Below are 144,179 nucleotides of genomic sequence, written 5' to 3' on the forward strand. Positions count from 1 at the left end.
TCCGCGCAGGTGGCTGAGATAGTTGCATTGACGCGTGCCTGTTTGGCAGCCAATGGGATTCGGATCACCATCTTCACTGACAGCCAATATGGATTTGGGGTGGTTCATGACTTCGGTCAGTTGTGGTCCCAGAGGGGTTACATGACATCATCGGGCTCCCCAATCAGAAATGGCGAGTTCATCAGGTTATTGCTGGAGGCTTTGCAGGGTCCTGCAGCAATAGCAGTGGTACAATGTGCAGCTCATACCAGAGGAACTGACTTTGTGACAATGGGGAATGAATATGCTGATGAAGTTGCACGCTATTGTGCGGAGCAAGGATATTCTTTTACTGAACAAAGCATTGAAGGACCAAGGGAAAGGACTGAACTAAGAATGATGCTTGAGATGGCAGACACATGGGAAGAGTTGAGAGACATGCAAGGACAAGCGTCAGAATATGAGAAAAGGGTGTGGACATTGGCTGGCTGTGTCAAGGGAGACTTGGACATGTGGGTTTCTGCTGATGGAAGAGCTGTGCTGCCCAATGAATTGGTGAGCGCAATGGCACGACAGATGCATGGTCCTGTGCATCTGGGGAGGGATGCGATGTGTCGTGTGTTCAGGCAGACGTGGTACAATCCCAAGTTTAGACAGGCTGCAGAAGCAGTGTGCCAGAGGTGTGTAACATGTCAACAGATAAATGTGGGAAAAAGAACACCAGTTACACTGAGTCACATTGGAAGGTCCGGCGGACCTTTCTACAGGATGCAAATAGACTTCATTGAAATGCCGAGGTGCAATAGCCTTAGGTATGTCCTGGTGATTGTATGTGTGTTTTCTAGATGGGTTGAGGCATATCCCACTCGTAGGTGCGATACACTAACGGTAGCCAAACTATTGCTGAGGGAATTGGTGCCACGATTCGGGGTCCCGACCTCTCTGGAATCGGACCGAGGAAAACATTTTAATAGTGAAGTTGTGAAGATGCTTTGCACTGCCCTGAACATTGATCAAAGGCTGCATTGTAGCTACCGTCCAGAGGCGTCTGGCATTGTAGAACAGATAAATGGGACTTTGAAAGCCCGAATGGCAAAGGTGTGTTCATCTACATCCCTGAAGTGGCCCGAGGCACTGCCGTTGGTACTAATGAGTATGCGTAGTACCCCGGATAGGAGGACAGGGCTCTCACCTCACGAAATATTGATGGGGAGGGCTATGAGATTGCCATCGATTCCTACGACTGCTTTGCTGAGTATCACAGATGATGTCATTCTTGACTATTGCAGAGGACTTTCTGATGTCATGCGTTCTGTGTCCCTTCAGGTGCAGGCTGCTGAAATTCCGGCTTCTAGCGACCTTTGTCACGACCTGTGTCCAGGAGACTGGGTCTTTGTGAGAAAACACTTCAGGAAAAACTGCCTGGATGTGCGTTGGAGCAGTCCGTTCCAGGTTATCCTAATAACCACGACATCTGTGAAAGTTGGTGGACTGCCAAATTGGGTCCATGCTTCTCACACCCGACGAGCTCCAGCACCCGCGGAAGGAACAGCTCCCCTCATAGACGAAAACAATAACGAAGAAGAAGATCCAGGAGAGGGAACAAGTCAAGCTGTGGAGGTGCCAGTTGAAGTTGGGGTTTCCCCGAGTCAGGCTGTATATGATCACGACGACAGTGACACCGAATCTGCCCAAGAAGAGGGAAGTGGCGGAGAAGGTGATCTGAGTGCAGAAGAGCCTGAGAGTGGGAACGAACAGGGTGTGCAAACGAGAAGCAGACGAGCAAAAGGTGCAGAAGCTCATTGGCCTGAGAGACAGAGGCGAAGAAATGTGAGACTGGCTTCTGAAAGAGAATTTTCCCCTGTGTCCGAAGAATCTGATCTGGAAGGGGAAGAACGAGGAGCTGAGCAAGGGGGTCCGAGAAGGTCAAGGAGAGTGCGAGTACCTTGCGGAAGATACGCTACTCCAGAGTGGACCTACCCTTTCGCAAATGCTAGGGCTACCAATGCCAGGGGTACTGAGGTCCGGGAGGGTGAGGACAGTGACGGTGACCAGCACAATTCCCAATGTTAAGCTGGAAGTGATGTTGTTGGTACCTGGACTTGAAATTGAAGGCATACTGACACTCACTATCCCTAATCCCCCCTCTCCTGAGCAAGATACGTGATTTACTCCTGGATAACTTTGTTCCGGATATGCCAGTCTATGATGAAGTTGTGCTCCGCATGGAACTTTTAGATTATGTGTTGCAGGCAATCGGATCAAGTATAATCATCGACTATTGAGAACTTTGAACTTTGAATTTTGAATTTGAACTTTGCATGAACTTCGGATTGCTTGAAAGACTTTGAAAAGACTTTGTCAATAGCTGTTAACTTAACCTAGAGCCAAGTGGAAGAAGAACAAATTTAGGGACTTTCCACAGAGGACGGAGAAGGGTTAGGGCTGTCTGTTGATTGAAGCAAAAGAAGAACTGAAACAGAATTTTCAAGCTGCCAGATGTGGTTCAGGAGACTCGAATAGCAGAGAAAGAGACTTTGGGTGCTTTCAGAGAACGAACTGCTTTGTGCTGAGACCATGGCGCCTGGGAACCCGAATCGTAGAGCCAAGTGCATAGTAGGCACTCTTTTAGCTGGAGTGATTCTCCTTATAGTTATAGTAGTTTCCGTTTCCTATTTTGCACCACACAAACAAGTAGAGAAGGCTGGGGGGACACCGGCACCTATTACCCCTAGCCAGAAGGAAGAAAGAGAAAGAAGAGAGAAGGCCTTGCTGGCTGCAGAGAGTCGTAGGTTACATACAGACCTGTCTAAAGGAAATTTTGTACAGAATGCATATGCAAAGCTGCTGTATGAATACATTGATGCGATGGATGCAAAGGACTGTTATGTGTGTATGCAATTGCCAGCTTCAGTAGATGAGGGTATCAGATACCATCACCTTCCATTGACATATGGGATATCCTGTAGTTTGCTGATTATCCTATATGGGCGAAATCACTTTGAATACTTCTTTTCGAATTATGATGCTGTGTTACCAGAAGTCCCGAATTACAAGCATTTGAACAAGTGGGACTATTATAAGTCAGAGGACAGACTGGGATATTTTTTCATTCCTACTCAAGAGCTAGACACCCCATATGCACACCGACACAACTTGACCTGTTCACTATCCGAGATAGAGAAAAAGTTCATTGAGCAAGTGGAAGATAGGTACACGAAGCAAAAGAAGTTGCGAGATTCAGGACAAGGCAAGGTAGATTGGACCGAAGAAGAGAAACAGCATAAGTCAAGGGGGAGTTATGGTCCAATAGCTCTAGATGCAGTACAGAAAGGAAAGTTATGTCTTCATCGACCACAGACGTATTACGAAAATGTATATGTGGGTCAGACTACGTGTGACCACACCTTCACATTAGAATACTATACCAAGGACTTCTTGAAGAGCGTGGTGCAGGTGATTCCTACTGTGTATTTTGTCTGAGGAAAGAATGCGTATGTGAGATTGCCAGAGAAGTGGTATGGAACTTGCTATCTAGCAATCATTTTCCCCAAGATTTATCATACTGAGGATTTCGAACTCTTAGAGGGAGGGTCTCAAAGGAGGGGAAAGCGAGGGGAAAGTGCTGGAGCAATTGTGGGAGATGTGTTTGGGGCAGCGATACCCATGCTAGGAGTCATTTTAAATGACATCAAGATAAGGCGGTTAGCAACTGTAGTAGATGAACTGTCAATGAGTACAGCCAAGTCATTGGTGTTGGTTGAGGGTGAGATGTTGTCGATAAGGACAATGGTTTTACAGAACCGTCTTGCTCTAGACGTCATCCTAGCAAAAGAGGGCGGAGTCTGTAAACGTTTGAAGGTTCAGGAATGTTGCACTTATATACCAGACAACTCCAAGGATCTGGAGACATACATATCCAACATTACTGCAATCCATTATGAGATTGAGGATTTGACCCAAGAGAACACATGGGAGACGGTTGGCAAGGGATTTGGAAAGGTTGGAAACTGGTTTGCTAACCTAGGGAAGGGTTTCCTGGGATTTGTACTGAAACCCCTCATTATAGCAGTGGCATGTGTGATTGCTTTGTGGGGTTTAGTGAGGTTGTACAAATGGTACAAGTCGAACAGGTTGGCGAGATCAATGAGAGCGCAAGAGATGCGAATTGAAAGGATGCAAGACAGTCAATACCGCAGTTTGAGAGCATTGGAGACGCTCAACGAGGGAAAATAGCCACAAGCTCCGTTTAGTTCAGTTCTTACCCTGAGTATGATGTGAGGGTGGTGATGACACAGGTCATCAAAGGGGGGAACTGAGAGAACGCCATATAAAGTGAATTTTGTAGAGGTGCACCATATGTACAAGTAGTCAGCACCCGGATATATAGAGGACCTTAATCATGTTTAGATGCGATATATGACAAGGCATTTGAATGAATTGGCATCTGAAAATGTGCAGACCCAGCGTTACAAGGTGCAATTCCATGCTTACTGCAACGTAGAGGTGTTTTGAAATGAAATCTTTCAATAATGATAGAAGTGTTAAATTGATTAATAACGTGCCTTTGGATGAACTATAGCGAAATATATAATCATGCTTTATGTACTAGATAATTAGTTTAAGTTAGAGCAAATGCTTTTGTTGTTAAGGTTGGAGGCCTAAGTGAACCAAGAAAGTGCTAATGTAAAGCGTTGGGCCTATAACCAGCAGAGGCCTAGTACATGGAAATGGTGCAGGCTTGGATGAAAATGTTTTGCTTAAACATATAAACGATAGAAATACTTATGAAAGACCTTTTAGAAAATGTTGCAACATTTGTAGACTGTGAGATATGTGCGTATTTCTTTGCAGGCGCCTCATCAAGCAGATAGTAGGGTAGAAGGGCCCATTGTGTATGAGCGTTAGGATACTAGACTCAGACATGGAGGAGTAGACCAGGAATTTACCGAAGCAACTTGAAAGGATGAAGAGCCTGAGACCCAAGGACGTTTGAATGGACAAGGATGGACTCATGCCATGTGGAAGTTTACAGAACCCAACACCTTCTTGAGGGGCGTACCAGAAGGCGTGACTTTAACATTGTGGGGTTTGGTATTAGGGACAGTGCCCCGAGGGTGGAGGCAGAGCAGACGAGCTGAGGAGCTAGAGAGAGCGGTCTGATGGGCAAAGGGCATAGATGCAAGTCAAAATGATAGTCTAAGAGAATGTGGGTGAACTTCACTTGGAAGTCACCACGGCTGACACCTTTTGGATAGGACGGGCGGTTGTTGAGTAGGGATGTCATCTAGTATAGAGTAGGGACAGACTAACCTGAATTTATGTCTATTATCCTGATGAGTACCAGAACTCAAGTGATAGCAATTTTGTTTAGCCTGATGGTTTTGGAATTGATTCTCGTTCTGTTCATTAGCCGACTGAGACTTTTCCGTAGGATTATGTTTGTATTAGTACCTGTTTATCTTTTGAACCTCTTGTTGAGGTGCCTGTATCTCCAGTTATTTTTGGTTATGTAATAAACCTTCTAACTTCAGTCTTTAGTCAGTGGTTCTTTGGGGAAAGCAATTGGGTATTTCGAATTTGATCTGTTTAGTGTCAACTAGGTTGCCTTATTCACTCTATGACAGGTAAAAAGGTCCAGTCGACCTGTGACGGGATTCTACAGTCAGGGAAGCAGACTCTAGAGGAGAAATCCCGCCGTATCAATATAATTTTGTTTAATTTAAATAATTGCATTTGCAACTTCTAAAAGCGTTCTGTCTTTTAACTTTCTGATTCCTCTCATCATCTCCACGAGGTGTCAGTAAACCAAAATATTCGTGCTGGGACATTTGCATGAGAGTGATCAATTGTATCCAACCAGTGTCAAGAAGTAAGATTGCCTACAAATCATATTAATTGAAGTCTGACAGCTGTGAGCAATTATAGCCTGCTTTGGAATATATATTTGACGATGTATATCAAACTCTATAATTTAGCATTACAATTGTTCCCTGCTGTACAATGCTTCTTCAGACCTGTACATTTAATGTTCCAAACCGAAATAGCTGCGCTTCTTGCTGCTCGGGGCTACTTGACGGATCCTTTAGTCCTGTCAGCAGTGTACTATCTGTGCCTAATACCGGTTATCAACCGCACACTTCTGTTTGCCTCTAACTTTGTTTGAAAATCTCGTTTAGAAAATGAACTAAAATGAAACTGGGCAGCCAATGCTTTTGACTCTCAATATGCAAAAGCTGTGCTAATGAAGAACAGACTTTTACAATTTTTGAATACTAAATTAACTCATGTAAAAAGAACAGGTAAAAATTACATGGCATATTTCAGCGCATTCTGTGACGGCATTGCTACAAGTTTTTATCATAATAACTCACTTTAATGTGTCTGGGCAGATGTATCACCTCATTAGCACAAGTCTAGCATCTCAAAATAACAATCACCAAGTACAAATTGACTCCTTTATCCTTGAAAAAGGCCTGTCGCTCTATGGCCGCATATGTGGCTTTTCTTTCAGTATATTTGATCAATTATTTGTGTTGAGTTGGAAAATAATACATTGTATGGTCTACTATATGGCAAGTGCACAAATCTACACATTCTGCTTTTGCTAAAAATGTAAGCAGCCCTACCTGCACGTTCTCCACTTTTTCACCTAGACCCTATGTAAAATTGTACCTACTTTTTTAGCCTCAAAGCATTGAAAATAAAATACAGCATCAAATTGATTGCAAAATCGGATCAGGTATAATGTGTTCCCTTCTGCCTCATGCTTCAAAAACGTATCTTAACCCCAGAAATCTTCAAATATCGTTAATACAAAATAAAACCACAGCCTATTTTTTTTTTATCAGAGATTGCAGTGGAATTCACAAATTTACTTTGAGACCTTAACTACACATAAATCACTAAGGCCCTAATTACTGGAATGGAAACCGACCAACAAGCAGTCTGCGGTTCCATCTGACATATTTAGATGCAACCGCCCATAAGGTGATCGTAAACATCCATTTACCTAATGCAGCTTGTGCAGAAGTGGAAAAGGGCTGCTGCACAACCTGCATTCGGAAAATGGATGTTTCCAAACATGGTGCCTGCCAAATGGTGCATGGATGTTTGGGGGGCACCACAGGTGCCCCTCAGTATCTAACCGGAGGCCGTGGAGGTTTGGGTCCTGCTAGGGGCCCCCAAAGTCCGTTTCCACCTGCTCTTCTATGGTGGTGTGACAGCCATCGAAAGGCAGACCGAAAGGCACATCGCAATCTCTATGGTAGTGCCTGAGAAGGCACTACCCTTTTTGTAGGTATTACATTCTGACTACTGTTCCGATGGGCTCCTCAAGCCCAACGGAACAGTAGCGGTTGGTCCCACCCCATGCTGCCTCTGATCTCCGCATCATAATGCGGTGGGGGTAAGGCAGGGATGGATGTTGGTCCGATCGCAACCGATGGCCTGTCATCCAGGCCCTATATAATTTATTCTTGAAAATATGCAGTCATGTATTGTCCTACTCATTTTACTTATCAGGAACCCTTGAGAGTCAGACATATCTGCAGACACAGACTGGTGGACAGTACCAAGTTTAGGATAGTGGTGGAGACGCAGCACTGCTCGGCAGAAAGACGCTGCCCATGTGTGCAGGAGAAGGATAAGATGCTAGTGCAGCAGTGTGGCGAGGGCATGCAAATGCTGAGGCTGCTGCGGCTGCTATTGCCTAGTAGTGATTTCAAAAGCCCTGGCAAGATCAGCCCTGTTTAGCCCATTGGCCACAGCCCCATTTATCTTAAATCACCATCTACTACCTACCACCATTATCCATTGCCCGCCGCTGCATCCATTGTTCACTACCTCCATAACAACCTCAATTAAGCAAGAAAGGCTGTGAGTGTGGGGAGCAGGGGCTGGGTGGAACGAGGTGCAACGAGGACAGCATGAATGGGCTGCGGCTGGGCACTCTTGGTGGATCATCACAGGTTCAGGTTGTGATAGGGTTGCAGTCCACTCAGATCCCCTACCTCAGTGGAATAATCCAGTTGCGAAGCTACTAAAGCTACTCAAATGGCTAATAGCCACCAAGATTATCTGGTGAGCCAGCTATTAGTGACTAGTGCCTGTGGTCGAGGTCGGCGGAAGCAGATGGCTTAGGTCCTTTTGCGACTTGGGTTCGCCACACTACTCTAGTCATCAACCCTTATGCCATCACCTCATTAATTTAATCTCTACCCATGAGGTCCCAGAGTATGATACTAATTCTGAGAGAAACTGCTGAGTGGATCGTAATACAGGACACCCATAGTATGGGAAAGGGGACCCAGGAAACTCCAGGAAAACCCTACCTCACAACTCCCTGCAGTCTACTAGACATAAGGAGATCAGGGAGAACAAGAGTCACATCCTAAATGAATCAGAATAGATGGAAAAAGCAACAGATGACCATAAACATAACTGAGAAGGACACATTGGTAACCCAATTGACAAAAGCAGAGCAAAGACCATCACTGCTGGGTATCCTCTTGAAACAATGAGAGACTGCACAGACATCTAATTCAATCATGGACAATGATCTACTTTTCTTAGTCCTCGCTGTAAATGCAGATGAGGGAGTGGATCTTCTGCCGCTGATGACTCCTAGTTTAAGGATTGATACAAGGAGTCAATATGTGATACCACACCACACTTTGGGGGGCAGCAAGGAGACTTCCTACATCACATTTCAATGAGGGCGGACTAGCAAAACACCATAGTGGCGTTATTTCCTGCGAGGAATTCTCACTAGATACAGCAGCAGAACGAGATGAGGCCCTGCAGGATGTTGACTTGGGAAACTGGGCAGCAAGTATCAACTGGCAGAGTACTTTAGGAGAGCAAAAGAAACAGCAGAAATAAAGGACAAACAAAATCAAAAGGAAGAACCATCCTCACTGGTCATGTTAGACTCACAAAAACAAATCGAAGACTCAAATAGGTGGTTAGTAAATGAGTATGCCTTTATCGCCTCGCCTCCGGATTATCCTACTGGAGTGGAGCCATAGAGGTGGGACAGAGCTCGTGCTGATGACTGGAGCCATGGTTAAGGCATTGCAGGTGGCGAGGAAGCCTCCTAACAAGGGGAGAACTGCCCCCCACATATGCCCTCGTGGGAGCAGGAGAGGCCACAGTTTATGGTCTGTAGCTGCCAACAAGGAAGTATGAGTGGGCAGCCTGAAGTCAGAGTGAGGAGCATGCCAGTCACCTTCTGTGTTCTGATGTGTTGTTGAGAGCTGGTGGTGCGGAAGTGGCCTGCTTAGAGGCCGGAGCAGCTTGCAGTCCAGCTGCTCCCCCGCTCCAACACTACCCCTGCAGGTTGTCTGTAGCTCCCCCTGAAGAGGTTGAAGAGTAAATTGAAGAGTAATTATAAGATAAGAAAGACCCATGTTTACTGCTGCAGTGTGTTTGCCCTGCTTTTGCCTGCAACCAGGACTTTGGCTGCATCACTGGCATGAATGACTGGTTCCTTGGCGGCTTGTAGGGTAGTCATTGTCTTTTCTTGCTACCTGAAAGTGTTCTTATATGCTACTATGGTTATAGGGGCTTGTTTCATTTGACTCTTCCTGAGGATATTAAACTGTCGATATTACCAGTCATGAGAAAGTGCAAAAATACCGTCATTGACTTGCTATTGGTACTACCTTGGATGGGTTTTTGCAATAGTAGGTGGGCGAAAATAGCAAAGTAATTTAATTGGCAGAAAGAAGATTATCCTTAGCCTCAACTTCACCCTTTCACTTGGGAATGACTATGGAGAAGGCTATTAATGAGGAGGAAAGCCGTAAGGATCTTCCACCTTAGTTCCACCTTCACCCACAGTTATTATTAATAACCCTGCTAACAATCCTGCTAACTGTTCTCAAGTCCTAGACCTGAATGAAGGGGAGTACGTAAGATCAAATAGTAAGGGGGGATAAAAGAAAAAGGGTAGAGGGCTTCACAAAATCAAAAAGACAGTGTCTTGCATCCCAAAAAAATCGCAAAACACTAATCAGGAGGTACCCATTTTGATTAATGGGGCGGGAGAGGATGTGGTATCACCTGTGTGTTAGGAATTGTATGCCAGCGCCACTCGGATTGTGTCAGATGCTCTGAAGCCAATCCTTGCCTGCCTGTGGACTATTGAAGAGCAACTTTTATTGATGGCGAGTGTGGTTATGGAGACGCCTAGTTTTAGTATAACTAGAGAGGCTCCTTTAAATCTAGTAAATCAGGAATTGGCTCAGCAGTAAGTGAACAAAGCTTCCTCTCCTCTCACAAGTCTAAAGACCACTTACATGAGACTATTGCACGTCCTAGGTTTGGTACTGGGGTACTAGCTGTTATTCAGAGAGACTGAAGAGCAGGGGCTATAGACTGTACTGACTTGGCACATTTGCCCTGGTGCGATCAAATGTCTGGGGCCATAACCATATCTAATCACTCCAAGCCTAAATCTGCTCCCTTCTGGGAAAAGGTGTGAATGATTGCTTGAATTTTCCTCCAGACAGTACCCCATACACTTTGATACTTATGGGTGTTTCGCGTCTGCCTGAAGGAACACATGAGGACTGTCAAAGTCTTATTAACAATGAATGAATGAATATTGAACTTATAGAGGGCTAAACTTTGCCCAAGGGCATCAAGGCGCTATTGCAGAACTAATGTGCAGACAAGATGGCATGCTCAAACTAAAATCTGTGTAAAAAGCCAGGTCTTCAAGGTTTTACGGAGGAGAGAATGTGTGACCTGACCAAAGCAGCACCTAGTTGCATTAGGAACGCAGGTTGCCACCCAGCAATTATAGAAAACAATATTATGGCACTCAGGGTGTGATAGATTAGAACACTATGAAAATTGTGGATGGAGACAGCGTAGTTTAAAATTTTAAATACCCTTTATGTGCCCGCTTTCTGTTAACCCATTTGAGTAATGTAAGATCTGATTTTATTAGCATAAGGGCTTGTCCACTACTATTCTTTTATCCTTCACCATCAGGCCTTATCCATAACACCCAGCCTGGCTGTATGCAGCATTTGCAGAATAGTTGCCCATTTTTCGAGCAATTTGCTAATGTAACAGGATATGAAGTTCTATCAAGCTTAACAGATATTGACTGACATTTGAACCCAACATTTATAGAAGGAAAACGGGGAGTAGTTGCGAGGACACGTTTTTTAACTAACCCACGGACTCAACCGACCTCGACGCCGCAGCCCGCAACCTCAAACAATGGATCAATGACTGCGCCAACACCCTCGCCCTGCTAAAAGAAAAACAACACCCAAACCAGCAAGGGAGCCAGCTGGTTCACCGAAGACCTCCAGACCTCCAAGCGAACCTGCAGAAAATTAGAAAAAAACTGGACCCGCGAAACAACACTGGAAAGCTACACAGCCCACAGGAACGCCACCCGCCGACACCACCAACTCATCAGATCCACCAAAAGGACCGCCTTCAGAGACCGCCTAGACAACAACATACACAACAGCAAAGAGCTCTTTAGCATTGTGAAGGAACTCTCCAACCCCAGCTCCAACACCAAAGCCATGCCACCGTCACAAGACCTGTGTGACTCACTGGCCACCTTCTTACATTGCAAGATCGCAGACATCCACAACAGCTTCGATGCCGTCACCACCCCGGCAACAGCCGACACCCCCGCTCCCACGACCAGCACCCGCACCAACTGCCTGCTCTCCAGGACCAACATCAATGACGACAACACCATCAAGATCATGAACACCGTCCACTTCGGATCCCGGGAAGCCCCCTGCCCACACCACATTTTCAACAAAGCCAGCAGCACCATTGCACTCCACCTCCGGAAAACCATCAACATCTCCTTGGAGACAGCGACCTTCCCGGAGAGCTGGAAGCACGCAAAGATCAATGCCTTACTAAAGAAACCCAAGGCGGACCCCAAGAACCTCAAGAACTTCCAACCCTGCTCCCGTTCCCGACGAAGGTCATCAAAAAGGCTGTCAACAAACAACTGACCAGCTTCCTGGAAGAGAATAACATCCTGGACCCATCCCAGTCAGGGTTCCGCAGCAATCACAGCACCAAAACTGCCCTCATCGTCGCCACCGATGATATCAGTATCATGCTCGACAACTGATAAACTCCGGCCCTCATCCTCCTGGACCTGTCAGCCGCTTTCGACACAGTCTGCCAGCACACAATAAGAGCACGCCTTCATGACGCTGGAATCCAAGAGAAGGCCCTGGACTTGACCACCTCCTTCCTCTCCGGAAGAACCCAGAGCGTCTGCCTCCCCCCCCTTCCACTCCGCAGCCACCGATATCATCTGCGGCATTCCCCAAGGCTCATCACTTAGCCCAACATTGTTCAATGTCTACATGGCACCACTCGCCCACGTCACCCGACAGCACGACCTAAACATCATCTCCTATGCCGACAACACCCAGCTGATCCTCTCGCTCACCAAGGACCCCCACACCACCAAAACCAACCTCCATGAAAGACTGAAGGCCATCGCCGACTGGATGAGGAACAGCCGACTGAAGCTGAACTCGGACAAGAAGGAGGTCCTCATCCTCGGCTCCACCCCTCGGCCTGGGATGACTCCTGGTGGTGACGGCACTAGGAGCACCCACTACACCCACCAACCACGCACGAAACCTAGGGGTCATCCTCGACTAAGTATGGGCGAATTTTGCGGTCCACAAATTCTCGCGAAATCGCATAAAAATCCACGAATTCGCGGATTTTCCCAAAAACTTGCAGATTTTTTTGCGATTTGCAGAAATATTACTGGAGTGCTTTCTACTGGCTAATCCTGTAAGTGCTACCTCGTTGGGTAAATGTATAGTGCTTTTCCTGCACTACAGCTGCGTAAAGTGCCAGAAGAGTTGTCTCCAGTGACCATGTGTGTGTTACTATGCCATGGTGCCGAAGGGCGCAGGGGTCCCTTGAGTGAGCTGTCCATCATAGTGGGTAAATGGCGGGAAGACGGTGCACACTGGTAGCGTGTGGGGTGGGGCCAAACGGGCGGGCTTCTATGCGAGTTCACATGCCTCTTGTGTGTATAAAAGGCCAAAAGGCCAGAGACCGATCAGAGCAGCAGACAAGGAGAAATAAGCTCCTGGTCACAAGAACTGCACAGGGATTGCGCTTGTGAAAGTGAAGGATGCACTTTGCATCCTTCACTTTCACGAGCGCAATCCCTGTACAGTTTCTGTGACCAGGAGCTTCTTTCTCCTCATCTGCTGCTCTGATCGGTCTCTGACCTTTTATACACACAGGAGGGAATGTGCTTTTCCTACACTACAGTTGTGTAAAGTGGCAGAAGAGTTGAATCCAGTGACCATGTGTGTGTTACTGCCATCGCGCCGAAGGGTGCAGGGGTCCCTTGAGTGAGCTAGCCATAAACATTTTTTTTAAAATCCGCCCGTGAGCGAATTTGCGAATTTTTAGCAATTTCACGAGATTCGCGGATCGCGAAATTGACGAAAATCCGCAAATTTCGCGAGCAGAACGGATTTATGGCCCATGCTTATCCTCGACTCCACACTCTCCATGACAAAGCAGGTCAACGCCATCTCCTCCTCTTGCTTCAACACCCTCCGCATGCTTCGCAGGATCTTCAAGTGGATCCCCACCGAAACTAAAAGGACAGTCACCCAGGCCCTCGTCAGCAGACTGGACTACGGCAACACACTCTACGCAAGAGCTCTTGCCAAACTCCTGAAACGACTCCAACGCATCCAGAACGCCTCCGCTTGCCTGATCCTAGACATCCCCCACCGCAGCCACATCACACCCCACCTGAAAGACCTGCACTGGCACCCCATCAACAGGAGGATAACCTTCAAGCTCCTCACCCACGCACACAAGCCACTCCACGACACCGGACCAGCGTACCACAACAGACGAGTCAGCCTCTACACCCCTGCCCTCCAGCTCCGCTCTGGAGACCATGCCATTGCCACCCTCCCCCGCATGCGAAGAGTGACTGCCAGTGGCAGATCATTCTCCCACCTCGCCGCCAAGACTCCCCATCCGCCTACGGCAGACCGAAGACCTTCTAACCTTCAGAAGACTCCTCAAGACCTGTCTCTTTGAACAGTAGCAGCATCCCCCCCAGTGCCTTGAGACCCTCACAGGTATGTAGTGTGCTTTACAAATGCTATGATAGATTGATTGATTGATTGACTGATTGAGCTGTTAATGATTTTTTTCTGAATGTGTACCGCTCTTTCTGTGTTCCAGCAATTCCCGCTATATCAGGAAGGGCTAAGGGAGGTTTAGCTGTGCTTATAGGAGTTAAGCATGTGAAAGAATTAAACAAAGCTATATGTTCTTCTCCATGGTATCAACTGCTTTTAATTTACAGCTCAGTTACTGTGGATTTATTACCTATATATTTCTATTATAACATCTTTGATCCAGGTAATTCTCAAGTGGTTGAGGAGTTATGAGAAGAAATTAGTAAAGTTACAGCAATGAGACAGAAGCTGTTTATCCTATGGGCTGGGGATATTATTTGTACTTTGTGTAAATGTAGTGGCCTACGATTCTGCAGTGTGGAAGATATGGATGGCCTGCCAACAACTCATTTCATTCATTCTGGTATGGGGGAATCTCTAAATGCTGTTGTGGTTGTTCATGACATAGGGCCAGATGTAGGTAAAGTACATTTACCGATTCTAAAATACCAAATTTGACCGATTTGGTATTTTAGAATCAGTAACTGCTATGTAGCAAAAAAATTGTTAAAAATTACCGAATCGGTAAGATTCGGTATTTACCGAATCGGTATTTACCAATTCGGTAATTGCCATTCATTCCTATGGGCCTGGAGGTCCATAGGAATGAATGGCAATTACCGAATCGGTAAATACCGATTCGGTACAATGGGGGAGACATTAAAGGGTGCCAGAGTGTCACTTTGACACCCTGTTGCACCCCTGAATTGTGCTTGTGTGCAGATCAGGCACACATACATGCCCAAAGCACCCAACAGTTTGTATTATTTTGGGCACTTTATAAAACAGTAAGAGCAAGATTTCTATTACCTTTATTGAGAGAGCAGCGTCCCTGTTCTTATTGAGATGGTTTTATATATTTGTATTCATTGTACTCTATTGATATCTACACAGCTGTTGTAAATTTTAAAAGGTGGCCCTTGTAATTAGAAAGTGGTACGGGTAAATGTTGTTATAGAGGGACTCTCTTGGCACAATCGGAACGTATGTTCAGAAAACTGATCAAAACATGGATCTCTGCTGCCTCGGATAACATGGTGCTCTCTCTCATCTGATCCTCTTCCTTAAGACCTCTTGAAGCCTTTCCGCTAGCGCCAAGATGTTCCTTGGAGTGAACGTAGCGCTTTATAAATGTATTCATTCATTCATTCATTCTCACTTATTGAAAGCGTACGGGTAAATGTTGTGATAGAGTGACACTTACTGAAGTTTTTATATCAATTGAGATAAACATTTTTAAAAGGGATGAGTTGTTATTTCAGGTTGGCAATGTTTTTATTTATGGTATATAGTTGTCTTAGCTCTCTGTCATAATATTTTCTGAATATTGTGTTTAAATTATGTTCTATAATATAACATTTTTAATCAGTGTGCGTTCTTTTTAAATTGCTGTGTATTTGATTATGTGCTTTCATGTTTGCTTGATTAATCGAATAAAGCTTTGATGATTTGATTTAATTTGAGTATGAACGCCAATAAAGAAGGAAAACAGCCTGGTTAGGGTAAACCCAGACAATTGGCACAATCAGTAACGGAGAGAACATGCTCAGCAGGCAGGAAAAAACATCACTGCAATTTATGAGAATGGAAGAAATCAATCAGATGACGTGGGCATAAATAACAGAGCACAGTCTAATAATAGTACAGACACCTGGGCGATTCTGTTAAAACGTTTCCAGTCCACAGTAGACTCATTGAATTACCAATCAGAAAAATGTGTTTTACTCCCCTGGGTGATGGAGCGCTCTACAAATCTACATGACATAACATAACAAGCGGATTTCTTAAACATTCTGGCATTATTTGTATTCGGGATTATCAGAAGCATGATGACATAAGTAATATCATAACGTGTGTGCAGAAAGACACAGAATCAATTGAAGCGAAATGTCTGTGTTCACCCATACTAGATAAACTGGGTCCATGGGTCAAAGACACACTAATTACAGAACTTAAATCAGACCTATCCAAGCCCTGTCAGGCCTGAGGAAACAAGCACCTGTTTTATAAAAGTCCTGACACAGGCAATGATTTCAAATCAACTTTGATCACTGTTGAGGACGATTGGTTATGCGCCCTTCTCGAACAAGGGCCGCTTAAGGACAACAAGGAAGTAGCAAACGTTTTGCAACCAACAAATGGCACAAACAATGTACAGTACATATAAGAATATATTCACCATTACAAGTATATCATAAATTGCTCCAATCTGAAAATCTCAAACAGCACGCAGGATAAAAATGTATCAATTTCTGCGCAGAAGATTCCTTCAAAGGGTATGACAAAAAGACAGCAAACGAGGCAAAGAAAAGCAAGGCGTAAGAAATTATACCAGACAGAAAAAATCAGCACATACAAATTATAAAAAAAAAAAAAATGTTTATAACACAGTAAGGAACCTGAAAAAAGTAAAAATACAAACCAACGAAGCACTCTGGCGGGAGCTGTCGCCTAGAAATGATCTCTCCTCCAAAGGATTGGAATGAGGACAGACCCTCAACAGGACCAAATAAAACAACAAGGTCCAATCCTTATTTCACTTAGAGAATGCACAACTATCATGGAAGACAACTCGAAGGAACCTCAAGAAGATGCATGTAGAGCACAAGAACAAATCAAAAGTGAACCTCTCGGGCCAGAGATTGGACCTACAAGTGGCAATCCCCCTTTAAGATAGTGTGTAAAAGAGAGTTGACAAATCGGCCTAAGCAAACAGCCTCCTAGGGTAGAGCAAAGCAAAACCAAAGGGGATGATGGACGGAATGTTGAACATTTCAAGCACTCACCCCCAGTCAACGGATCTGGGTTTAATCCATCATCATTCTTTAGCTCACTCCGCCACCCCAGTTCAGACATGACCATATGCAAATCGGTCTGACCCTGTACCTCATGGAAACAATCTAGCCCGAACTGTCAAGCTAAGTCTTCCCTGGACCGGAAACAAGCATCCTGAGACTGGTTTCTGGCTAATCAGCTGTCATCAGCCAAGCTAGCTTGAATCCAGTGGCAAAGTGAGCAGGAGACCCACGTCTGGGCATACCCTGCCAACTAAGTGCGAACAAAGCAAAACCAAAGGGGATGATGGACGGAGTGTTGAACATTGCAAGCACTCACCCCAGTCAACTGATCTGGGTGCCAACTAAAGGCGAACAAAGCAAAACCAAAGGGGATGATGGAAGGAGTGTTGAACATTGCAAGCACTCACCCCAGTCAACTGATCTGGGTTTAATCCATCAGAATTCTTTAGCTTACTCCGCCACCCCAGTTTAGACATGGCCATATGCAAATCAGTCTGACCTTCTGCCGCATGGGAACAGTCCAGCCTGAACTGCCAAGCCATGTCTTTCCTGGACCGGAGACAAACATCCTGAGAGCGGTTTCTGGCTAATCAGCCATCATCAGCCAGGCTAGCTTGAATCCAGTGGCAAAGTGTGCCAGGGCCCCATGTCTGGGCATACCCTGCCAACTTAGGGCAAACAAAGCAAAACCAAAGGGTGATGATGGACGGAGTGTTGAACATTGCAAGCACTCACCCCCAGTCAACTGATCTGGGTTTAATCCATCATCATTCTTTAGCTCACTCCGCCCCCCAGTTGAGACATGGCCATATTCAAATCAGTCTGACCCTGTGCCTCATGGGAACAGCGCAGTCCAAACTGCCAAGCCATGTCTTCCCTGGACCGCAAACAAGCATTCTGAGACTGTTTTTTGGCTAATCAGCCATCATCAGCCAGGCTAGCTTGAATCCAGTGGCAAAGTGAGCAAGGGACCCACATCTGGGCATACCCTACCAACTTAGGGGGATAAACCAAACCAAAGGGGATGATGGACGAAGTGTTGAACATTGCGAGCACTCACCCCCAGTCAACTGATCTGGGTTTAATCCATCATCATTCTTTAGCTCACTCCGCCACCCCAGTTCAGACATGGCCATATGCAAATCAGTCTGACCCTGTACCTCATGGAAACAATCTAGCCCGAACTGTCAAGCCAAGTCTTCCCTGGACCGGAAACAAGCATCCTGAGACTGGTTTCTGGCTAATCAGCTGTCATCAGCCAGGCTAGCTTGAATCCAGTGGCAAAGTGAGCAGGGGACCCACGTCTGGGCATACCCTGCCAATTTAGGGCGAACAAAGCAAAACCAAAGGGGATGATTGACGGAGTGTTAAACATTGCAAGCACTCACCCCCAGTCAAGTGATCTGGGTTTAATCCAACATCATCTTTAGCTCACTCCACCACCTCAGTTCAGACATGGCCATATGCAAAACAGTCTGACCCTGTGCCTCACGGGAACAGTCCACCCCGAACTGCCAAGCTTGTCTTCCCTGGACCGGAAACAAGCATCCTGGGATTTCTGGCTAATCAGCCATGATCAACCAGGCTAGCTAGGGTACAGCAACAGAGTATCACTAAAATGAAGTAACTGGAGAAATGGTGGAAGTAGATATAGAAAGGAAAATACTTAATCCCAGAATATCTCTCCAGAGGTTGCCATGATAAGTTAAACAGAGAGAATATATTTAAGTTGTTGCAAATATATGAACTACTAAAAATCAACTCGAGCAACATTGAATTTCAGCCTCAGAAAGGTGATAAACAATTTGAAACAATCGTGCTAACATAGGCCACAGAAAGGATGTCCGTAAAATAATGGTGGAAAAAAGCTAATTTAAATTGTTGGGTATTATACTGTCCTCATATGAGAAACCTGGGTCGCCACAACTCCTGAAAGATGGGCAATGGCTCAATTGAAAAGAAAGGACAAAGGAAGGAGGCCAGTTTACTCCGCGCTGCATAATGCACTTGGAAAAAACAATCACAGTAACTAAATATGAGCAGAAGTGGGAATTGAGTATAGATAAAAACTTCAACTTAGAAAATAACACATTTGTGATAGCTTCCTTCCACACTGCAAGTAAAGGCGAGCAATTGAAATAACAGGACCCTACCAAGACCACCCCAACTCGGTTTTTGATATGCTCGTGAAATATTGGTTGGTTATCAAAAATAAACACACAACCGCTGGATGGATACAATATCATCATGCTTCAAAAAACATGGGTAACAGAATCAATCTCACACCCAAGTGACTTTGGATTCACAAATCCAACAATAAAATCGTTATCAAAAGGCTGCCCGAGTGGAGGCCTGGCAACATACATCAGCGCTTCAATTTAGGCCAAATGTTATATCTGGCCTTAGAAGGCTGTAGAATTCCAGCAGTACAAATGAAATACGAGAAGGACCGAGGAAAATGAAGCAACACTTGTGCTGATAAACATGTATACATATCCAAACCAGAAGACAAAATGTGTCCTTATAAAGACATTTGCATTATTAATATCTGATCTAAAAAAAAAGTAACAGGGAGCAGTTGACCTCTTAATATCAGGAGATTTGAATATGAATCTAATTCGCACTCTGCAGGGAGAGCATATGTTGATCCAAGATCAACTGTGGAATGTTCAACCGCAGGAAAAGAACCATCTGAATCATAGTGACAAAAAATGGAAACCCTCAGCCACTGAGACAGCCCTGCTGGGGCCACGAATGCTGAATGACAGGTTTTCAGCTGACAGTCCCTGGCACTGACACACAGCACATGTACAACTCTATAACTGAGTACACAATCATATATTTACCTCTCTTTAGGTTTATAACATAGTTCTCTATAGAACAAGTTCGAAAATGATAATTTTTCCCAAAGAATCGAACTGCATGCAGATTGGTTCAACCTTTTAAGGCTCTGCAGCACCTGCATTAGGAGTCTTTTATACATCAGACTATAAAAGGTTAAAATGGACTGAAAACACACTAAAATGCATTAAAGGAAGGAGCAGCAAAACTGATAAAAGACTGTCAGAATGTAGACAACACCCTCCTAGAAAACTGACAGCATTTTTTAGGTAAGTTATTAACCATGCTGACACATTCTAGGTGACCAAAGAAAATGGCAAAAAAATTATGGACCCTGTAAGGTATAGTAAAGAACAATCCAAAGAATGAGCATGTCAAAAAAGAAGTAAACAGGACCCAGAGGTCCATACGGAAGGACTGAAACATATAGATCTGTTAAATACGTCCGGGAGCAAAGGTTGAAATATAGGAAACTGATTTGGTAAGACAGGAAACACAGGAAAGACAACTTCTGGGCAAAGCTTCTACATTAGAGCAAAGCTGCAAACCCAAAGATGTTCTGGCTGATAGTTAATAGGATAGGCTGATGCCCGTATAGTATAAACAACTTCAAATTTTCAGAAGCTGACTGTGTAACTTTTTTTAACAAGCATTTGCAATACAATAGGTCTCGCATTACTGAAAGTTTGAGCTATTGTCATTGCATCATTATTTGCAACGTCAGTAGGTCAAACTTTCAGTAAGGCGAGACCATTTGCATTGCAAATGCTCGTTTAACCTTGATCCTACCTCCAGGATCCCATAACGTTCTTCAGCAGGCCAGTGGCCTGTAGAAAAGCGCTTACATGCTCCCCCTCCAGATAACAACATGGATTGACGCTGGATATGCGTTTGACTGGTGAGGGGGGGGGGGGGGGGCAGAGAGGAAACTAGAGATGGCCAGAGCTGGCCAACCAAAGATTCAATTGATGATACCTGCTGGGAGGGCACCAAGCACAGAATAGCGTGACAGATGCACAATATTAACCGACCAGAGAAAAGGAATTTTAAAAAGCAGCCCAACTAACCATCCAAAAGTGGTGGGCGTGTCCAAAGTCCCTGGGAGCCCATATACCGAATACATCATGACTTACAGAGCAGCGCATACGCTGCCCAGGCTCGACCTAAAAACTCTTCAGTTTAAAGGAGAACACCCAAGGTCAAGGAAACCAAAACCCCACAGGGAAACTAGTGGATGAGGACCCTGCCGGGATATTGAAGGACAGGATGCCAATAGAACAACAAAGTGAAGAGAAGGCATACTATTAAGATGAAAAAAATTACCCCTGCCTGGAAAGTAGAGTTATAAAGATTATCAAAGTTGCTGTGTTGGCGCACCAGGACCAAATGGGGTACATCAGGTAATTTTTAGGACCAACCCAGAGTTCTGGGGAGCTAAATTGACTGATGTTTATAACTTCGTTCTCCTGAAAGAACTGATACCGTATTAATGGAGGGGTTTTATCATTATCCCTCTACATAAAGGCAGAGATAAGACAACACCGGAAAATTATATTTTGAGTTTCTTATTGTATAATGAGATCAAGTATTTTGCCTGTTTTTGTAACAAAATGTAACAACTTGGGCCAACGACCAGAAGATTATACGATTGAACAAAACAGTTTTTTGACAAAGTGTAAGGTACATCTACAAATATCTCAGCATTCTCACTCACCATTGACCAACAATTGAGGAAACAGTCCGCTTTACATCTATGCTTTGCCTATTTCTAAGCAGCATTCAACTTTGTGCTGCAGGTGAAACGGAGGGGAAAACTAGCCAACAGGGACATACCTTTGCCATTAACAAAGCAGATTCACCTGCTGCATACCAACACATGGGTTAGAATCAGAATAGGAGACAGGGCATGTCTATCCAGGGAAATCGATTCTTACTCAGGTTTGAAGCTGGTTTGCGTACTGGCCCATAAATTTGTCATCACAGTTGTATCAAGTTAATTCCCTTTCTCCCAAATTAGGATCTTTTCAGCTATCTAACCTGCTCTATGCTGATAATGTCACTCTAATAGCCAAACTAAGGGGCCGATTAGGATGGCAGATGGATCGCCACTGCCATGCAGGCGGTGGCGATCCATCCGCCATCCGTGCCCGTCCGCTTTCAATTTCCCCCCCACCATATTACAATGGCGGGGGGACCGTGGCGGTCAGAAATACCGTCCGCCGCTTTTCTGCCGCGGTTGGCTTGCGACCATGGCGGAAAAGCTCTAATATGGTGGCGGTATCTATCAGACACCGCCAGCCATATTAGGATGGGCTGTGGGGTATGCCTTTCCGTGGCGGAAAGGCATATGGTCTTTGCTTTGGGGGCCCGTTGCGGGCCCCCAGGGTGAAGAAGGGGTGGGGGGTGCACATGGGGGTACCTATGGTACCCCCCTGCGTTTCCAAGTACAACATGGCAGGCACCACGCGGTGCCTGTCATGTTGTGCTTTGAAACGCACAGCATGCCATTTTAGCATTGTGGCGGGCGGTGCTTTAAGCACCGTCCGCCGCAATGTTAAAAATGCGGGATGCACCCGCCACAGTGGCGGGGGCATCCTAATTGGGGGCATGGTTCCTCCGCCCGTGTGGCGGACGGTACCTGCCCCAGACAGGATGGCGGACGGACTTTGTCAGTTCTCCTTCCTAATGGACCCCTTAGTTGGGTTTTCAAAGTCTGATAGGTTCGCTAGAAACCTGCACATACAACAATGGCATGGAAGTAAACCTCATATAGACAAAGGTGATAGTAGTTGGCAAGAAATAGAAAAATTCCCAAAAGCGTTTTTTGGGAGGCTCTGAAATTGATACAGTGAATTATTACAAGTACCTGGAGGTTTTGTTTGGCACGAGAGATTCAGTCAAACCTCAAATGTGTCAACAAAGAGTAAAAGTCCTTGCAACGATGTCAGCCTTCCAAACACTGTGCTTCGGTAGTGAAGTCCTATGTGGGATGGCTGTAAAGTCATTAGCCCTGATAGTAATCGAAATATATAGATACATCTTCTCTCTCCAGAAAAATATGTTTGGAATTTGGCCTTGTAAAGTAAACAATAGCCAGGTAATGAGCATTTGTGAAGGTCTGCTACAGACTCAAAACGGTAGGCAGACAGACAAAAGATCGATTTTTAAATATCGACATACAATAATGTTGATGTTTATATATCGAAAGGACATAATATAGAAGGTAAGTTATATTGATATTTTTAATATCGATGGGACAGAATTTTGTAGGTAATATCGATTTTGTTAATATCGATGTTACTAATATCGATGTTACTAATATCGATGTTAGTAATATCGATGTTAGTAATATCGATGTTAGTAAAATCGATTTTTATATGATTTTTATGTATATTATTATGTATTTAATATGTATTTTATTTTTATTTATGGAATATAAGTAGATTTTTTATTTCAGTACCGTAGCGGTTATGGGTTTATAGGGGAATGGGGTGGGAAGTAATTTAATTATACTAAATTAATTATTAATTTTTAGGAATTGTAAATTAATTTTAATTATTTGGTAATTAATTTTTATTAATTGGTAATTTATTTTAATTAATTGATTAATTAATAATTATATTCTGTAGCGGGTTTTTGGTTTATAGGGGAATAGGGAGGGAAGTAATTTAAATGTAATTTAGTAATAATTTATTTTAATTAATTGTTTTGTTAATTATATTATTGTTAATTAATTATTAATTGGCAATTAATTATTATTAATTGGTATTTATTATTAATTTATTTTTCCTTAATTATTTATTGCTAATCATGTTTTTAATAATTATGTATTGGTATTTGTAAATAGTTTATATTTATTTAATAATTAATTTTTTTAATATTTTGAAATATTAATTTATTTAAAAGTATGTTATTTTTAACTTCTACACTATCCAACACTTTCCCTACTGTTGCACTCTCTGGAGTTGGAATAGTAATTTTTACCCCTACGCTATCCAACACTTTCCCTACTGTTTCACTCTCTGGAGTTGGAATAGTAATTTTTACCCCTACGCTATCCAACACTTTCCCTACTGTTGCACTCTCTGGAGTTGGAATGGAAATTTTTACCCCTACGCTATCCAACACTTTCCCTAGTGTTGCACTGTCTTGAGTGGGAATAGTAATTTTTTCAGCTACGCTATCCAACACTTTCCTTACTGTTGCACTCTCTGGAGTGGGAACAGTAATTTTTACCCCTTCGCTATCCAACACTTTTCCTACTGTTGCACTCTCTGGAGTTGGAATAGTAATTTTTACCCCTACACTATCCAACACTTTCCCTACTGTTGCACTCTCTGGAGTGTGAATAGTAATGTTTACCCCTACGCTATCCAACACTTTCCCTCCTGTTTCACTCTCTGGAGTGGGAATAGTAATTTTGACCCCTAAGCTATCCAACATTTACTTATTTTTTTACTTTGTTTTACATTTTTATTAATTTTTATTTATATTATTATTTTATGTGTATACATTTTTTTGTAATTTATAATATTTTTCTTTATTTATAAGTTATTACATTTTTTTAAAGTTATTATTAAGGAAGTATATATTATGTATTATATGTATATTATTAATTAATTGTTTAATTAAATTATGTATATTATTTATTAATTTTAAATATTATTACATGTATAAGTATTATTGTATTTATATTACATATGTGTTTAATTCAAAAATGATATTTTTTAATTATGATATTTTTGACATCGTTATTTCAATATTTTTGTACTTACCTTGTTAGAGATAGCATGGCGGTATTTTTGTAATCAACATTTTTGTTGCAATATGTTTTTAGGTAGATATCTTTGTAATCAATATTTTGTCAGACATTCACTCAAAACATCAATTGGTAAATCCTTAAACAAATACCTGTGACAAGTAAAAGGTAACAGCTCTCAATGCACGAGATAGAAGCTATCTGGAAAACTCATTGGACAAACTTAAATTACGTAATCTCTGAGAGCTTTCTTGCACAAATTTAATGTTTTAGCGAACATTAAGATTTACAAGAAAACTGGATTACATTTCCCAAACGCTGTCATGCTATTGGAGAATTATAAATTACTATCACTGCAATCTTTTCTTGAAACCACATGTTCCATTCATTTAAAGCAAAAATGAATGAGGCAAGTGTTTGAAAATATGCCCTTACTTGACCTCACACCTGCATGGTTGAAGACGATGAAAGACATTACTTGTAGGCTGTGTGGGTTTATGAGAAAGCATTTAATCCACCAGGGGTCACTTGTACAAAAAAGTCAGTTTGCGTTTTCCTAATTGCGAATTTTTGCAAATCGCAATTAGGAAATCGCAAACAGCTATGTACAACAGTGTCTCAAACACTGTTTGCGATTCCCAATGGGTCCCAAAATGACCTCCCTCATCAATATTCATGAGGCAGGTGGCAATTTGCGACCCTTTGGGAATGGCTACAATCACAGGGATGGTTGCCTGTTGGGGTCAGCAGACCACAATGTCTGTGATTACTTTTTAACTAAAGCAATGTATATATTTTTTTAATGCAGCCCATATTTCTGAAAAGGGAATTGGGATACATTTTAGAAAATAAAATTGAAAGAAATTCTTTTCGTTTTTTTAAAGTAGGCAGTGGTCCATGCGACCACTGCATGCTCTTAAAAAAATGTTTACACCCACATTCACAAATGGAAAGAGATCCCTAATTGACCTCTTCCTGTTTACGGGTGGGTTAACTCCTCCTCTATGGAGTTGGTAAATTATTAATGTTTAGCAACTGCATTCTGGTTACAAACATTCATACATGCCGGTGCTATTCGGTATTAGAAAGGGACACCCTAAATTCGTTCCTTCCTAGTACCGAATCACAGAAGCAAAATGCAATTCAGTAACAAGTAACAGAGTCACATTTTGGGCCATATGTATCAAAAAGCATTTTACGATTATCAAATAGCCATTTTTACTGAATTGCTATTTGATAATCCGAAAGTGCTATGTATGTAAGGAATCGCCAAAGATTTAGCGATTCCTCAATATTACCAAATACCAATTCGGTAAATAGGTAATCGGTATTCGGTAATACCACTCCATTCGTTCCTATGGGCCTAAAGGCCTATGGGCCAAATGTAAGAAGCCGTTTGAGATTCGCAAATGGTGTTTTGGTATGTATGAGCCAAAATCGCAAAATAAGGAATCGCAAAAATTCCGATTCTTTATTTTGCTCAAGCATTTAAGGAATCGCAATTTTGCGATTCCTTAAATGTTATGCATCAAAGATTTTATTTTTTGCGAATCCTCATTATGAAATCGCAAATTACCACCAACTAGTAGTTGGTGGTAATTTGCGATTTCTTTTACAAATGCACTTTTTGGCATTTGTAAAGGTGCCATGTGGCGCTCATACATGCCCTTGGGGCATGTATATGCGCCATATACGCACACATGTAAATTTCAGGGGTGCAGCAGGGTGTCCTTAAGACACCCTTGCACCTTTGAAATTATTCTCAATTTGCGATTAGCAAATTGCGAATCGCAAATTGAGAATAACTTCCCATTCCTTCCTATGGGCCTCCTGGCCCATAGAAATGAATGGGAAATTATTCCTTAATTACGATTAGCAATTTGCTAATCGCAATTAAGGAATTTTAAGAAATCGCAAAAAAATAGCGATTTTCTACATACATCCCAAATTGCAATTCTCAAATAGCGATTTCTAAAAAATCGCTATTTGGGAATCGCAAATGATGGTGATGATACATCTGCCCCTATGTGAGTGAATGGCTTTGCATTAGCTAATTTGCGATTACCTAATTGGTAATCGCAAATTAGGTAATGCAAAGCCAAGGGCGCCCGGGGGCTAAGGCCCACTGAAGTACTCCCAAAAATAAAATGTGCACATGTAAAGCGCACACATGCCCTAGGGGCATGTGTGCGCTATCTGGCACTCTGAAAAAAGCATTTTCGTGTTGCTTTTTTAAATTTGCACATGGTTACCATCGACTTGGAGTCTATGGTAATAGCATTTTCCGTAATGCACAGTTTTCATTTTTTTATTTTTTTTTCCACCGGCAGTTAAAAGTTGGGGTAGACAAATATAATCTAATCTCACTAATTTAGAGTGGTGGGAGGAAAAGAAAGTATACCCCGGATCGCTAGATGGCAACGTTGCCCACCCATCATCCAATCCATGTTGTAATATCAGCTGGCTTAAAGCCCTGTATACCTTTGGCTTGTGGCCTTTATAGTTCTTAAACAGAGGGTTCCAGGTTTGGGTGTCACCATGTATATTGAAGTCCCCCAGTAGAATCATAGGGGTTGCCCACTGTGCCAATTCAACATTTAAAAACTCCAAAATGTCTGCCTCATCTAGATTAGATCCGTATACTGTGCATATTGTAACCTTTTCAGCCCCTATTATACACTCAGTGATGGCCCATCGCCCAAAGTTGTCCACCCGCATCTTACCCGTTCCAACAACATCCTGACTTTCCATAATAGCCACATCTCTATTCATAGTAGTTTGTCTATTTATTTATTTATTATTTATTTATTTTAGGAATTTGTAAAGCGCGACTGTCACCATAGCAGGCATCCTGGTGCTGACAGAGTCTGAGGAGGCATGGGGAAGGAAAGGGAACAGCGGGAGAATGGTCTAAGAGGGGAAAAACATGGGCTAGCCCGGGAAGAGCCAAGTCTTAGCCTTTTTTCTGAAAGGTAAGAGTTCATCGATATGTCTGATCTCGGTGGGGAGGGTGTTCCAGAGTCTAGCGGCGGTCACCTCAAAAGATCTACCTCCGGATCTGACCTTCTTGAATCTGGGGGTGACTATCAGCCTTGCATCAGAAGAGCGAAGTTGTCTGGTAGGAGCATACCACAGAAACTTAGATTGTAGAGGGGCTGGGCCTAAGCCGTGGAGGGCCCTAAAAACAATACACAGGGCCTTAAATTGCACTCTCTGTCTAAGAGGGAGCCAATGCAATTGTGCCAGGGCGGAAGGGCCATGGGATCGCCTCGGGAGCCCTAAGGGCAGTTTTGCAGCCGCAGATTGAACTCTTTGGAGCCTATCTAATAGATACTCCGGGGCCCCGAGCAGGAGGGCATTGCAGTAGTCCAGCCTGCTCAGGATGGTGCATCTGACTACTTGGGCGCGGGCCTGGGTGGGTAGGAGGGGCAGAACCTTCTTTAGGGAGCGCAGAATGCCAAAGCAGCAGGCAGTGGTTTTCTGAACATGGGTCTCCATGCTGAGCTTGTGGTCCAGCGAGACCCCTAAGTTGCGGACAGAGACTGCAGGCTGTACAATAGATGCAGTTTCCGGGGGCCAGAAGTTGCTGGGGAATGGGCGGGGGATCCTCGAGCCACTGTTAAAAAGCACCTCGGTTTTTCCTGCATTGAACTGGAGTGAATTATTCTTCAGCCACCTTGATGTCTCCCGCAGGCAATTATGTAGGACCTCAATGGAGATAGAGTCCTCTCCATCCAGGGAGAGGATCATCTGCGTGTCATCAGCGTAATTAATGGTTTTGATGCCGAAGCTTTTGATAAGGAGAATAAGTGGTCTAAGGTAAATATTAAAAAGTATTGGGCTGATGGCAGAGCCCTGTGGGACTCCGTGCGTAACCGGGGAGAAAATAGATTGGAAAGGGGGTAGAGATACTGCTTGTTGCCTGTCCAACAAAAAAGAGCGGAACCAGTGCAATGCCTTATACCTCACTCCTGCCTCCCAAAGGCGTTTTAGTAAGATCTTGTGATTCACCGTGTCAAAGGCGGCAGACATATCGAGCTGAATCAAATATGATGCCTGACTTCTGTCTGCTCGCCTTTGAAGTTCGTTCATGGCTATAATAAGGGCAGTTTCGGTTCCGTGTGCAGGCCGGAAACCGAATTGGTCCCCATCCAGTAGTAGGTGATGTTCCAGGTGGTTGGAAAGGGTATTGCTGATCACCCGTTCCACTATCTTGGCAGGGAATGGCAACAATGAGATGGGCCTGTAACCTTTTGAGCAGTCCGGGTCCAGGGAAGGTTTCTTCAGCAAAGGGGAGACTAGCGCTCGTTTCCAGTGGGCCGGGACAGTGCCGGTCAGCAAGGATTGCTGACAGATTAGATGGAGCGGGGGGAAGAGTTCTGCTTCGACTTCTTTCCAGATTTTCGGGGGTACTGGGTCCAGTGGAGACCCAGACACGATCCCTCTAGCTACCTTAGTAAAGAGGTCGAAGGTTAGTGGTGGCCACCTGCAGAGGAGTTCTTCTGGAGGCACAACTAGGGTAGATTCTAGATTCTCCAAAGTGACAGTGTTCAAGGAGGGGGAATTTCCAGCAGTCATAGGAGTATCCAGATCTTTAAGGATAAGTTCAATTTTCTCCTTGAAGAAAATGGCCAGGTTGTCACAGAGTTCTTGGGACGGGACGAACGTATTTTTACAGGACTCGGGGTTAGTGACGCTGTTTAGAATACTGAAAATGCTCCTGGACTTGTTGGTGTTATTGCAGATCAGAGAGGAATAGTAATCGGCTTTGGATTTTTTGATGAGAGATTTATACGCGTGGACCTTGGTTTTCCACGAGTCTTTACAAGTTTTGTTATAATCCCGTCTCCACCTTCTCTCTGCTTGTTTACAATCCAGTTTTAGCAGTTTAAGGTCGGCGTTAAACCAAGGGGCAGAGTCTTTACCCCTGTAGGTTCGGTTTTTGAGGGGGGCAAGGGTGTCGACTGTAAAGACTGGAGATACACGGTATAAAGTTGATAAGTAGGTTTAATAGTATAATCAACCCCTTCAGGCATCAAGGTCCTACTCCTCCATCAACTCAGTCCGAGCTCTGCCACCTGGATTCTACATTCCAGAATCCAGTAAGCAAAGTGAACCAAATGTATTTAAAGTGACACACACATTATTTAAGATATGATAAGATACAACATATCTCCCTTCCTAATTTACAAAAAATAATTTGAACAAATATAAAAACTAAAACACTTCTGATTGAATAGTGTAAGCTCTTGAATAACTATATACAGCTTATGTATGTGTAAGCTCTTGAATAACTATATACAGTTTATGTACACATATAGTCCTTCATCCAAACAGGTTTAGATTTAGGACGGACACATCTCCCCTCCACACACAATTCTGCATCAAAAAGTTTTGTTGATTTAGATGCTGATTCATTACTTCCTTGGCTACTAAGGAGTTTACATTCTAAATCGTTACATTTTGTTACACTCCTCATATTCCATTTCTTCCCATCATTAAGTTTGACTACGTTTCCTACTATATAAACGATTTGTTTAGGATCAGACCATTTGGAAAAACCAGGTTTCCTATTCTCCATGCGCTGTGTACGTACCCAATCACCACATTTTAAAGGTTTTATTGCTGTCTTCACTCTTATATTGTGTTTCTGTACATATTTATCTTGATAATCTTGTACTTTTTCAGATATTTTTGTTTCTTTCCTGACTAATTTGTCATCATTCTTACACATCCAATTGGGTTTAACCTTGGAACCCGCCTCTCGTCCTTTTAAAAGACTGAAAGGAGATGTTCCTGTGGCTGAATGCGGAGTGTTCCTATAAGACCATAACATGTTTTTTACAGCTTCTTTGCAATTTTCACCATTGTTGTTAGCTAGTTGAATACATCCTTTCAAAACACGGTTAAACCTCTCTACTAAACCATTTTCCCTTGGATTGTAGACTGATGTAGTGTTGTGTTTGATGCCAACTTTTTTGAGATACCCTGCAAATTCACCCGCCACGAATTGTGGACCATTATCAGATAGAATTATACTAGGATACCCTTCTCTCCGAAAGATTCCCTCACAAAAATCAATTATATTAGAAGCTTTGATGTCTTTTACAAAGGCTACTTCAGGCCATTTGGAATGAAAGTCTACCAAAACAATGGCATATTTGTCTTCAATACCTTTTACATGAAATGGACCACATATGTCCATAGCAACCTTGTCCCACGGCTTGTCAGGAAAGGATGTCGCTGAAATTGTGGTTTCTTGTGACTTGTGAGACTTATCACTACACATACATGCTACACAATTTCTAACACATCTTTCGATGTCTTTATCCATGCCTATCCACCAAAAATCATTTCTAGCTCTCCTCTTCATGCTAGTCATTCCACTGTGCCCCTCATGAAGTAAGTTTAACATTTTCTCTTTAAGGGAAAAAGGTACCACCAACCTGTGACCTCTTCTAAGAATGCCACTATCAATGGATAATTCTCCCCATATCATTTTGTAATCAGCCAACTCTGTTTTTATTAAAGTGGATGGATCTACACCTTCTTGTAATTTTTTGATTATGTGTTGCAAAACGCCATCCCCAGCGACAGCTTCTATCCACTCCTGTTCTTTTACAGCATTGTTACATGAATCCTCAATGTTTGCTATTAACCATTCGTCTTTGTCATTGTCAATTTTTTCTACTTCACTATTCAATGGCAGACGTGAAAGGCAGTCAGCATTGATGTTCTTGTGGCCTGGCACATACTTTATTTTGAAATTGTATTCTTGCAGTCTGTAAGACCATTTTGCTATCCTTGGTGTAGCCTTTGAAGCTCCTTTGGTAGTAAATATATCAATTAAAGGTCTATGATCAGTCCATAACTCGAATGCAGTGCCCCATATAAACGTTTTAAAGTGGTCTACACCCCACCAACATGCCAAAGCTTCTTTTTCAATTACTGAGTAAGATGGTTCAGCTCCTTTAAGGGTGCGAGAAGCAAAAGCAATGATCCTTTCTACATTGTCATTATCTCTTTGCATGAGAACAGCACCTAAACCATATGCACTAGAATCAACCACTATGATTGAAGTATGACATGGATCATATGGTTTCAAAGCTACCGCCTTGGTGATATCTTTTTTAACATTATCAAAAGCTAGTTGGCACAATGTAGACCAATTGAATGATACGCCTTTTTTCATCAACAATCTTAATTCATGCACCTTGTCAGCAAAATTAGGAACAAATTTGGAATAATATTCCGCAAGTCCCAAAAAGGACCGCAGCTGATCTTTATTTATTGGATGCGGAGCATTTTCTATGGCATCCAATAACTTTAATTTCGGTTTGACTCCTTCACTTGATATTGTGTGACCCAGATAGTCAATTTGTCTTACTCCAAATTTACATTTTTCACCACATACTGTTAGTCCAGCATCTTGTAATTTGCTAAGAACATTTCGCAAATTTTGATCATGAGAATGTGAATCATTACCCCAAATTAAAACATCATCTTGAAAAATTCTTACATGCTTCTCATCTTTTAAAATGTTGCTCATAACTCTTTGGAATACTGAAGATGCAGAGGCTAAACCAAATGGCATCCTCAAGTATTGAAAAGCACCTTCGGGAGTTATAAAAGATGTCAGGTGTTTGGAACTTTCATGTATTTTAATTTGATGGTATGCATTGGACAAATCGATAGAGGAAAAATACATGGCGTCTTTTATGCTAGATATCATTTCATTTATGTGTGGTAAGGGATATCGGTCGACCCATATGTTGTTGTTTAAATCTCTCAGGTCCACACACATCCTAATTTTTCCATTGGGTTTCCGAGCCAAAACTATAGGACTAAGCCAATCAGATGCCTCGATTGGTTCAATTACCTTGGCATCACACAATCTTTTTAATTCCTCCTTTAATGGACCTCGTAAAGCAAACGGTACATTCCTTACTTTATGCACAACAGGGTTGTTGTCTGATTTAAGTATGATTTTGTGCTCAAACTTGATTAAACACCCTAGATTTTTACTAAACAGTTTTGGAAATATAGATTCCCATTTTGTAGGGTGCTCATCTTCAGTTAGTAACACTTGACCTGCAAAATTTTGGGATAATAACACTTGATCCGGATGATTAGGATCTAATAATAAACCCATTTTCTTTGCATCTTTCCATCCTAATAATGCGCGTCCTTGCTCAACTACGTATACAGGACTAAAACAAGATCTCCCTTTGAATGTTAATTGTGCATCATAATACCCCATCATAGGTAACTTTACTCCACAATACCCTTTTGGAGATGCTACAGAGTAAATCAAAGTCGGCTTACTTCCACTTTCCCACATGTATTTATCTATGATGGTATATGGTGAACATGAATCCGCCCATAGTGCCATGTCATCATCATTTATTCTTACTATACATTTGGGAGGTTGATAATCATCTGAAATATCACACACAGTATCATCTTGTACAACCATTACTTCTATTTCACTATTTGTGTTATCATCATCTTCACTCTCATCCTGTGGTTCAATAAAATTAATGGAATGTTTCCAATTACTATTATCGCCCGTGCGACACCACTTGGCAAAGTGACCTATTTTCTTACACTTGCTGCAGGTGACTTTTATGGCAGGACATTTGTTGAAATCAGCTGTGTGTTTTTGACTACCACATCTGAAACACACACGTCTGCTAAAAGTACCCTTATTTTTTGATAAATTGCTTTTCGCATCTGACCTAAAATCATTTCTCATTTTGCTATTGGTTATTACACTAACACTGTTAGATCCATCAGTATCTCTTTGTTGTGCGACACTTAACTCCTTGACGTAATGAGATGTGTTCTCCATCTTCCTAGCTATATCTAAGGTTTTCTGCAACGATGGGTTTTTAAGTTCAAGTAAACGCTCTTGAATTTTTATATTTCTTATTCTATTTATAAATTGGTCTCGAATTAATTCCTCATGTAAATCCTTGAATTTGCAGGTTACAGCTAAAGACCTTAAGCAAGCTACATATTGCTGTACATTTTCTCCTTGTGATTGTGCCCTAGAGAAAAACTTATGTCTTTCTACTACTATGCTGGTCTTTTTCCCATAGTTTTCTTCCAAAGCTTTTAAAGCTTCAGAATAAACATCTATGGATACATCGTTAGAACTAGATTCACTGGTTTCACTACTTTCATCCACAGTATCAACTACAGAAGATACAACGCGATTATTTATAGGTAAAGTTTTTAAGACTTTTCTTCCTTCTACTCCCAAACTGTGTTTGAGCAAAGCTAATTTCCTAGAGGGTAAAAACACATCCCCCCCTATAGCTTCTAAATAAGTTTCAAATGATTCAGACCAATCTTCCCAATTCATAGAAGGTGAACCGGGATTTTGAAGAAATTTGGGAGGAGGATTGACAGAAGAATTAACATCCATTGTAAATAACCTGGTTAAATTGCTGAGTGTTAAATAACAGTTCAAATAATATTCAATTGTTATGTATGCTTCCTGTAATATTTAAATGTCTGATAGTTAAATAAAATTATTTGTATTACTTATTGTCTTTGTATATTTTCCGTTTTCTTTTTTTTTTTTTTTTTTTGTCAAAAATTGTCAATACCGCTTTATTGTAGACGCGATGCGATGAAATGATGTCCTGAAACGATGTCTCCGTGCTCCGTGAAGTTGTGCTCCGTGAATTGTTTATATGTCGTTATGGTAACTTGAAATGGCCGCCATGCGTCAGATTACGCTGTAACGCATTCAAGGAATGACGATCATTGCACGTGATGACGTTGATGCGCAGGCTCACGGCTAGAGAACACGGTAGAGAACACTCTGAGGCGGGCGCGCCGCTCCTTTGAAAAGCAACACTCTTGAAAGTCAATACGATCAACTGTAAGTGGACATCGCGTTCAAAGCTTTTGTGTATTTACGATTTTGACAAAAATGCGAGCAGACCGCTCCGAGTCGAGTGGATCGCTTACACACTTCGAGGCTTCAAAAGTTGCCTACGACTTTTCAGTTAGAGGAATTTCAGTTAGAAGGTTAGAGCGCACTCGCTATATTCATTATGTAGATTGTAGAAAACATTATAGACGCATTCAAAGAGGAAGCAATTTGTTGGTATGAAAACGAAATTAGGTACCTTGTTATTGAAGATTAGCCTGGGGGTTGAAAATTTTCAGGTGAAGTTCAGATAAGTTCATTTGTCTCCAGTAAAGTTCATTGATGATCTTTGATACTGCATCCCATCCTCGTGGCCACTGTAAAGACTGGAGATACACGGTATAAAGTTGATAAGTAGGTTTAATAGTATAATCAACCCCTTCAGGCATCAAGGTCCTACTCCTCCATCAACTCAGTCCGAGCTCTGCCACCTGGATTCTACATTCCAGAATCCAGTAAGCAAAGTGAACCAAATGTATTTAAAGTGACACACACATTATTTAAGATATGATAAGATACAACATCGACCACCTTAGAGATACTGGAGACAAGGGAGCTATAGTTGTTGTCTGTGCTTTTGTTCGCATCAAAGAGTTGTTGCAGATGGAACAATTCGCCCGAGGGATGTGCGCGTGAGAGAGCCCTCCAGTCTCTGCATATAATTTCCTTGGTCGGTGCTGGGGTCTTGCAAGGGTCAGTCATCTTGTGAAGAAAGAATTTAACCAATGAGTGGTCAGTCCACTCCATTGGAAGAATGTCTCCCATTACCACCAAGTTAGGTGTCGCAAAGATCAGGTCAAGCAAATGACCCGCTTTATGAGTGGCCGTGGAGGTCAACTGAGAGAGGCCAAAACTGTCGCAGGTGGAGAGTAGGTTCTTGAGAGCTGAGTCAAGGATGCCGTTTGGCCAAAGATTAAAATCACCAAGTAAAAACAGCTTCTGATGAGATAAGGCGATATTGGTTAGGGTAGTGATTAGTGCATGTTGCTGCTGAAGGCAAAACGCCCCAGGAGGGCGATAGCACAGAATCCCTGTGACTGTGTTTCCGGCGTGGGTCTGAATTGAGAGTCCTAGTGATTCGATACCCACAGTAGGGTCAAGAGTAAGGATTTTGATGTTGCAGGAGGCTCGAAAAATGACTCCCACACCTCCACCTCTACCAGTAGGTCTAGGAAGGTGGAGAAATTTAAACCCGGAGGGGCAGGCAAATCCCGGATCGACCAAACAATCTGGACGCGTCCAAGTCTCTGTCATGAAGAGGATGTCCAGTTCATGAAAGTCAATCAGTAGTTGGATCTCTGTGCAGTGTTTGGGCAGGGGCCTGACGTTTAATAGCCCACAATACAATACATCATCGCAAAGTACCTCAGCTCGGGGGGTGGAGGAGGGTGATAGAGACAATATTCCTTTGTCGGCAAATTGCTTACCTATTAGAATGAGCTCCTCTCTAGAGTAGGGGGGCCCCGACGGGAGCTGATCCTGATATAAAGGGTCGAAACCGGCAGCATAAGAGGCCCAAGGCCCTACCTTGGCGCGGACGGGCGCAGACGGGCTTGCCTTAGGCGCGCAGTCGGCGCGCAAACGTCGCGCCCGCTGCGCTCGTCCGCTGCGCTTCCTAGGAAAGCACATTTTTATAGTCTGTGACTAGCGTCAAGGGAGTGGGCGTGGCCTCAAGGGGGCGTGGCCTCCGTGATCGAGCAGGCAATGGCGGCAAGATTACCTTAGGAGTTTAGGTCGCGGCAGCAATAATATCGGCTGCGCAGCGTCTCCACAGGCAAGGTGAGTGCCCTGAAGTCGTAAGGGAGGGGGAGAGGGGGCGTGGGTTTTTAAAACAGCAAGAAAACACAATGTTTAAAAAGCGGCAATTCACACTCCCGGCTATGCCTCAGGAGGTCTGACAAGTATGTCTTTAAGGCGCTTGTCGTCAGCGCTAGAAACAACAAGAAATATACAATTTAAAAAGCGGCAATTCACACTCCTGGCTGTGCCTCAGGAGGTCTGTCAAGTATGTATTTAAGGCGCTTGCAATCAGCGCTTTAAATACTGGTGCGGAGTGGGCGTGGCCTCAAGGGGCGTGGCCTCCGTGATCGAGCAGGCAATGGCGGCAAGATTACCTTAGGAGTTTAGACCGCGGCAGCAATAATATTGGCTGCGCAGCGTCTCCACAGGCAAGGTGAGTGCCCTGAAGTCGTAAGGGAGGGGGAGAGGGGGCGTGATTTTTAAAACAGCAAGAAAACACAATTTTTAAAAAGCGGCAATTCACACTCACGGCTATGCCTCAGGAGGTCTGACAAGTATGTCTTTAAGGCGCTTGTCGTCAGCACTAGAAACAACAAGAAATATACAATTTAAAAAGCGGCAATTCACACTCCCGGCTGTGCCTCAGGAGGTCTGTCAAGTATGTATTTAAGGCGCTTGCAATCAGCGCTTTAAATACTGGTGCGGAGTGGGCGTGGCCTCAAGGGGGCGTGGCCTCCGTGATCGAGCAGGCAATGGCGGCAAGATTACCTTAGGAGTTTAGACCGCGGCAGCAATAATATCGGCTGCGCAGCGTCTCCACAGGCAAGGTGAGTGCCCTGAAGTCGTAAGGGAGGGGGAGAGGGGGCGTGGGTTTTTAAAACAGCAAGAAAACGCAATTTTTAAAAAGCGGCAATTCACACTCCCGGCTATGCCTCAGTAGGTCTGACAAGTATGTCTTTAAGGCGCTTGTCGTCAGCGCTAGAAACAACAAGAAATATACAATTTAAAAAGCGGCAATTCACACTCCCGGCTGTGCCTCAGGAGGTCTGTCAAGTATGTCTAGACACAGCAAGTAACGTAAATCCCATTGAGGATAACATTTTATGATTAGACCATGGAATATGGGTTTCCTGCAGACAGAGTACATCAGGATTAATTAAAGGCAACTCATTAATCACACGTTTACTTTTCATGACATTATTAAGACCGCAAACATTAAAGGAGCTGATTTGTAAACTCCTAGCCATCATCAAAGCTTGTAAATTGCAGGTCGTTAACTATTAACCAAGAACTACATCTACTTCACCATACTCAAAGCAAATGTTATGAACTGACATTTTATCATTTTCCCCCTAACCCTTACCCCCACCTTCCCCCCTTCCCCCCAGTGCCCCCTAACCCACCTACACACCAGCACGCCAACCCCCCCAATCCCCCAAAGTGACCCCTCTTAACTAAGGCAATAGGGTTATCCACCCTTGTGATGTTCGGTGAGTAGCTCCCTGGATACTCAGCTCACCAAAACCACAGACATATGATTAGAAGCAAACGAAACATCCAGAGATAAGGGAAAACAAATCAGCATTAGATCATAAAATACCCAGATTAATGTACCAGTCCATCAGGCCAAAGAATGTAAGTAGTCTTTAGCATCCACCTCTGATGTAAAAAAACAGGTCTGGCCCTTATAAACAGTTTTTAATGTTGCTGGCTGAAGTAGAAATACTTGTAGACCCTTAGCTTGAAAAGGAGCAATTGATTGCTGAAGCTTCCAATGTTTCTCGACAGTAGGTGGCAAAAATCAGGCCGAACAAAAAACTCTATTCCTTTGCCAGTTCTCTTCCTGTCAGGTCTGGCCTTATCATAGAGTACTTATCTTGCCCAGAAATTATTTAAAGATATCAAAATTGCACGTGGCTGCAGGGATCCTACTTGAGTACTTCTTGCCGGTCGCAGCCGAAAAGTAAATCTATGGGCCCGCTGAATCTCACGCGTCCAATTCCATTATGTCACTTCAGGAAATGCTTCCTCAAAAAGTTCTGCCACGAATTTGCGTACAACCTGTCCCTCAAGACCTTCCGGGACCCCTAGTAGCCGTAGATTGTTGCGGCGAAGGTGATTTTCCAATTCATCGATCTTATCATGGACGTCATCCTTATGTGCCTTCATTTCTGCTACATCCGCCTTTTGGGACACCATCTGGTCTTCTATAGATGATATCCTTGCCTCTGCTTCCACCATATGACCTGTAAAGTCATTGCATGTCTTAGCGAGGCGTCGGACAGTGTTTTGTAACTTCTTATATGCAGTATGAGTTTTCAAATGTTCAGCTCGGGCCTCCAGCCTATGGTCGTTGATGGATCTATAAATTTCCTCCAGTGATACTGGGCCAGGCACTTGACTAGATACCTCAACTACGGTGCCCCCATCCACTTGAGCTGACAGATCTAATCGTTCCAATAGCTGTGCACCTACAGATAGATCCCAAACTGTCACTTCAGTGTTAGCTGATTCTGCGCTGCCTCTTCTAGCCTTCCTCTTCTGAATTGTAGAAGCCCGAGCAGAAGTATCTACGAAAATAGTATTTTTATCTTGGCTTCCATCCATATTGGGGGTATTAAGAATGTTATCACCACCATCATCTTCCCGGAGAGAGAGTTCGTCTTCCATATCAGAGCCTTCAGACGGTTCTGAAAGTGAATAAAATTCACCATCCTTGCTGCTTAATGGCTCGTGGGCTTCTTCTTCGCTAGCAGCACCTTCTCCCTCCTCCTCCTGAATAGCTACTTCATTACCCTCTACACCAATCTCTGCCGAGGTATTATATGTCGCAGAAGATATCACAGGAGATACAGTTACTTGAGATGGAGGACATTGCACTATATTGTCGTCATTGCCATCGCCAATAGGCCCTTCCCCTGGGTTAGGGTTAGAAGCAGCAACACCTGTTTTTTTTTGCCCCAGCAGCGGACTGAAACATTTGGGGTATCTTAGGATTGCCCAAGATAGTATCTTTACTCTGCCCAGCATGACCAGAATCCTGAACGACCTGCATTTCTTTGGATTTAGCAGCCAGAGCGGCGCGCGTGCCGACTGACCCTTCACCGGCGGGTCTGGTTTTTCCGCCCCTAGCCGCCTTGGGTGGCATGGAGAGACTAGGGTGATACTATCGTACCAAAGCTGTAGGAATTTTCCGGCTCACCAAGCACTTTCAACCAGTTATATGCCACCTCAGTCCAGGTTCTTCAAATGTGCTGGTCTATTTTCCCTCCTTTTTAAAAAAAAAATGTATTTCCTCCTTTTTTTTTTTCCAATAGTTCAGAAATTTTAGAAACAATTACAACTGCTGAGCATATATTTTTAAACCAGCCAGATATCACTTATATCCATTCAACAGGGAAACAAGGAAAAATTACCTCATTCACTGCTGCAGTAGTCGGTGGGCGAGGGGTGTAAAACTATATAAGCGGCACCAGAACTTATGCAGCCGCCGGAGTTTTCTTCCGAGATTCCACCTTCAGCAAACAGCCACAAAGTTTTCACTCGATAAAAAGACCAAAGCTATTACCGACAGCCGTGGGCTGTTTTTTCCCCCTCAAACTGCCACAAATCTCCTCACTGCTGCTCGCGGGGTCCTGACTCGAGATACTGTTGTGACAGCAAAGCCAGCACTCCTCCACTGCAGGGCCTCGCTCCTCCTGCTCCAGCATCGCGGCTCCCAGGTCCGCAAACACCGCGGTCAGCCCAACGGTCCGAAAACGCCAGACCGCCTCTCACAATGACCTCGCAACGCAAAAACTCTCTACCAGCAGCTGACAGCCGCCTCCTCGTTCCTGCACCTCTCGCCAAAGCACGGCAGTCGATCAAAACGCCCAGGACGAAACAACCAGGTGAGCCGAGCCCAAGGTCAATGAGCTCCTCACACACACGTCCGTGCAACGGACGCCATCTTGCCTCACCTTATCCCGGCTGCAAAACAATGCACAGTTTTCATTTGATAAAGGAATCTAAAATTGCGATTCTCTGCTTGTAGTAGCAATTTTAGGAAATCGCTATTTTTACAATCACCTACAAAGTGCGACTACAAAGCCTTTCATACATCTTGAAAGGTTATCTTGCTATCACAAACAACCGAAATTACCGATTCGCACCTTTGTGAATGCAAAGTTGTTTGATACATGTGGGTCCCTTTGCCTTATGTACATGGCTAAATGCATTTTTCTGGTCACAAAAGACCCATTTTGCGATCGTTGAAATGCTTCGTACATCTAACCTCTAGTTTGTGTATGCAAAAAAATATTAAAGACCCAGCAGAAGTTATGCATAAGGCATTTGGGGCCCATTGGGGAAAGGGGGGGGAAGAAAAGCACCGACCCGAGACTCAATGTAGGTGTGACAAAGGCCGCTTTATTGGAAGCAGGTGCATCCTACACAATAACATCCTTGGCCTGCGCCGCACAATCTAAACCTCATAAATATGTAATTTCCTGACTCACCCCCACCCCCTCCCCTGACTGATTCCCACAATTCACAAACAGTAACAATTAGCATAACGTCAATTTGCCTCTCCACCTGGCTAAATACTTTATTGTGCTTGACCTACCCCCGATAATCCAAACAGTTCTCCTACTCTTCCCCCATATATTAGGAAGAACCGCCACTCGAGGTACGTGCTAACGGTCCTCGACCCCCCCTAGGACTCCCCATCCCTTAAACCCAGGACGTGCCGCATGACCCAGCCAGCAGGACCACACCCCTAACCATATGGCGTGCCCCGGACCCCCCTCAAACACAGTGCTGTCAGGTCAATGCCTTCGTACCGCCAGCAGGTCCTCCCCCCTAACCATAGGGCCATGCCCTCCATCCCAATGTATAGGGCCATGCCCTCCGTCACCACGTTTAAGGCCATGCCCTCCGTCACCACGTATAGGGCCATGCCCTCCGTCACCAATGTATAGGGCCATGCCCTCCGTCACCAATGTATAGGGCCATGCCCTCCGTCACCAACGTATAGGGCCATGCCCTCCGTCACCAACGTATAGGGCCATGCCCTCTGTCACCAATGTATAGGGCCCTGCCCTCCGTCACCAATGCATAGGGCCATGCCCTCCGTCACCAACGCATAGGGCCATGCCCTCTGTCACCAATGCATAGGGCCATGCCCTCCGTCACCAATGCATAGGGCCATGCACTCCGTCACCAATGCATAGGGCCATGCCCTCCGTCACCAATGCATAGGGCCATGCCCTCCGTCACCAATGCAGAGGGCCATGCCCTCCGTCACCGATGCCTAGGGCCATGCCCTCCGTCACCAATGTATAGGGCCATGCCCTCCATCACCAATGCATAGGGCCATGCCCTCGTCACCAATGCATAGGGCCATGCCCTCGTCACCAATGCATAGGGCCATGCCCTCCATCACCAATGCATAGGGCCATGCCCTCCGTCACTAAATGTATAGGGCCATGCCCTCAGTCAACGCCACCCCGGGGCGTGCTTCCAGGCCGCGGAATCGAGCTCCCTACGAAGTATGACCGCACTGAACCGGGCCCGTGCCCTCTCTCTGGCGCCCAGGGCCCCCCCCTGTCAACACAAGGCCTGGGAAGCCGCCCAGCGCCTGCAGGCAGTCCGCCGAAACCGGCCGTCCCACCAGAGAGATGCCCTCCGGATGGTGCGTCCCACACCGGAGCCCGTCCGCCAGGAAAAAACCCCTGCCGCAGTGCCCCCAACACCCCCGTCACCTACCATACCCCGCTGCCCCCGACATGACTGCGTCACCGTTCCGCGTCAGACCCCACCGTGTGTTGCGACCCCCCTGTCCTCCGGCGGGCGTGCTCCCTGACCATGTAGTCGAGCTCACTACGGAGAATGACCACACCGACATGGGACCGTGCGTCCTCTCTGGTGCCCAGGGAGAAGTCCTCCACACCGTGCGTCACCCCCCAGAGCCTGTCCGCCAGGAAAAAGCCCACTGCAAATAACGTACCTCTCACCCACGCACGACCCCCAAATGTCCTTGAAATGCCCGCGGCCTAACCGAGATGCTTTCCCTGTTCACGCCTATAACGCCCGTACCGTCCGCTCGAGCCCCCCAAACCTGCACCTAGGCCGACACCCCAAAAAGTAGTCAGCACCTAAAAACGCCCCATGTTCACCATAACGGCAAGAAAAGGATCCAGTACGCTCTGCAAAAAAAACCCGACCCTGCGAGACGGGTAGACTCCACCCCCTTCAGAACCCCAGGTTACCGACAAAGCTGCACCGGAGCCCGAATGAGGCCCGAACGACTCCCCTATCAATGCCCCCCGTGTCCCTACATACAACTCCAGCCCCCCCCAGACCTTCACCCAGGCCGCCCCAAGCAACGTGTAGTCCTCCAAGACGCCATAGCCCTCCCAGACACTCTAGACAATCTACCCCTGCGCTTGGCTCCCCCTTATAAATACCAATATGTGCTCAGCTTAACTGGTCTTTTGCTGCTTCTGTTATTGCCTCCACTTATATTATACAAGTAACATTACACATACAACAAGCCACGACTATTGGCTTTGTCAAAGGTTGTTAGTTGGATAAGATAAATATACTACATGCATACATAACACCATGGCTTCGTTGTATATACTATGTGGTTGTGGCGTAATGGCTAGAGAGCTACTAACTTTGGAGCTCAGGAAGCAGGTTAGAGTCTCAGCATCAGCTCAAGGTACAGTGTTTCTGAGCAAATCAATTAATCGCCAGTGCCTATCAAAAATTAAATGAATATGTCTTTGTTGATGCTCAGGGAAAGCACTTCGAGGTTTACAATATATAACTGCAAACCAATAAAAGTTACGTCAAAAACAGTGTACTGCTGCAGAGGTAAGATTTCTTTCCATTCAGAGAGCTAGGACGAAAATGATGAGCCCGACAGGGACCCGTCTCGATACCTGCTTTTAAGAATTGCCAGTGCTGGGCACCGGCAGGACCCGGCCCACTTAAAGCTGTGGGGGCACGTTGCCAACTGTGTGTTCTTCAGCCTGAGGCAACTATACATTTCTGCACAGGAAGCAAAGGTGGGCGCTGGGGATAAGAACTGCTTATTGCCACTGAGGCGACCTGTCGTCACCTCCAACCAAACTTCTCGTAGTACTATCGTGCCCCCGACGGAGACGAATCTAAATGGAATGGTCAGGAAGCAATACAGTATCCAGAGCAGGGGGTGCACCACATTCTCGATTGGAGGGGGGGGCGCATTTTGTACTAAGCCTCTGGCCTAAATATCATAAATATGCTTGTGGCGGGCACAAAAACCATGCAAGGGGCTTGCGTGTGTGATTTAAATGTGTGTGACCGCGGCGAACCGCATAACTCACAGGGACGCGGCAGAATACACAACCCGCTGATTATACACCGACCTGATGCAGTGGTAAGTGTGAATTCTGTGATGCCGAAAAAAGCCGGGAGTTCACTGCACTCAAAGATAGTCCTGCTCAGTGGCAGCGATCTGAAGAGCCACATGCTGGAAGGAAGCAATAATCCGGCACCTGTTTTGCAATTCCACAACTGTTGTTTTTATCTGTCTTTCAAATGTTTGGGCTGTGCTCAGAAAGGAAAGCGCTCGTCGTTTAGTCCACAGAAGGTGCACAGATAAATGGAATAAAACTGAGTTTTCAATATCCTGAACTGTTCGGTTGTGCTGTACTGCCGCCTTTCTTCTTCCAAGGTAACTCAGATTGTATACGCAACCGTTGACCTGAAATGCGGTCGAGCAGGTTGAAAAAAGTCTTTAAAAAAAAGACTATGTACGTGAAGAAAAGGTTCCCCGGAGGCATGCATCATTACGCCTCAACTACACCTCGCAGGCGATGCATAGCCGGAGATTGTGGGTAGTCTTTCAATGCGCCCCCGGCAGGCATCTTCAGGACAGTGGCGCGCGCCATGCTAGGCCGTGACCGTGCGTAAGAGCGTGAAACGTGTGCCCGTGGCAGCGGAGCGCCGCTCTTCCGCCTCTGGCAAGTGGCTGCCACACCCTGCACCCACAGAGTGGGCTGACAGCCCAGCGGCACTGCACGCCCTGAAACCTATTTGCTAACCATACGCTGTAGTAATACGCACATGCGCTGTAGTAAACGCACATGTCAGCAACCCTCCCCCCCCCACTTTCAAGGTGGCAAACCTCCCCCGCACCCCTGCCGATCCATGCTCCCGCTCCGGGATTAGCCGCTGTGTATATGAAATACCTCTCCCCAATTGGGAGCAGCAGGTAGGCCCCTCTGAATATCGCATACACATCGTAACTGATAATGTCACAGGTACCGTAACTCCCATTCCTCCCGTCTCTTCCTGCCCCCCATCCCCCTACACCACCAAGAAGTCCACACCCCCAGCGTACACTCCTAAAAATTACCACCCCCCAAGAAGTACATCAGTCTTTACTCCCCTGCCCCAAAACAAAACTCCGGCGGCCGTAGGGACCCTTCGGGTAGGGGCAGCTGGGACTCACCTAGTCCCACGTGGGAGCCCGACCGCCCGCACCAGGCAGAGCCGGCCCATCCGTGGAGCCGCATGCTGCTCTCCCGAGCTCCTCCTACATCCAGCGATGTGTCCAGCATACCTCCTGCCGTGGCCCGTCCCTGCACCAGCGAAGTGTCCAGCCTGCCGGGAAATTATCGTTTCACCCAAGCCTGAAATGTCCCATTGTATCTACACACATTCAGTAAGTCCATTCTTCTGCAGGCTATCTACTCGTGCCGTTTGTGACAATGGATGATTTGAAAAAATGTCCATCCGCCACCCCCCGCCCGGCGGCCGAGACACCACACTTAAAATGGCGTCTCTGCTGCGTGCCCGGCCGGATACCAATACCCAGCCCAAAAGAAGCCCAACAAAGCCCCACCCCCCAGCCCAAAAGCTACCAGAACACCCAAACACGTCCCCGGGCGGCGCCAGCTCCACCCCCTCCCCTTCCCCGGCCCCCAAATTCCCCCGGGCGGGGCAGGCCTCCCTTTGGTCGGCCGCCCCCCCAGGACCCCATTATGGAGAGGAGCGTTTGTTTGTTTAGGAATGCTATGCTGGCCTGCTTTGACCCAAATGATACAAAATTGTTGTTTTCTGAAATTTTTGACAGCTTCGGAAGTTGAAATAAACAGCTTGCAGAAATCTTATGGCGAAGGCCAAGGCTTAACTAAGCTCAGAATTGTAGGCACATGCATGATTTAATCTAACTTTGCAATAGAGACCGTGGACAGTTTTGATTGTTTTGCACATTTTTAATGTTCAGCTCATGGAGTATGAAGGAAACTACCCTCCATTGGTGCACTCTTAAATCTGATATGCTTGAACAGGTTGAATGGTGGTATTTACGTTTTCTTGTATACATGGTGGTTTTTACCCTTTGTGATTTGAATAAATATAGATTTTTTTAAAACTGCAATTATTGAATTGTTGTAATGATTTTAAATAATTGTATAATAAACGTTATTCTGATCCTTTCCACTTCCCTTGTTATCAAAATTGTTAACCACTTTCTGAGCGAAAACCTGAGCAGGCCAGACCTCTGTTTAGATTGTGAATTACTGTACATTTTGTCACCATTTGGAATGATTCCTGCTGTATCCGAAATTATTGTGGAAAAATGGTGCCCAGGCTACCGTCACTTCTAGATGCTCGCTACTGACTTTATCCTATTCAATATGGATTGTGTACAAGTCAAGGGGCACAGAGAGCTTTCAAAGATGGGTAGGGAAACCTTCTAAATAAGTCCAGGCTGGACTTCGAATGATTTTAGTTTGGCCGGAGCCCCTCAAGCCTCGATTGAGCTGCATGTAAGCCTTGTTATATTCCATTTTTAGACTTGTCACTTCCACAAAACATTGTTCACCTTATTGCTATCTTCCACGATCGACTGGCTATTACTAATGACCCGAACTAAAAACAAAATATGCTGCCTCACACAAAAATCCATTAATCAGAATTAACCACCATATTTGGTATCGTCATTTTCCATCCCTGAGGGACAAAGAGGAACAATAATTTAAGAGTCCCTGCAGTTTGAAAACATGGCTGGAAAAAGGCGAATTTGCCGTTGCCAGTGAATATCAGAACTCAACCAAGTCTAGTGTTCAAATTTAGATATAAGTATACTTTAAACAAGTATGTAGAGGCAAAGTGGGACTCTAAACGGAAAATATGGAGAAGGGATATTTCAGAGGGAGCATGAATGTATCCTGTAATAGTTGCAGACAGGAGTGAGGATGAAAAATGCAAAACGAAGAAGAAACATCTAGAAAACCCTCAAGAACGTACGATAATTGATGAGAGTGGTGATGACATCGAGGACGAGTTTTTGAGTGAGTTATTGATAAATCGACCTCCACCATATAATGAAGAACCGTCCCAGACAGGGACAAATCTAATTATGGAAATGCAACCAAATTGCGAAATAGTTTAAATTCTGTAAACCCTTTCCTGACTGAAGAGCACATGCCTAGATGAGTAGGGTTTAATAACCCCATGTTACCGAATGCTGCAGGTGCTCTTTCAGTTCCAGTAACCTGCAGTTCCTTTGTATCAGTCATGTATGGGAGACCAACAAATACATGCATTAACTGTTACCACTGGCTTGGGGGGAGTGAATAGAATTTCCCTGGAATTGACTAGAGATCAAATGAATTCCAATGTGAAATTTTCGAATGTAGATACCTCTCAACAAGGGAATTAATTAGGAGCCTGTGCAGGGACCATTCAAACTACTATTTGACATAATCAGGTGAGACCTAATTCATTATCTAATAATGTAGAAGGGATTATGGAAACCCCTATTAGAGGACCACAGGCTATGATGAAAAAAACCTTACAAATGGGAACTCGAGATTCTGAAATGTATGTCACTCCACAGATTGAGGGAGCAAATGGAGGATCAAACAAGGTTGTATCAAATCAGACAGTAGGGCCTACCCTACAGGAACTTGATGATTGGATTAAGGAATTGCACCTTCTACTTTTGACAGAGGTGAAACAGAACAAGGAATTCCAGGTGTGAAGAATTTAAGTGGAGATTTACTTGATGTAGCTAAGCTCGAGGGGAATTGGAAGAAATAATTTTGGAACCATCAGTCTTGGGAGTATTGTTAATTAATGGGTTCATGAATTATTGTTTATATGTAAAGATATCACCAGGAGAGCTAGAAATACCCATGAGAAACTGTCTGAGGCTGCACAGAAATATGGGCAGGACATACAGAAATCAAAAACATTGCAAAAAAGTCATCGATTGGATTTCAGATATAAGATCTATAGAGTCTAAACCCATCAGGAAAAATATTACAGATTAAGGAGTTACTGTCAACACTTAGTAAATAGGGTGAGTTAGAGGGATGTGAAGGCACAGGGGCTAAAAAGATTCAGAAACCAAAATATTTCCAAGGAGAGACATCCAGGATGAGGGTTTGTCAATGTTCCTTGGACTAGACCAGATAGATTGTCTTTTACAAATGGTCCCAAAATTAAGGGACAACCCGGTTGAATGATATAGACAGTTTGAGAGATTTGTGAACGTTTCAAAGGTTTTGTTGAAGGATTTAGGTACTCTGTTTGACATTGTGGTCCATAGTTATTTACGGACTGAGTGTAAAATTGCAGACCAGAAATAGAACCTGCAAGAGATTTGAAAACTGGTGCACCATCACCTGAAGTGATGAAAAAATACAATCAGGTCCTTATTTATTTAAAGGGAAAAATCTCTGCAAAGGAAACTGATTGGGTGAAGATTGACAGGATTACACACAAATTGAAAGAGACAGTGCATGTGTATAATTAAATACTTCTTCAGTCATTTAAGCAATATAATAGAATGGAAAATGTGTCAAGGAAAGATATGGGACCATTTATATATTGGTTCATGTATGAATTAAGACCTGAAATAAGGGCAATGATACAGCAGCATTTGATTTTTTGGCAGAGCAAGCCCATAGATGACAGTCTTCAGCATGCAAAGTATGGCAGAGATGAAGTGGATTCCATGCATAAGAGATTGAAGCAAAAGTTGATGTTGGCTCATATGAAAGCAGCAAAGAAAGATTATGTAGGAGTTGGTGCTGATTGTACTGTTTCAGTACAGGTACATGGGCAACTGAATAACACTATGCTGTGAGTAGCAGGAGGACAGCAACAAAATATGACAACACAAGGCAGAGATAGAGGACTTTCAATAGAAATGTTGAAAAAGACTAACTCGAGTCATATTTGCGGAATGTTCAGGCATTGGAAGCGCAAGTGTAGGTTTAATCCGCTAAACCAGATAAATGGGCAGGTAACACAGGATAAAACTATGCAGGCCCAAGCAAGTGATCTGATGCAGAATCAGCAGACTCAAAAACAGAACCATTTAATTTTGCCTATGCCACAAGCTCCTATGCCCCACATGAATGATCAGGCGCAGTATATAACGTGAACATAGGATTTCATCCAAATGATCAGATTGATCCAAACTCGAAGGGAAATCAACAATACCTGATACAGATTGATGACAGTGATTCTGATTTATCCCAGTGACGGTGCCTGAGAGGGGAGGAGGAATGCATGCTTGGCACATCCTTGGAGATAGACCAGAGTGGTCCTTATGTGGATAGCAAGGTGAACGAGCACCCATTTAATTTTTTGTAGACACTGGTGCTACCCGTTACCCATGCAATTCACCTATTATGGAAATCCAGAAACCTAACGAAAAGTACAGGATTGTGCAGAATTTGCACAAGGTTAATCAGATTGTGATGGCATGTTGTCCAATCTTGCAAAATGCAGCTGTGATACTATATAAAATTCCATTTGAAGTTGAATAGTTGTCTGTTATTATTCTGTGTCAATCCTTCTTTTCCATTCTTTTGCATCCAGATAGGCAATTTTTATTTGTTTTTTGGTTTGGCAACCATGTCTTGGCATGGTGATGAGTTCCACAAGGGTAAACAGGCAGTCCTTCCATTTTCAATCAGATATATACAAATAACTTGGAGTCAATGATAATGCCATATCAATCCATTCTGATACAGAACATTGACGACCTGTTGGTAGCGTCATGTACTCAGCTTGTATATGTGACACTATTGCCTTACTGAATCATCTGGCAGTGGGTGGGCATAAAGTATCACCGAACAAATTACAATTCTGCAGGAGAGAGGTCCTCTACTTTGGACATCATATTGAGAAAGGAGCCATAAGGTGTCACAAGATCGGATTACTGCCATTCTGCAGATGAATCCACCTACCACCACATACAAACAATCATGATCTGCTTCATCAATAACAACTTCATTTCTTGTTAGGGGCATTAATGTAGCCAGATTCAAAATCACCTGCTCATACTTAGTTAGTCGGCTACTTGCGAGATGTTGCGTTCGGCTACATTAATGCACCTAACAAGAAATGAAGTTGTGATTGATGAAGCAGATCATGATTGTTTGGATGTGACTGAGCTATGCACACAGCCCTGAACAGATATCCTGGATGTTTTATTGTCTCAGTCAGACCATGTTTTATTTGTGGATAAATCATGGTTGAGAGATGCAGGAGGGAATTTGAGAACTGCATACACCATTTGCACCATTGTGGGAGTGGTAGAAGCTTTGTAGTTGCAAGGAGTGTACTCAGCCCAGGTATCAGAGTTAATTGCACTAACCAGGGCTTGCAGCATTACTGAGAAATTGAAAGTTACCATTTTCATAGACAACCAATACAGATGTGAAGTTGTCCATGATTTTGGGCAGTTGTGGTCTCAGCGTGGGTTCATGACCTCTTCGGGTTCACCCATCCAAAACTGAGAGAGCATGAAAAATCTACTGCTGTCTTTACAATTGCCAGCCCAAATAGTAGTGGTAAAATATCCCGCCCATTAACAGGGAAATGATTATGTGACAGTCGGCAACAACTATGCGGATGAGACCGAGTACTATTGTGCACTACATTTGTATTTTTTCAATGGGAAACCATTAAAGGAAGAACCTGATGTCACAAAATGCAGGCTGAGAATTTCTGTTGTGGAAACATGGGAGGAAAAAAAAGCATTACAGGATGAAGTGTCAGAAACAGAAAGACAGGGATGGATCAAAGCAGGTTACACACAAAGGCAAGACGATGAGATGTGGGTGTACACAGATGGAAGATCAGTCTTACCTGATAGTTTGTTGTTACCAATGGCAAGAAACTACCACAATCCTGCACACATTGGGAGAGATGCTATGATGCGTCTTTTTTGACAGACATGGTTTAACCCCTGATTTCGAGCTGTTGCAGAAGTATTGTGCTGCAGGTGTGTAATATGTCAACAACAAAAAGTGGGAAAGAAAACACTAGTCACCATGAGTCATGCAGGGAGATTTGGAGACCCTTCAATAGGATGCAGCTCGATTTTATCGAGATGCACCCTTGCAATGGACTAAAATACATTCTAGCGATTGTGTGTCTGTTTTCTCATTGAGTGGAAACCTACCCAACCAGGTGAAATGACAGTCTAACTGTAGCAAAATTACTCCTTAGAGAGCTTATAGTTTGTGTAGGTAATTATTGTGTATGTGTATAAAAACAGTGATTAACGTTTCACACCTTGCGTTTATATGTGAATATATACAATACATAATAATTACCTTCTATAACAAGGTAACCATCTTATGACAGCAAGAGCTTGGTTACTCTAAAGTGTGTATGTGCTCATAGAAAAATGCAGTGTCACAGTAAAAATTCATGGGATGCTTAAAAACCAATTGGCCCAGCTTTTTGTTAGTCCGGCAGTAAAATGGTAAGGAAAAGGTCTCAAAAAAATTAAATGTTCCACAATATGCTATAGTAGTTTATTCAGGGCAATCAGGGTGTTGATGAGTACCCCAGACAGAATAACTGGACTGTCCCCACACAAAATCATAATAGAGAGGGCTGTGAGACAGCCTACATTCCCAGCTTATCAGCTAGTGCCTATAACTGATGATTTGGTACTAGATTACTGTAAAGGATTTACTCATGTAGTCCGTTCTGTGTCTCAGCAGGTTGAGGAAGCTGTCATCTCACCACAACAGGAGCAATGCCATGGCCTGTGTCCCGGTGACTAGGTCCTAGTGAAAAAATACAGGCCAAATAGTGCTCAGAGCCTTGTTGGCGTGGGCCGTATCAAGTGATCCCTGTTACCACAACTGCTGTCAAATGTGGTGGTCTGCCGAATTGGGTATATGCTGCCCACACTCACCGAGTCCCATGACCCCTTGAAAATGCAGTACCTGTAGTGGGTGTGCCAGTGGTTACAGTGAGATGTCCAACTGAGGTCAGTCACAGGGTAGAGGGTGAAGCAGCTACTGGGCTTCGAAGCACTGGTTCAAATGAGGGTCCGAGAGAGTCAGTCCCTGTAGTTAACAAGGGTTATGCAGAAAAGGTCTGACTAGGTGACGTGTTGATCCAGCTGTTGTGAACAGTGCAAGTGAAAAGCGAGTGATAAGTGGAGACAATTGGCCCAGAAGAACTAACAGATTGAGGCAAATCTTGGCAGCAACTTACCACCAACTGCAATTGAAGACTCAAGTTAATCTTACCACCAACTGCAATTGAAGACTCAAGTTAATCTGAACAAAGTGATACAGATGATGATGAGCCAACAGCGAGAAACTCAAAAAGAGCTAAAGTACTACGTCGGAGATATGTTGCACCTGAGTGGACTTATCTAGCGGCAGCAAATGACTGGGAGAAAGCATATCAAGCTTTTTGCTTCAAGGATTCAAACTCACAAAAACCACCTTGACAGACTGTTGCAATAAAGGATATTTTGCAAGGCAGAAAAACAAAAAGAAATGGCCTACGAATAACTGAAGAGATAAAATATACACTGGATTATGCCAAAAACTGAAATTTATGAACTGTAACAGTGGGAGAAAACAAAGAAATCTTGTTTCAAGAGCTCAAGAAAAAATTTACTGCAAACTCACATTATAAGCATTCTCAAAATTTAACAGAATGTACCAGAAAACATCAGTTCCTTTTCCAGCATCATTAAGACGTAAATGCATATGTGCTTGCTTGCTTGCTTCTTCACAGCTTTTTCTATAATTCTTGATTTGTTACTTATTGTTTTAAAAGTTCCTACCCTTGTTACTAAACCGTTGAAAGAGAAGAATGATGGAATTGAACCTAACGATCTAACTGATAAGACTTTACATCAGGATCAATCCATTAATGGCTTTACTAAACTTCTGAATTAATATTTTGACACTATGGATGCTAGAGATTGTTGTATGTGCATGCATTTACCTACCTCGGTATCAGAAGTGGTGACTTACCATCACCTGTCATTTACTTATGGGATTTCTTGTAGTGCACCAAACAGTGTATTCTATTGCAAAGGGCAATTTCAATATTATTGCTCAGATTATGATTTTATCTTTTCAGAAATACCTATTAACAAAAACCTAAATATTGGAAGTGATACACGAACTGCTGAAACAATGGGTGCATCCTTCCAACCTACACAAAGTATAGATACAGGATATGCACATAGAAATATAGAAAAATATTTTAGCTATTCAGTTGAAGAAAGGTGTGGGGAAATGTGGGCACATCTGGAGGGTGAAATTAAAACGGGTAATGCACACTCTGCTATGGCTCTGGATTGGCAACATAAAAATACATATTAAAGTGATATTATTATGCTTAAATGGGGAAATAATGCATTGCTCTGTGTAAAGCAAAATCCCTTTTTCAGCACAAATTCATCATGCATAAGCTGTATTTCCAGGCCTCAAACTTTGCTTTCTTTCCTAGTGTGAACTGAATAGTTCAAAGCCTATGGGAACTTTTCGTGAAGTTTCCACTTGTGTTCTAACACTTACATCTCAGTCCATGGAAGTTGTCATCTTCTTCAACGTAGACAACGGACATAAAATATTCCCTGATTTATGCAGAATCATTGTCATGTTTATGTAGTGATAAATACTTTTAACTTAAAAGTGTTCATACTTCTTAGTACAATGTGTGTGATACTGTGAATAATGAAATAAGGTTTATTACTGTTTCCACCTTGTCCCTGATCCCTTTATGGGAATGTATGTGACCCAAAAGCAATACCTCTACATCAATTACACATTGAAGAGTGTTTGCAGGGCAACAATAACTTGTCTTTTACATTAATAGTTGGTGTACTGAACCAAGTTCACCTGTATCACCCATGGGTGGGAAACCACGCCTTGTAGAGTTACAGCAAAGTTGTAACTTACACAACAACACTTAATCTTTGAAACATCCTCCTTCATTGCTTTGAAATCTATCAAAGTCACCCAATATTAAAGGGATCCTGGGGTGTCCTTCACGTATTTTGATTCTTAACATTCAAATCCATTTGGATAAATATCAAAAGTGCCCTTTAACATGGTTGAGGCGATCCTGGTTTATAGGGACCAGATTGAGACCCGATGATGAAGCATGCAACTAATAGGTAGTGTGAGGGTCTATAATAAAAACCCATTGAGTCTTCTTATTGAGTTTGGCTTCATCTGGTTGGAGATCCCATACCAAGGGTTATACTCTACTAAGATGTGAAATATATCATGTAGGGAGACAATATCCTGTACCCCAAATACATTTCTCTAGCCCCTTCCTAGATTAGCAAGGAACACTCTAGGACACCAGTGAGTGAGACAATCCTTATTTATGCACACCATATGTTTTATATATTATTGTTGTGTTAAGTTGGTCGATCTTAGCGTGCCAGAAAGAAAGGGCCACTTTAGCTTCTGGCTGATGTTGGTTATTGTAGCATTGAACTGAGTCAGGTCAGTGTCTCCTGTTGCACAACAAATTTAAAAGAATTGCTGTAATTACTCATAGACCTTGAGGCCAAAATACACGTGTCACTTGTTATAGAACATAAATATTGGCATTTGCATTGTTTATTATACATATAAGTCCATTTCACTGGACACCAATGTCACAACACATTTTAGGGTAAACAATCAATTAATTTACAATATGTCGAAGAAATGCTACCATATAGTAAGGTGGTTAACTCCGCTATTATGTGAGAAAAGACACTTGGGTGGAGGGGACGGATGTTTTTTATGGGTGAGAAAAGTGTATTATCGCTTGAATAGGGCCTCTACAGTATTGTATGTATGTTACTTTGTATTTTGCATTACCTGCTGTGCAACAACGTTAATTGATATCGAAATACCACATGACTGTAACCGAGCTGTCTATTATTTGGGTTAAGTGCATTGCTTTGTCTTACACTAAAATGCTAAATAAAGTTTAAAAACAAAAAAAAACTTAGCTATTATGTGGGTGCCACAGCAGCACTGAGCTTTGGAAAACAGGTGGCCGTGCAGTAACGCATTTTGCTCCAAAATATAACTTGCTGCTGCGGGTTGAAATAGTGTCACATTTGCTCGTGAGCCCTTACACTGAGATGATGAATTCTCTTCACATCCTTATCTCTTTGCTGTTCTTTTTGATTATATGGTTTCAGTGCCCCAAGGATATCAAGCTTGGTTGCTGGACATATATTTAATCATTTTTTATAGAGTTGTATGCATTTTGGTTTTGTGGAGTTATGGCTGACACTGAACATTGTCCCCAACTCTCCCTCCAATTTGTCATTTTTCACAAGAATCTGTTTTCCAACTTGATTTGTTTTTTTTCAGAACAAAATGATATTCCAACTTGATTTTTGATTTCTTGCTCACCTGCCTCGTTCAATGTACAGGTTGTACCTGCAGTGTTACACAGGCCAACTCATTATAATAGCATGGCTATGGCAGATTTGTGATATTTAGACTTCTATGCTGGCCTCATTGTGCTTCTTACCCATATCTCTGGCACTGTCCATGACAAATGCACCAATGCTTATGCCGTTTTTGATTTTTTACAACAAAGAACTGTTGCAACAATAGTATACTATTCAATTCTAGAGATGCCTTTAAGAACACAAAGTCTTTATTTTTCATTTTATGCAGCACAATAATAGATAATTCACAATTTCGCCGGATGATTATGATTTGTATATTTGCACCAATGCTTATTTTGTTAAAGAACAAGTGCAGATCCCAAATGTTGCTTAGAAGCCCTCAGCTGGTGCTAGCGCAGGTCTGGGTGTCGAATACCAAGGCTGGGTAGTCATGATCCCACCTCTTTAATTCACTACCAAGTAGTCCCTGTCCCTTTATGTCACTCTCGCTTGTTCTTTTTTTATCCCTGCTTTCTCCCTCTTTATGTTTCGCCTTCGTTCCTCCCTAGGGGTTTCTCTCTCCTGCTCTGGATCAAAGTCAGTAGAGAAAAAAAAATTCTGGGGCATATTACCAACAACTAGCGATAATTATCGCTATGCTGGCTTAGCGGCAATATTTTTATCGCCGTGCTGCGGCGATTTTTATCGCTTAGGAACCTTGCTATTATCAAGGTTTATCTCCTAAGCGATCAAAATCGGCCGAAATGCATGAATATCACTGAAAAGTCAGCGATATTCATGCATTACTGAGCTAATGCTTTTAGCCATGTTATCCACCTACTATTGGTTAACATGGCTAAGAACTGCTCAGGGGCAGGTGTTAGCTTTTGGAGATATTCGCGCTTAGTGCGCATATCTCCAAAAGTTGGTAATAGGAGATAGCGATGTTAGCGACTGTTTCCAGTCGCTAACATCTTGGCACGCCCACTTTGCATGTCATTAGTGATAAATGTCACTGACATGCAAAGCGGGGCCCAAGATGGTCACTATCTCCTACTAGCTGTCGCTAACTGGTGTTAGCGACAGCTAGGTAATAGGGGGATCATTTTATCTCTGCTTTCTTGGCTTTTAAAGCCAAAAAAGCGGAGATAAACCCCCTTGATAATATGCCCCTTTGTTCCCAAAAACAAGCACCTGAGGGCCCCACTTGCAACCACCAGCTCAAAGTTAGCACTGATTTGCACAGGTAAGTGGCAGAGTGCGTGCGAGGAAGGTATATTGCATTAAACCAAGTCCCAATGACAGTTTGCATAAATCAATGTGCGTAGCACAAATGGGGTAATCCTGGCACCTGTGCTCTGCATGGTCTGGCTCATCTTCAAGTTCCACTCTTCGCACAGACAAGACAGACGTTTGATGTCAACTCATGTCTTTTTTTCTGCACTACACTGCAAGAGTTCTATGTAATATTCAGGAGACCCATAGTGCTCTAATTTCTCTAAATGTATCAGAAATATAGGCCCCCTCTTTAAAGAAGCATTTGCAATGCAATAGGCTTTGCAGTTATGAGAGTTTGAGCTATTGGCATTGTGAAAGACAATGCCTTTTATGTATGTGTTGTTTTTAAAATAGACAAATAAAAGGCTGTCATATACAATGCCAATAGCTTAAACTCTCACAAATGTGAGACCTATTGCATTGCAAATGTGTGCCATAATTTTTTTTTAAAGTGTTAGGGGAGAGCGTATCCTGCCCACAAAAGCAGGCAGGACAAAGCTATTTGAGAAAATAATGCTTGGAGGCTGTAATTATAACCTACCGAGCAACAACAAACGTAACCGGGGGTGTCACCAGGGAGGTTACATAATGACACAAGGCAGTAACAAGGAGGGGCTACTAAACCTTTTGACCAATGAACCGCCATTGTTTCCAGTGGACAATGACACAAGTTAATGAAAAATGTGGACAGAGAGTGGGCGGAGCTTCAAGTCCCTACTTCAACACAGCATGCCTCGCACAGCAGCGCATGCGCTGCCTTGACTTGACCTAAAAACCAAAGGTCTTGTGGAATGTTTTAGCTACTGACGTATCATTCACACTTTTGAAATTTAATTACAAAGGACTTTGTTTGCCTTTGCACATCCTCATTTTACTTTTCTCAGAAAATCCAACTTTCATTTTCAGCTTCTAAGAAATTTCTTAGAAATATTGTTACACAAGATCTGACTGACAGCATAAGCTTAATTTAGAAACAAACCTATTAGGCCCAGTTCTGTTTATGCCTAAAATGAGATTTCGCATTGGCCGAAAACTGCAGGAGTAAATAAAGCAATAGAATTTGAGCTCATCAGAATGGGGAATAATATTCAATATCCTTTCCAAGCAGAACATTGCTTATGTGATCCGGTTTTACTGCATCATGAAACTATAATTAGAGGGGCGTGGCTTGATCGCCGATGGCGGAGGTCGCCTAGCGTCTCGGCTCCGCAGCCGAGCTCACATTAATCCTGTTTGGGGAAAGCTCCTGGGGAAACCGACACCCCGAAATAAATCGCCCGGTGCCCTGGGCTTCCCTGCCTGCAGGTCGAGGCCAGCGGCGGCCTCGGAACTGAGGAAACCGACAGAGACTCGAGGTTGCGAGGCGACTTCTAAGATGGCGCCTGCTCCTTCTCTACTACCCCGGAGCTAAGAGAGGCCGAGACCCGGGAGAGGCGGACGACCTGAGACCCCCGGAGAACCAGGCGATCCATCCCCTGCTGGGGCGGCTTCCAACGACCTGTCCCCTGCTGACCTCCGAGGGGCCCGCCACCGTCCGGTGACCAGAAGACGCTGTTCGGACCGGAGTGGGGGAGGGGCGCGGGGGCCGATCGCGGCCGGGCGGACATTGCGGAGGAGACCGCGACAGGGACCCTGACACCCGGATTTGAGGTGGGTGCGCTGCATGGAAGGTGCGACCCCCCCCACCGTGATTGAGCTGCGGGGACTGACACCGTGATGCGGGAGTGAAGAGCGCCCAGGAGGGAAATTGAGGAGGCGGTGGAGCCCCCTGAACTAAGACTCTCCATCGCATCGAGGGAACTGCCGGTAGAGGGAGGGCGGACGGCGCGGCAGCTGTGGAGGGGTGCCTGGCAGAGGGGCCCGCCGCTCCGTCACTGTTGAGCTCTGCGGGCTGGCTCCACCGCCACATTGCTGAGGTGACTCTCGGGTGAGCCGGGTGATGAAGGGCGGACCCAAGACGAGGTGGTGACCCGCTACCCTCGAAACTTTAGCCGCGCTCGGCTGAGGCGGTGCTGCCCTTACTGCGGAGCCTGGGAGCACATCTCTGCCCAGGGGTTTGTTGCTGTGAGGACCCTCTGCCCACCGTCTTGGACCCCGACCTGGCCCGCACTGGGACGGCCGACCTGGTCGACACTTGAGGCCCTGCTGGCCTTGGGGGGTGCCGGGAGGATACGGGGAACTGAACACCTGAGCAGCGACGATCCTGAAGGCCATGACGTGCCGAGGTTAGCCCCGGCTCGGCCGGCCCCGCTCCTGCTGAGGCTGTGCAGTGACCCCTGAACACCATGGGGAAACCGAGAGGGCCCAAGGGAGGCACCCAGGCCGCGTCTGACGCAGAGCCGCTGGACAATGAGGAGCGCCTTTGCGCGGAGGGGCCAGGGAGCCCCCTTATCCAGGAACAACTCGATAAAATCCTCCTGGCCATCACGGAGACCAGATCGGCCCTTCGGGAGGACATTGCTCAGGTGGCAACGGGCTTGGGCCTTCTCCGAGCAGATCATGGCAAGCTCTCCGACAGAGTGAAGGAGGTCGAAGGGTCGGTGCGACACCTGGAACCAGCGCAAAAAACCTTGGACGCAACGATGAAAGACGCTCTGTCCCGTATTGAAGCGCTGGAGAAGCGGGCGGAGGATGCGGAAGGGCGCAACAGGAGAAATAACATTCGGATAGTTGGCCTTCCGGAAAAAATTGAAGGGGGGGACATGGTGTCGTTCCTTGAAAATTGGCTACGGACGGTTGTGGCACAGGAGGGGTTGTCACCCTTCTACACATTGGAGCGGGCGCACAGAGTACCGGCCAAGCCGCCACAACAGGGCCGCCCGCCATGGCCGGTGGTGGCGCGGCTGCTCCATTTTCGCAACAGAGACCTCCTATTGCAAGCTGCCAGACAGAAGGGTCCTTATCAGGTGGACAACAGCCGCGTGAACATTTTCCCGGGCTATACCTACGAGACGCAGAGGCGTCGCTCATCCTTCCTGGCCGTCAAGCGAGAACTACGCGCCGAGGGCATCCAGTACTCCCTACTATTCCCGGCGCGACTCCGCATCATTGTGGACGACTCCACTAAGTTCTTTGAAGCCCCAGACGAGGTGTGTAGTTGGCTTGAATTATACAGGGCGGGCAGAGATGGCTTTGGGACTTCCGCTCATCCCACGATGGGGGATATGATACAGAGGAAACCCAAGAAGTTCAGGCACCGAAGGGGCAGGACTGCTCGCCCCTCCACAATGGAGACTGCAGCGGAACGGCGGGGAGCGCTGGAGATGGTTTCTTCCATGTCTGGCCCCCAGGACGACCATGGAGCTGTGCTTTCGGAGCCCGGAGAGAGCGGGGGCCGCTCGGACACCGAGGGATCTGAATCGGACAGTGTGAAGTTCCCGGAGGTCACCCCTGAGACGGCAGAGGGTCTGCTGGACGAACAATGATGCCTTAGGGTGAGCCGGTTCTGGTTGGGGTTGCTGGGGGAGGAGACGGGCACATGTAGCTGATGGGCCTTATGGGGGAGAATTGGCTAAGCGCTGTCTATGGGAGGGGTTGCGGGTACTCTTCTTAGGAGCCCTGATGCTATTGAGCTCGGCCGCGATGCGGCTAGCAGCGGGATCCCGCGTCGACGCTCGACCCCCACATTGCCCCTAAGGCACACCTACGGTGACCACCGTTAGGTTAGTAGGGAGGGAGGTTTTGGAGAGATTAGTTTGGATGGGTACTAGATGGCACTATTTGGTACCTGTTCTGGGGGGGATGGAAGGGGGTTCATGTTTGCAAGTTGATTTATTGTTATTAAGGGGGGGACTCGTCATCGGTGTGGTTTTCGATGGATACTTCTTCATAGCTGTAATGTGTTCAGTGTGGCAGGTGGACGAGACATGGGACTATGGCTGACTTATCGAAACTGAAATGTATCACCTGGAATGTGAGGGGTCTGCACACTATGACCAGACGGCACAAGGTCCACGCTTACCTAGTGCGTAGGGGAGTCCAGATTGCGCTGCTACAGGAAACACATCTCGACAAAACTGAGGGACTTGCGCTGCAGCGTAGATGGCGTGGGCAGGTATACTGCACTACCTACTCAGCTTATGCAAGAGGCGCGCTCATATGGATAAAGGCGGGGGTACCTATGCAGGTTGATAGCCACATTGTGGATCCAGAGGGGAGGTACGTCGCATTGGCAGGGAAATTAGGGGGAAGGGAGTTGAATATTTGCTGCATTTACACGCCAAACACGGACCAGCTCGCCTTTCTAAATGTGCTGTCGGGCTCTTTGGCCCGGTACCTCTCGGGACCCATCCTGATAGGGGGTGACTTTAATGCGGTGCTCGACGTGGACTTAGATAGATCTCATCCGCCCCTCCCGGACTCCCCGGCGAATCGGGTTGCTAAAGGTAGGTTAAACTGGCAGGCGAAGTGGGGACTGTCGGACATTTGGCGTGCGCACCACCCGCACACTCGGGATTACTCCCACTTCTCTGGCATGCACGAATTGCATGTGCGATTGGATGGTCTATTGGGATCGGTTGAGGTAGCTTCCTCGGCTATGCGGTCGGAGTATCTGGCGAGAACAATCTCCGATCACAATCCATTGTTGGTCACCCTGTACTGGCTTCGGTGCGCCCCTTGTGTGCCCACCTGGAAATCGAGGCCCGAGCTGCTGGAAGATCAGGTGTTTCGCGGAGACCTGGAGGACAAGATCTCGGGATACTTCGAGGTAAACGAGGGCAGGACTACAGAGAGGGCTACGGAATGGGACGCCTTTAAGGTGGTGGTTAGAGGCTATTGTATAACGCAAAAGGTTGGAGTACGCCGCGTGCTGCTGGAAGACTTGGCCAGAGCTGACCGAGACCTCCGCGACTTGGAGATCGCCCGTCCTGGCCGTCCAGAACTCCAACAGCAGATCCTGGCGGCAAAAGAGGCGGTGGCTGTAGAGGTTGAACGATTGCGCAGTTACGACCACAAGATGTACTTGACTAGGTCTCTGGCGGAGGGTGACAAGTCGAGTGCACTACTGGCTTGGCTAGCTAACCCCACGAGACGAACCTCACCCATTGTGGCGATGAGGACGGATGGGAATGAGGAAGTTTACACTCAACCTGAGATCCTTAACTGCTTCTGGGGTTATTACAGGAAACTGTATCGCAGTCGACTACCGCCGGACACTTCCCCGACGGACTCCTTCCTGAGGGACCTGCCGATTCCCACCCTGGAATCGGAACAGGCGAAGGATTTAGGACGTGACGTGGAACTGGTTGAGATAAGATGCGCGATTAAGAACATGGCACGTAATAAAACGCCGTGCCTTGACGGCCTGCCTGTGGAGTTTTATTCCACATACATAGATATTCTAGCCCCCAAACTCCTGCGGGTTTATAATGAAGCGAAATCTATAGGACACCTACCGGGTTCGATGCGAGAGGCCCTGGTGATACCTCTTCTTAAACCGGACCGGGAGGGATCGGAACCTGCATCCTATCGGCCGCTCTCAATGCTCACGGTCGATTATAAGATTTTGAGCAGCATACTGGCCGCCCGACTGCTTGGACACATGGGGTCACTAATTCACACTGACCAGGCGGGCTTTATCCCCAAGCGCAACACCACGATGAACATCCGTCGGCTATTTCGATTATTGGAGGGAAATCATACAGACGCTTCCGCTCCTATGATCCTATCAGTTGACCTGGAGAAAGCTTTTGACAGCCTAGAATGGATTTATCTCCACAGGGTCCTTGAGCGCTTTGGTCTAGGGGAGGGATTCCTGAAATGGACCGCGGTGTTGTACGCCTCGGCAGTGGCTAGGGTGAAATCGGGCCCGCTGATATCCCAACAATATCCAGTGGAACGCGGAACAAGGCAGGGCTGTTCATTATCCCCATTGCTATTTGCCCTTGCGGTGGAGCCGTTGGCTATCCCGATACGTACGGGAGCCCACTACAGGCGGTTGCAATCTCCGATGGGCCACCAATATATATCCCTGTATGCTGATGACCTGCTGCTTTTTCTCGAGGACGCTGGAGCAGCCCTGACTGGGGCGGATTCAGTGCTCACGGCTTTTGGGGAGATATCGGGACTCCGGGTGAATTGGACTAAGACCTGCTTGTTTCCGGTCCGCAGAGATAGCCCTCAGCCGGACATACACAGAGAGATCAGATGGGAGCCGGTTTGTTTTAGATACCTGGGAGTGCATGTTTACCAGCGCCCTGTGGACGTATTGGAGGGTAACATATCCAGGGGCATCCGGGCGCTCAAGGGTAACATGTCCTTTTGGTCCACCCTACCTATCTCAGTGGCAGGGCGAATAGCCCTGTTGAAAATGGTGGCGCTACCCCGCCTGTTGTACTACTTCCAAACATTACCAGTATGGATCCCCAGATCCATCTTTCGGGGCCTGGACTCCACAATAGTGGCGTTCCTATGGGGCTCGGGCCGCCGCAGAGTGGCGCTTAAGACCTTGATGAGGCCGAGAGCGGAGGGAGGGTTGGCAGCGCCTGATTTCGAGGCGTACTATTTGGCTGCCCAGCTACAATGTTACACCCAGGAGGTGGCACGTGAGTTTCGCGGTCCGGAGGAAACAAGAGGCAGTGGAATACCCAGGCACGTCCTATCGTATATTGCGCTGCAACAGAAGCTAGAGCTGAAGGACCTCACGCAAGAGGAGCGCACCATACGGTTATGCTGGAACCGACTGCACCGCAGTCCGGGGAGACCACGACTTTATGCCCCGGAAATCCCGCTGGGGATGATTACAGCGTTGCCCCATGGCGGAGACTGGTCTCGACTGGGTGTTTGGGAGGAAATGGGTGTGCAGATTGTAGGCGACCTTTACGAAGATGGAGCATTGCTGCCCTTTCAGGCGCTTCTGGACCGTTATGACGTCCCTAGAGGCGACTTTTTACTGCATGCGGCGATCACTAGAGCACTCCAGGCACACTGGAGAACCGGACACGAGGAACCACAGCTGTCGATGGCATGTCAATATGTCATGATGTCCGCAGGGACGGTTAAGGCAGTTTCCTGTTTATACTCCAGGATGGTGGATGAGAGGTTGACCCCTCTGGCGGTCCTCAAGGCCCGATGGGAGGTTGATATAGGGAAGGAGATCCCTGAGTCCACGTGGTCCCAGCTACTGCAGCGGACCTGGAAGGGAACGCGGAGCGCCCGATTCCAATTGGTCCACTTCTATATCTTACATAGAGCTTATCTAACCCCGGAGAAACTACAGAAATATTTCGGTTTGGAGACAGCAGCCTGTCCAAGGTGTAGAACGGACGGAGCGGACCTTCTACACATGCTGTGGTCCTGCCCTGTGCTGACCTCCTACTGGTTGATGGTAGACGACACGCTGACCGCAGTGACCGGAAGATCGTTGCAGATGGATGCGGCTGTGGGAATTCTGCACTGGTTTCCACACACCTCTAAAAATAAAATCACTAGTAAATTTATAGATTTAGGATTGCTTCTGGCTAAACGGGAACTGACTAGACACTGGAAGGCGCGGGTTGGTCCAACGGGCGCTAAATGGTGCAATGAGCTTCTCAAGTGGGCGGGGAGTGAGAGTACATTAAGATTCCAGCAGGCGAGGCGACGACAGGATGAGCGGGCCCTAGAGGCGGCGCAGGCTTGGGAGACGTTAGTGCAGGCTCTGCGCGACCATACTACACATACTGACTCAGACAGTGCGGAGGAGGAACAGCCTGGGCCCCAATGACAGACTATTCCTGGAATATACCAAGACTGGAGATTTACAGCTTCTGAATCATGATAATCGACCACAAGACAACCTACCGATGACGAGAGGGGCGGAGGGTGGGGGTTAGAGGAAGAGGAGTGACAGTCGTTTCCACCAACCGTTAGGATCAAACACTGTGCTGAATGACACTCTAATCCTCTGGGGCGGGGAATTGAACGAAGGGAGGGTGGGGAATTTGTTGGGGGTGTTTAATAAAGCAGACGAAATTTCCTTTTACCACCTGTGTTACATGACGAAAGTGTGGACATGAACACTGCAAAAAAGTGGCACACGCCGCCCGACCCCCGGGTTGTGGGCTGAATGGCCGTGTATAGCGTCCTGATTATTACTGCCACTACTGATTTATTCACGTATCAGGTGCCAATGATGTGATTATATTTGATCCCTGCAATAAAAACATATTTACAAAAAAAAAAAAAAAAAAATCATGAAACTATAATTGCCATCAATAAAAAGACGGTGGTAATTATGAAAGTAAAAGAGCGCATTTTATTGTATTGCAATTGCATTTTTATAGCGCTTACTACCCCTGCATTAAGGTCTATTTTTCTTGGCAAAGTGTTAAATAAATTTCTGTTTTAATGCAGTGATTAAATTGGTTTCAAGAACCCCATCAATCAAAAACAGTAGAGGGCTGCAGAAATGTTTTTTCAATTTACTGAGGCGTGGTTAAACCACCTAGAAGAATCAATCTGTGTGTTTAATAGCAGTTAACCCTACAGTTAAAATATCAAACATGCTACGAGAAATTAAAATCGAGCGTAACAGATGTGTGTGAATAAGTACAATTGTCTCTGGGTGCTTAGTTTTCGAGTAATGTTCGAGTGAAACTACCAAAATGAATATCAAATATGCGTGTGTGATAAATGTCGAACTTTAATTTTTATTCCTGTTTATTAATCTAAATAACTACTTTTCAAAATATTTAACATGTACTTACTTGCTAGGGTGGAGCAAAACACATTGCAAACATTGAATGTATGCAAGATTTAGAACACTTGGGGCTTATTACGATGGCGGGCAGACTGCAACGGAGCACGGAACCGACCGCTGAAGTTGCGGCGGTCCTGCCAGGCAAATTAGGATGCACCCGCCACTGTGGCGGGCTCATCCTAATTTGCCTGGCAGGACTTGGCTTTAATTTTGCGGCAGGCGGTGATGTAAGCAGCACCCGCCGCAATGTTAAAGCCCATGTTGTGCATTGCCATGCACAACATGACAGGCACCACACGGTGCCTGCCACCTTGTGCATGGCAATGATGGGGGTAACATGGGTACCCTCCAGTGCAGCCACCCACACACCCCACCCACAGGGCCCATCCTGAGCTTGCACAGTGATTTCCTGCATGCCTTTCCATGGCGGAGTCTCCACCATGGAAAGGCATGCATCCTAATATGGATGGAGGTGCCTGCAAGGCACCGCCACCATTACCTGTGCCTTTTTCGCCCAGCCAGCAATCTGAGCGGCGGAAAAGTGGTGGACGGTCTTTCCGTCCAACGCAGAGTCCCTTGCAATACTAATGTGGCGGGGTGAAAGTGGGTCATTTGGCGGGTGGATCACCACCACCGGACTGGCGATGACCTCCGCCGGTCCAGTGGTGGCGATCCGCCTGTGATCATAATGGGACCCTTAGTGTGTGATTACACCGATTACCAGAAGTTCAGCAGAGAAGGTTTTGTAACTGAATCAAAATGCTCATCCTTTTATAAGGAAGTTTAGTGTAAATGAAGGCGGAAGGGTCCAGTATACAGTCATTAAGATGTAAAGCCCGCCAAATCCCTGACGCTCCTGCTGCAAGTCTCTCTACTCAATTTATCAGAGACACAGAGGCACTTCCGGGAGGCTGTCCCCGCCTGCAGCTGGCGACAGAAAAGCAGTTCATAGTCCACAGAACACTGATGCATGACATCAAGTGTGCTCCCGACTCTCCCGCCCCCTCTAGTACTTGTTCTAAATTGTGATTGCAGAAAGACTCTCTTTACCGTCGCGATTGTTCCGCAGCTTAGAAAGTGAAAGCAAGCAGCAGGCTGAATGTAAACAAAGCATGTCGTTGTGCCTCAAGTAGGACAAACTCAATAAAGAATATAATGCTTACAGTGTAAGAACCGAAGTAAAGGGACCAGTAGCCATGGGAGGATACAAATGACAACATGGCCGTACTAAGGAGGGACCAACAAGCCTATTAATTAATCAGAAGCCAGCATTCACATAGGACAAAGACACAAGCCAATGAAAAGTATTTGCGGGGCTTCTCCTCCATACTCTAAATACAACAGATCGCCAGAGCAGAGTTTGTGCCCTGGCTCAGGCTCGACCTAAAAACACCTCTAAATTCTGATGGGAATGGTAACGGGCATTAGCCTACCCCTCGAAATTACACATTTTTGTTTTTCACATGGATATTTTGCCTGCTAAAAGCAGGCAAATCTTTGTGAAACACCTGTGGAACAACCAGGTGCAGGAATTGGCATGAAAATATTAATTTCTGCATATTCTTCCGACAAAATGTGTAATCTCATGATTTCCCTGTCCCTGGAATTACTGGCACTCCTGTTAACAGTAATTCTAGAACAAGGAAATAACAGGGATTTTAAACACTTAACGACGTCTTGGAAGTGCTCCATGCTCATGGACTAACTTCATTAAAATTTTTCTATGGTTAGGTGTGTGTTACTCTAGGTCAGGGGTCTTCAATCTGTGGGACGCGACCCCCAAGGGTCCGTGGAAGCATCAGAAGAGGTTTGCGCCCTTCATTTGCTAAAAGAAAATGTCCTAGAATATTTAAAATGCTTTCCCTGGAGTTTTATTCAGCATCTCTCCTGTGCTGGGAAATCAAAGCCAGACTGACATCTAAACATGCCTTTCTACCAGTGTGTTGCTGGCCTGAAAAAAATTCAAATTTGCACATTGAGTCAATCTACAAATGTAAAGGATTTGCATATTCCGCATCTTCCGCGCCAGGATACTCCGGCAGTAATTGAGCGCGTTATAAAACAGCTTAATAATAATAATAATAAATAATAATATTAACTCGTTGTGCACATTTACATTTCTTTCAGGCCAGCAGCACACTGGCAGAAAGGTGTGTTTAGCTGTCTGCATGCTGTTCCAGTTAATAGACTGTGGCATAAAAAAACGTAAAGGTGCCCACCTGCAAGATACACTGAAGGGGCCCCCTCACATGCAGGGGGCCTTTGTTATGCCCCTGGTTGCTATGAGTAGCATACGCATCTGCCAAGCAAATGATGGCAATAGGTACCGACTTTCAGTCTAACATTGCACCAACCCCACATCCTTATATATGATTATTTTTTGCGTTCAATGTTTTGTGATTAGAGGAGCACTTTTCTGCATGCTATTTATTTATATTTGGCCACTTCTAAAGCGCCATATACATGTAGGTACCTCAGCGCTCATTCTTTAAAGACCATTTCTGCAAATCACTAACCAGGAATATAAAATCACAGGAGCCTTGTAGTGGAAAAGCCAGGTGTTTAGTAGCTCTCTAGTCTACTTCCCATCAAAGAGTGTTCTCTTCTCAGATTCAGTGTTAGGCCAGTTCTAGAGCATTGCTGCAGTCACTGAAAACCATTTCCCCCATAAAGTTCTCTGAAACTTCGGAACCATAAATAACCAAGCTTTTTTCTGGGCGCAGACAGCACTTGGGGGTATAGAACCTAGATTTGTGAGTAAGGGGGCTATATCTACCCCCATATAATGCTTTATAAACTAAGCATATGCATTTCAAGTTAACCCTCCGAAAAACCTGAAGCCAATCATGTTTATTTAGGCACTTTGAGAAGGACTTGTGTTTTGTAATGTTTAGTATGAATCACGTTGTGGCATTTTCTACTAATTGCAGTTTATTTGAGGCTTTTGCAGGATCCCCAGATATACAGCATTACTGTAATCAAACCTCATAGTCACAAAAACATAGAAAATCTGTATTCTTTGCTGGGTGTTGAACTGAAACCTAACCCGTTTTAGTATTCTTAATTGAAAATAACAGTTTTTAGTCTTTGAGCAAATCTACTTATACACTGGTAGGTCAAAATTTAATTTGATTACAACATTTTTTATCAAATGTACAGTGGGGGACTCTGATCTAAAGAGATGACTCCCATACTATTCACTGAGTAAGTGGTCCCAACATTTCAACCTGCTTTCCCTACTATTCCTATACTCCAAAATGGTACGGTAGCTCAGTGAGTTGAGTGCACATTGATAAGAGCTGTGTGACCTGTTAATTGCTGAATAAAAGCAAGGAAACATAATTCAGAGTTTAATTTGTCTAAAGATGGTAAAGTAAGTGGCATTTTCAATGGATAACCCTATTAATTGTTTATTAAAATGTTCTATGTAAAAGTGCAGAAGAATTAGAAGATTTGTATACTGCTTTGTGATAATGGGAAAGGAATGTCTTTGTATGGTAAAACATGCATATGTATGTCCTTCTGAGCATGCACCTGACATACCGACATAGCAGAGTTAAAAGCAAATTGTAAAATTGTAAGATAATAGTTTCCCACAAGAAAGGGGGTCCTTCTGCCTAAACATTTTTGATGGGGGGTCTCGGCATCAAAAGGTTTTAAGACCACTGCTCTAGTTTAAGGTTAACGTTACAGCTGAATATCCAGGACTGATTCTCAAAGTTTTTCATGTCAGTAGGTGTCTCTTAATCATGGCTTTCCACAAGTAGGACTTGCTTACTCCAAGTTCCAATGACTAAGAATAACTTGCTCTAAAAAAGAATTCATACGAAATGTGGTGTGACTCGGAACCACTCTGGCAGAATGGAATAACACCTGGTGGCCCACCACCCTGGGCAGCCCTGCTAAGCATCGTTAGCGATAAATATCGCTAATCGTTGGTAATATGCCCCACTGTTCTCAAAGTGTCAATCATTTAAAGAGGGCACTAAGCGGCATATTACCAACGATTAGCGATATTTATCGCTAACGATGCTTAACAACTAATTTTTTAACGCTAAGCATCGCCGGAAATTATCACAGAGATAACTTGCTATTAGCAAGGTCTATCTCAAAAGTGATAAAAATCCTCACGCTAACTGCCAAATGAGAGATTATCGCTGGAAAACCAACGATAATCTCTCGAAGTTTGGCGTTAGCTTGATGATAGGGGCTCACAAACTTAGCCATGATATCCACCTTCCATAGGATATCATGGCTAAGTCAGGAAAATACCGGGTGTAAAAAAAGCAGCGCTTACTGCGGTTAGCGCTGCTTTTTTTATCACTAACAGGGTAAGCGAAATCCGTGATAATAGGAGAAATGTCGCTTAACAACATTTCTCCTATTATTTTTCGCTGGAACGCCCCCTTTGCATCTCATTAGTGATGCAAGGGGAAGAGTAGAGAAAAAGGGTGCTAACATGCGAATTTGCGTGTTAGCACCCTGTTGCTGATAGGGAGATAATTTTATCTCCGCTTTCTTGGCTTTTAAAGCCAAAAAAGCAGAGATAAATCCCTTGATAATATGCCCCAGTGTCCGTGAAGTAAAAGGTGCTTTGACTACGGTGACAGGGATGTAAAGATTGATTTGCAGAAACGGCAAAGCAAAACATTTCCATCGATCATCATATATTTAATCTTGATTGAATTGTGCCTGTATGTTGACATGACGTGTCTGCTAACGCAGAATACGGGGTTGCTTTGTTGGAACGGATGTTTTGGTGCCAAATGTTTATTTTGTCTCTTTGTACCATTATGCTTAACAGTTACTGTTTTCGTGGTTGTGCCATGGGGTGATTTATTGCCAATTTTTGGCTGGGCTAATCTGTTCCGTTTTATTGTTTTACCACTTCTTTGAATGATTTCTGAGCTGTAGTTGAAAATGCATTTAATAATGTCTTGGAACTATAAATATATTTTTTTGAGTACACATCTCTGTTGCCACAGACTTTTCCATCAACCCCTGCAACGCTCTATTAATGACGGCTAGTTTTTGCTTTCACTGTGGAGACTCGTTTGGGGTCGTATTGCAGACTGCAGCCTGCCCTAGTTATTTGGCCCCATGGGCTGCTCTATTTGGATCCTATGTTCTGGGATTAGCAGAAGAGGTTGCCAAGTGGGGACTAAGTGAGCGCTATCAAGAGCCCCCGACATCACGGTTCACAGGCCCGGGCAGCAGGAGGCTCCAGGTGGAAGTCTGTGCAGAGCCTGCCCATGAAGCCCACAGGCTGGGCTAGGCAGGCCTCCTGCCCAGCAAGAACGGGCTCCATCCAATGAAAAGACTGCCTGGAGAATTGCAGATGTTCAACTGCATGACAGCTGGGAAACTGGCTGCCCAGGGTTGTGGTGACGCTGGGGTAGCAAATACTCTTCCTTATGTAAAGGACTAGACCTCTAAATTTCTCCTGAGAATCCATCTTGTTTACCCTTAATTGCAAACGCCTCGGTTCCGGCTGGAATGTGCAGCGGTAGTTCCAGTTGCAGGTGAGTTATCTATGACCGAGGGAACCCTCTAGTGGACTGCTGAGCAGTTGTTGGACTTTGACACCGGGAATTGTTTCACCTCTCTCTTCTTACGTCACTGTCTAACTGTGTCCTATATTTTCAAAGTTTTCAATATTTTTCTTACTCTTTAAATTGAAAGATCTTTATTCCTTTGGCCTCCAGAGAAGGCAAGTGATATATGGTTTTCACAGTGGTGTGGGCAGTGATTGAGTCACACTATCCCTTTTCAAAGTCATAAATCTGCCCATCCTCATGATTCACATAGAATCCTAATTTTCAGGGAAACATGAAGGGGCAGATTTACAAGAAAGTGACTCAGTGCGGAAGGCAAGTGATATGAAGTAGGAAGGACGCAGTAGTGAATTCAAGAAATAGTATTTATTGAAGGGGTACAGAGAGCCATCCTAGCTGGCACAGTCAAGGCACAAGCAGTAACTGCCACTGAGAGAACACTCAGGGCAGGATGCCTGCCAACACTCCAGGTGAAATCACAAGACTCTCGATGATCTCTACCTGCATCATATCACCACACCTCCCCCTTTTGACAAAATGACACCGAAACAACGGAAAGAGGAAAAGAAAATAGAAAGAAAGAGAGGTGAGAAAACCGATGTAAATAACAAACGTTTGAGTTTACACATAATCTCGTAATCTGCCTGGTCTAGCATGGACCCTGGTGCTCTTCCTGACACCACCCCCCCCCCCGAAACATTTTTGTCATTCTTCACAGTTTCAGCGAAAAAACATGGATCTCTGGCCACACGAGAAGTGCTCCACCAGTTTCCATTGGCCAATTTCACAGAATTCTTGCGAATCTCTAAATCCTGCTGAGAATCTAAAAACTTAGAGAGGCCTTTTCTTACTGAGACAGGGTTTTTTTACTCTTACCCAGTCTCCAATACGAAGTCTGTGGGTTTCTTTCCTGACAGTACGTTCAAGATAAAAAAAAAAAAAATGTTTTTACAATTCTTTTTTTAAAACAAGCATCTGTAGAAGACACAATACAGAGGAATGCTGTCATGCCAAATAACCCACCACTAGGGGAATAGGAAACAAAGTCACAAACATGGTAAAAACATTACGGAGATGAGAGTTAATCAAAAACAGCATCTCTAGGTGGCACACAGATCTGTCCTCTATATATTTATTCCACGGTCCCCATATCGAAGCCCACTTACGAGGGCGGCCCCTTTGCCATAAAAACAGTTTTCTCCCGAAACATACTCCAGTCTAAGTTATTCTTCCAGATTTCAATGGTGGGAGGCTGCCCAGATCCCCACTGCTGAGCGATGTTCCTTTTCGCTATCATGAAACCCAATGTAGCCCACTGTGTTTGTGCAGTGTTGAGATCTGTAGGCTTTCATATGTTAAGGAGGCATCTCCTCGCTTCCGGTAACAAGGAGACCCCCAGAACCTCATGCATAGTGCTGTGAATCTCATGCCAGTATTCAGTAATATATCAACACTCCCAAATAATGTGGAGGAACGTCCCAATGAGACCACACTTCCGTTTACACAAACTGGTGTCAGACAGACCCATCCACACAAGGCGGGGCCCCGTAGCATAGACCCTATGCAGTATTTTAAGCTGGACGAGACGCAGCCGAGCAGGAATGGCAACTACTTTAATAGAGGACACAGCAGACTGCCAGTCCTCATCATCCAGTTCTATTCCGCCCCGTACCCACTTATCCCTCAACTCCCCAAGCAAATCCGCCCTATGATTAATTAACTTCTTATAAATCAGGGAGATAGTTTTTTCAGGGAGGTGACCATCCAAAATTCTATCTTCAAGAGGCGAAGCCTCCGGAGGATCAGCGTCCACAGGCAGAGCAGCTTGCAAAGAATACTGAATTTGTGCATAGCGAAAATATTCAGAGCTTGTCAGTTCAAATTCAGCCTGCAGTTCCTCAAAAGACTTAACTCTCCCTTTGCCCCAGATGTCCCTGATGGTGAAAATCCCTATCAAGTCCCACTTATCAAATCCTTTTGTATTCCAGAGCTTACCTAGCAGCTCCGAGTCAAAAAGTGGGGTGGCTAGCGTTAATTTGCCCCTCCAACCCAGAGAGCTCGTGGCATCATACCAGATCTGAACTGTATGTCAAGCCCAGCTTCGTCGGCTTAGAGTATAGCGCTCTATTGTAGCTACCTCCAGGGAGAAGCCATTTATCCATGGCGTATCCAGGGTCAGCAATAGAACCATACGTTCCATGGTTGATCGCAGACAGCTGGGATTCCCAATAGTACCGCTTAATGTCTGAGAGGGCAATGCCTCCATCATACCAGGGAAGCGTCAGTTTAGCTAAAGCGATACGGGGTCTACCTTCCCATAAGAGACTACGCTGCAACCCTTCAACCTCACGAAAATAACTGGCTTGCACTACATCTAAAGTGTTCTGAAGTGCATAAAGAAAACGAGTCAGAGCCATCATTTTAAAAAGGCCGGCTCGCCCCAACAATGAGAGCGGAAGTTTCTTCCAGTGGGCGACATCACTCCTAAGGCTCTGCAAGCGGGAAGGAGATTTTGGGCATATCAGACCGCTGGATCAAGAGAGATAAAAATCCCCAAATATTTGTATAGATCTTTATTTATTTGAATGGGACAATTCCGCGGGGGCGGGGGTTCTCCCTTCAGAACGAACAAGAGAGATTTACCCCAATTGAGAGTGAGCCCAAAAGAAGCCAGGACGTCACAGAGGACAATAAGGGACTTCCTGGGAGAGGTTAAATAAAGCAGCATTTCGTCAGCATACAAGGAAATTCGGTCCTCCCAATCAGGGCACCGCCGAATGCCCCAGATAGAGGGTTCCGAGCACAACCAAGCTGCCAGGGACTCCAGCGCTAGCGTGAAAAGAAGGGGAGAAAGAGGGCAACCCTGCCGAGTGCCCCGACCAAGTTGAAAGGACGCCGAGACCCGATTGTTAATCACTATCTGGGCAAGAGGTTCAGCATACAGCAGGCGCACCCAGATGATAAATTCGGGGCCAAATCCGAATTTAGTCAGGACCGCCCACAAATAGGACCATTCTACGGTGTCAAAAGCCATGGTTGCATCAAGTGAAACAATTGCGGCTGGTTCCTGCAAAGTGTGAGCCCTGGCTATCACGCTGTGCAACCAACGCACATTTAAAGCTCTGTTTCTGTGGGGGATAAAGCCTGACTGATCCGGATGGATCAACTTACTAACCACGGTCACTAACATATTAGAGAGAAGTTTGGCCAGAATTTTGGGCTCGGCATTAAATAAAGAAATGGGCCTGTAGGAGGCACAACTCGTCTTGGGTTTACCCGCCTTATGAATCACCACCACTGACACAACTCTCTGATCCCTGGGTAGGATCCCTTTTTCCCTGGCCTCAATAAACATACATTTGAGATAGGGAGCCAGCTTGTCCTGTCGGAGCTTGTAGAGTTCAATAGGGAGCCCATTGGGTCCCAGCGCCTTGCCCGATTTCAAGGAGCGGATAGCCTGGGCGAGTTCGTCAGCTGTTAGAGCACTGTCCATAAAGTCCCGATCTTTAAGAGAAAGACGCGGGAGCTGTATATCACGAAGCAACAGATGAGAGTCTTCCTCCGGTCGATCAGAGACCGAGGTATACAAAGATTGGAAGTGCGCCGCAATACTGTCAACAACACTCTGTGGATCCGTAAGTGAAGTTCCCTCATCTGTAACAATCTCTGGGACGACGCGGTCAGCCCAGTCTTTTTTGTCCAACCAAGCGATAAGCTTCCCTGCCTTATCCCCCAGGCCGTAAAGCCTACCTTGCTGCTCCCTACCAAGAGCCCTGGCTCTATCAGTAACCAGTGATTTGTAATCATATTGCTTAATGCTCAAGAGATGTAATGTAGCTTGCTTTACCTCTTGCTCCAGTTCCCCTTCCAGCCGACCAATCTCCGCCTCAGCCTCTACAACCTCTCTATTCCTTTCCTTCTTTGTTCCAGCTATCAATGACAGAGCCTGACCCCTAATGACTGTCTTAAAGGCTTGCCAAAGGGAAACGGAAGAGGATACGACCCTTCATTATCAACAAAATAATCATCTAGAGCCTTAATGAGGTCCTTTCGAAGCTTGGGGTTACGGAAACACCAGAGGTTAATGGGGGTCACCCTACCCGCTGCTCCCGAAGTGATACTCAGCCAGAACCACAGCGGGGAATGATCAGAAATGACCCTGGCGAGATGAGCAGCCTCGGTGAGGTAAGACGCCTGAGCCGCCGGGACCAAACAGTAATCCAGGCGGGAGAGGCTATTGGGAGCACTGGAATGAAATGTGTATTGCTTCTGACTGGTTTGGAGCAACCTCCAACCATCCACCAAACCCATGGCCTCAATAAAGTCAGGTAACCATTGCATGGTGCGCCCTATATCTCGCGGGGGGTGCCTATCCATGACTCCAGAAACCACCAAGTTGAAATCCCCACCCAGGACCAAAAGCCCAACCGGAAATTCAAGCAGAAGTTTCCCCAAATCGGCAAAGGAGGTGGATTGCAAACCCGGGGGTACATAGACAGACAGCAGGGTAACAACAAGCCCTTCCCACCGACCTGTAATGCCAACATATCTGCCTCTGTCATCTTCCCACGTGGAATTTCACCAACGGAAGCGCTTTTCTCGTGAGGATGCCCACCCCCCTGGAACCTGATGTGAATCCAGCATGGGCCTCCAACTTGTACCCCATTCTGTGCATAGCCTTGCAGGTATTCCCAACTAAATGTGTTTCCTGAAGCAAAAACAACATCAGGCGTCTGACGTTTGAGATACTGAAGAACCACGCTGTGTTTAATTTTGGCCCCCCAACCGATTCACATTCCAACTCAGCACCCTGAGCTCTCTACCCCCATCATTGTGCATGAAAAAGAATAGACAATCCTCTGTCTGTGACATGTTAATCAAGTACAATACGCTGATGCCATAAACTAGCCACCCAACTAGTGAAACAAACTTCCCTCCCCAACACCCCCCACCCGCCTCCCTGCCCGCTAGGCTTCAAACTGCCCATTGAAAACGCACAGTGCCTGTCGCCCTTAACATTCAAAAGATAGAACCAAAAAAATACTTAGGGGGATAAATCCTAAGAGCTCAGGTCAGTGCCCCCCAAAAAAAAAAAACAACAACGTGTCCGTAATGAGCACAATTATGCAAATGTTATATCTCACACCCCCCTCAAGGAGTCCACAAAGACCTCTCTTCCCATGCCCCCCACATCAAAACACCCCCCTGCCATCCCCACACAACTAAGATACACGACTGAGATGCCAATTAGGAAGGCTGAGCTTCAGAGTCACCATCTTTCCCTCGGCTCGCACGATCCGGAGGGCCCCGAAACTCCAGCCACTCCGACACTGTCTCCGGCTGATCAAAAAACCATGCTCTACCTTCCGCCTCAACTCGAAGACGGGCAGGAACCAACATAGAGTACTTCATGCCTCTCTCCCGCCGGTCACGCTTCACAGACAGGGAGGATTTTCGTTGTTTTTGCACTCTGCATGAAGTCTGTGAAGAAAGAGATAGTAGCGATATTGAAGGGAGCGCTGGCCCTCGAGCACTGAAGAATAGCATCTCTGTCTCAGAAATTGAGGACGCGGGCCAACATGGGCCGCGGGGGAGCGCCTGGTCTGGGACGGCCTCCCGGGAACCTGTAAGCTCGCTCGATGACAAAAAACCTACTGACTTACTGAGGCCCTTTCTTCTGTAGATGCTTAAGAATAAGTTCCTCAACAAAAAGGTCCGGGACCTGCCCCTCCAATTTTCAGGCACACCAAGGATGCGAAGATTGATATAGTGGAGGCGGCCTTCGTAGTCATCTAACTTGAGATCAAAGTTCATACGTGAGTCGCGCAGGTCGCCAACTTCTTTCTACAACTGGGAAACATCCTCCACAAAACTAGAGGTGGTAAGCTCAACCTGTTTCACTTTTTTATTCACCTTTCCCAGGTCCGCGCAAATTAGGTTAATGTCTATGGCCATTGAGTCCATCTTGTGCTCTAGGGAGGTCTTGACCCCAGATATAGCGTCCATAACATCCTTGAGAGATAATTCAGGTTCCTCTCCAGCCAGTGCTCCCTTCGCTGACTCCTCTGACAACCTCCCCTTAGGCATATCCTTAGCAATAGTGTATCTGTCAAGCTTGTTAGATTGAACCAGCTTCGACTCCCACTTAACCAAACAGGGTTCAGAAAAGGGATTGGAACTACATCAAATATTTTATCCATCTCAATGATTGCGGAAAAATGTAAGCGCATTAAACAGGACTTGAACTTGTGCTTCATTGACCTCCAAGTAGCATTTGACAGTGTGGATAGGAACCTATTATGGGCTAAATTGAGAGCTTGGATGATTCCAGAGAGCATATTAAAGGGTCTGCTGCTATTTTACTCTGATACCTGGACGCAAGTAAAGCTAGGGGACGGGTCGCGAATATTGAGAAAAGTGCGTACAACATCTGGCTTAAAACAGTGATGCGTCCTGGCTCCTCATCTGTTTAATTTATTCATTTCGGACCTCTCAGGAAAGTTAAACGGATGTAACGCCCACCCACCAAAACTAGGCGACTTACAATTGACACACCTGGCATATGCTGACGATATCATCCTCATGAGTCAGACAAAGGTTGGCTTGTCAAGATTGCTTTCGGTTCTATCAGCTTTTTTGTCCGCAAAAATTTGGTTCTTAACTTCTCAAAATCTAAAACAATGTTAATTACCAATCGGAACATAACATTACACAAAGTCTGGCTAGAAGGACAACAGCTGGATAGGGTGACAAGTTATAAATACTTGGGATACTACATCGACGACAAGCTCACCTTAAAGGCCCAGAAAAGTTATTTAACTCACAGATCAAGAGCACTATCATTTGCACTTAGCACTCTATCGAAAAAGCTGGAAGGTCCTTCTTTAAAACATTTACTTATGGTGATTGCCAACAAAGCTCTTCCAACCTTAGCCTATGCCAGTGTGGCAATGAATGGCAAGGATTCCGTTCTTCTAAACAGCTTAATCATCAAAATATATAAACAGGTATTACACTTGCCGAACTCTGCCTCACCAGCGCAAATTCGCCTAGAGTTTGGACTAAAGAATGAAAGCTTGGGACGGCTTTACTCATGCCTAAAGGAGTCGTATCGGATCAAAAAGAGAGCAGCGGATAACAATTTGAACAAATACCTATGGCAGGAACTAGAAGCTAAAAAAAAATCTGAAGCAAATAAATATCTGACTAGTGCATTAGAGATTACATGCACCGCTAATCTTTGGGACAAAAAATTGGCATTTTCATCATTCAAACTGGTACTAAACAAGGCCGCAAAATTTCCTTCTCTGATCATGGACAAAGACATTTTCTCGCCCCGCTCACATTCCTGGGCCTTGATTAATAGTTACAGATCTCTAACCCCAGCGGCTTACCTGGTCGCAACATACTCTATCTTCATTAAAAGAAAGATGATGGCACTGAGGTTCGGTAAATTCCCAACCTTGGCCGACGTGCCAGCCTGGAAACACACAGAATCCGTCTCTTGCCGCCTCTGTGGGCATGCAAAAGAAGATCTTACTCACATAATATGTCTCTGCAAACAGCTAACAACGGAGCGAAGGCCCTTTCTAAGGAACATATTCCTGGCAAGGAAACTACGCACTTGCAGGACTGCAGTAATTGGATGCCTGGACGCAACGTCACCACAAACAAATTGCAAGATTGTAAATTTCTTGCTGACTTTCGAAAAACTTGTGAACGTAATGTAAATATTTAGTTTTTTTGTTTTATTTCTTTTATTAATCAGTTACTTGTCTAACTATAACTACTAGGTTTTAAATAGAAGACTACACTTAATGACCAAAATTTTAATTTAATGTTGAGATGATAATGGAAACTTTGATGTGGCTGTGCTTACTCAATGATCATATTTTTAACTCATGATTGTGACCGATAACGGAAATGTTTGTTATCGTTTTAATTAACTGAACAATAAAATTTAAATCAAATTTAAATCATACTTATAACAGCAAGTTGCGCCGTAATTCCCCTGCGCAGCTCACCAGGCAGTGATGGCATCCAGAGACGTTTGATGCACCAACAGTTGATTCACGACCCTACTCCGTGCCTCAGAAGAGCAGCCAGGGAAGGGGAGCCACAGAACACAGGAGAGGGGGGGAGACCCCTCCACCAACACGATGCCAGCCCAAAGGGCCAACACTCCACACTACAGCTCACCCTTCGCACCTCACCTAAAAGCTGCATCATGGCACAAACACAGAAGGCCCCCAGTCTCTGACATTGAGGTCACCACCTTCCCTGAAATCCTGCATGTGATAGTGCCCGCATGGGGCCAGCAGAGCATCCCCTCACAGTGCAGCGTCACTAAAATCCAGTCTGGAGGGAGGGGTGGGGGGGGAAAGGTCCCCACCAAAACAGCAGCTGGCTTCAAAAGGCACCCCAGTTGCCATCACTCAGCGCAGGAGCTCCTCCACCAGGAGAGAAGAAGGCGAAGGGGGGAGGTGGAATTGTCCGTCCCCACAAAGTCCGTTGAGGCGCACAAAAACTAGGTTGATCCGGGGCAAAGGGAAGAGGCCCTATAAGTTCGGCCGAAGAATGACAGGGGGGAGATCCATTCTCCCCCCCGGGACAGCAGATCACAGCAAGCGCGGCGGCCGCTTAAATCGCAGCTGCCGCAGCACCTTCACCGCCGCTGCTCCCTGCAGCACCTTTGCCGCCGCTGCTCCCAGCACTTTTCGGCGCTCACACTAAAGGAGCGCAGGCAGCCCAAGTTCAATAGCGGGGCCAGACAGTGGTCCAATGCGGCACTCCGTACGTAGCAGCCCCACCTTCCGGCCGAACCGGAAGTTGCTTGCTATCGGACCGGGGCTTCCACTGTGGGCCCCGGTCTGCGGCCTTCACTCTGCAATCGGCGATCTGCTCCACTGCCAGGACAGCAAACAGCGCAAAAAACAAGCGGCAGAAGCTACGGCCCTTCTGGTCCCAGGGGAGACACTCCGGACCCCAGGATATGATCTCAGAATAGATGCGGGGCTCACCGACCACGGAGCTCCGAGACTACGCGGCCATCACGGTTCGCTCTTAGCCACGCCCCCACGTTCAAGATTTTTAAAACATGCCTCAGATGATTTGTTGTTGGCAAACTCCCACATGCACCTCATATCACCACCATGGTGGGTGGAAAGACTTCACCATCCAAAAAGGATCAACCTGTGAGGAAGCTGTTCTCTCCCTCATAAGTTCGAATTAACTGAAATTGGTGACGACATGAGGCAAGGTGCGGTATGACCAAACAAGATATTTTAAAGCTTCGTAAATACAAGACCTGGATCCGAAAGCTGCCTGGACATACACTACCACAACTCTATTGAACCTCTCTGCCTTGCCATTGCTTTGTGGGTGGTAAAGAGGAGTTCTGGTTTGTTTAATGCCACAAAAGCGCAGAAAGGAATTAATCTCCTGCAAGACAAATTGAACACCGTTGTCTGTAAAGATTTCTTCAGGATAACCTTCCCTGAGAAAAATCTCATTCAGGCAGTTGATGACACTCTTGGAATTTGGGATAAAGATGAGTTCAACCTCAACCCACCTGGATAGATAGTCAACAAGGACCAGGAAGTATCTTGAGTTGGCAGGAAGAACATGGAAAGGCCCAAGAAAGTCCAGTACCAAACTTTGCTAGGCTCGCTCAGGAAGAGGTACAGGAGATTCAACAACACCCTCTAGCAGCAGAACTTTGTCACTAGCATTGCATTGTACACATTGTTTTTACTAACTCATCAGCCTGGGTGTCCATCCAAGGCCACCAGAAGTCAGTTCTGACCTTTCTCTTGGTGATGGTTGCACCAAGGTGACTTGAATGAGCAGCTAAGATAATTTTCTCTTGGTAACACATAGGAGGCACAAGTTTTTCGCCTCTGACTACTTTTCTGGCCTCAACCTAAAGCTCATTTCTGACCTTCCAGAACATCTGAAGATCGGGGGAAGGACACTACTCTTTCGGCCAGCCTTTCTTGATCAGCAAAAGAAACTTCCCTGAACACAGCATCCTTATCAACTTCAGTCATCCAATCTTCTTCTGCGAAGGATAAGCAGTCTTGACTGATACATGCTACAAAACATTCCTCTTCTTCAGTCTCCCAGTCGTGCTCCTCTGTGTCAGAAACGGGAAGCCTTGATAAGCAGTCCACTCTGCAATTTGTTCCCCCAGGAATGTATTCTACACTAAATGTGTACTCCAGGAGTTTTGTAGACAACCTGGCCAAGTGAGCAGTAGTGCGTTTAACATTTTTCCGGACAAGATGCCAACTAAGGGCTGATAGTCAGTCATGAGAACAAAAGATCTGCCCCACAAGTATGACTTGAATTTCTCGACACTCCAGACACAAGCCAGCAGCTCTTTTCAATGATGGAGTATTTCTCTTCAACAGGACGAAGAGTCCTGGAGGCACAACCCACCGTGTGCCCTCTTCCCTCAGCATACTGCGATACGACAGCTCCCAGACCATACTCGCAGGCATCAACTGTGACAACAGTTTGCCTACCCTCCACAAAGGCTTGCAGAGCTGGAGCTTTAACAATGTGGTCTTTGATGGATTTGAAGCCTTTCTCACATTCCTCTGACCATGTATAAGTTGCTCCTTTCTTAAGTAGTGCTCTGAAACACACTGTGGTTTTAGCAAATGAACTTGGCATAAAACTTACAAAGGCCAAGGAAGGACATAAGTTCTTCCTTGTTTTGAGGAGCGAGTGCCTCTAAAATACCTCTTGATTAAGCCTGGTCTGGGTTTTATGCCACGTTTCGAGATGATGTGACCTAAGTATTCAATCTCTTTTACTTTGAAGGTGCACTTGCTATTCAGTAAAGTAACTCCTTCGCTCTCGAGCACACTAAAAACTTGATCAATAACTGAATCATGGACAGCTTCAGTTTTGGTGAAGATAAGAATATCATCTTGAAAGACCACAACATAAGGGTTATGATGAAACATTTCACTCATGAGTCTCTGAAAGAAAGCGGCCGCAGAGGCCAGACCAAAGGGTAGCCGGCAGAACTGGAAAACACCATCAGGGTTAAAAAAAAAGGCTGTTAAGTGCTGGAACTGAGGATGTAGCTCGACTTGATGATAGGCAGCCTTGAGGTCCAGTTTGGTATACCATGAAGAGGACCCTAGACCTTTTCTTTGCCAAAACAATGGGTGAAAACCAGAGGGTGGACTCAACTTCTTCAATTATACCTTGAGCGCCCAATGTTTGTAAACGTTTGGAAAGATTACCTCTAATGCTTAAAGGAACATTCCGTAACCTTTGTTTGACGGGATTAGCATTTTCTTTAACTTTAAAGAAGTGTTGAAAATTTGTGATCCTGCCAAGATGGTCCTCAAATATTTTGCTGAACTTGTGTTCCCAATCACTGGCCATTTGAGTGCTAGACAGAGAGTTGATGTTCTTAGTGGAAGTGATGTGACTTTGACCAGGTTGTTTGTCAATGAAAACAGGGTTAGCCAGACCAGTTTTGATAGTCAAACCAAACTCAGCCTGATGGAGAAGACGAAGGGCATTGATACCCCTTCTTGCTACTTACACTGTTCCTTTGATAGTTTCCCCTAGGACACTAATGGTAGCCCAGAAATAACCCAACAACTCAATTCTACTACCTTCAAAGGCTACAGTGAGAACATCGAGTGATAATAAGCTCTTTTCAGCCCAAAGTCTAAGATGCTTTTCTGCAGACACAATGGTAATGCATGCTCCTGTATCTACCAGAAGTTGAATTTGATTGGTTTCGATAGTGACATCAACTTTGGGGTCAGGAATATGGAGTGGGTTCTTCTTCTCATTGTAGTTTTTAACTACTACAACATATTCCCGACTCAAGACATCGTAGAAATTGTCAGTTTCATTGAGAACACACCTTACATTTTTTCTTCTGCCACTCATGCAAACTCTGGCAAAATGGTCCATTTTGCCACATTGGCCACACGGTTGGATGATGGCCGAACAGTTTTTAAAAGATGAGACATGCAAGGATGAACCATACCTATAACAACTGATTTTAGGATTGAGCTGTCTACCTTGCGTGGAAATTCTCCCACCTCTAGGCATACTTGGTCTTCTGATATTGTCACGTGTGACAGTAGGAGGTTTGGCAGAGACAGCGCCTGAAATGGTAGTGCTAGAGAGAACAGTTTCAAGTTGCTTGGCCTCATCCATAGAACTTTCAATACTCTTGGCAATGTTAATTGCTTTATCTAAGGTGGGATCCTTACACGTAAGTAATTTCTCTTGTATCTTTTTACAATAGCATCGTGTGACAAGTTGATCTCTCACGAGTTGAGATGCGAAGTTGTCAAACTCACATTTCAAGGCTAAAACTTTTAAAGCTGTGATGAAAGTATCTATGCTTTCATTAGGTTTCTGCATCCTTGTGAAAAACTTGTATCTGTGCACCACAGTGTTCTTGGTGTTGGTAAAGTACTTGTCTAATTGTGCTACAGCTAGTTAAAACTCATCGGGGTCGTCACTTTCGGGTGGATCATACAGAGGTAACTGGTCAAATACATTTTGACCATCGATCCCTAGATGGAAATGCATGAGGTTCTTTTTACTCTCAGGTCTGAAACTTTGACCATCAATGGCACCTAAGTACGCCCTGAAGCATCTAATCCATAACTTCCATTCTAGTGGTGGTTCCCCGGGTTCTTGTAGAAAAGGCGCTGGTGCTGTGATGCTCTGCATGGTAGCAGAGTAGCTGTGGAATGAAAACAGTTAAAAAAAAGCAAAATGGGAAGAAAGAAAGAGAGAAAGGGCAAAGAAAATGATGAGAAGAGAGAAGAAAAACTAGATGCACCCTTCCCCTGGGGCACCACCCAGGCCAATAATTGCGAGGTTGCTGAATTTCAGAGACCGTGACTCTGTACTGCGTATAGCTTGCCAGAAGGCGTAACACGTTGGCATTCTATCCTGATTTTATGGCCGCTGTTCAGGCAGCAAGAAAGGAATATCAATCAGTCAAAAAGATCTTGATTGCTGAAAGTACGCTATGCTATTCCTGGCACGGCTGTCTATTGGATCAGATGACAAGGCTAGGATCTTCACAAACCCAAAACAGGCACTGGACTATGCTAAATCTCTTAGCCGCAAGAACAGAACTGCACCTGATGTATCGGATGATGAAAGCTAAGGGCTAAAAGTGGGTGGTGTTATGTACCCACTAACTGCCACTTTGGTTGTAATTGATGCTCTCAGAACTCTGCTTACAGTGTTGGTTGTAACGAATATGGTTTTCTTTTAAAGTGTTATGCTCACTCATGTGTCTCCTTTATATAATGTGCACCTAGTGCTTTTTCGTGATAGTGTGGATGATACTCTGCACATCTGTTTTTGTTTACTGATGGCTAGTCGTAGGAGCACTTGCCATAAAAGCCGGCCACCTCCCTTGTTACCTAGGGAGTAGAAAGTGCCACAGCTCTCCCCGATGGGTGTTCCCCACATCACATTTCTTACATGTTTTCTTTGTTAGGTATGTGTTAGTTTAAGGGATGGCTTTGGCAAGTTGGGTGTGCTAAAGTGGGGGGGGGGTGGGAGGTTCTTATTGCTGTACGAGAGGGCTTGTTTACAGTGATTGATCTGATACTCTGGCTCTGATACTTATGTTGTAATATGCTGTTACACAGATGGGAACACAATATATCTATGTTCATCAATCTCCATGACATCAGCGGTTGATTCATTTATGTGTTAAACGTGGAATGTTCATGGGCTTAATTCCCCCAAGAAAATCAGACAGGTTTTTGCCTACTTGGATAGGCCCTGGGTTCAGATTGCTCTTCTTCAGGAGATGCACTTAACTAAGGCAACTGAGGCTAAGATTGCTGTCAAATGGGCTGGGTCCAAGCTTGCTTCGTCTTACTCTTCCTATGCCAGAGGTGTTCTCATCCTGCGAAAGTGTGGTCTTCTATTCACACCAATTAAAACACACACTGATGTTGAAGGACGATACCCTCTGGTGCATGGAAAACTGGGGGTCTCACTATTGACCATTGTTAATGTATATGGCCCCATTGAGGACGAACCTGAAGTGTTTGCACGTATTGTTAAAGTACTGTGAGACTGTCCAGACGCCAAGACAGTATGGGGAGGGGACTTTAATACGCATCTAGATCAACAATGAGATAAGTCGAGTCAACAAGGCGGATGCACCCCTAAAGCTGCCAAATGTTTTATAGATGCTATGTCGGAGCTTGGTCTGTTAGATGCCTGGCGACTTCGACATTGGGATACGAGGGAGGGCACGCATGCAACACCGGCATATGGTAGCTGGTCCGACTAGACTACTGGCTATTAAGCGAACGGGCGAATGACTGGGTCAAAGAAATAGATTCTCTCCCTTGCACATTATCTGATCACAATCCAGTTAGACTCACTATCACTATACCCTCTAGCACCCATCGTCCATTTACTTGGAGATTTATGCAGAAACTATCAGAAGGAAATTGTTCAGTTCTTTGAGCTAAACATGGGTTCTGTGGACAATGTTGCTACTCTATGGGAGGCCTTTAAGTTCACAATAAGGGGAGCCTGTATTAGCACCACGGCGGGCATTCTCAGGGACATTAGAGGACAGCTCACAAGAATAGGGATATGCTCTCCCCACAGCAGTTGTAATGTTAGATGTGGCAAAAGCATTTGACTCTATTGAATGGTGTTACATATTCTGTATTTTAAAACATATGGGTTTTCCTGTGGTTTTCATCGTCTGGGTGCAACTCTTATGCTCGGACCCCTCGGCATGGGTAAGGGTGGGGGGATTAACCTCGGAGACTTTTAAGATAGAACGAGGTACCCGGCAGGGATGCCCCTTGTCGCCGCTGCTTTTATCTCTCATGCTGGAGCCTCTGGCATGTATAATACGTCAGCAACATAGGGAGACAGCTCTAATTTCATGCACCGCCCTTTTGGTATATCTATGTATGCTGATGACATGATGCTGTTTATCAGAGAACCCCAACAACACCTGACTCCCGTACTACATGAATACATACGATTTGGCCTGTTTTCGGGGTTGACTACCAATTGGGACAAGTCGGTGATAATCCCCTTGACAGAGGTCACAAACCCCCTAGTCTAGAATACCCACTGCTGTGGTCTACTGACCCTGTTAAATACCTGGGTATCTGGGTACACTGAGATCCTGAGGTCGTCATCCGAGAGAACTATGGGAAAGCATGTGTAGCCCTGGAGCACCAAGTGGACCAATGTACGGCGCTGCTACTGTCGCTGGCTGATTGATTTGCTGTCAAAAAAATAACAGTTTGCCGTGTTATTTATATATCTTTTGTAATAACCCCATAAAACTCAGTCAATGTTTTTTTACAACACTTCGATCTAGACTGCTGCAACTAATCTGGGGAGGCAAACAAGCTAGGGTGGGGTGGACTACGCTTACATTAGACCACGCAAAGGGTAGATTTTGTGCACCAGATTTTTACATTTATTATCTATGCGCCCAGGCGCAATATGCGTATTATTGGTATAAACCACCTGCCTTCACTTCCCATGTAGCAGTTGACGACGGCAATGCGCATCCTATGCCACTTTCTGGCATCATTACACATTCGAAGAGAGTTACACCAAAGAATGAAATCAACACCCTAGACACCATCATCGCTGCATGACTATTGGGAAATTAGCAGATAAGCTACCACTGTACGCTCTGGCACTACCCCTGAACCATCATGCAGTGCTTTCAGTTGCTCAAGAGGAAGGCCCACTGCTCTCGTTATGGGAAGTCGGTATTGACACAATGCACAATCTTTATCCTGAAGGGAACTTTCTTACACAGGAGGAGCTTCAATACATCACCAATCCAACGATGCAATTCCAATTCACTTTACATAGGTTGAAGCTCGCTCTTAAGCGCACTACACCATGTTTCCTGCTGAGCCACCCTCCCTGCACTCCCTACCGTTGCTACTGGTTGCCCACACACAACGTAAGATAGTGACAAGCTATATAGGGGGTGCGGGACGAGAAGGTTACAGCTGCAGACAAAGGCCTGACTCTGGAATGACAAGATAACCTCTACACTAACCCCACCCGAATGGGAACAAGTTTGCAAACTTACTGGCTCCCTTACCCCATATGGCAATCTGTGGAATATACATTTAAAATATATTCACCGCGTTTACCATACACTCCACAGATTGCCAAACTAGGCCTCAGAGAGACAAGTAACTGCAAGCGCTGCAGTCAGACAGAAGCAGACTTCTGGCATTTAGCATGGGAGTGTATGCTGGTGTTCAATTTTTGGGATGATGTAGTGCAGCGAATACAGACCATGGTTGGGATCCCACTGCAATATTTACCACAGGTTTGTTTATTATGCCATGTGCCTAAGTTAAAAGGGATCGCCGGCAGGTTTGTTCGAATTGCATTGCTGAGGGCAAAGCGTCGAGTGGGCCTGACGTGAGAAAGCACTTCAGCCCCCCGTGCGGGTCATTGGATCAAAAATATACTATATTGCAAAGAAAATTCTGAACTCTATGCAGAAGAGCTTCAATCATCATCCAAGCTCAAAGACATCTGGGAGCCTTTGCAACAATATCTCAGTTTGCAAGCCCAGGAACAACCATTACCTGAGGAAGAGTGATGTTAATATACTATCATGTTTGTCTAATAAGTTGGTATTATTGTATACTATATGACACACAGCTTAAGATATCTCAAAGGGTCGGTCAATCACATGTTTGTTTGGTTGATGAATGTATATACTGCCATGCAAGGCAGAAATACAATGTATGCTTTTGCAAAAAACACTTAAGAGATTTATAAAAACAGAAAAAAGGATGCCTGCTTAGTGGGGAGATTGTTTTTGTTCAGGAAGAGTTCCCTTCCTGCCCAAAACTATCTGAAATGCAGTTTTTCAAATTCTATGTGCGCTGCATTAGCACACACAGAAGTGGAAAAACCTCCCTACTCCTCCCCTGGGGAGGTGTAGCATTCACACGCATTTCCAGATTCACGATTCCTCATAAATCTGGAGAAGTGTCTTGTTCCATGGGTGTTGCGTGGGAACACCCACAGCAACACCCATGGAACACCCCCTTCACGCAAAGTGCTGCGTGCAAAGGGGCCATATTTACAAGGACAGGAAAAGTCACACAGGGTGGCTTTTCCTGTCCTTGTAAATATGGAGCAGTAAAAAAACGCCACTGGTACAACATTAAAAGTGGCACACCGGTGGCGCAAGGGTCTTGTAAATCTGCCCGAAGTATTTCATGAATCGCACTTGGAATTCTATTTAGTTTGCTGATTTCCGAGTGTACACCTTCTCCAGAGAGGATGGACAATCTACAGGAGTCAATGTGATGGTTTGTGCATCAGCAATTTTTTTTAACCTGCAGAAACTGTTTCAATAAGAATAAGCTGGTTCCACCTATATGCAATTAATTATTGGAATATTTCATCCACTTTCCCACCTGCACTGGAGTTCCTCACTGTTGTAGAAGCTACTTTCCATATCTTTCCAAGATGAGCATAACCATGCAAAGTATTAAAATGTTTGTGAACACCCACAGACATGTAACTTGTGAGCGTTCTAATCATTTTGCATTTCGTACCCTGGACACTCCTTTACCCTTCACCTTTTCCTTATCTACCTAAAAAACTATGACTGCTGAACGTCCGTCATACTTGTGAATTTTTCCGAGCTGTAGGTGGAATTTGCAGTGAGAAAAATCTGGATTTGGGATATGTGACTAAAAATGTAACTTTTTGCACATCCAAGGATTGTGGCTTGGGCCCTGATGTTTAGTTTCCGCGTCATCCCTGAGGTAGTAGTATTACATTATATGGGTGTATACAACGATGACTGTGAAGTATTATTGTAGTAGTAAGGTGAGTTGATATTCTTTCTCTCCGTATGAAACCTAGATCAAGATGAAGGCATTTATGCTTCTGTTTGCAATCAGTGCCTTAGTTAACCCTTAAAGGTCATCGCCTCCTAAGCTACATCAAGCTCTGGCGTATCCCTTCTCATATGGGAGAAATGGAGCTTTGCAGCAGCACAGGCTGTGAATCTGGAAGCAAGGTACTGGCCCAGTCAAAATTCTGAACTCCATATGGAACTAATTGTACAGTTCTGACATCCTACGTGGACTTGCTAATCAAATTATGAATCCTTTTTACAAAGTGCTGCTTTCTACAATGCCCCAGTCACAGCATTGAAGTACATTTAATGATTGACTTCATAAAAACTACATTTATCTTATCTCATTTTCGTGCTACTATTTCTGCACATTTTATCTGTCACAACTCTGCATTAATTTGATATTTTAGTTTAACTTTCTGTAGATTAAATTGATGGCTTAGCTATTATCTTGGTAGCCCCATGATGTGCTGCTAAACACCCTGGGACCGATATTGTTTCATTTGCTTTGTGTGACTTCACCTTGTATATATCGCATTGATACACTGCTATTGTGACTATCCCTTAAAAACATATTTCTCTTTCCTCAATTACCTTATCTTACATCTTGCACACTTCTTTGCAGCCTTCGTGTCTTTATGATGTGGCTAGTATTGAATGAACCGAAGCTGCAATCTGCTTGCAGACAGTTTCTTTATGTTGAACTGCTTATCTTTTGCCAACAGGCTTCAGCTGTCTCTTGAGAATCAGATAATCAGACATTCAAAGCAGAAACAAAGTGCATGTACTCTTTCATCTTTAGTTAGTGTTAACCTCTGGTATTTCTTAAGAACGCCTTTAATGTTTTCTTTTAATAGCTATTAAGACTACTATTAACCCCCTTTATTCTTATGCACGTGTTTCGAGGCGCCTTCATTGGCCTCTTCAACACACCGCCTTGACAACAAATAAGTAGGAATCTCTCCCAAATTTAAGCTTGGTGTGACTATGCATATTTACACTTGCTATTGCTCACTTTTAATTCAAATAATGTGATGATAAGGCTCAGAACCAGGCCATAACAGAAAGGCAGTGTTTATGTAAAGACGATAAAACAGGCTTATTTCAAATCATTCAGCATCAATTCAACATTGGTGGGAAGCCCACCTGGCCTTCTTGCAACCATGCATGTTTGAATGTTAGAGATGTACCTGTAGTTTATCACCATACTGTACCACCGTTTAAAAAGATAAGAAAGGAACAAGTATCTTATCTATTTATCTATTTTGGAGTTGCGCATAGCACCATAAGCCATTTTCTTGTCCTTCAGAACGCTTCATAGAAAATAATACTTTGCAGGTAGAGTTTTGGAGTAAGATTGTCACACTTAGGGCCCGATTTTGATGCCAGACGGACCTGAGTCTGTCAAACGTCGATTCAGTACTGGGACTGACCAACCTCTTGTCGGCGGTCCCAACCCAGCAATTAGGATGTGACTGAACACTGTTCAGTCGCATTCCTATTCTTTACAATGGGAACATGCATTCCAATCGGAATGCATGCTCTCATTGTAAAGAGAAGAGGTGCAGTTCATCCCTGCAGCCAGTGGCAGGCACCCCAAGGTGCCTCCCACGGGGTGGCGGGATCAACAGGGGGCCCCCCTCGGCCTCCAACCAGAGGCCGTGCACCCATGGGCCCTGCTGGGATGCCCCAAATTTGAATTCAAACAGCCTTTCTGTGTTGGAAAGCTGGCACAGAAAGGCTGTCAGAATCGGACATTGTAATCCACCGGGCGGAAAGAGCCGCCCCTGGGATTACTGGAGGCTTTCCGAATGCCAGACAGGCTTTCTGAGCACATAGGTAGCCAATCGGAAATCCTGTTCAGATTCCTTTCCAAACGACTCCATACAAATGAGTCCGTTGGAAATTAATCGGAACAGCTGATTACGATGTCGTAGAAAGGCTCCGACCGAGGTTCGGAGCCCTTTACTATGGCATCGTAATTGGCCCCTAATTTGTAATTCACATCTGAGACATGAGGACGTTGCAACTATTGCAAGAGACCACTTGAAAGTAACGAACCAGCTTTATGAGGTTTTTGTTGTATTGGTTTAGACAATGAAAAATTGCACATAATCTAAAGAAAAGAGTGATGTAGACTAGGGTTGGCACACTTGGTGTTTGAAATTGTTACTGTGGTGTGAAGGTAGGGGCAATGATTCTCAAATTATAGACTGTAATTTCCAAACTGTGAGGGGGACATATGTTTCAATAACTTGTTATAATACTTGTGATTCTGAAGTTCCTGTGTAAAACCCAGTCTCTAATTTCTTTATAATAGGTAACATGTGACACACCCAGTCGATGACTTCAGAACTCAAATGTAATAATTTAATACAATTGAGTTCTGAGGTCGAAATGCCTGCTGCTAGAGCCAGCAGCTGAGGGGAAAGGCGGGTCAGGTCATGGAGAATAAGTAAAGTCGCTGTTTAAAAACAGGAAAACGAAAGTTGATTTTCTTTCTTTTGCTCTGTTTATGCTAGTTGTACAGATAGTAGATAATATGGCAATATGTCTTTTTTTTACACTCCATAAGTATTTATATAAAAGTTAGAATATTTCTCTGAGTTTCTACTGGGCCATTTTTTAAATCACAGAATTATAGTAAACGAATTCTAATATAGTTTTTCAGACACTATGGGGTCTATTAGGATGTCGGGCAGTTTGCCTCCGCCAGGCTGGTGGTGGCCATCGACGGCCTGGCGGAGGCAAACCGCCCGACATCGCAAGCCCAAATCCCCCCGCCATATTAGGATGGCGGAGGGGAAGTCGGCAGTGAAAAACACCGCCCGCCTGTTTTCCGCCCCGGTCGCCTTGCAGCCGGGGCGGAAAACGAGTAACATGGAGGTGGTGTCTGTTAGACACCGCCCGCCATAGTACTATGGGCTTTTTTCAATGCCTTTCCGTGGCGCCACGGAAAGGCATGCGGTGTTCACTCTGGGGGCCCCCTGTGGGCCCCCAGAGTGAAGGCCAAAGGGGGACGGCACACGGGGGGTACGCATAATCGAAGAGGCAGGCACCGCGCGGTGCCTGCCGCTTCGATTGTGCAAAGGCTGCTTTTGTTTTTTATCATTGTGGCGGGCGGTGCAGTGAGCACCGCCCGCCACAATGTTAAATTGAGGAATGCACCCGTCACTGTGGCGGGCGCATCCTAATGGCAATGTCGCCATCCTAATGTGCCCCCAAATCACAGAAATTCTGATATATTTATTTTTTTCACCAGTGATTCTATTTTTAAACTTGCTCTCACTTTCATATGCAAGAACTATGCACCAACTATTTAAGTGGTTTATGGGAAAAGTGATATTGTGATCATGTATTATCAGGAATAAAGTACCCTCCGGCGTACATGATAATGATATTGCAAGTCACCTTAGAATTATAAAGGAACTCAGCCTCCGGTCTTGCCCCTTTGTATGGTCATGGAACTCTTGGTGGCGTGGTATATCCTTACAGTACAGCAGGCAGTATTTTCTCCCATGTGTAATAAACTGGATTTGCAGTCTCACTATGAATGACCATTGATGATCTTCTCATTAGAGGCAAGTTATGAGTGTGATATGCACCTGTAATAAGAAAATTACATCACTACTTGTTTCTAATAACATTGTACAAGCGATTAGTGATATTACAACCCCCCCAACTTTTTGTGCTACTGGTTGAGGCTTCTCTCCTTCTTGGCAGGCGATCTCAACAGCAGGAGGAAGGGGCCCTCCCACCAGAGAAAGACTCTCTAGCCTGTTTGGAAATAAAAACACAATGTATTGCATAGGATGCCCCACTAGCCAGAGCAGGCTGTAAAATATTGTAGCACCAGTTTGATTTGACTTCACAGAGAAGAAATAAAAAAGCAGTCTTTGGGGAATTCGGTGCAGAAAATGTACAGGCAGGGGAAATAAAACAATCCAGCTATCACAGGGAAATAAACTTAAACCTATTCAGCCAGTCTGGGTTGTGTGTTTGTGAAAACTAGTGTGGCCAATTCCGATTCCGTTTTCTTTTCTAGAACAGCCCTATGAGGAAGTTACTAGTTGATAGAAGGGTTTGACACACTGCCCAAACCCGAGCTCTTGGTCACAGTTGTTTACAGACAGTGATGAAATATAGTATCTTCTGAGCTCCTTTGTTCAACATTTGATAGTTTGACAAATTCGAAGGCGTATCCCTCATCAGTGACACAGTGAATGCAGTACACAAAACATGCAATATACATCAGTGCAAGAGTTTACAAATTTTATGCCATGCCAAGGAGGTTCTAATAATAAAGGAATGCAATAACTAAAAAGGAAATAGTTAAAGATGCCCTATATTCGTACTGTAAAATGGAATAAACAATAAAAATAAGGGGACAAATACTATAATGCCGGGACCGCCACTGAGAGCCTGTGGGTGGCGGTCCCAACACCATCCCAAATAATTTTGGGGCATATTACCAACCTTAAGCGATATTTATCGCTAACGATGCTTAGCAACGAATTTTTTAACGCTAAGCATCGTCCGAAATTATCGCAGATAAACCTTGCTATTATCAAGGTTTATCGCAAATGCGATAAAAAACGGCCACAATGCATGAATATCGCTGAAAAGTCAGCGATATTCATGCATTACCGAGCTAATGCTCTTAGCCATGTTATCCACCTCCCATTGGATAACATGGCTAAGAACTGCTCAGGGCAGGTGTTAGTTTTTGGAGATATTCGCGCTCAGCGCGAATATCTCCAAAAGTTGGTAATAGGAGATAGCGATGTTAGCGACTGTTTCCAGTCGCTAACATCTTGGCACGCCCACTTTGCATGTCATTAGTGATAAATATCACTGACATGCAAAGTGGGGCCCAAGATGGTCGCTAACTGGTGTTAGAGACAGCTAGGTAATAGGGAGATAATTTTATCTCCGCTTTCTTGGCTTTTAAAGCCAAAAAAGCGGAGATAAACCCCCTTGATAATATGCCCCTTTGTCCGGCCACCACATTTGGATGGCAGACAGATGTGTGGCGGTCGGAAAGACCGACTGCCACGGATCCGGTGGAGGCGGAGTAATGCCTACAGTGGTGGAGGTGCCTGCCAGGCCTCACCGTATGCATTACCGTGTTCCTTTCCCCAGCCCTTTCATGGCGGTGAACATCCCATGAAAAGACAGGTGGCAAGAGATATTTGGGGCTAGTAGCAGGCCCCCCTTGCCCTCCTGGGCCTCAGTTTTGTGCCCCCTACATATCCCGACACCTTGTGGCATACATCCACGTTCGGACTGCGGGACCACCTACTTCTAGTCAGGCGGTACCTTTTCCGAATGGATGGCAGTCAGACTTTGTCCGACTGCCACCCTAATAAGGCTCAAGGTTCTGAGTTTAGACTTCTAGAGTAAAAGATTTTTGTTAGGTTGCGAAGACTTACCTTTATGCGTGCACAGTCAATTATGTTCTGGGAATTTCGAACTTCTGGCACTGCACATATGTGGATTTTTTCTGCTACAGAGCCCCTTTATTTTGGCTTATAAATCTTTGACAGCTTCAAAATTAGCAAATAGGTCAGACATTTAAAAAAATACTGCGTAGGTTTGCAAGTCATCAGACTTTTTCACACAGCCATGATTATTAGTTTAGGGATTCGTTAAGTTTATGCTCATAGAAGAATTTTCAAAACATTTTTTGTATGATAATCTTGATCTTCATTGAGATAGGGATGACCAAATCAGCCAAGGTAGCTGTCAGTTCTCATTTTGGAGGCCACAGGGCTACTGGGCCTCAGCCTTGAGGCTGGGATTGTTTGCCTCTGATGTCCCAGGGTCCATACTCGGAAACCTGGACCGAGAAAAGCCCCTTAGGCACTTGAAGTGATAGCAATGGAGGGCAGTCACTGGATTCTCACAAGGTTCTCAGGAGATGCCCATTTCATATCAGACTAATTGGCACCTATCTCCCTGCTGGAGAAGTCTGGTCATCAGATTGGCAAAACTGGCAGGAAAGTCGATCTACATTTGATTGGTTCATTCCAGCCTTATGCTCTACTGTGAAATCTAGGCCTAAATAAACTATCTCAGTAACTTATGGGCACATGCATCAAAGGAAATTGCATTCGCAAATGGTGCGAATCGCAAAATTCGTCCGTTTGCGAATGCAATTCCAATATTTGGGATGCATTAACATTTATGTAATTTCGCAATTTAAGAAATCGCACAATTGCGATTTCTTAAATTGCGATTGCATTAAGGAATCTCAAATTGAGATTCCTTAAATGCAATGCATCAAACTTTAAAAACTTGCGAATTCACAAATAAGGGGAGCAAATTACCACGAGGTTAAACCTCATGGTAATTTGCGAAAACTTTGAAAAATGCACTTTTGTGCATTTTTCAAAGTTTCATGTTGTGCACCACACATGCCATTAGGGCATGTGTGTGTGCACAACATATGTGCACAGATTGATTTCAGGGGTGCAACAGGGTGTCCTTTGGACACCCCTGCACCCTTGAAATCACATTCTCAATTTGCGATTCGCTAATTGCTAATCGCAAAATGAGAATGTCTTCCCATTCATTCCTATGGCCCTCTGGGCCCATAGGAATGAATGGGGAGGTATTCCTTAATTGCGACTCGCAATTTGCGAGTCGCAATAAGGAATATTAAGAAATCGCAATTTATTTAGCGATTTCTCGATGCATTGCATTTTGCAATTCCTTAATTGCGATTCCTTATTTTTCGCAATTAAGGAATCGCAAAAAGCAATATTGATGCATGTGGCTGAATGTCTTTTCTCCCTTCATTGCAATCAGACACATAAGTGGTTTGTGATATGACTGGATAGCAAAGTTAGTGCCAAACAGCTACTGCTGGAACCTTGTCAAAGCCCACACTATGGCAAAGCACTGCCTCTCAATGGCGCCCAGTTCGGTCCTCTCAATAGTAATTCATGACTAATATAGGCCACCGGATGCTATACACCTTGTCTGAGCCAGTACCACTGCAACTCCCTTCTCTGAAGCATCTATCTGTTATGCCTTTAATCTGATTAAGCGCAGCAAGTGGTGTCTCTTGGCGCTAAGGCAACCACACAGTTCAGAAGTTATGTTGGCGGAATTTAAAGATTAAAAAGCCATGTTTTTAAGGATGTTTTAAATGAAGCTAGGTCAGGAACGCAAATATAGTGGCAGCTGATTCTAGTGTAGAGGGTCCAAGAATAAAAATAAACAACCCCCTTACCTAGCTATTCTAATTTGCCAAGGTCATAATAACAGCTGCTCACTGGCCTGAGATTACGGGTTGGAATGTAGTGCTGCAACTTGTTTGGCAGGTAGCAAGGGACGCATGCATGTAGAGATTTATGGACCGGACAAAAAAACTTGAAAAGAGCATTCTTTCTTTCGGGAAGCCAAAGCAAGGATCCTTACATAGGTTCAGAAGGAGCGCGCACAAAGGTAGGTTGCTAATCAGCTGGGTTGCCTGATTAGTAGCCAACTAGTGAGCAATGAAAGGTTAACTGTAGTCAGGGGTCTTTACTACAGGTGCATTGGTTAGTTCTCTCTTTAGTTCTTCAAAAACTTTCTTACGCTCCTCAATCAAAATCACTATTTTGGGCTATATTCTGGTTGTTGCAGCGGTCAAAGGTCAAAGGGGCCTCCATGGTCTCAAAGTAACCTACACTTTTTCTATAGTAACCAGAGAGTCCTAAATAGGCTCTCCCTTCAGTATGGTTAGTGGTCATTTCTCACCCTAGGATAGACTGAATCTTAGTAACCAATGGGCAAATCATCCAGTTCCTCTTCCGATGCTTAAGTTAAACCTGCCTCACCTGGCACCTAATTGCCTTGATGGTCAGTTTCACCCTGTATTCTGACCAAAAACGGTTCTAGGTTCTTCAGGAAGTCCTCCCACAAATTGCTAAATACTGCATTGCCATCCAGGTAGACCACAGAGAACGCCACTTGCCCTCAAAGAGCATTACTCACTGGGCACTGAAAAGTGACAGAAGCATTTTTCAACCGAGATAGCATTACCTTAAACTGGAATAACCCCTCAAATGTACTCTGATTAGCTTGCACACCCAGAGAATCAAATGTGCATATTTCTTGGTGACTTTGTTGATGGCTTTGTAGTCCACACAAAAAAAGAAAGTCGGGAGAACCTTTGTTAGGCACCTACACCACTGGTCTGGTCCAAGGGCTCTGAAATCTCTCAACCACCCCCAAATCCAATATTTTAGCCACCTCTACCTTAATGTATTTGTAGACTCAGTCCAACATGTGATAAGTATTTTTAGACAGGAGCGCTATCTCCTGTTTCAGTCTTGTGACCACAAAGAGTTATGACTCCTCGATTCAGTGGAAATCAGTAGGAAAATAATCCCAGAACTCCTCCACATTCTCTCTGCTGCACAGGTGTCATCTCTGGGGCAAGCTTTACCCCTTCCATTGATCCATTCTTCATGTTCACTATGCAATAAGTGAGGAAGAGTTAAAACATGATAGGGTAACCCAACAATTTCCCAGCAGGATGAGTATATTCTTTTTTCTAAAACACATCCTGAAGGAGTAATTCCACAATGACTTCAATAAAATACACTGATTGGGGTCTGAGGAATTTAACCAGTAGTTCAATAAAAATATTTTTAACAGAACATAAATGTGAAATATAGAGTGTAGTGAGAAAAAAGTATTTTGAGATCACATTCAATGACTATGATTTTCATGTATATCTCATTATAAAGTCCCAGTAAAAGTTAAAAATCAGTCTGAAAAGGACACATATATATGAAACCAATGACATGAAACCATAATGATATTTGTAAGAGTCGAAATAGTAGTGGCCTTAGTCAGTGAGAAATCTAATGCTTTTATATTGAAAAAAAACTGTTTATCACAATAAAGACTTTCTCCTTGAATGTGATCTCAAAAGAAGGTGCTCTCACTACACCCTATATAAGCCCAATTATGTCCTTGTCTCTAAAATCTTTATTTGAAGTATTGGTTGGCTTCCTCAGATACCAACCAGTGCTGCTAACCCCGAAAAGTTTGTGTGGTCATACTTGGGAAAGTACTACAGGCTTGAAGTGTATTCTCGGTCTTCATTTTCAGAAGTGGTTTGTGTCAGTTCTAGTTTCATGTGTCCTTCTCAGACTGACTTTCAGATTCAGCCTTTGTGTAGACTGATGTTCCCAGACTGGATAATCCACAACAAAGAAACAAGGAAGTGCAACCATTTTTCACTGACCATCAACAGGTACACTGGTAGTGATTAGGAAGAGAGCCAAAAAGCTGGCCTTTTTTAAAGAAACTTCACACTCTGAACAACAAAAACTGCAGTCCCACCCGATACCACTCTCTATCAAAGTAACCTCATCTCCATCTTATGCACACAAGCAGGTCAGGGGGTTAAAAAATGAAGCCACCGGCCTCCTTCACTCTGATTCATTCAGACACACATGAAATGTATCAAGTTGGCTACACACATACATACAGGAACACATGGATGTTAGCACAAGAATCTGGGCCGGGCTTGCAGCAGTAGAACTTTATATGAGTCATCTAATAAGCCACCACACCTGTGACACAAATAAAAAGGCCTGGTCATCACCATGTGATCACTTAATCACAGTATGCTGTCATCACCACTTTAATTGCTAGTACCCGTGTTTGGGGCTGTAGTCCACTGTCACTAAAGATAATGCACTGGATGCAGCCACTGGATATCTAGGACATGTCCAGGACGGGTCCAAGACAACACTCACGTCAAGTGACAGGAGTAGGTCTAGGCACATATGATTGATTAGCATGAGGTTGTGGCCAAAAATTGTAATTCCAAGTTTACAAATAATTGTGATTGTGCACTCAGTTCAGGGAGCATGACTGTATACCATGCAGCGGCATTCCTATCCCAACAGTAGCATTTAGTAGAGGTGAGCCCTTGAAAAAAACTTACCATGATAATTAGGACCTGATTGCAAGTGCTTTGGTAAGTGTTGATCCATGTGCAAACATCGATTTGGTATGGATCTCAGTTCTCAGCAGTGTAATATTTATCACAAGATAAAGCCTCCAACCCCCATTCAATTTTTTGTAGGACAAGCCTTCAAGAATTTAAAGTTGGAGAAAAGCTAAATAACTTCTGGGATATGCGAACCTTGGTGCAGTAAATACCAACATATGCATGTTATTTCCCAATAAAGAGAGTAAAATCAGAACAGATGCAATTTATGACATCTGATTAATTCTGTAACCCAATTTGTTGAATTGTATGGGTGTGATAATTACCAAATACTCCTCTGGGGCACTTGTAAGGAGGCCCTAATCCTTCCCTGTGAAGTTCATGAGTATAGTCCAGAACGTTTTTCTCATCACTGAAGCAGTTAGCAGTTGCTCCTGATCGCCATGCTTGTGTCTGATAAAAAATCCATTGGCAGGGGCCAAAGGAGGTCAAAATATGATACAAATCCTGGGCTCTGCTCCCTATTATGGTCAACCTATGCAAAATGCAAAGAGAATAATTGATAATTGATTATTACCATGTCCTTTGCAGAAGCTCATGTCCCAGCCTCTTTTGAAAAAACCCTCACTCGATCCCATGTGCCTGTCAAATTATAGACTGATCTCCCTTTTGCCCAGTATGGCCAAGCTTTGTGAGAAAGTGGTCACCAGACAGTTGACCGACTATGTTGAAAGTTCAGGCCTTCACCTTGCCCAGTCAGGCTTTAGGGCTTCATTTAGCACTGAATCAGCCCTGGTGGAAATATCTGAAGCCATCAGAGACTGTTTGGATGCCGGGGGGAGGGCCGCCTTGGTTTTGCCAGACCTCTCGGCGGCATTCAATACGGTTCCTCATGCATTGCTGCTCTCCCGACTGTTGGAGATAGGCGTATCAGGAAGTCTTGGGGCTGGCTCAAATCCTTTTTGGAGGATCGGATGCAGCAGGTGTGGCTCCCACCTTTTTCCTCATCACCAAAAAAAGTGACCACAGGTGTTCCACAGGGCTCCTCTCTGTGACCTCTTCTCTTATTTATTATTTATGTTACTCCTTTAGTTCAGTTGGCAGAGAACTTGGGGGGCGAAGATAATGGCTTACGCCGACGTTACCCAGCACTTGTTCACCTGGGCAAAAAACAAAGGCTCTATTTCAGCCGCCGAACACTGCCTGACTGCAGTGTTTTATTGGTTGGTGGAGGCTGAATTAAAATGCAACGAGCAGAAATCCTCTTATTTGGCAACTTTCCCTCTCGATTTAGGGAAACACCCTGGCCCTCCAACTCAGTATTGACTGCCTCATCAGGGAACCCTGTTAAGAACTTAGGGGTTTGGTTCGAGGAGAATCTCTGAATCGCGACCCACATCAAGAAGCTGGCAGGGACTTGCTTCGGTTTCTTAAAAATCCTCAGGAAGTTTCTCCCCCTTCTCACTGATGCGGCTAAGGAGACAGACACTCAAGCCCTTATTCTTTCTCGGCTAAAGTACGCTAACGCTTTATATGCTGGCATCCCAAGCTACCTACTAAATAAATTGCAAATGGTGCAGAACCCAGCAGCCAGGCTTCTCTTGAACATACCTGCCAGACGTAGCGTGAGACAACACCTACGCGCCTTACACTGGCTGCCTATGGCTGAGAGGGTCAGATTTAAGATCCTAGATATTGTCCACCACGCTCCGTATTCCACAAGGCCAGGTTATCTTCAGCAATGGTTTTCCTTCTACACCTCAGTAAGAGACCTTCATTCCTCTACTCAACTTCTGGCTCAAGTCCTGCATTTCCGCCTGCAAAGGACGAGCGGCAGCTCACTGGCCGCGAAGGCCGCTCTGGCCTGGAATGATCTTCCCTTTGCCCACGGTGCATTTATGATCCAAATCTATTCAAGAAGAAGCTGAAAACTCACCTATTTCTCTAATCTTGGCTCTAGGCTCCTCTTCATTCTCTCAAGGCTCGCGCCGGGACAATCTTGCAGTATCCAGTACCGGTGCGCATTAGAAATGAAAATAACATAACATAACATCTTGGGCTCTGTTCCCTATTATGGTCAACCTACGCAAAATGCAGAAAGAATAATTTATGGACAGAATGCAGAACAATGTCATACATTCACCCCAGTACAGAGATCTGGGCCTAAATCCATATAAGTATTACTCCCCATGCCCTTCCAGTTTGAACCCAGCCATACGCAAATCAGTCTTGACCCTGCCCCCAATGGGAACAGTCCAGCCTGAACTGCCAGGCCAAGTCCTCCCTGAACTGGAAACAAACATCCTATGCCAAAACCATCTTCTGCAAAGCCATGACCAATGTAGCCAAATGGATGAGAGACAACTGCCTCCAGCTCAACTTTGACAAAGTACTGATCTTCTGGTAGAACATTTCTGCATCGGACCACAGCTGGTGGTCTGCAGAACTCGGACCTAAACCCACACTGACAGACCATGAATGCAGCCTCTCTATCATCCCCAAAATTCAACTGACAATGAAATGACAAGTCAACCAGATACTTCCCCCTGCTTCCATCCCCTTCGCATGCTCCGAAGAATCTTCAGAAGGATCCCAACCAACATCAGAAAGACCGTCACTCAGGCCATCTTCACCAGCCGCCTCAACTACAGCAAAGACCTCTACGGCAACATCTCCATCCAGCTCCTCAGAAGACTCCAGACCATATGGAACGCTGCAGCCACACTTATCCTGGATTTCCCCAAACAAGCTCAAATCGCCCCCCCCCCCCCACCATAGAGACCTCCACTGGCTCCCCATCCAGACGAGATGCCAGTTCAAGATCCTCACTCACATCCACAAAGCCCTCCATGACCTAAGACCAGCCTACATCAACCATTGACTGAACTTCCACCAACACTCTAGACACCTGCACTCCTCTTCACTCGCTCTCGCACCTCCCGCATCCATCGCAGCTGTAGCAGTGGCCGCTTCTTCTCCTAGATCGCAGCCAAGACCTGTAACGACCTTCTCCTCTAGCTCTGTACATACCCCTCACTGGCAGACTTCAGAAAGAGACTTAAGACCAGACTCTTAGACTGAGACATACCGCCCAGATACAGGGTTGCGCTTTACAGATGCTGATTGATTGATTGCACCATGTGCGGATTTAGAAAGTCATCATAATGTCTGTTACATCTTATTCTCCTTTGTTTTCTTATGCTTCACTGCAGAATGTTTAGTAAAATGTCCCACGGTGGAACCAGGCTCCAGCTGTCTGCAATGGTCAGCTGTCCTGAGCCAGGAGTCTTCTGACTGTTTTTCTTTATCTGTTTCCCATTTAGACTTACATTTTGTTTTGCTGAGCATAGGCTTATATGCATGTTCCGATCCTACAGTATGAGCCATTGTGCAACAAAAGCCACAACATCAAGCTTCATAATATCCAGGAACGTCTTGATGACAAGAGAAGGAGATGGCAGGTGGAGCCTACGTTTTTACACTGTACTTTATTTTACCTCCTTTCATTGACAGCAATTGACGGCTTCACTGTGATTTTGTGGTTCTATATCTGACAAATCTATTATATTCCAAACGTACCACGTGAATAGCATGTGCTTAGTCTCTGAAAAGTTTAGTACCGGGTTCGGTAGTGATTGGTTGATGTTTGTGAAGTCCTTGGCTCTCATCCAGTAGCGAGTTCCTGAGAGACACTACTTAGCCCATGGAGCAGTGCTTTCAAAACTGTCAATCATGTAGGACATGATGAATGAGCAAAATGGTCTGATACTGGTGTATCTGGTGTGTCTTTACAATTGGCCCATCAATAATGAACTGTGTGTGCCTATTGTGGGCAGCCATTCTCAAGTACATTTTACTGTTCAAGACTTTTAAGGACCACCAGGGAAATGGTGTCCTAGTCAGCCCGTCAGTCAAATGTTTTCCACAGGGAGAGCCTGCAGAAACCTTTCTAACTAGAGCAGGGCGCCATGCTTTTGATTGACAAGGCATATTCCATGTTTTGGCAGATGCACTATAGCCACCAAATACGAAATCCGCCTCTCAGGGCCCCCTTTAAATAGGAACCTGCCACACTGACTGAAAATTGTTGCTAAATATATTCCGCTCACATTTAGGACATATTAAACACGCCTCTTTTGTGCCTATTTAACTGTTCATTTGCCTTATATTTGCTTTGCTGTCTATCTTGTTAAGTTTGTAGATGGGAATGCTCTAGAGTATCTATCATACACTTCAATAGAAATATCACCACTAACAAGTTATCCATATTGATGTGCAGGGCAGTGGCATCTAAATTATAGTACTACATTCTCTTTTCGCTCGATTCCTACACATGACTGCAGCATATCTGTTCGAACAGCAGTTAAAAGGCCTGCCGAGATCCCTCACTGTCATAAGAAATGTGTCTTTTTGGATTCCATTGTGTATTTTCGACTTGACTGACATGTAATTGCTATTTGCTTCGATCACCACACGCAAAAGCCTTTTTTCTCGGCATGTCCTGAGATGAAAACCGCGACCCTGTTCCTCTTCTAAGTGAGAATTTACAATCATATTGAACTCTGCACTGCAAAACTTTTTATGGGTTTGTTTCCAGGTTGCCCACAGAGAAAACGAATTTGAAAAGGTCACCGTGATTGGTGACAGTGTATCATAATTCAACCTGCTATATGAACATGCTAAGAGAAAACAGAAAATCTTAAACAAGAAACTGCAACAGAAAATTAAGGTCACACACACACACACAAGTTTTTATGATATCCAGATGGTAGTTTGTGAAATATAGAACTAAATACTGCAGGTGAAATGTAACATAGCCTCACAGCCTGTACCCTTAGTATGTGCATGAGGGCTCAGTGTATTGAATGCAATTATTTTTATATTGGATAATCAAGAAGAGTGGGAAAACACAGGGCTCAACTCACAAAGGCAATCTGAGACAAAAGTCTAACTTACGAATTTTGGTATTCACAGTGGTGATTTGTGAGTTATATCTTTACATCTGCAGTCGGGCCAGAATCTCCGGCTTGGGCCGTACTATCTGCAAACGGGCTGTACTCTCCGGCTTGCGCCGGATGAAGTGTAATCAATGGGCTCGAATGCAATTTTTTCAAAAAGGAACATTAGGAACATGTGATAAATGGTAAAGGAAGTCATGAAAATCAGTTTCGGCAGGGAAAAGAATGTGTGACCGGACACTACATCATATCCCCGAAAAGTTTGCTCCTTTGCATCATGGTACATGCAATCCACAATTTGTGCTCCCATCAGTGTTGACTGTAGTATCACACGTCTTTGGACATTGAGAGTCAAGTGGAATATGCATGAGTTGAGTTCAGAGACTTGTAGATTTTGGAAGTGACCCTTTTGTTAGGTATGGGTGGGCCCTCTATTGGCTTGCTTTCCCAAATAGGTTACTAGATTTCTAATATTTTTATGTCATTTAGTTGGAGCCAGTTCAGTCTTCTTGAGGCCTGAATGAATGAGTCATTTTTTTTATAGCAGCTATGAGTTAGCCAGCGGTATTCTGCTTGTTACAGGCTGAGTCAATTCGGTGCTGAGACAGAATATCAAGTCACAAATATCGAGGCATAAATATGGTGGGTCAGAAATATCGACAGTAAAAATATCATGGTCAAGAATATCGATTTAAGGTAAGTAATATTGATTTAAAAAATATAAAAGTGTTTAATATTGTTTTTATTATTATGTATTTTAGTATATATTTTATATGTATGTGATGTGTATTTTTTGTGTAAGAATTGTATGTATTTGTAATATATCTGTTACATTTTTAGTAGTTAATTTTTTTTTCATTTGAATTTTTTCGCTTTTAGTTCCGTAGCGGGTTGTGGGTTTATAGGGGAATAGGGTGGCAAGTAATTTAATTATATTACAGTTATTAATTGATTTTTATTTGAATCTTGCACTTTTAGTTCAGTAGCTTGTATTGGGTTACTACGGGAATAGGGTGGGTGGGAGGTAATTTAATTATATTAAATGTATTGATTCTTTTTTATTTATTGATATTTATTAATTTGTTTTATTAATATTTGTTTGATTGAGATGTTATAGTGCTAAATGTGTAAAGTAAATTATTATTACTTAATCAATAATTGGTTGTTATTTAAAAATAATTACTTGATTAGCAAATAACTATGATAATTGTGTAATTAATTTTAGGTGTGTGTTGTGGTGTTTGTAGGTGTAAATGGTTGGAAGTAATTTATTTTTAATTTATGAATTAATAATTGGTTGTTGATAATTTCCATTAATTAATTGCTAATTAATATGGTAATTTATTTTAATTCATTTTAGGTGTGTGTTGTGGTGTTCATAGGAGTAAAGGGTAGTAAGTAATTTGTGTTTAATAATTAATACATAGTTATAAATTAATGTTAATTATTTGATATTTATTTTGGGTAATTATTTATTTTTTCGGTGTTTTTATTTTTAAAGAGGTAAAGGGTGAGTATTAGATTGAATGTAAATATTTAATTATTAGTTGTTAATAGTAGTAGTTTAAATTTGAAAATATGTTTTAATTAGGTTTTATTATTTTATAATTCAATTTAGGTGGGTATTGTGGATAATATAGTGTTAAACTTTGTGTAGTTAATGTTAATATGTTTTTTTATTAATACCATTTTTAATTGATTCTTAATAATGTTAATTATGTAAGTACTTTTAATTAAAAATGTTGAAGTGTGTTGTTATTGCTGTGGTGTTATAGGGTAGGACATGAAAGAAATACATTTATGTTTTAATTAATTTTTACTAATTTGTTTGTTTAAGTGTTTGGGTGTGAATAATAATTTTTTTCCTCCGCTATGTAACAGTTTCTCTACTGCTGAATTCACTGGAGTGGGAATAGTAATTTTTACCCCTCTGCTATCCAGCACTTTCCCTACTGTTGCACTCACTGGCTGGCGTGGTAATAGCAATTTTTATCTCTCCACTATCCAATACCTCTTCTACTGTTGCACTCACTGGCGTGGGAATTGTAATTGTTACGCCTCCGCTATCCAACACTTTCCCTACTGTTGCTCTTACTGGAGTAGAAAAAGTAATTTTTACCCCTCCGCTATCCCTCACTTTCCACACTGTTGCACTTACTGGAGTGGGAATACAATATTTTCCCCTCCGCTATCCAACACTTTCCCTACTTTTGCTCTCACTGGAGTGGGAATAGTCATTTTTACCCCTCCGCTATCCAGCACTTTCCCTACTGTTGCACTCTTTGGAGTGGGAATAGTAATTTTTGCCCCTCTGCTATCCAACACTTTCCCTACTGTTACACGTTTTGGAATGGGAATAGTAATTTTTACATCTTCGCTACCCAACACTTTCCCTACTGTTGCTCTTACTGGAGAAAGAATAGTAATTTTTACCCTCCGCTATCCAACACTTTCCCTACTGTTGCACTTACTGGAGTGGGAATAGTAATTCTTTCCCTTCCGCTATCCAACACTTTCCTTACTGTTGCTCTCACTGGAGTGGGAAGAGTAATTTTTACCCCTCTGCTATCCAACACTTTCTCTACTGTTACACTCTTTGAAGTGGGAATAATAATTTTTACATCTTCGCTATCCAACACTTTCCCTACTGTTGCACTCACTGGAGTTGGAATAGAAAATGCAAATATTTTGCTTTTTAACACTTTCTCTACTGTTGCACTTATTGTTTTGGGCAATTTAAGTTAAAATATTTTTTTATAGTTTAATGTTATTTTATTCTAGAATACTTTTATTATGTTTTTTAAATGTTTACATATATATATATATATATTATTTTTATATCATTTTAAAAGTTTTAAATAAATGAAAGATACTAGTTTATTAATTTTTTAAGTAAATATATATATGCACATTATTATGTTTGTGTGTTTTTTTTGTAAATACGTTTATTTGTTATATTTTGTAAAAATGTACACCAAATGTAATGTATTTTGTAAAAAATCATAATAATATTTAATATATTTAATATGTATTATTGTATTTGATATATATATATATATATATATATATATATATATATATATATATATATATATATATTTAAATAGATATTTTTTACATTTTTTTATCAATATTTTTTATTCAATATTTTTGTGCTTACCTGTTTAAGTATAGGAGTCAATATTTATGTATTCAATATTTTTTTTCTCGATATTTAGAACATCAATATTTTTGACACCGATATTCTATCAGTGAACCGTCAATTCTATATGGTGGCTACATACAATGTTTCAGCTTGTTAAGAGTGCCTCTGACCTCAACATCATTTGACACCAACGGCAGTCCCTTTAGTGTTGACTGTATTGTTGACACTACAGTCATCACTGAGGCTGGCGCAAATTGTGGACTGCATGTACCGTGATGCAAAGGAGCAAACTTTTCTAGGATATTATGTAGTGTTCGGCCACACCCTGTTCCCTGCCCAAACTGATTTTCATGACCTCCTCTACCGTTTATCTCACATTCCTAATGTTCATTTTTATAAAAAGTGCATTCCGCCCCATTGATTACACTTCATCCGACTCAAGCCGGAGATTACGGACAGGGTTTTGAGAGTACTGCACAAGCCGGAGATTGTGGCCTGACTGCAGACGTAAAGATACGACTCGTAAATGACCTCTATGAATACCAAAAATTGTAACGTTAGACTTTTGTCTCAGATTGCCTTTATGAATCAGGCCCACAGTGTCACGTAAAAGATTCTCTCTAAAAAAAGTTTGTGACCCTCAACAGCTACTTTCGTTCAGTGTCCCCCCTGGAATGCTGATAAACAATAGCATCATCATCGGGTATACCCTCTACTTAGAGGGGGAGTCTCAGAATGCAGAAACAGTGTGGGATCTGTGACAAATATACTGGGGTCTAAAATGACCTCCTTTAACAAAACTGGATTAATTTATTAACATGGGGTGGGTGTAAGGTTAAAGGAGGGAGAGATGTGTATAGGGGAGACCTTGATATCCCTCACATTTACATAAACATATGGTCAACAAGTTTCAGTCTACTTGCGCCCCTTGGGGTCTTTGGCTTTGGTCAGGATTGTGGAATTGTTTGGATCCCTGTTCTTAGCCAGGTAGGACACTTTCCGTTGTCAGGGTACGTCACAAGTATATTCATTCATGGCAGTTGGAAGAATGTGATGTCCTCCCCTGAAACAGAAATGAACAGTAAAGCTTACTTTCATTCATTCTTACCGTTCTCACCATTATGTGCATCAATGTAGCTTTAGAAAACTTGATTACTGAATAACTTATTCAAGATATACATCACTATTAGTGTGTACGTAGCAGAGTATGCAGTGAGGATGCAAAGAAAATAAATTATTTTTGGTTATTTGTGTAAACTGAGAGTGTGAAAAAGACGTGTGTTGATGTCAAGATGCACAAATGATCAATTAATCAGTTCCTGATGTAGGATATGGGTGAGATCATAAACGAAGGCTCAACATCAGTAAGATTTGCCAAGGGAACTCGAGCTGTCATGCCCGGGAAGAATGTGCATGTAGCTATAAAAGTGCACAGCCCCGATTTCTTGTGAAATAAGGGGCATGCTGTAATCATAAACGTTAGTGTGCATTATATGTTGTGGACCTGGGTCTATCTTGTATCAAAGAGAGGAAACATTATATGATCTACAAAGGAAGGTGAATCTGAAATCGCACTTCCTAATAAATTTACAGGTGAGTGTGATCAATATTAACATGGTGTAAATAGAGCATTTATCATGCGTCTAGGGACATGCTGGAACTTTAAATACCTTTTAAATTCAAAAGTAGGACAGTATTGACGGTGAAGGGAAGGTGGAATGGTTGCTCCTTAGTAAAAAATGATTAAGGGGTATATTCACAAGAACGTTTGATAACTACCACAAGAATAGCGTAACGCAACTTTAACATCGCAATCTATCGTGGGAAAATAACCCAATGTCAATGTGGAATTCACAACAAGGCGGTAGCATGCGATAGACACCAGATAACGTGGCAAATGTCTGCGTGAAAATCAACGCCACGCTGCAAAAATGCGATACCCAAACGCAAAAAAACATGCGATGAGGGCAACTGCGGTACATAAAGTAGCAAAAACCAGTCACAGGCCTGCAAATCCCACAAGTCTGGCTGGACAATGCACCATAAAAACCACAAAAAAATACACCAGAAACAAGCCAAAGCACGTAGCAACATGGAGGCACCCTGACCCAGTGCAGAGGCCAACTCGAACCCCACAACACCCTGAGACTACGATTAAGGAACAACAGGGTCGGGGAAGGCCAAGGAGAAGAGGGAGAGGAAGACGGGGTACAGACCGCAGGAAAAAAAGAACAGCGTCACAGAGGTGACGGAACACTACTATCAACTGACCCACTAGCAGACCACCTGGATTACAGTCGGAGTGCCAAGGAGGCCAATCCAGGAGGCCAATAGGCACCGGCATGATCTGACAACCTAAACCAGGCACAAACCCGCTGTCAACAGGAAGGCCGCAATAGCGACAGGAGGTGGCAGTCGGGTGCCACAGGAGGAGCTGGGGGAACCCAAGCCACAGTCATCAGTGTGGAGAAGGTGCAAGGAGTAGGGAGTCCGGACAAAGCTCAAAAGGACCTGAGACAACCTCAACAGGGAGTGCAACGAACAGGGACTAGGGGGACGGGGGAGATGAGCATAATGACATGCATGCACAACAAGGTGTAACACACTGTACACCCACAATCACCCAGGATCATATCTGAGATCCCCTTGGCACACTGCATCACACCCACATAGAGGACAACGTGGAACAACGCGCAAAGCCAACACTGCGGTACAGAGGACACAACTGACTCTGCACATGCACAGAAACATGCCTACTACATCTGACAGAGCCAGAAACAGTGAAATGGAAATATACGCGTACGACCTCACATCTGTCATGTAGTCCAAATGTACACTGTCCTGCAGAAGAATACAGCACCCCAAACAGTCACAACGTACATTGTCATGCAGTCTGCATGCAAACCAGCACAATGCGCCAACATATTTGTCAACACAAAGTCAACACACACCTGCCCTTCACATCGCAGGGGGGCACACTATACCATCAGCAGAGCACAGAATACAACACATCAGTGATGCCTGAGAGGACCACCACACAGTCGACACCGACGTCCTACAACAGCCCATGGATATCCCATGCAACCCCCAACCAGGACCTGGCCAGCCAAGATACTCAGAGGAGAACACCGAGCCTGAAACAGACCACACAGCAGGAAGCACCCGCAAGCACAGCTGGCTCATGACACTTCACCCACCCACACATGGCACCCCAATGCCATGTGTCAGCATGCCACAAGGAGGTGGCCCAACAGGTGTTGGTGGGGGCCGAACTCATGGAATGCAAACCAGGACACATATGTAGGTGTCTATCACCCTTCAGGGCCCACCCATACTCCACTAAGGAGACCCACACTGCCATAAAGATACATGCAGTTGCACATTCACAGTACAGAACCACGCCCAGGGCTACATGCTTTTTATTCACACCCCTATGCTGGCCTGGTGTACACCGGGCCATCACACTCTGCTCATGCTTACGGGAGGATCGTAAGAGGCAACATTTCCAGGAGGAGCCCCACTGGCTGGGGTGACATGGTTGCGTCCACTGTCCACTACACTCCATAAACCAGAGGTGTATGTCGCCGTGGATATTGGTGTGTTATGCATACTGCGGTCTGTCCAGCACATCGCCGCCACTCTTGGCATTGTTGACATTCCCAATCATGGTTCTACTGCATCCTTCATACATACCTGGTTGCCACCTCTCCCCACATTCAGCTACTGTGGGGCTGAGGTGCTATGCCATGATTGGTCATGTTCATGGCTTGCCCTGGTTACCATTGTAAGTTGTTCTGTTGTGTCTGGTGGGTGGGCATGTTGTTGTGCATGTTGGTTTTGATTTTGTGACGTTTGCATTGCCAGAGTTGTGGATTGCATGGTTGTGGAGTTGAGGTGAGTGGGGTGTTATTTTGGCACTTGCCAAGGCGCTGTGCATTTCCCTTGGTACCATCCTGTGAGTGCTGGTTGCTGGTGACTGTCAGAGGGTGAAGGGAACATGCACAGTGGCTGTGTATTTGGAGGTGACATTGGTGAAGGTCCCGCGGTGTTCTGATGTTGCCTGCACATTGCTGTGTGACGTGTGCTTCCTGTTGCACTGATTGTGTGCTGTGTCACCAGGGGGCACAGGTGGGACATGTGTGCAGTGGATTGCCCCCAACACGTGCGTGCATCCGGCTATGGCGTATGGGCCTTGCTTGGTCTCCAGCAGTTCCTGCGCATTGTGTTGGACATATGGACGGAGCATCTGAACCAATCAAACACTCCCACCCAGTCAAAAGATCTGGGTTTAATCCATCACCATTCTTTAGCCCACTCTGCCACCCCAGCTCAGATATGGCCATAAGCAAGTCAGTGTGACCCTGTGCCTCATGGGAACAGTCCATCCCGAACTGCCAAGCCATGCCTTCCCTGGACCGGACACAAGCTTCCTAGGACGGTTTCTGGCATTTCAGATGTCTTCAGCCAGGCTTGCTTGAATCCAGTGGCACAGTGAGCAAGGGACTTACATCTGAGCATACCCTGCCTACTTATGGCAAACAAAGCGGTACAAAAAGGGATGGTGATGGACAGAGTATCTGAACCAATCAAACACTCACACCCAGTCAAAAGATCTGGGTTTAATCCATCACCATTCTTTAGCCCACTCTGCCACCCCAGTTTAGACATGGCCATATGCAAATCAGTCTGACCCTGTGCCTCATGGGAATAGTCCCGCCGAACTGCCAAGCCATGCCTTCCCTGGACCGGAAACAAGCTTCCTAGGACCGGTTTCTGACATTTCAGCCGTCTTCAGCCAGGCTTGCTTGAATCCAGTGGCAAAGTGAGCAAGGGACTCACGTCTGAGCATACCCTGCCAACATATGGCAAACAAAGCGGTACAAAAGGGGGTGGTGATGGACGGAGCATCTGGTCCAATCAAACACTCACACCCAGTCAAAAGATCTGGGTTTAATCCATCACCATTCTTCAGCCCACTCTGCCACCCCAGTTCAGACATGGTCATATGCAAATCAGTCTGACCCTGTGCCTCATGGGAACAGTCCAGCCCGAACTGCCAAGCCATGCCTTCCCTGGACCGGAAACAAGCATCCTAGGACCGGTTTCTGGCATTTCAGCTGTCTTCAGCCAGGCTTGCTTGAATCCAGTGGCAATGTGAGCAAGGGACTCACTTCTGAGCATACCCTGCCAACTTATGGCGAACAAAGCGGTACAAAAGGGGGTGGTGATGGACGGAGCATCTGAACCAATCAAACACTCACACCCAGTCAAAAGATCTGGGTTTAATCCATCACCATTCTTTAGCCCACTCTGCCATCCCCGATCAGAAATGGCCATATGCAAATCAGTCTGACCTTGTGCCTCATGGGAACAGTCCAGTCCGAACTGCCAAGCCATGCCTTCCCTGGACTGGAAACAAGCTTCCTAGACCGGTTTCTGGCATTTCAGCCGTCTTAAGCAAGGCTTGCTTGAATCCAGTGGCAAAGTGAGCAAGGGACTCATGTCTGAGCATACCCTGCCAACTTATGGCAAACAAAGCGGTACAAAAGGGGGTGGTGATGGACGGAGCATCTGAACCAATCAAACACTCACACCCAGTCAAACGATCTGGGTTTAATCCATCACCATTCTTTAGCCCACTCTGCCACCCCAGTTACATGGCCATATGCAAATCAGTCTGACCCTGTGCTTCATGGGAACAGTCCAGCCCGAACTGCCAAGCCATGCCTTCCCTGGACCGGAAGCAGGCTTCCTAGGACCGGTTTCTGGCATTTCACCCATCTTCAGCCAGGCTTGCTTGAATCCAGAGGCAAAGTGAGCAAGGGACTCACGTCTGAGCACACCCTGCCAACTTATAGCGAACAAAGCCATACAAAAGGGAATGGTGATGGACGGAGCATTTGAACCAATCAAACACTCACACCCAGTCAAAAGATCTGGGTTTAATCCATCACCATTCTGTAGCCCACTCTGCCACCCCAGTTCAGACATGGCTATATGCAAATCAGTTTGACCCTGCGCCTCATGGGAACAGTCCAGCCCGAACTGCCAAGCCATGCCTTGCAAGCCATGCATAGGATGTTTGTCCCTTTCAGCCTGTAGTGGATAGTGACATTGTCGGATGTCGGGACTGTGAGGTAGGTGCGTTTCCTGGGGGGCCGCTGTCTTGTTTCTGTGCTACCTCTGTGGTGGTCTGGGGGTGTACCGGGTGCGTGTTGTGGCTCTCTTGGGTGTCCGGGCTGCATGATGAGTGACTTCATGGCATCTGTTGCCCTTCCGATGATGCCCTGGGCTGGGATCACTTTTGTAGTGCAGGCTGCCATCTGATTTTACACCAGGTCAGAGCAGGTGTTAATTTCCTGCTGCTAACGCGCCTTATTGGGTGTTTTGTGTTCTTATCGCTGATCTGGCTGGTCATTGTGAATGTTGAGCTGCTTTTTGCACGGGAACGCCTACTCTGCATCTCATTAGCGGTAGTTGCGGGGGTCCTCTGTGGCGATGTTTTTTGCGGATAATATTGCGCGAAAACTGGTGCTGTGGGCTGTTTGCACCAGCTTGTCAATGGGGGATACATTTATCATGACTTTGGCTGCAATGAAGTGCTGTTGATTTGGTGATAGCTCCTTGTGAATATGCCCCTAAGAGTTTCGGTCCCTTCAGTCTTGAATGTTGATGAGTGGGAGATTAGGTGTTAATCGTAACTAGCATAGGCATCAGTGAGGCTGGATACTGAAGAAAGACTTGAGGGTGATCTGGGAGAGTTACTGCCTACATACAACAATGCAATGTGTGTAGGTTTGTTAAAAAGATGTATGCATATTCCACTAATATACTCATTTAAAAAAAAATTAAAGGCACAAGTAAGGAAGAGTGGATAATGCTGGAAAAAACATGTATTCCAGTGATCCCTAAGGATATGATATATTGTGATTTTGAGCAGATAGGGTATACTGTGCTCATGGCATTGTTCTAAAATCAGGCAGCATTAGACAAGGGGAGTCTATTCTATTGCTAAATGTGAAGGGACAAATAGGGCCATATGTACGACGAAGTGGAGGAGCGTGTCGTTAGCCTCCTGGGCTTAACGACACGTGCTGCCACTTTGGAAACATAGGCTGCACCATATTTACAAGAATGTGGTGCAGCCTTGCGTTTCCCTCTGCGATGGTGCTAAGTTTCTCAACCTAGCGCCAACGTAGGCACCCTTGCACCAGAGTGCAAAGGTGTCTGTGTGCAAGGGAGGTGTGTTTATGTACAGGAAGGTGCCCCTTCCTGGACATAAACAATTTTCAAATGCCATTTTGTAACTTTCATATGTGCTTCTTCATGCAGAGTCAAAGAACGCAAATGTAGGAGGACTAAGTCTAAGGAAGACAGATTGATTTATAGCACCTCACATAGGGCCTATCTGAAGAACTGTAACACAGCTAGGCATTTACATCTAGCCACTCGTATATATGGAGCCAAGGGCTCCTCTAAAGAACTTTTTAAAGTTCTAAAAGAATTTACCTCCCCCAGCGTCAGTATTTCCACATGTCCCCCCTCGCAAGATTTCTGTGATGAACTTGCCTCATATTTCACCGGCAAAATAGACAAGATCTATAATTCTTTCACTTCAAATGAAGAATGTTTGGCAGAAATCCCGGTTCAAGACACAGGGAGCAAGTGCTTTCATCTTTAAAACATAGTAAGTCTGGCTCGCCAAATGATGTTGCACCTCCCCATATTATGTCTGCCCTAGGTTTAGAATTGGCAAATCCAATTATGGAAATTTGTAATCTGTCTCTATCTTCTGCCTCTTTCCCGTTGAAATGGAAAAAGGCATTTATTAAGCCACTGCAAAAGAAAATCTTGGCTGATCATGGAGACCTTCAAAATTATAGGCCGATCTCTCTTCTTCCTTTATGCTAAAAAATCATTGAGTCTACAGTTAACTATCAACTATCAGAGTATCTGGAACAGCATCACTTTCTTGACCCATCACAATCGGGTTTCCGTGCTGGGTTTAGCACGGAGTCTGCACTAACTGAGGTGTCAGACACAATCAGGTTGTTGTTGGATGAAGGTACCCCCACTATGCTAGTCCTTTTAGATCTATCTGCGGCCTTTGACACCATCTCCCTTTTGGGGAAACTGCGGGAGATTGGTGTCACGGGGAAGGCGCTGGACTGGATGCAGAGTTTTCTCACTGAGAGATCTCAATGTGTTCAACTTGATACTTTTGTGTCTGGGACAAAAATTGTGGACAAGGGAGTCCCTCAGGGCTCTGTATTAAGCCCTACATTATTTAACATTTACGTGTCGTCTTTGGCTTCCGTGATTAAATCCTGCGGGCTTCAGACCATCTCATATGCCGACGACACGCAGATTATTGTCCCGATTGAGAAGGATATAGGAGGGACGAGAGATAGGTTCAAGTTATGCATGACAAAAATTGCAGTATGGATGAAATCAAATTTTCTACAATTGAACTTAAATAAAACTGAGATCATACTGTTCGGGAAAGCCGAACAAATATGGACCAATGAATGGTGGCCAGAGGAACTGGGAGAAGCTTCGAGCCCACAAAATTGGGTAAAAAATCTAGGTGTGCTAATTGATTCCAAATTATCCATGGACGAGCATGTAAAAAACTTAGCTGGTTAATGTTTTGGATTAATTCGCATGCTAAAAAAGATCTTCCCCTGGATCCCTCTCTCTTCCAGAAAAATTCTGTTACAGGCACTTTTAGTCAGTATGCTTGACTATTGAAATGCCCTGCTGGTAGGGATGAGGGAAGACTTATTTTCCAAACTGCAAGTCGTGCAAAACACGGCGGCATGCCTTGCTCCTAAACAACCTCCACTTACCTCTTCTTATTGAGTGAGTTGCATTGGTTACCCATGAGGAAAAGAGCTGTTTTTAAACTCCTCTGCCTGGTATTTAAAGCTCTGAACGGTAGAGGACCGGAATATCTAAGGAGGAAATTATCATGGTATATCCCTACCGGCCAGCTAAGATCCAGGGGTCATAAACTTCTCCAAATCCCTAGAATTAAAAAGTCAAGAATGGGGGGACGCGCCTTCTCTTATGTTGCCCCTAGACACTGGAATGCACTGCCGGAGGACCTCCGGAGCTGTTCTGCATTCACAGTCTTCAAGAAGAAATTAAAAACATGGTTATTCTGAGTACTTTGTATATGGCAGCTCTGCATCCCGGGCGCCGAGAGATCCCTCTGGGGATGATTCGTGCGCCAGATACAAATAATAATAATAATAATAATAATAATAATAATAATAATAATAATAATAATAATAATAATAATAATAATAATAATAATGCACACACAAAAGTTACAAAATGGCATTTTTAAAATGGTTTGTTTATGTACAGGAAGGGACACCTTCCTGTACATAAACAAACCATGGCATTTTGCTTTTTCGATTTGTGTGCTGCACAAGGCAGCACACATGGAAAAAGCAAAAAAGAGGAGAACTAACACATTTCTCCTCTTTTCACCATCTTAAGGCCAGGATTTTCATGGTCTTAATGTTGGCGCTCCTTCCTATGTACGCCATCCTTGTGCATAGGGGGCAGTGTCAAATACAATGGGTGTAGCAATGGAACGCCCACCATAACACCCACTGCACGCCCCTTTCACTCTAAGCATAACGTGAAAGGGTGCCCTACGACAACTGGGGGGAGATGCCATGTGGTAGAGATGGTTTCACTCCTCTCAGTTTTCCTGTGTCGTGTATGAATCAGATGGTCTCACAGGTTTCTTTTTCTCTTATGGGCAAAGCAAGGCTTTGGCCAATGGAATGTATCTAAGTTGAGTATTTTCCAATTATTGGTACCAGCTTCTTAAGTTGATTTGAAGCTGCACTGCATGTGGTTACACAAGTCAGCAAGTCTTGGTTGGGGGTTATTCATTTTCTTGTAAAAGAATATCTCTATGCTACTTTTTGGCTCATTTGTAACATCTCTTAAGATTGTGCGACGGATAATCCATAAACTCCAGTTTGTTGGTTAATGCTTTAGCTTGGATCTTGAAGTTTCTGATGTTACTGCAGTATCTCCGCAAGCGTAAATATTGACTATACTGTATGTTTTCTTTAAATGAGAGTGGGTGAAAGCTATTCAACAGGAGTAGATTATTCTGGTCTGTTGGCATGCAGTAGGTCTTAATGCCAAGTAGGGAGCCGTCAGCAAAAATTGTGATTCAAGAGACGTCAATGTCATCTTTCACATTGGTGGTAAATTTGAGGCAGCAATCCTGTGTGTTCTGCCATGTTAAAAAAATACTGTGCAGTCTGCTCCTCACCTTCCCATATTATCAGGATGTCATCAATGTAGCGTTTCCATAATAGGATCCTTTGATGATATGGGTGGATATCCATCAAGATTGTATTCTCCTCAAAGTGGCTAACGTGGAGTCTGGTCAGGCTTTGGGCAAAGGAGCTGCACATCAATGGTCTGTGGACTTGGTAGTACAGGATGTCATCATATTCAAAATAAGTCTCTATCAATGCTATCCTGTTGCATTCTAGAATAAAATGCCCAGCGGTCTGGTAATGTCAACTCGTTTAAAGGAGGATCTGTTCAATTTTGTCCAGATTTGAGCCTTGTGGTAGGCTCGCGTAATGGCTCTCAATGTTGAGACCAATAATAGGATTCTTTTCCAGATCAAAAGTTAGACCTTCTAGCATACTTAAAATATCTCTAGTATCTTTTAAATACATGGGTGTCTGTTTACTAATGGTCTAAGATAAAAGTCCATGAATTGCGAGAGGGGTTCAAGGATAGAGCTGATCCCAGACACGATAGGGTGGCCCGGTGGGGAGTTCCACCTCTTTTTTAGAAATCCATTGTCTAGTTTCTGCTTCTGCACCAATGTTTCCAATTACCCTTTTTAGTTTCTCAGTGCAATCCAGGATGTGCATCCCTACTGGTCCGGAGGTATGGGGTCCCCACGAAAATCAGGAGGTTGCCCCATATAGCAACACACTGTTTTCTCCTGTGTTGGCCATCAGAAGCAAGAGCAAGCAAGAGGGGTGACAATGAGCTTCACCGTGAACCGGTAGTCCCACGAAACATGGTTGAGGGCTTTCTTAAAGGCTACGAGCATCACCACTAGAGGGTAGTGTAGAAGGTTGGCATTTGCATTATTCAAGCAGCGGGTGTTTTGGTGCATTGACAGTTGGGACATTAAGCAGCTTTGATCCTCAGGTCCTAGGGTGGCAAGCACCTCATAGAGGTGCAACATCTGCACTGGAGCTCAGTGATACTGGTGTGTCCAATGCAATAGGAGCAGTAAATTCTCCCTGAGTCCCGTATCGGATTTGTTTGGTTACAGCCCACGAAGGGGTCGATTACGATGGCGAGCGGAAGGACGACCGCCGGTCTGGAGCAGGCGGAAAATGCCTTTTTACAGTCCGCCAGCCGCGGCCAGTCCGTCCGCCATATTAGGATGGGAAGCACTGTCAAATGTCCGTACGCCACGGAAGAACATGCACCGCCGCGTAAATACACCCGACCCCGCGGCGGACGTAACCAATCCAGAGACACCGCCGTACAGAATTACGTCTCCGACCGTCCTCCAAATCACGATGGCGGAAAAGACACAGCAAATCGCAGCGGAAAAACCACCAGCCTGAACACGGCGGATTGACCACAGCGGAGAGGCAAAACATTGCAGATCGCAGTCATGGACCCAGCTCTACACGCATTTCCGCTCCTCTTCTTGCTCCACCACCAGCAAGTCATGGATCGTCGCCGACGACCACGCAGGAACGCAAACACACCAATTGCTGTCGGAAGGGGAGTACCTGCCGGGCCGTGACGTGGGGAGGGGGAGGGGAGGGGCATGTTGGGGAAACAGCATTTACGATAGCACCAACATATCAACAATGCAAGGAGACAATCAGGAATGACACAGAGAAACCACTACACACGAATAACTTGCTTTATTGCACATAATAGGGGTTGACTCCTAGAGTAGCCAGTAGCATGGGCACTGTATAGAACAGAACAGGTACATCAGAGGCAGCACATGAGAGGGGCAACGAGCATCAACAGTCCATGGCAAAGAACAGGTACATCTGAGGCAGCACATGAGAGGGGCTAAGTGCATCAACAGTCCATGGCAAAGAACAGAGCAGGTACATCTGAGGCAGCACATGAGAGGGGCACAGAGCATTAACAGTCCATGGTACAGAAGAGAGCAGGTACATCTGAGGCCGCACATGAGAGGGGCTAAGTGCATCAACAGTCCATGGCACAGAGAAGGTACATCTGAGGCAGCATATGAGAAGGGCTAAGTGCATCAACAGTCCATGGCAAAGAACAGAGCAGGTACATCTGAGGCAGCACATGAGAGGGGCACAGAGCATCAACAGTCCATGGTACAGAACAGAGCAGGTACATCTGAGGCAGCACATGAGAGGGGCTAAGTGCATCAACAGTCCATGGCACAGAGCAGGTACATCTGAGGCAGCACATGAGAGGGGCTAAGTGGATCAACAGTCCATGGCACAGAACAGGTACATCTGAGGCAGCACGTGAGAGGGGCTAAGTGCATCAACAGTCCATGGCACAGAGCAGGTAAACCTGTAGCAGCACAAGGACGTGTGTCATGCGCCCCGTCCCATGGACATTAATTATGCAAGGGTGGTTACAATGGACAATCCAGACACCAAGTACAATGACATGTGAGTGATGGGAACTGCACCTCACCATGCCAGCATCTGAAACATGAGAGTGGTGGACACACACAGTGGCAGTACCTGAAACAGGAGAGGGCACAACTGACACAGTGCTACTACATGAGGGATGACAGCGAACAACAGACACAGTGCCACTATCTGACACATGAGAGTGAACTGCAGCTGACCCACTAGGACCACTGAAATGATGAGCCACAGGGCTGTATGGGCCAGGAGGCAGGGTAGCTCTGGGAGCTGGGGACAGCTGTACTGGAGCGACATTGGGGTGGTCAGGTGTCACTGGTGTTTGTCTCCGTTTCTTTGAGATATGTAAGGGCACCCTGGACATGACTGGACTGGTAAGTGATGCGGGCTCATCTGAAACATCAAAGGTGGATCATGTGCTGGTGGTGGTCTGCTCTCTGGGGACGTACTGGACCCTGCTTGATGCTTGCTCTGGCCCTGCCTTCTGCCCTCTGTATCATGTGTAATGGGGGATGCAACAACAGTGTACTCCTTCCTCTGCTTCACCGGGGTGTGGATGGGAGTAGAGGTATGGGGGACTCCCCCTCTGACACGTGTGGTGTACGTTCCTTCACCAACACCAGCTTCAGGGGATGCAGGGGTGATGTATGCCTGTCCTTGGTGGATGTCCTGTGAATGGGAGAAGCCTTGGCCCTGGGAGGTTCCTTGGCTGTGGGAGACGCCTTGGCCCTAGGAGGTGTCCTGTCTTTGGAATGTGCCTTATCCGTAGGCGGTGCTCTGTCCCTGGGAGTTGCCCTGTCCTTTGTAGTGTCCCTGTCCTTGGGAGTGTCCCTGGCCCTGGGAGGTGCCCTGTCCTTGGCAGTGTCCCTGTCCTTGGTAGGTGCCCTGTCCTTTGTAGTGTCCTTGTCCTTGGGAGTGTCCCTGGCCTTGGGAGGTGCCCTGTCCTTGGGAGTGTCCCTGGCCTTGGGAGGTGCCCTGTCCTTTGTAGTGTCCTTGGGAGTGTCCCTGGCATTGGGAGGTGCCCTGTCCTCGGGAGTGTCCCTGTCCTTGGGAGGTGCCCTGTCCTTTGTAGTGTCCTTGTCCTTGGGAGTGTCCCTGGCCTTGGGAGGTAACCTGTCCTTGGGAGTGTCCCTGGCCTTGGGAGGTGCCCTGTCCTTTGCAGTGTCCCTGTCCTTGGGAGGTGCCCTGTCCTTTGTAGTGTCCCTTTCCTTGGGAGGTGGCCTTGCCTTAGGAGTACCTTTTGAGGGGGATGCCTGTGTTCCATGTGAATCCCTGTCACCCAACACCCCTTGAGGATCCTGTGTGTCAACTCCAGGGTAGCTGATCTCGTGTTCTATGAAAGATTTCCCTTTCCTAGGGGATGGTGTCTCTTGCCCCCGTACCTTGCCTTGCTGCCTGTGCCTGCTTCTAGTGCAATACCCAGAAAATGAGGCCTGGTCAGAAATGCCACTCTCCCCTAAGACATCAAGTGGTGTGGATGGGGGAACTGAAGTAGAACCTTGTCCATGCGACTGTTGAATGGCTGCAGACACTGTGTTGGATAATGACTGAACTGTTCTGTGGACACCAGCAACATCGCCATGCATCCCCTCCATGAATGCCACCACCTGCCCCAACTTTCTATCATGGTCTAGGAATGCATTGATCATGTTGGTCTGCGCTACACACAGCTGTCGCAGCAGATCAACCACCTCAGCACAAAGGGCACTTTGTGTCACACTGCTCCCCCTACTCTGGCGAGCACGAGCAGTATTTGTTGCAGTTGGTGGCAGTGTGGGCCCTGTGTGCTGTGTACCGACTGAAGGTGCAGATTGCCCACTCCCTGTGTCTACCAACAGTGCTGACTCACCACCACTGTCTGAAGATGAGGACGATGGTGTCTCCACATGTGAGTCCTCAGGGACAGTTCTGCCCCCCTCTCCGGGGCTGCTCTCTTCAGTCTCAGTCTGCGTGTGTGTGATCTCTGATCCGGATGCATTGCCACCACTGAGCTCCGTCGTTTGTGGGTCAGTGCCCTCGGCCAAAGCTGAAAGAGAGAGAAAAGAGGTATACCTAAGTGCCACACTCACGTACTGCAAATTACAAATTCAAAAATTCCTTGACTGCTGACCAACATGTAGCACCCATCCTGCACACGAACCACCCATACCAGACATCCACATGTCAAAGAACCGGGGGTGCCTGTGAAACATGTACATCAAACAAACAGGGCAAGTGCATGCAGACCACCACACATGTGATGCCATGGGACCACAGACCTCAATGGCATGTCCTGAGACCCTGCACTACAATGCAACTGGTATGTCCACCTGGCTGACATGGATGCTAATGCTCACTCTGCTAATGGCACCAACATGCAATTGCAGCACAACATACACACCACGGATGTCACTACTGTGTCTGAGCAGCAATACATGCATGCACTCACAAGTCACAAACACATTCACTCTGCTTACCGCTAGTTTGCAGCTGCTCCCCTCTCAACCAGGCGGACAGGTCAGGATGCGTCACAGCTATGATATGGAGCATTAGAGGGGTCATGGTACGTCGTGCAAACCGGGATGATCTTGGAATCAGCCCCAGTGTCATCTCCGCCACATTCTTGCTGAGCCTGGAGATGTTGTCCCAGCGCTTGTGGCAGTGTGTGTGTCGCCTATTTCACACCCCCACTGCCCGTACATCACGTGCTATGGTCCTCCACACGGCCTTGCGAAGGTGTAGCTTGACCTACCATGATGGGAGACAAGAGGGGGCAAGTCAGTGGACAGTTGGCCATTCACACAGATAGGAGCAACAAGTATCTTTCAGCAGCCATGCACAGTACAACACATGTGAAGGTCCCACGCACACCGCCAAGATTGCAGAAGCCAGAAGTCAGTGATCACCTCATGCACACCAACATGTCCCCCACTGCACTTACCACCTGTCCGGGGGCACCGTAGAGCCGTTCATAGTGGCGGAGCACACCGTCCACAAGGACCTCCAGCTCCGCTGCAGTGAAGGGACGAGACCGGATCTCTCGAACTCTCGGCATGGCAAGGTCTAGGACTGTGGCACAACAGCAGCAGTTGTTGGAGTGCTCAGCAGCAGCAGGTAGAGGTGATGGGTGCAGGCAGCAGTTGGTGGATTGCTCAGCAGCAGCAGGTAGAGGTGATGGGTGCAGGCAGCAGTGGCTGTAAGCAGTGAATGTGTGCTGCTGAAATTCACACATTTATAGAGCCCTGAGCTGATATCAGTGGCCCACGTCTGCAGCAATTGGTTTTCCCGGGCTGCCTCATTCAAAATGAGCCAATGACTGGGCCTGCTGTGGCGGTGCACGGCTTCCGCTATTTTTGAAATCGCTTACGCGCCCCGCGTTACCTGTTTCCATGTGCAAGGACCATCACGGTCACACCCCGCCAATCGCATGTGCGCGCTACCGCGATGGTGCATCTTTGAAACTCAATCACCCACTGGCATTGCAATGGCGGAGCACGCATTCCGTGGGGGCAGGGCAGGCTAACACATACATTTGAATGTGCAAGTGGAAATAGCGGTTGGTATCCCCCTTTCAGTCACATAGCAGCACCCACTGCAGAACGCCGGGTGCGGGTGGTCACCCACCGCCGGGTGCAGGCGGTCACCCACCGCCGGGTGCAGGCGGTGAGTGACCGCCCTGTGTACTGATGTTACCCTGGCATGGATGGCCATGGCCGGTCACCCACTGCCGGCCATGGCCGGTCACCCACCACCGGGTGTGGGCGGTCACCCACTGCCAGGTGCGGGCTTTGGGTGACCGCCCTGTGTATTGATGTTACCCTGGCATGGATGGCCATGGCTGGTCACCCACCGCCGGCAATGGCCGGTCACCCACCGCCGGGTGCGGGCGGTCACCCACCGCCGGGTGCGGGCGGTCACCCACCGCCGGGTGCGGGTGGTGGGTGACCGCCCTGTGTATTGATGTTACCCTGGCATGGATGGCTGTGGCCGGTCACCCACTGCCGGGCGCGGGTGGTCACCGACCGCTGGGTGCGGGCGGTGGGTGACCGCCCTGTGTATTGATGTTACCCTGGCATGGATGGCTATGGCCGGTCTCTCACCGCCGGCCATGGCCGGTCACCCACCACCAGGTGCGGGCGGTGGGTGACCGCCCTGTGTATTGATGTTACCCTGGCATGGATGGCCATGGTCGGTCACCCACCGCCGATCCATGGCCGGTCACCCACCACCGGGTGCGGGCGGTGGGTGACCGCTCTGTGTATTGATGTTACCCTGGAATGGATGGCCATGGCCGGTCACCCACCGCCGGGTGCGGGCAGTGGGTGACCGTCTGCACCCGGCAGTGGGTGACCGGCCATGGCCGGCGGTGGGTGACCGGCCATGGCCATCCATGCCAGGGTAGCATCAATACACAGGGCGGTCACCCACCGCCCGCACCCGGCGGTGGGTGACCGCCCGCACCCGGCGGTCTGCGGTGGGTGCTGCTATGTGACTGAAAGGGGGGATCCAATTGCCATTTTCGCTTGCACATTCAAATGTATGTGGTAGCCTGCCCCGCCCCGTGGAATGCGTGCTCCGCCATTGCGATGCCAGTGAGTGATGATTTTGAAAGATGCACCTTCGCGGTAGTGCGCACATGCGGTTGGCGGGGTGTGACCGTGATGGTCCTTGACCATGCAGCTAATGTTACGCACAATTGCAGTATCAAGGATCATCTTCTGTGTTGGCGGGAGGCGTACCCGGATGCCGTGTGTACACACACTGCATGTCTCCGCACACATATAATGTTTATAGATGTATATGTGTGTCAGGCCATGTCCGGAATGCGTAAAGAATCATTATGTCATGTCAATGGCCCGTGTCCACGTGTCTCATTTATGTCCATTAGTTGCATGTGTGGTCATACTATTGACCTTGCCAGTGGTTAACAAAGACCAGTGATGTGAGCCCAAGTTGCATCAGATGTGCATGGCTATGTGGTGACGTCTTCGTTTTGAGGTCACACGTTTCTAATTGTACACATCTACACAGTACATCAAGGCCATGTACCCACATTTTGAAGCTGTCGTGAGTGTGTGGTTTGTGTGTGCAAGTAGCAATGATGGGGGTATACATGCATTCTGTGTATGCGTCTGTGTGTCGCCTGTTGTATCCCCATGCCTGTCATGTGAGGACGCCCAGCATTGTAGGTGGGGTCATGGGTGCATGAAGACAAGGAGGGTGTGTTCCATGTTCGTGTTGTGTGTGCACGTCCATGTGTGTCTGTGGGGACGCTTGTCCACACATGGGCCCTCAGTCATGTGATGTTGGCTGTTCTTTCAACATGTGTGCACGTACCATTGGACATGTTTGCACACAGGATGTTGTTTGTGGGTGAACATTGTGTGTGTAGTTAGCTGTAGTGCCTTATATTTCGGTCATGTCACACATACAATCCGTGTCTGCAACATGTATTGTTTGTATTGTGTTGGTCAAGATGTGATAGTGTGGCACAGCTGTGCGGTGTTGGTCAATTGACATCTGCTCCCATCTACTCCCACATAGGAGGGCTCCAAATGTGCATCGACCATACACTGTGCTGGAGGACATGGTTGAAGAGGAGGTAATCCGCAAATTCCGGCTTCACCGACGGACATTGCAGGACCTTGTAGCCCAATTGGCACCTCATCTGCAGCCACGCAGGCCATATCCAGGAGCAATTACACCCACAACAAAGGTGATGGCGGCACTTCACTTCTTCGCAACAGGCACTTTCCAGTACACAGTTGGTCATGCCGGGGGGATGTCCCAATCCATGTTTAGCATGGTACTGCGGGATGTGCTGCAAGCCATGATGCATTACAAGGATGATTACATCCATTTCCCATGTCCGGCAGAGCTGGCTGCAGTGAAAGGTGACTTCTATGCCCTGGCCCAGATTCCACACGTAGTGGGTGCCATTGATGGCACACATATTGGTCTGATTCCACCCCAGGCACGTGAACCCATCTATCGCAATCAGAAGCACTACCATTCTATCAATGTGCAAGTGGTGTGCCTGGCTGACAACATCATCTTCCAGATTTCCCAGGTCCCCCAATGATGGCTAATCTGCATCAAGAACGTGCGTGGCTTGTAGGTGAGTGTGCTGTGATGACTACTGTGTTGTATGTGTGCCATGCTGTTCCCACCAATCCTGGTAACAATGTATGGGTCTGTCATCCCCCCACCTAGGCGACTCTGCGTACCCAAACCGCCCGTCGCTGCTAAGCCCCCTACGGAATCCTACTACCCCAGGTGAAATGCGATATAATGAGGCCCATGGGAAGACACGTCGGGTGGTGGAACGTACATTTGGACTGCTGAAGTCTAGGTTTCGCTGCCTGGATAAAACCGGAGGGGCCCTGCCATACTCACCCGGCAAAGTATGCAAAATAGTGATTGCCTGCTGCATGCTCCACAACCTGGCCTTATGCGAGAATATTGAACTGATCATGGACCCTGCAGACCAACAGGTTGCTCCACCTCCCATACCACCCATGTCCAGTGATGAGGATAGTGGGGAGGAAGAAGGTGTGGACTAGAGGCGTCAGCTCATTGCTCTCTACTTTCCTTGAATGTGAGTAACTACCTCTTGTGCTGCTGTTCAATGCGTGATGTATGTTTGCTGGTGATGTGTGGATGTGGTGTGTGAATGCTGCCTATTCTGGTATGCTCTGTTCGCAAATGGGTGTGTCAGATGGTGTACATGCAATGCTCCCTGATGTGTCTCCTGTGATCCGCTTAATTAGTGATGAGTGTGGTTTGTGGGATGTTGCAGTACGGTGTGGTGTGATGGGTGTGATTCAGTTTCCTGACCTGTGCTTGTTGTTCTCTCATTATCCCTAGGTCACTCCGACAGAGCCATGATTCTGAAGAACATTGATCCCTGCACCTGGTAATGACAACTACTAAGAAAAACCTGTGTTTAAAACATGGTGATCAAACAGCCTTGAGTGTTTCCGTGGTGTTTATTTACAGGGTGTGGATTACTGTTAGTGCATATTTACAAATAGGTGTTGGGGAGAAGTGTGAGTTGAAGGTCATGTCAGATGACAACACCGTGGGGACACCACATTGTGTAATGTACACCTAGTCCAACAGACGTGTGCCAATGCTTGGCATTGTGGGGCAAGATAGTTCACAGAGTGAATGCCAGGCTCAAGGAAGGGTGAAGTCAGTGGCGGCCCCTCTTCGAGCGGGTGGATGGTGCATTGCCTCTGCTCTCTGCTGGATCCAGCCTCGGACGGCCCCTCCGTCTTGGAGCCGGAGCGGAGCCAGCTTTGGGGGCAGGTTGTTCAGGGACCACCTCCCTGTCAGTGGCCTCAGGTGATGGTGGCGGTGGTATTGGTGCCCTGTCCCGCTGGCCACTTGGGGGAGGGGGAGGTGGTGTGGCACGCGATAACCACTCCCTCCAAAGAGCTGTTTGCTGCCCCATGAGGTCAACAATTTGTCCCATGCTGGTGTCCATGGACCGCAACAGCTGGCAGGTCTGAAGCGAGTCTTGGTGTGCCCGATCCGCCTGTGCCTGCGACCGCTCGTAGGAGGCTTGCACTCTGGCAATGGCATCCAGGGTCTCGGTCCCATGATGGGCTGGGTCTAGTTCCCGACCTCGCCTTGCACCTGCACTCCTGTTTGTGAGCTGTGGCCTCACCTGTGTCCTCCCCCGTCCACTCTCCCTGCTAGCCTGAGATGTTGATGGCCCATCATCGGATGATGGGTCAGGCAGGGTGGCACTGGCAGTAGTGGTGGTGGTGGTGGTGGTGGCGGTAGCTGCACAGCTCACAATGGCAGGTGTTGGTGTTGTTACACTGGCCACGGTGGTGGAGGCAGGGATGTCCTGGGAGCCTGGTGGCCCTGGGAGTGTGCTTGGGCCAGCATCGTCCTCGGCACCCGAGGTGTCCATGGAATCTTCACCGGAGAGTCCTGGCTGTAAGGGGGGCGACTGGTGCTGGTGGTTACTGGTTTCGCCTGTCAAGTTGCGATCACCTGAGGGACAAGAATTTAAGAATCAATGCTGTGGACATAACAGGTTTGTTGTTGTTACATTACACATTTCTAGGGAATCAGGACATGGTTGTTGGTGTCATCATGCTGGTGTGGGAGACAGTACTGGGCATTATGCTGGTGTGGAGGTGGGGAGACAATACTTGTATATGAGTGGTCCGGTCCTGCAATTGCATGGTGCCCTTGTGAAGATGGCTACCTACCTGTAGGTTTGAAGGAGGAGATGCACTGGTCAGCAAATGGTGGGCAGACTCCATCTTGCTCTGGGATAGGACATGGGGGCCTGTTGGGAGTTGTAGTGCTGGACCCACCCCCCACTCACCCCCACCCTCCCTGTGGACATGGGGGCCTGTTGGGAGTTGTAGTGCTGGACCCACACCCACCCTCCCTGTAGACATGGGGACCTGTTGGGAGTTGTAGGGCTGGACCCACCCCCCCACCCAGCCCCACCCTCCCTGTGGACATGGGGGCTTGTTGGGAGTTGTAGTGCTGGACCCACCCTCACCCTCCCTGTGGACATGGGGGCCTGTTGGGAGTTATAGAGCTGGGCCCACCTTCACCTTCCCTGTAGACATGGGGGCCTGTTGGGAGTAGTAGTGCTGGACCCACCCCCACCCTCCCTGTAGACACGGGGGGCTGTTGGGAGTTGTAGTGCTAGACCCCCACCCCCACCCCCACCCTTCCTGTAGACATGGGGGCCTGTTGGGAGTTGTAGTGCTGGACCCACCCCCACCCTTCCAGTGGACATGAGGGCCTGTTGGGAGTTGTAGTGCTGGACTCTCACCTACCCACCCCCACCCTCCCTGTAGACATGGGGTCCTGCTGGGAGTTGTAGTGCTGGACTCTCACCCACCCACCCCTACCCTCCCTGTGGACATGGGGGCCTGTTGTGAGTTGTAGGGATGGAGCACCCCCCACCCACCCCAACCCTCCCTGTGGACATGGGGACCTGTTGGGAGTTGTAGTGCTGGACTCTCACCCACCCACCCCCACCCTCCCTGTAGACATGGGGGCCTACTGGGAGTTGTAGTGCTGGACTCTCACCCACCCACCCCCACCCTCCCTGTGGACATGGGGGCCTGTTGGGAGTTGTAGTGCTGGACCCACATCCCCACCGACCCCCACCCTCCCTGTGGACATGGGACATGGGAGCCTATTGGGAGTTGTAGTGCTGGACTCTCACCCACCCACCCCCACCCTCTCTGTAGACATGGGGGCCTGTAGGGAGTTGTAGTGCTGGACTCTCACCCACCCATCCCCACCCTCCCTGTGGACATGGGGGCCTGTTGGGAGTTGTAGTGCTGGACCCCCCCACTCCCCCACCCTCCCTGTGGACATGGGGGCCTGTTGGGAGTTGTAGTGCTGGACCCACCCCCACCCTCCCTGTGGACATGGGGGCATGTTGGGAGTAGTAGTGCTGGACCCACCCACACCCTCCCTGTAGACATGGGGGCCTGTTGGGAGTTGTAGTGCTTGACTCTCATCCACCCACCCCCACCCTCCCTGTGGACACGGGGGCCTGTTGGGAGTTGTAGTGCTGAACCCACCCCCACCCTCCCTGTGGACATGGGGGCCTGTTGGGAGTTGTAGTGCTGGACCCACCCCCACCCTCCCTGTAGACATGGGGGCCTGTTGGGAGTTGTAGTGCTGGACTCTCCCCCACTGTGGAAAATGACTAAAATTAGGTATACATAAGCGGCGTTCATTTATGTTCACCACAGCCACTGTTGAAAGTAAAGTGAAAATCGTGAAACAGTGGCCACGCAATCTTGTCCCTTTTCGGCCCCATCATGCACGTAAGTGGCAGCCATTTTGTGTGTCGTGGCCTCTCTGCCCACTGCCAATAGCCTGCGCGTCTCTCCCCCTCACTCCCCGGCCTCGCAAGCATTCCCTGTAGACATGGGGGCCTGTTGGGAGTTGTAGTGCTGGACCCACCCCCACCCTTCCAGTGGACATGAGGGCCTGTTGGGAGTTGTAGTGCTGGACTCTCACCTACCCACCCCTACCCTCCCTGTGGACATGGGGGCCTGTTGTGAGTTGTAGGCTGGAGCACCCCCCACCCACCCCAACCCTCCCTGTGGACATGGGGACCTGTTGGGAGTTGTAGTGCTGGACTCTCACCCACCCACCCCCACCCTCCCTGTAGACATGGGGGCCTATTGGGAGTTGTAGTGCTGGACTCTCACCCACCCACCCCCACCCTCCCTGTGGACATGGGGGCCTGTTGGGAGTTGTAGTGCTGGACCCACATCCCCACCGACCCCCACCCTCCCTGTGGACATGGGACATGGGAGCCTATTGGGAGTTGTAGTGCTGGACTCTCACCCACCCACCCCCACCCTCCCTGTAGACATGGGGGCCTGTAGGGAGTTGTAGTGCTGGACTCTCACCCACCCACCCCCACCCTCCCTGTGGACATGGGGGCCTGTTGGGAGTTGTAGTGCTGGATCCCCCCACCCCCCCCACCCTCCCTGTGGACATGGGGGCCTGTTGGGAGTTGTAGTGCTGGACCCACCCCCACCCTCCCTGTGGACATGGGGGCATGTTGGGAGTTGTAGTGCTGGACCCACCCACACCCTCCCTGTAGACATGGGGGCCTGTTGGGAGTTGTAGTGCTGGACTCTCATCCACCCACCCCCACCCTCCCTGTGGACATGGGGGACTGTTGGGAGTTGTAGTGCTGGACCCACCCCCACCCTCCCTGTGGACATGGGGGCCTGTTGGGAGTTGTAGTGCTGGACCCACCCCCACCCTCCCTGTAGACATGGGGGCATGTTGGGAGTTGTAGTGCTGGACTCTCCCCCACTGTGGAAAATGACTAAAATTAGGTATACATAAGCGGCGTTCATTTATGTTCACCACAGCCACTGTTGAAAGTAAAGTGAAAATCGTGAAACAGTGGCCACGCAATCTTGTCCCTTTTTGGCCCCATCATGCACGTAAGTGGCAGCCATTTTGTGTGTCGTGGCCTCTCTGCCCACTGCCAATAGCCTGCGCGTCTCTCCCCCTCACTCCCCGGCCTCGCAAGCATTCCCCCGCGCCCCGACAGCCCCCGGTCTCTCCTGCTTGGGCCATAAACGCACCTCTAACGCGACCCTGTCTCCGAGCCACATCCCGTGCTGAACCCCCTCGCTCTTTCATCTCATTCAAAGAACAGGCCCTATTGATAACCTCTTCCTCCCTGCCCGATTGTCCAGCCTGATCCCAGGCCATCACCTAGCCCAACAGATGCAGTTTATTGACCCATTACAGTAGGACCTCACTTCACATCAAAGGAGCGGGGATTAATCAATGCTTTCGCACCCCGAAGATCCGACTGATCACACACATCCCCGTTCCCAGCAGAATGTCCAGCTGCGCGATAACCACCACATGCTGAGATCGGGGTGGGAACTCTACTGTAGATGTGTGTGGGAACGGGTCTGGACCGGGGATTCCGAGGATGTCTTTTCTGTCCTTCAAAGAAACATTACGGATGCAGTGTACGTAATAAAGCCATAAACCTGTGTATAAGAGGCCAGGCCTCAGAGATGCGGTTAGAGCACCTCGAGAAGATACCCTGTTGTCTGATTTGACGTGTTCTGCTCCGTCGGAATAAACTCCTGTTTCCTGCCTTCCGTCTCCAGCGCCTGCCTCTTTGTTTGGTAATCTCGAATGGTATGAGAGGCGGCTAACATCGGGCAAATACTGAAGGGTTCTTGGTCGAATTCGGCCCTACCTTTTCACAATTGGCGTCCCAAACGTGGGGCCCATCAGCGACACGTGGATCCAGTGGGAGAGGTCCCAATGACAGAGTTAACGACTGCAACGATCGGGAAGTGCACCTGCCCGATAGACCCTCGTCTGGCAGCCGATCATCCGAACTTCACTGGTTCCAAGCAGACCTCTCTCGAGTGATCTACGGTCCTGACTGGGAACCATCAGGAGTGCCACAGCAATTACGGAGAATAGAGGACGGTCAGGTGCTGGAAGCGGAAGACGAGAAACTGTCCATGCGGTCCGGGTAAGGTCGTGTAACACGACAAATTGCGAATTGATTGTTTGATTGTTTGAAAATACTAGTATTACTCATTTGATTGTTTCTGAGAGATTCTCTGTCTGCAAACAGGGAAGAATAGGAGTATTCTCTCTTTGCAGATAGTGAAGGGTAGGTAACGCAGGCCTTTGCCCCCGTTGTAATCCGCCGTGCCTGCTTCCCTCTCCATTTGATTGATTGTTATTCAAGCATTTACTGTTTCGGAATTGGTTCTCTTTGGATCATTCTCTATTTGCAAACAAGCACAGAGTCGCAATACTCTGTTTAGTCTTTGCAGATAGTGAATGATAGGTAACGCAGGCTTTTGCCCCCGTTGTAATCCGTCGTGCCTATTTTTATCCCTCATTTGATTGATTGTTTATCCGAACATTGATCGTTCGGAATTGGTTCTCTTTGGGTTATTCTCTATTCACAAATAAGCACAGAGTCGCAATACTCTGTTTAGTCTTTGCGGATAGTGAAGGATAGGTAGTGCAGACTTTTGTCCCCTTTGTAACACGTCATGCCTATCTTCTCCCCATTGTTCAGTAGTTGGTTCAGCCCGGACCGTTATTAGGGGTAGATCATCCGGCTCCACCGGAGGACACCCCTAATAAAAAGGGCATATATATATAAAAGTACGGATTAGCCGCTGTATCGTGCTAGCAAACTATAACATAAAAATCGTTAGGAAAAACAAAAGGAATCGAGCAAAATCAGTAGGCCACTGATGGGATCTTTTTGACCCCGCTAAAATAGAAACATTAGGAACAACCCCTCATGAGAAATATGAAACTAGTGAGAAGAGCCGAGCTCGACGCCATCATGGCCGCAAGACAGCTCGGCTCCGCCGCCCACCCCGCCCAAATTAACGACAAACCCTATGCAAATATTATAAATATATACAACACTCCAGCAAAGTAATATGTTAAAACGTTTTATTAATACAACTATTTACATGGCAGCCGGCTGCAACATCAATCCCAATGCATTCGCCGTCTGCTTGACGCTGTTCCTGTCTCTCCTTCCTTAAAGTAGCAATGTTGGGCTACTTTGGGCTACTTTTTAGTTGGCTTTGGGCTATAGAAAGTCTACAAAAGCCATCAGCCGGCGAGGTAGCGTCGGTGGCGGCCTGGGGTGGAGGACCGTTGTGCGAATAGGCCGGAGTAAGTGTAAGTACTGGCAATTCTGGTGTTGTTAGAGGTTTAAGTGGCCTAGCCTTTCTGACTATGGGCCCAACCCTGTATATTTTGTACACAGTTCTAAAAGTAGCATTTAGAATAGCAATGTTAAATCCAACTTTACCATTAAAGAGTATTTATCATTACTATTCCTAAGAAATGAAACATGACACAGCTACTCCTTCTGCATCAGGAACGTGGTGGTGTTTGTTATATGCTTGACTTAGCCAACGTAGTTTGTTACCATGTTCTTAGAAGTGTCTCTGCAATGCCTGCCATAGTTCTACTTGCCTCCTCAGTTTGACCATTGTCAATATTGATGTCGTTGTATGTGATGATATGTGTATGTACAAAATCAAAATGTAATCACTTTTGTAGAAATCCCCTGATATGACCTCTCCATCAACCCAGAGTCAGAAATATGTGGTCAGGTAGGCCCTGCACCCTAGGCCTGAGGCTACTGACTGACAGATCAAAGGTGGGTTGACACGTAACCAGCAGGACAAACTCGTGAACAAGGAAAACTCAGATTATTTCCACAGATAGGCAGCGATACCCCAATAATTCTAGGAGACTGGCCTCAATAAAACGCACATGGCTGAAGGGGCTCATGATCCCAAAACACCATAAAGTTAGATGCCAGATGAAGTTTGGTACACTCAGCCAATCAGGAAACAGACCAAAACAAACACAGTGACCGTGCGTACCCCAAGCTGGACACCTGGGCACGTATCCCCAGGCCCTTATTGTGTCCACAGAAGGTCGAGACCTACATGCATTTGTCATCAGGTGGGAGTAATTTAAGGCATCACACTAGGCCCACATTCTTTCCTCAACACAGGACCTATGAATCATTTTACGATTCTTCAAGAAATGTAACAAAAGACTTTCAAAACGATTGTCCTTTGAGACAGTCCTCAGATCCCGACTCTTTAACTGTGACCCCGGCCACAGTGTTTGATTAATCCAACTGTTCCTGTTTTGCCAAATGCCTCTTGCTTTTTTGTTTTTGCAAGGCACATTCATATTCGAGCAACATTTTGGTGAGCCAAATAGGAGAAATTGGTGCTTTTAACCTTACTGCAGCCAAAGGAAAGGCCCCGCTCTGACGAATTCACATCATCCGCAGGGTGGAGGTCCATCCTGAAGTTGCTGTCAATTGGGTAAGAGACCACATCTGATCCTTAGTCCCCAGCATTTGGTGTGTGGTAAACAAGGAAGTAGTGCAAAAATGTGGCTGATTGCCCTGCCGCTCACAGAAATCGGACATATTGTCCACTTCACGTGTCCTAACTGAGTAGCTGCAAGGCAGTCCCGCAGAGGTCACCTTTTTACGATAGCCAACACACTAGGGAAGGTGAAGGTTGTTTGTCACTTGGACCACTGGGTGTAACACAGTCAGTATGCTTGTTCCCTGGTTGTGAATCAGGGGTGAGGCCTCACTGCTTGGACCGCTGAGAGTGATACAGATGGAGAGCATAGGCCCTGGTTGTGATATTGGGTCAGCACCTTGATCTTATTTTTTAGTCTAAAAGGGTTTTCTCAGTGCTATCAGTTTCTTGATACTGTTGGTATCTGAAAGACGTGAGAGGTGTTATTTGCTTGGAGTTCTGTGTGATATAGGATTGAATGCAGAAATTAAAATTTGGATCTTGGAGATTAGATGTAGCTTGTGCTTGTCCAAGGAGGGCCTGTGGTTGTCAAATTGTTCCTCGTTTCTGCGTAAATTGTTTGTCTCAGAGCCAATATTGATAGACTATCGGGCTGACTTAGTCGCCTGTACAGCACAAAGCCTCCCATCATCATCTCGTAGCATGCACTAAGGAGAAAGCTATGGGGATTTGTTTGGGGACAAAGTCATAATTTTTTCTCTGTCAGATTTTTCTTTCTTTCTTCTTTCTGGTCATTAATTGAGGCATTCTTGGTGTTGTAGTGCTAGTAATTGTTGCAATTGCACATTTTGTCTTGAGTGTTGATTTCTGTCAATGACTCAACATGTTTATAAAGGCGCTGGTAAATTTCGTGTTTCCATAGCTGCTGTTTTTCTGGTGAGTTCACATGTTTTGAAATAACCATTGCACTTTCTTTCAGGTTGTGATCCTTCACATCCATTCTTTGTCTGTGTTTAATGGCTATCCTGATGCAGCAGTTTAAAAAGCATTGAGTTCGGAGAAGTAGTTGACACCAGTATTCCCCTGTATTTATTTCCTCAATGATCAGAGTAGAATCTATTATTAATCGATCATGAAGCTGAAGCAGATCAGTACTTTAAAAAGTTCTCAGCTATCATGGAGTAGCCGCTAAAGCATATGTAAAGTAGGTTCCCCACACATATCAAGAAAACTTAGCAAGTATAGCTAGGAATGGCATGCACACACTATGGTTCATGCATTCCCCTGGCCAGCGGGGGGGGGGACTTTTGATGCCAGCATAAACGAACACACGAGAACCACGGGTGGGTGGTAAACTTTGCTTCAATGGTGGAGTTTTTCGAGTTTATGCCACTTCACTTTCCTCTTTGAATGTGGAGTTCAGCAAAAAAACTCTACATACCGCTGCCACTTAGCAGAGTTTTCCAACCACAACTGTGGTATAATACCTTAAGTTATTATTTCCCTTGTTGCAGGGGCATAGTAACTGAAGAGTCAGGTGGCAGGCCACATGAACAGAGCTGTGGTGGGGGCTTGCAGTCGCTGCAGGTTTCTAGGGAAATGCATGCCCACACAAGAGATGAAGGCACAAACAGATGGGGAGCTCTAACAGATGGAACACCAGCAGCCAGTTCCGAGTCTGCTGCAGGGCAGGCAGACCGAGGTAATCCTCCAGAGGCTGAATACAGGAGGCAGCAGGAGAGTGCTGCCAATTCGATGATCTTTGGGATCTGGAGCCAGGGAGAAGGTAGTGATGAGCTGGCTGAAACCCAATCTCCCGTCTCCAGGGACTCCTGCCATTGCACCGCCTGGCTCTGGGTGCTTCCAGCCCCCCACTGCCCCAGCCAACTCCCAGAACACTTCGACTACAGGTGGGTGTGTTTGAGTGCACTTGGTCTGCTGTGGAGTGTGTGTGTGCTTGTGTCATGGGGAATTTGTTGCTGTGGCAATGCTTTGTTGAGTTGGCCTAGCTCCACTGCAGTCTTACAATGGGCAGAGTGGAATTTCATTGAGTTTTTATTCAACTCTGTGGAATTTCACGTAGTGAAGCTCTGCAAGCTCCACCTACCCCTAACGAGTACACACATTCAGACCAAATATGATGGACAAAAGATGTCTTTGAGAGAGGCAGTGCAAGATAAATGGGCTATCTTTGAGGGTTCACTGATGAAATATCGATGTAGAAAATATCGATATACAAAAATATAGAAAGCAAAAATATCCACTCCCTATATTTAAACAGGTAAGTACAAGAATATCGAATAAAAGATATTGAAGTAAAAAATATAAATGTACAAAATATTGACTTAAAAATATATAAAACATAAAATAAATATACAATCTAGTATTAATATTTTTAACAAAATAAATTAAATTTAATATGCATTTTAACTAAATATAACAAATAAACTTAATTAAAAAATATAAACACAGAAACATAAAAATGTATACATATACACATATTTACTAATATAAAATGTATTAACTATTTTCTTTATTTCATTTTTAAACTTTTAAATATATAAAAAATTAAATATATACATATATCAATAATTTAAAATTAAAAAAATAACCATTTTATAATTACTTCAAACATTTATCTATAAAAAAAATGTAAACATTCATTTTGCAATACAATAAATACAATGGTAGGGAAAGTGCAGGATAGCGGTGGGGTAAAAATTACTGTTCCCAATCCAGTGAGTGCAACAGTAGGGAAACTGTAGGATAGCGGATGAGTAAAAAATGTTATTCCCACTCCAGTGAGTGCAACAGTAGGGAAAGTGCAGGATAGCGGATGAGTAAAAACTACTATTCCCACTCCAGTGAGTACAACAGTAGGGAAAGAGCTGGATAGCCGATGAGTAAAAATTACTATTCCCACTCCAGTGAGGGCAACATTAGGGCAAGTGCTGGATAGCGGAGGGGTAAAATTACTATTCCCACCCCAGTGAGTGCAACAGTAGGGAAAGAGCTGTATGGCAGATGAGTAAAAATTACTATTCCCACTCCAGTGAGTGCAACAGTAGGGAAAGTGCTGGATGGCGGAGGAGTAAAAATTACTATTCCCACCCCAGTGAGTGCAACAGTAGGGAAAGTGCTGGATTGCAGAAGGTAAAAATTACTATCCCCACTCCAGTTAATGCAACAGTAGGGAAAGTGCAGGATAGCTGAGCGGTGAAAATTTCTATTCTCAATCCAGTGAGTGCAACAGTAGGGAAAGAACTGCATAGCGAATGAGTAAAAATTACTATAACATTAGGGAAAGTGCTGGATGGCGGAGGGGCGAAAATTACTATTCCCACTCCAGTGAGGCAACAGTAGGGAAAGTGCTGGATAGCAGAGTGGTAAAAATAACTATTCCCACTCCAGTGAGTGCAACAGTAGTGTAAGTGCAGTATAGCGGAGGGGCAAAAAATACTATTCCCACTCAAAGTGAGTGCAACAGTAAGGAAAGTGTTGGATAGCAGAGAAACAAAAATTAATAATACAATTTAAATAATTTAAAAATGTACACAATATAAAAAAACAAAATAAACAATATTTAAAAAATAGCAGATTAAATATATTAAACATTAAAATGAAATATATTAATTACATATATTAAAAAGGTAGAACTATTACTATTATTTAAAATAAGCAAATGTTAACCAACAACTTTTTTTTAAAAAACAATAATTGATTTTTAAAGTTTTCTAGCCTATAACACCACACCAATAAAAAAAATCAACATTTTCTTTATAATGTATTTCCATAATTAACATAATTATTAATCATTTGAAAAATTATTCAATAAAAATAATTAATAAACATTGATTTAATACGCATTCTTTAACACTATATTATTCACAACACCCACCTAAAATGAAGTACACAAGTACCATAATTAATTACTAATTAATTATTTTAAAATTTTTAACTCATATTTATTAATACATTACTTCCCACACTTCCCACCATGTTCACCTATAAACACCACAATTCAGCTAGAATTTTTACACAATTAACATAACTAATTGCCAATTTATTAATTAAAATTAATTAACAACTAACTATTAAATCATCAATTAAAAACTAAAATACTTCCCACCATTGCCACCATTTTCTCCTATAAACAGCACAACACACACATAAAAATAATACACAATTATTATAATTAATTGCCAAATAATTAATTAATTAAAATTGACAACTAATTATGACATGATTGTTAAAAAAAACTTAATTTACTCATTTAACACTATAACATCTCAATTCAACAATTATTAATAAATGAAAATTATTTTATACATGTTATATCATTAAATTACTTCCCACCATATTCCACTATAAACCCACAACCAGCTGCGGTACTAAAAACACAAAACTGAAATAAAAAAATGAATAACTACTTAAAACATTCAATATATAATATATAATTAAATTACTTCCCACCCTATTCCCCTATAAACCCACAACCCGCTACGGAACTAAAAATGCAAAATTCACACATAGAAAATGTAATAACTACAAAAAATGTTACACATATAATAACAATATAAACAAATCTTGTATAAAAAATACATGCATCACACACATATAACAGATATACTAACATACATAACATTAATACAAAATCGATATTTTTAACATCTATATTTTTACAAACAATATTAAACACTACGTTATTTTTTACATCAATATCACTTACCCAAAGTCTATATTCTTCACATCGATATCTTGTGTGTCGATATTCTTGAGCCACAATATTTTTGCAATGATATTCAGGTGTGTCGATATTTGTGATTCGATATTTAGTCCCTGCACCCTTTTTGAAGAAGCTCAGACTGACACTCCTATCCTAGAACCCGCAAGCAATGTGGTTGAGCCCCCCCCCACCTTATGTAGGAATGGAGGTGCCCTTTCCAATGCCTGCCATTCCTACACTAGGTTATACCAATCCAAGGGAACTGGGGGTCCCCCCACTGACTAACAAACTACTAGAGCTAGATGATGGAGGCCAACAAGCCACCAGGCCCAGGCAATCCCACCATCACCCCAGTCCATTGCTAAAGCTCCATGATGCTCAATCCCTTGTCCGTCACCCTCAACCTATCAAGCCCCAGTGACACAAGGAAAATGCACTCCCACTGCTTTAGGAGAGCACAGACGGGTAATAGAGAGATCCATAGCGGGTATAGACAGTGACATGACAAGCGTGAGGGCGCCAGTTCCCCAGGGTTTGACTCAGAGAGTGAAGCTACAGCAGACCATGGGGGAAGACAGGGAGCCTATACCTATACAAAAAACACAGAAGCACTCCTACTGTCCACCCCGGCCGATCTAAGGAAGACCACATGGTTGTGGTGCTTGTGAACAAGGCACCATATGATTTCCTGATGGAAACGGGGACGACAAGGTCATGTATACAGGCAAGGACAGTCCTAGCCAACCAGACCCCCTTCACTGAGCAAGTCATAGAATATACAGGGAGTTTCCTCAAATTATGCAGGTTATCCAGGAAGTTTGCATATCACACTTACCACCACCTAGCTGAAGCAGCCAAAAATTACGAGAACCCTGATAATCAACAGTGTATGCAGGGAGGAAGGCAGTGGGGAAAATGACACCAGCATACCTGCTTGGCCCCGGTTGGGTGGGAAGCAAGGCCAAGGGGCTTAGGAGCGATGTCAGCAACAGCCAGAGCACCCCTGATATCACTTAGCTTAACCACTATCGCCAATAACGCACTTCCACTCCTACAGAGGTGGTGCAGATGTGTTACTTGGCACTATGAGGTGTGTTCCACCTGTCTGAAGCCCTCTCCCTGTTGCTGAATGCGGTACACAGGCACGTAACCACGCTTGTACATTTGACGCTTAAAGCAAACAGAAAACCATCCCAAGGAAGTGTCTCTGCCAACCACCTGGGAAGGGACTCTGAGCCTGGGATGGGTAGGCAGCCCCATGGACCCCCCACAAAACAGCTCACTGTGAAAAACTGGAGAAAGTCCAGAAAGACATTGCCAAATTGGTCCAGAACAAATTGAAAAAGACTGCCCTCAAGGGGGCTGCATTGTCTGCTAGCATACAAATGGAACCTAACTTGAAGGGGTCTCCATGCATAACCCCGGAAGGTTTTAACCTGGTTATAACAGCTGAGGTCAGTCAAACCTCGGAGAATATTAATATTGTCACCTATTTGGCCACGCGGCCGACCGATGCAGCTTAAAAGCTTATCACAAGCAGAGATCTGAGTCAGTCCATGCAGAATCCTCAAAACCAAGCCTAAGGTAATCCAAATGCACCATATGCTCAGCTGCAGGGAGGTCAGACAGCCACTGCACCACCGCAGCAGCGAATAGGTGGTTGGTCACATACGAGGGACCAGCAGCAACAGACAGGGACCCCAGCCCAAAAAACACCTTAGCAGGGATGGGTAACTGTCTGGGGGGGCAATGCCCTTACACAATCGCAAAACACACCTACACAGTTGTTTCCCAATGCAGAAAACACACTTTACGCACACCTCAATACTCATTTCAAAATAAAGACTAGTAAGACGACATTAGGAAATCCAAGTGTTTACTTGCGTTCGAAAAACTCAGGGCTGCGGTATGTTGTGTCGGTTGGGAATCTGCTCTAAAGTCCACCAATAAGTGCCTGCAGGAGCCTAATCTTCACTCTGCTGATGATCTCCAGGGTAGTGTTGGCTGGCCACACCCCAGTGGGAGGGTGATCTGACGAGAGGGAAGGGTGGCTCTCCATCCAGTACACAAAAGCCGGTACTCAGGTCCCCTTACCCAAGTCCAATTGGAATGGGTTCCATTAACCAGATCAAACAGACCACACTCTTGGGCCTCTGGCCCAGGACCAAAATTCCCCAATGCTTTGTGGTCCCAACAACAGTTAAAGGCCTCCAGACCAATGGAGGTCCCTTTTCAGTTCCAAAATGAGGCAATGTCCCAGTGTTGAAAGCCAGGCCTCCCGCACACTTAGGATGATGAAGACCCTATAACATCCAAAGCACGCATAAAACTCCAACTGTTCAAAAACAGAGTATGGTGGCGAGTCAGTAGGGAGTTCAACCGAACAATCGGTCATCCCAGTCCATTACCCAATCAGGTGAAATTCAACGAAGTCGGGCCACACTGCTGACTCTCCATTGGGCAACATTCTGCTTCCTCCTTTCCCTAAAGTTTTCCAAACACCCACAGCCTGCTCGTTGGGTTATGTCCCTCCAAAACAACAACGTAGCATAACACCGGTTGAAAGTCCCTGGCCACAGCCATGTACAGCAGGTCCAAAAATCTCGGGTACGGTGTAGTCGAAGGGAAAGGGAGTGCCGGGAAGGGGAGAATCTGAAAACATTCATCACAGCTGAGTGCGAGGTACTCAGAACTAGGCTCACCACTGTATTTGGCCTAGCAACCAAGCTGACAAAACACAATGCCTACACACAACATCTAAAGGAGCAAGAAAGCCTGCTCTCGGACACCACCACAACAGAAACACACGGAGGCTGTAGAACAGCTCTCTGAACTGCTTTTGAATGGGCTACAATATATTGATGTTTACAATAGAGCTTTGGAATTTAATACGGTTATGATAAAAAAAGGAAAAAAACAGCTGTATGTGGTTGTCATATAACCTTTCATGTCCTCTTGACAGTCTATAAAACTTCTGCTTCTTCTGGAATTAACAAAAAGGGTTGAAAAATACCAACATGGCTTGTCAGTGCTAATTTCGGTGCTGGCTATTTTGGATCCTATTTTCCCAGTTTTACGTATAAAGACAACAAAGACATGTTTATTTATGTTTATTTGACTATTTATTTATTTAGTTGCTAGCTTACCCATCGCGCGTTGCTGCAATCTCCAAAGAAAGGAAATTCAAGGAAACTCGTTATGATAACATTCAATTTACATTGTGTAATTTAATATGGAAAACATTTCAAAATGTCGTTTTAATTCTATTTATTTATTTGAGTGCTTGTGGATACACGATTTTTTGATTTTCCGTCTGGTGCGTACATCAGTATTCAAAAGATTATGAGGGCCCTGGGGGGCCGATATTTAAAAAAGTTTTATGCCAGGAACCTTTGCGGGAGTGCACTCTACAACTTCCCAAAGTTTCCTGGCGATCATCGGATGAATGCTGTTTTAATTCTATTTATTTATTCGAGTGCTTGTGGATACCCCATTTTTTGTTTTTCCGTCTTGTGCGTACCTCAGCATTCGAAAGATAATGATTACCCTGGCGGTCCGATATTTAAAAATATTTTATGCCAGAAACCTTCGCGGGAGTGTACTCAACAACTTCCCAAAGTTTCCTTGCAATCGGATGAATGCTGTTTTAATTCTATTTATTCATTCGAGTGCTTGTGGATACACAATTGTTTGTTTTCCCGTCTTGTGCCTACATCAGTATTCGAAAGATTATGAGGGCCCTGGGGGGCCAATATTTAAAAAAAATTTATGCCAGAAACCTTTGCAGGAGTGTACTCAACAACTTCCCAAAGTTTCATGGCGATCGGATGAATGGTGTAGTAATGCATGCCCCAGATCGAGGAGAGACAGTAAATCTTAAGCAACACCAAAAACTTACGCCTCATCATGAGGAGAAATATCTTTATTTCTCCTTGTTTTTCCTTTTTCTATGTGTGTTGCTTCCTGCACAAAAAATGCATCCCTGCAAAGCAGGCACCCTTGCACCATGATGCAAAGGTGCCTGAGTTGGATCACGGATCCCATCGAGCCCCGGCGCAGTGGAAAAGGACAAGAATGCGCTGTATCTTTTAGATACGGTGCAGTCCTGCCCTTTTCTTTTGCCTTAGGACAGCATAGCAGGAAGGACTGCGGCGCCGCCCTCCAGCAAAACCTCATAAATTAGGCCCTTAGTCTCAACTTCGAGGCAATGTTTAAAGTATTTGTGCAGCACTTCAAACAGCAATAATGTGAAAACACTACACCAGAAAACTCCTGCACCAATTTAGAAAAATAGAATAACGTTTACTAAATTATTTGAGACCAAAAAGACAAAGATCTAATCATTAGAACTGGAAATATGTTATTTCAAAGTTTTAATCAAAAATAGTACCTTGTAGAACAAAGCACCAACTGTTGTTATCTTATCTCAGCTAACCAGGACAAAGTCACGCAAAATCCTGCATCTTAGATGCATCGTGCACTGTCAGTTCCGAAGTAGCTGCAGGTCGCAATGCAGAGTCATGTGTTGTCATCGAAGATACCATCAATTAGGGGCCTGAGATGTGAAGGGCTGCATCAAGGATGAGTGTGCTGCGGCAGTTAGAGGAGCTGCAGCTGCGTTGCAAGATCCTGCATTGAGGAAGTTTCTCACATTGGCGGTTTGAGGAGCTGCAGGGCTGCCATGTGGAGTCCTGTTTCATCGTCGAGGATGCTATCAATGAGGAGCTTGCAATGAGAAGTCCGGTGGCGAATGTGTGTCGCACACTTGCGGCTACAAAGGATGTGTCATGCAGCAGCAATTCTGAGGAGCTGTTGGGTGTGATGCAAGGTACAGCATCAGGGATGTGCTAATGCAGTGGTTCCCTAATGGAGCCACAAGGAGATGCATCACGCTGTGTCAGTTCTGCCCACAGGACCACAATTGGCTTGCAAAGCCCCTTCAGGCCCATTTTCAATGGTCAAGGACTGGGGTGGCGCCACTTGGGGGCAAGACTCACAACAGACTGAGGAAGGTGCTTGCAATCTCCTTTGTTCATGAGGCTCTGATCAAGAGGCCAGCCAATTAGCCCTTACAGTCAATATGGTGGTTCTGGGATCAAGAGGCAGGTCTAGTCCTTTTCACTCAGGTAGCAGGGCATCGGGCAGTCGATTAGCTGTCCTTCTTGCAGAGCTGGGCAGCAGCCCTTCGGAGTCCTCCACAGGTCCAGAGTTGTACTGAAAAGTTGCATCTGAGGGTCCATCATTTGTACCTGGTGCCACTTTATGGTTTAAATCTCTTTATTGAAATTTCAACATACACAAAAATAATCATGCAGGTTTAGCTGTCATGCCATTAACATTGCTTAGCGTATGGCTTAAGAGGTCAAGCCGGGTTCACACGTACGACAATGGGTTTGTACTAAAGCAGGAAAACCTTACATAAAATAAAATTAAAAGGGAAAAGGAAAAAACAATGCAAAAAAGTTGTACACCCCCCCACCCCCACCCTTCCTCCCCACCCGTGTTCCATGTCCACTACCTAAGCTGTCTAAACTACACTTGGTCTCAATCACTTCTCCGTCTGTTGCGTATCAGAAAGGCGCTGTAAGCTGAGGTATCGGGGGCAGGTAATTTCCCGGAATTCAGAGCCTAAGAGGGATAGAAAGGGTTGCCACAATTCGATATACTTGGATCCCTCCCCTGCTATTGTCAATGTCAGCTTCTCCAGTCCATGAACATGCCACAGGTGGTGTAAATTGTAAAAAACACAGTTGATGGACAGAATGTAGAACAATGTCATAAATTCATCCCAGTACAAGGATCTGGGCGTAAATCCATCATTTTTTTGCACTCCACACCACCCTGGGTTAGACACTGGCTATATGCAAATCAGCTCTGACCCTGTGCCTCATGGGAACAGTCCAGTCCGAACTACCAAGCCATGTCTTTCCCAGACCGGAATCAAGCATCCAAGGACCGGTTTCTGGCTATCAGCCTTCATCAGCCTGGATAGATTGACTCCAGTGGTGTGGAGAGCCTGGGACTCAC

The sequence above is a fragment of the Lissotriton helveticus genome, chromosome 4_1 (assembly GCF_964261635.1).
Source record: "Lissotriton helveticus chromosome 4_1, aLisHel1.1, whole genome shotgun sequence".
Lineage (NCBI taxonomy): Eukaryota > Metazoa > Chordata > Amphibia > Caudata > Salamandridae > Lissotriton > Lissotriton helveticus.